General features: G+C 42.6%; 1 protein-coding gene and 1 long non-coding RNA gene across 6 annotated transcripts; one reads left to right on the top strand and one right to left on the bottom strand.

Moving 5' to 3' along the window:
* Positions 1-94,217: 94,217 nt before the first annotated feature.
* Positions 94,218-128,757, bottom strand: VGLL3 (vestigial like family member 3). 4 transcript variants are annotated; one of them, XM_054046868.1, is made up of 4 exons: positions 128,301-128,757; positions 115,326-115,581; positions 107,352-107,852; positions 94,218-100,515 (listed from the first exon to the last, which is right to left on the bottom strand). In XM_054046868.1, exons 1-4 carry the CDS (start codon positions 128,415-128,417, stop codon positions 100,472-100,474), a joined length of 918 nt encoding a protein of 305 aa, XP_053902843.1. In that variant the 5' UTR covers positions 128,418-128,757; the 3' UTR covers positions 94,218-100,471. The 4 variants fall into 4 exon arrangements, with proteins under 4 accessions (XP_053902843.1, XP_053902852.1, XP_053902862.1 ...); XM_054046877.1 differs by having other exon boundaries at positions 115,326-115,578; XM_054046887.1 differs by having other exon boundaries at positions 115,326-115,443.
* A 232-nt stretch (positions 128,758-128,989) lies between these two features.
* LOC128830578 (uncharacterized) lies at positions 128,990-137,530 on the top strand. Of its 2 annotated transcripts, XR_008443609.1 has the most exons (4): positions 128,990-129,141; positions 129,743-129,850; positions 130,535-130,641; positions 132,985-137,530. It is a non-coding gene; the product is annotated as an uncharacterized LOC128830578 (long non-coding RNA). The 2 variants fall into 2 exon arrangements; XR_008443610.1 differs by lacking the exon at positions 130,535-130,641.
* Positions 137,531-144,179: the final 6,649 nt, after the last annotated feature.

The following is a 144,179-nucleotide window of genomic DNA, read 5'->3' as shown; positions in this document are numbered from 1 at the left end:
TCTGATATTTGTAAAACCCTTCTTCTTAGTACATGGATAGAACCAATATTTTGGGAGAGGGGGCAGGGAGGAGAGCCAGATTCTCCCTGGCAATATGGCAGTCTCTGTTCTCTGGCAGTGCAGGGATTTCTCCCTCCCTGCTCCCTCCGGGCAAACTGGCTTCACAAAGGGGACATAGTAGAAGTGGGGCCATTTTCCTGCCACTCCTCCTCCTCCCTAACCCCAATGGCCCACACAAACTTACCCCTCTCAAAGGGATAGCACTGTATGAAGGGTCCCCTGAATACAAGGTTGCTCCTGGAGCAGCATGGCTCTTCACTGCCCTTTGCTATGGCTTGTGTTGTAAAGGCATGAGCAAGAGCTGAATGTTCAGTAGGCAGAGAAATGTTCTTCATTCACAGATGTTGACATGGTTCTCTTACCCCTTCCCTATATGTTATAAGAAAGACATTTAAAAGAGTTCATGAGCTGCATAAGCCAAATATGAAAAGGCACTGCAGTCTCCTCACAAAAAGCTACTGAATGTGGCCATATATAGTTTGAATAAGAATCCTGGAAAGGCCTGGAAAACTGGGTCACATGTCCCTGCCCTTTCTTCCTCTCTCTTTATTTTTAATATATCTTTTCAAAATAACATCAGGGAGAGAAGGTTTGTTATTTTAAAGCTACAGTACCTGAGGTCATTTCCCTCAAGCTGAGATCCAGATAATAAGTAGCTCACCTAAGGTTTGGACAGGGCTGGCTCCAGGAACCAGCATTCCGAGCTGATGCTTGGGGTGGCAATCTGCAAAGGACGTCAGTCCGTGTGTTTTTGCCGCCCCAAGCAGCAGGCCGAATTGCCACCGCGGACAGCAGTCCATGTGCCATTAGGGCGGCACGCGCATTTCCGCGGCGGCAATTCGGCGACAGCTTCTATGTTCAGCTGCCCACGGTGGCTTGCTGCCGAATTGCCACTGCCGCAGAAACGCACGTGCCACCCTAACAGCAGACGGACTGCCCCTGCCGTCCACGGCGGCAATTCGTCTCACTGCTTGGGGCGGCAAAAACAATAGAGCCGGCCCTGGGTTTGGGACATAATATTGGAGAGATTTTTTGCCCTTAAAGCAAAACAGCTTATTTCTGAGTTTGCCTAAGCAACATGGGTGCAACTCTTTCATGCCTTGAGTCTCTTCTGCTGATTGAAACAGATGTGGAGTCCCTGGGGCATTTTTAACTTTTGTGACCTGCACCTCGTAAACTCTATTTTCCCCCTTCCCGTATAAATAAATAAATATCTTTGTAATGGTCTTAACTATAACCTATTATTTCAAGGACTGAATTATATTACATCACTCCACATTTTGTTCATGAGTAATACATGAAACACTTTGAAAATGCAATGCATGTGAGGCATTAGACAATGGATCACCAAAGAGAACTGCATGAGATCAGTTGAGATTCTTTCTTTGCATGGAGTTAATTGATTTCCCCCTTCGCTTCTTGTCCTAAGCCATTTTGTTGTGTTGGATGTTAAATAACTGTCATGTGCTACCCCTAAATGGTGTCTACAGTTTAGTGGTGGGCAAAAAGTTTGTAAAATATTTTGCTATCCTTGGAGATGAAAGGCACTAAAAATTGAAATATTTTATTTGTTTAATAAAAGTTTCGATTTTTTAAACGTGGGGCATTAGAACCATTGTAGGTGAATGTTGAAGTTAAATAACAATGCTATTGTTTTTATTAGTATGAATATTTTAATAGCTTTAGTCTCAACATTGAATTTACAATCATTTATCAGTTTAAACACACCATAAATGTGGTTTGTTTCAATTAATTTCTTTACTTACAATAGAGATAAAATCATAAAAAATGCTTTACCAGGGCCCACTGCTCCTCTGCCAGCTGCCCCAATCATTCGTTGTGGGCCCACTGCACCTCCCATAATCCCTCTTGGGTCTCCCGGATCTCTTGCAGGTCATATGCCCCCCTTCCGCCAGGGCTCTGACACCTAGGGCCTCCGCCAAGAAAACCCTAGTGTAGCTGGGATCCATCATCCCCTTACTCTGCTGCTTGGCACACCTTGCCGAGTCCTCACAGTCCCCTTGTATTGGGGTGGACCACACATGCCCACATTCTCCACCACATGTAGAGAGGTTAGCCGGAGCTCGTCTCTCTCTGGGGCAGCAGGGACCCCCACCGCCTCACTAAATTGGGGGATAGGTCTTGTGGGGAATTCGGCCGGCCGCAGGAGTCGTCCTCTGCAGCCTTTGTGAAGGTAGAAATGACACAGTAAGCCCAGGCCCTAGGTCAAGGCCTTCAGGCAGGGGCTGAGCAGTAACAGTATATACACAGTAGGCACAGGCCCTAGGTTCCAAAGGGTCTGGGAGAGGGGGAGACGCAGGTCCTCCCACTCCACTGCATCCCAGCCTGGGGCCCTAGCAGCGGCAGAAGGCCCACTGCTGAGTCAGTGGGGATCCTGGCCACAACACACTGACATGGGCTCTGGCAGTGCTGCAGCCAGACTAGGCTCGGCTGCCCCCGGGCTACTTCCAGACTCCCCCTCTTGAGGTACCTGGCTCAGGGTGGTGTCCTCAGGGGGGGTCCAGCACCATAGGTTCCTTGGGATAGCTGGCCAGAGGTAGACTCGGCAACTCCTTCTGGTAGCTGGCATGGGGCAGTTTGGGCCAGTCCTCAGGTTTACCGCAGGCTGCTGGGGTTTCCCAATTGCGAGCTAGGCTGGAGGCATCTGGCCTCCCCGGCGGCTGCTTCCGCAGTGAGCCCTGAGATCGGGCCTTTATACTTCCGGGGCAACTTCTGACTCTCTGGGGGGCGGGCTCAGAGCTCCCTGGCTCCGCCCACTCTGGGACTCATCTCTCTCTGGGGTGGTGGGGACCATACCGCCTCACTACACACACACCCCTTAAGTCTGGCTCCCGCTTTTTGGGGCCAGGCTCTTCTATCCCTCCTAGGCGGGACAGGAAGTCAGCATTCGCATGGTCTTTGCTGGCCTTATGCCGGATGGTGTATGCATAGGGTTGTAATGCCAGGGTACCAGTGCATTAGTCTAGTGTTGTTGTTTTTCATTCTTGTTAACCACTGGAGTGGGGCATGGCCCGTGACTAGTGTAAATGGGGCTCCGAGGAGGTAATACCACAGGGCGTCACAGGCCCTTTCACAGCGAGAGCTTCTTTCTCTATTACCGCATAGTTCTTCTCGGGAGGGAATAATTTCTGGCTAAGATATAAGACCGGGTGGTCTTATCCATCGATTTCTTGGGACAGGACGGCCCCGAGCCCTACCTCTGAGGCGTCTGTGTGGAGGATAAAGTCACAGTTGAAGTCCGGGCTATATAGGATGGGCTCCCAGCAGAGGCACTCCTTGAGTGTCTGGAAGGTGTCATCACATTCTTGGGTCCACAGCATGCGCCGGGGGCTGTCCTTAGTCAAAAGTCCCATCAAGGGGGCTGCGATGGAAGCGAACTGGGGGATGAATTGCTGATAGTAGGCGTCGAGCCCCAGGAACTGTCGCACTTGGCGTTTTGTGGTGGGTGGCAGGCAGGCCACCAGTGCTTGAATCTTCCCCACGAGGGGTTTCACTTGTCCTCCCCCTATGGTATATCCAAGGTATGTTGCCTCTTGCAATCCAATGTGACATTTTTTGGATTGGCCATTAGTCCCTCCTTTTGCAGGGATCTCAGGACTGCGGCTATGTGTTCCAGGTGGTCCTCCCACTGGTGGCTGTAAACTACAACGTCATCCAAATATGCCGCTGCATAGTCTTGATGGGGCCGTAGAAGGCAATCCATTAGTCATTGGAATGTCGCCTGGGACCCATGGAGGCTGAAAGGCATTCGGGTAAATTGGTAAAGTCCTGTTGCGGTGGTGAACAGTGTCTTCTCCTTAGAGATGGGGTCGAGCAGGATCTGCCGGTACCCCTTACTGAGGTTGAAGGTGGTGGTGAAATGGGCCTCCCCCAGGTGGCCAAGCAGTTCATCCACATGGGGCATAGGATATGCATCGAACCTTGAGATGGTGTTGACCCACCGGAAGTCTATACAGAAGCGCCATGTGCCATTAGGCTTGGGCACCAAGACTACTGGACTGCGCCACTCACTCTATGACGGCTCGATGACTCCTAGGGCTAGCATGGCCTGTACTTCCTCCTCGACCTTCTGCCGCATTCAGTGCGGCAGGGGCCTGGTCGTCTCCCGGATTACCTTCCCCGGCTCAATCTGGATGGCACGATGGACCAGGGTCGTGTAACCGGGTAGGACCATAAAGGTTTTATGAAAGCCTGCAGGAGACATTGGGCCTGCTTTCACTGCTCCTCTATGAGCGTGTCACCGAGCTGGGGGCCTGTGGGGTCCTCTGTCAGGACGCATGTGGACCCAACTCTGGTTCTGATGGATAAGGGTTAATTAATAGGCCCTCTTGCTCCCGCCATGGTCTCAATAGATTCATGTGATACCGCTGGGTCTTCTTGCGCCGGTCGGGCTGGTGGACCTCATAGGTGATGGGCCTGACCTTATGGGCCACCGCATAGGATCCCTGCCAACGGGCCAGCAGATTCGATTCGCTTGACAGTAGGAGGAGCAGGACCCAATCACCTGGTTCAAAGGCACAAATCATTGATTCCTGGTTATAGATTCGTGCCTGGCACCTTTTAAGTTTCCGGGTGCTAGGGCTCCAGCCTGAGCAAGGTGCTCCTAGAGCTGGAGAACACACTTCAGGAGGCCCTGGGTTGGAGATGGAGACTACTTCCATGTATCCTGCATTAAGTCTAACAGGCCCCGCGGGCAGCGGCCATATAGTAGCTCGAACGGGGGAAATGTTGTTGACGACTGGGGTACCTCATGGATCACCAGCAGTAAGGGTGGGAGTACCTGGTCCCACCAGCGTAGCTCCTCTGAGGCGAACTTGCGCAGCATCTCCTTCAGGATCCAACTGAATCGTTCCACCAGCCCATCAGTCTGTGGGTGGTAGATGGAGGTGTGTAACTGTTTAACTCCCAGGAGCTCGCATACCTGCTGCAACAGTCAGGAGGTGAAATTGGTGCCCTGGTCCATTAGGATTTCCCGGGGCAGGCCCACTCGAGCGAAGACCTTCACTAGTTCCCCAGCAATGGTTCGGGCTGTGGTGCTTCGCAATGGCACGGCCTCGGGAAAACGGGTGGCATAATCAACAATGACCAACACACACTGGAATCCCGCAGCACTTCTCGGGAGCGGGCCCACCAGGTCCATGGCCACCCGCTCAAATGGCATCTCTACTATGGGCATGGGAACCAAAGGGGCTTTGGGCACCCGTGGGGGAGCCACTAACTGGCATCCTGGGCAAGAGCTACAATAGTTTCTCGCCTCTGGTGAACGCCAGGCCAGAAGAACTGTGTCAAAATCTGGGTGAGAGTTTTTTCATGGCCCAAGTGCCCGGCGGCAGGGATGTCGTGTGCGAGCTTCATTACTGCTCGTCGGTGGCACCAAGGCACCAGCAGTTGCACCCGTAGTCCTTCTGTGCATGGATCCCATTCCACCCGGTAAAGACAGTCATGGTGTAGCTCGAACCACTAGTTTGAGTGGTGCAGGTCAATCACGGCCCCATCTACAGCGGCTAGTCTTCATAGGCCCGACTAAGAGTGGCGTCTGATCTTTGATTGAGGCAAAAGTCTGTGTTAAGTCGGGGTTCGACAGTCAGCCAAGGCAGAGGGTCCTTGGTTTTCTTGGGCCCTCCCTCACGGTCCGGGGTCTCCTCCTCCTCCTCCAGTAGGGCCTCGGGGCAATCGCCTTCCTGTGCAGGGGTCGTGTGGAGAATTTCCTCAAATGCTGGCCAGTCCTGCCCCAGAATCACCGGGTAAGCTAGTCGAGGAGCCAGGCTGATGACCATCAGTCATGTGACCCCAGCCACCATTAGTGGGATCCAGGCATTAGGGTAGGGCCTCACATCGCCGTGGATGCATTGCAGCTGAATTGTCCCCAGTGGGGGGTCGGCCCAGGGCCCCAAGGTCTGATAGGTTAGCATCTGGCCACAGCCGGAATCGATCAGGGCCAGGGTTGGGTGGTCCCCGACAACTACCGGAACGTGATCTTGGGGACCTGTGGCAGCCAGTCCCAGGTCTCTCCCACACAGAAGTGGCCGAAGCTTCAGTCCATCTCAGTGCAGTCACGCTGCAAATGTCCATATTTCCCGCATAAAAACAGGGCCCAAGTTCCGGGTGACCACCCTGGGTGGGGACTCCCGTCGGCCTCTGGGTGGACTCCGATTGGTCCTCAGTACACTCGGTATGGGGAGCATGGATCCTTGTCGAGATGGGAGTTCAGGGCATCTGGCCCGAAGTCCCAAGTGAGCCTTTTGCCCACGTGGGAGACTCTGCACTTCGGTCTGAGCACCCCCTTTCTTTTCAGGGTTAGGGTGTTCTGGCCCGGGGCGGGGGGGTGTCCTCTGGTAACCCACCAGCACTTCTACCACGAGGAATTCTTCCATCAATGAGACGGCGGCAGCTAGCATTGCTGGCCGATGGCAAAGCACCCAGGCCATTTCTCATGCTGGGAGGATGTGTACGAACTGTTCTAAAATAATTTGTTCTGTGACCTCATCCACAGTCCTCCTCTCCGGCTGTAGCCCACCACTTGCACGCTTCCTTCAGCACTTGGGCCACCAACTGGGGTCTGGTGCCGGTGGGGTAGGTCTGGCTCCAGAACCACTGCCGAAAGGTTTCCGGGCTGACATCCAAGGCGTCCAGGATCGCTGCCTTTATCTGGCTAGAGTCCCTTGCATCCTCCATAGACAGACCATTGTACACCGTTTGGGCTGTCCCGGGCAAGAGAGTGGCCCACTTGTCAGGGGCCCACCCTGCAACCAGCACCACCCTTTCAAAAGTTACCAAAAAAGCTTCAGGCTCATCACCAGGTCTCATCTTGGTTAGCCACACCAGTACAGTGGTGTGAGGGAACCCGGCCACATCTCCCAGCTGGGGCTCTGCGGGGCGCGGCAGTCCCATCGCCAGCTGCTGCTGGTGTTCCTGGTTCTGAACCCCCAGGTCCCAAATCAGCTGCTGCTGCTGTGCTCCCAGCTGCTGGATGAGCTGCTGCTGCTGCTGGAGCTGGGCCTCCTGCTGCCACTCCTGGATCTCCATCAGGAGCTTGATAAGTTTGTCCATATCCATGGCTCTATCTGGGGTACGTTCCCCCCCCCCGCCCAGACCACTTCTCACAGGGGTCGAGGGATCATGCCCACATTCTCCACCACATGTAGCGAAGCGAGATTCACCGGTGCAGTGCCTCCTGCTGGTCATCTTGGGAATTAGCTCTTTTCCAGCCTGGAGCACCCTCTGCAGTCTGGTGACTCGCCTGCCTCAGGACCCCATGTCCCTCCCGGACCCCGGTGCCCCTTACTCTGGGGTTCTGCCCTCTGCAGTACCCCTGCTCTGGGTCTCCCCTCCCAAGGGAACCCCCAACCCTCTCACTCACCTTGCCTCAGTGGCTACTGCCAGTCGACATCTATCCCCCTTTCACTGGGGCAAACTGCAATCTGTTATGGGCACTCATCATTGGCAAGGAGGTTGGACCAGCTGCCTCTGCCTATCTCTGGGCTGTACCTCCCAGCCCCAGTACCTGCATAGGTCTTTACCAAGGCCTCAGCCTAGGGAGTTGCCAGCCTGGAGCTCCCCAGCTCCTCTGGCCTTTCCTCAGCCCTGCTCTATTCCAGGTACCCTTTTCTCCCAGGCAGCCAGGTCCTTCTCTTGCCACAGCTAGAGAGAGACTGACCCAGCTCCTCCCTGAGCCCTTATAACAGGGCCAGGTGTGGCCTGATTAGGGTGTGGCCCAGCTGTGGCTTCTTCCCCTGTCAGCCTAGCCTTTTCTCTCAGGACCGGGGTAACTGCCCCGCTACAGTACTTGAAAACTGTTATCATGTCCCCTCTCAGTCTTCTCTTTTCCAGACTACACAAACCCAATTTTTTTCAATCTTCCCTCAGAGGTCATGTTTTCTAGACCTTTAATCATTTTTGTTGCTCTTCTCCAGACTTTCTCCAATCTGTCCACATCTTTCTGAAATGTGGCACCCAGAACTGGACTCAATACTCCAACTGAGTCCTAATCAGGGCGGAGTAGAGCGGAAGAATTACTTCTCGTGTCTTGCTTACAACACTTCTACTAATACATCCCAAAATTCTGTTTGCTTTATATATACATATACATTTATATCATTGGGGAAATAGATCCCCTCATATATTCATATGCATGTCATTACCCAAAAATGTTTCCTACTTAAAGTTACAGTTTAGGGTCCAATCCTTCCCCCACTGACTTACATGAGGTCAGGACTGGACCCGTAGTATGATCTGATTACTGGGTTTTGAGAAATTACAAATGTTTTTTTGATGTATTCTTCTCAGATTTACTATCTACTGACCCTGCACAGGAGAAGTGGTAACCTAGAGGCAGCAAAACTGTCAGATAAGGAAGCACTGACTGAAGAGAGCCTCATACCAAGGCTGTTGTGCCTCCAAGCAGGCAAAGCACAGGAGTTGAAAGGTCCGTGTCTTCCATAAGCCCAGAGGAAACTTTATTTTCTCAAACTTTTTTCTTAAGTCATATCTTCTCCTAATCTCCCTCTGTTTACTTCTGACATTTCTGACTCTCTCCTCTCCTCACAATTCAGGGTGCCCTGTGGGAGATGCCTAGCTGTTACTTCACAAAATAGCTGACATATGAAAGCAGGAGAGAGCCTGCTTTCGTGTGAAATGCAATGCCACCTCTCAAATGGGATGGTCCTTCAGGGCAGACTGTTCAGCTAAGGAAACGGCTCTTTGTGAGCCAGAATTAGAAATGTTCGCATCTGGTTCTTAGGATAGGCTTTTTCTTTCTGTTTCCATGATACTATGTCTAAATGGGTAGTCATTGTGCTGAGTCTATAATTAGATACACTGTCTGCTAGACAAGATGGTGAGTTGCCACAGGTTGGCAAGTGTTTTCCTTTAAGAAGTACAAATATAACTTGGCTTCCCTCTCAGTTCAGCTTTACAGGGATTCATCAGATCAAAAAGAAAAAAAAAATCCAAAAGCTAGTTCCTACATGTAAGGATTTGAAGCATTAATGATTTCAAAAGAAGGATCAATTCTTGTTTCAGGTACCGAAAAGAAAGAATGATCGGAGCCAAGAGCAATTTTTGATTTAAGGAAGAAGTCATAAAAATTGAATCCTTTCCTTGGTGGAATTATGAAGCTATGGCCAGTTCTCTTCACTTCATCCTCCTCAGTTTATTTGGCAAGAACCATTTTTGCAAGGTGCAAGGAACTAAAAAGCAGTTCCCTTTCCTCACAGGCAGAAGGTCACAAGTGCTTCTGAATGAGATTTCCATTACTTCTCTCTTGGTTGCTGATGCCTCCCTGGATAACAGTCACATTTTGTCTGGAACTATGGCAGCCAACACAATTCCCAGAAGGTACCTTTGGTGACCACATGGAAAGCTGATTCTCAGGCAAAACAATTAGTGGTGATTGCTCTTCTCCAGGGAGGCAGAGTTTTTGGCAAATCTCACAACTAAGGAGTCACCCAGAACTCAGGCAATCAAAAATCCCTTCCTTCTTTATCTTCATGAAAACCTCAAAGGAGTGAATGGAGGTCTTCATATCATGAAGAACAGAATTGCTTTGCATGCTGACCATAGCTCTGAACATCAAACATACTGCACTTTCACCCAATGGAGATTTAGATCCAGAGGCTGCATAAATAATGCGTGCAATCAAGGGGCAGAACTAAGGTTGCATGCAAAAGCATAAATCTGGCCTTTCCTAAATTTTGAGTGTTTGATTTTGCAATCTTAATAATATTCTTTTAACATAGGTGCCTTATAGGATATTTGTCATTCATACACATGCAATTTGGGTCAATTTGTGGAATTAGCCACTGAAAAGTTGTGAAAGAATGTTGGAAACTTTCCTCTCTCTTAGGGCCCATTTGTATATCTCGCACCCATGTTAGTGAGCATATAGATGAGTAGTCTCATTAAATTCAGTGGAATTGCTCACATGCGAAAAAATACACTGATGTGAGAAAGGCTTGCATATTTGGGTCTTTAACCCACATATGAATTTTGTCCGTATCTGTTTTATCAAACTTAGCTTTTATCCAGTGGCTGCCTTTTGGAATCTTTAAAATCTGTTGAATAATTTATTTTTAATTTGTGGCTTATTAACTTATTTTAACACAGTATTCTCTCGCCTGTTAATTTTGTTTATTTGCATATATAGTGCACCCCCAATAGGCATCTCAGCATGCTATACAGCACAGATGTGTAAGAAAAATGCAAACCCTAAGGAATTTGCAGTCTTATTTCGATACACACCTCATCGGTGTAATTCTAACGGTCACAAATACAATGGTCTTTAAAACACACTCAAAAATATACAGCAGAGGTTTGCAGGTATAAATCATCATTCATCCAAATTACCTCATTTTTGGAAACAAATCAAGTCAAACTTCTATTTCTCTTTTTTATTTGAATTCAGTGGTTTGAATAATGTTGTTGCCTTAATACACAGTTACAGAAGAGCTAATACTATTATCTGGTTTACATTTGTTTTTGCTTCCCACTGTTGAATGAACAATCGAGTGTGTTTTTTACAGATTAGCAGCAGTTGTAAAGTGTTCTGACTTTCTCTTCCTTTCAAGCTAAGGAGTGAGAAGCAAATTATATTGGTTGCTTTGGCATTTTTGGAGTAGCTGAGGCATTCACAGTGCAAACCACTGTTATTCATACTGTTATAATTCCTTTGCAGTTAAGTCATTGCTAGCAATCAGAGCAGGCTTGTAGTACAATACCTTATTTGGGAATGTCATGTGAGATGCCCAGAGCAATATGAAAAAATAAAGGCCAACTTGTCTGGCTGTGGAGGGATTTATAACAAGGCCACTGGCAGAGATCTGTTGGGAAGTATTATGAGCTCCTGCTCATTTGATCATATAAACACCAAAGCCAGCAGGTGCATTACATTTGTACACTATCTTTTTCCTTCAGGTGTGGTATTAAAAATTTGGTTGTTGCAACATGTTTATATAAACTTGAATTATAATGTCGTTTTCCTGCAGATGGTGGAGTTAAAGTTTTTCATCAGATGAACATGAAAATCCTATAAAACCACTTAACACTTTATTTTTGCTTCTTCTTTTTTAACAAATGGAAATACGTTACTAAAAGAACACATCTGCTTCTGATGACATTTTTCTCTGAGCAGAATAGGAAAACTATCCTTGATTACATCCATAATAGAAACATATAATAATCAGGTGTTAACGATTACATTTGAAGGTGTTTGTTTTTAAACAGCTGGACGCAACTAGGATGCCCTGGATCTGAGCTCCTGTTTGATTTGATCCAAATCTTAACTTGTGACTCAAGCTCATCACTCTTTTTTTTTTTTTTTTAAATAACTGTTTCACATGAAAAGCCTTTTTAGTTGCATGAAAAGTTGAGTGTACTTCCTATTTACAAGGTGGTAATAATAATCATACCCTGGGGTAAGCAAACTTTGACATCAATAGAGGAAATGTTGCTAGCGCAGGGAACAGTTATAATTAGGTTATCAAGAATTCTCTGTAAGTTGTTATTATTGTTTGCAAAAAGCTGTGTTGATGTAATAATAAGGTTGAGACCGCTGAGCACTCAGGTCAGGAAATGGCAGTATTAACTTTTTATTCCATTTGCATTACTTGTACAGTCTTTAAATACTTTATAAAATATGACTGCATAAGTATAAAACCTATTGTTTCTTTCTTCCTGCATTCCGCTGTTATGGGCCTTGTAACAAAACGAGGAGGAAGAGGAGAAGGAAGAGAAGAAAAGGAGGAGGAGAAGAAAGCTTATAAGGAAGGACTCAGGATAAAGAGAAAAAATGATCCAGTAAATAAGGTGTTAGCCTTGAACACAAGGGACCTGGGGTCACTTCCTTGCTCTGCCACAGACTTCCTGTGTGATCTTGGGCAGGTTACTTAATTTCTCTATGACTCAGTTCCACATTTGTGAAATGGGGATAATAGCACTTCCATATCTCATGGGCCTGGGAGGGGGGAGCAGGGTGTGAGGATAAATACATTAATGAGTGTGAGACACTCAATTAATATGGTGATGGAGGGGCATTAGATAATTGTAATGGTGGCAATTTTTTAAAAATGGCCTTATGTTTGAGAGAGAATTTGTAAAATGATACATTAAAGTTGAACCTGATAGCATTTTTGCTAAAATATTATATTAAAATAGTTTGATTTTTATCTTTATATATGTTCTACTTGGAAGATCCGCAAGAGTTACAGAGCTTAATACGTTTATGGGCTGTGCAAGTATTCTAGTACACTGCATTTGATTACATGTAGGGCCTAATTTTCAGAGGTACTGTGCATTCGCAACTCCAAGGGAAGTCAGTGGGTGGTACAGAAGCTCAGTACCTTTGAAAACCAGGTCCTTAATAGGCCAGTAGGTATTGAATACATTTAATGACCCCAGTTTGAAATCTAAACGATGCACAGAGATGCCAATGCCCATGAGAATTTGGCATATGGCACAGCTGCAGACTAGCTGCAAACAGACCCTGTGACTGCAAAATAACATTTAGTGACTGTATATGGCTTAACCAAAGAGATTTGAGATGTTGGTCCTGATGGTGTTTATGTGAAGAGATGCTTGAGTTGGGGATGGGATCAAAAGGAACACTGTGTGATTACTTTGTAGGCCTCCCCTAGGAAGGGAACAGGAGATGGAGGGGGAGAGTTTGCTGTTGAAGAATGGCTGCTCCGGCAGAGGGAGGATCTGACTTTATAGATTTGGAAGGAATTGGGTCTCAGAGGTCTGAGAACTAACGCTTGTCCAGAAGAGAGAGGAGGAGTGGCAGGGCTTTCTAGGGGGGAAAGGAAGCTGAATTGATAAACTCTTGGTAAAAATTCAGTAAGTTGGAAAGCTGACTAGGTCTCCCAGAGGTAAGATAAAGGCTTGAGACCAGCTATTCATGGTGTTTCCTCTGAGTTCCTGGAAGTTCACAACTGTTTGCATCCAGTGAAGGGAAGTGATGACCTCTCCCCCCCCCCCCCCCCATGTCCCTTTTGGAAAAAGAGGGTCTAAGAATGAATGGGAGGGATTTTTGTCTGTCTTGAATGGACCCCCGTGAGTGCCCTGAATAAAATCTCATCCTTCTGTTGACATTTTGGATTATTATTAGGCTTCAAGAGGGATTTTTCCCCCCTACATTCCAGATATCTTCAATTATCATCAGTTTGTTTTCTGCCTGAAACACATACTTCATTTGCTCTAGCTGTTTCAGTATAGGACTCTGCCTATTTGAGATATGACTTAACATTTTCTCTTAAGGAAGGCATTGAATGGATCTGATGTAAAATTAAGACTGCCACTGCTCTGCCCTTCTCTGACACTTTTTTCTTTTCCCCTCATACAGCCAAAAGTGCAGCTGTAGCCCAGACATTTTGAAATCTAATGATAAAGTTAAAGATGTAAGTAAAAAAATTGTAGCACCACCTGCTTTTCCCCACAGGTAAAGTGTGGGAAATGAATTCAATGAATTGGGCCTTACTGTAAACTTCTGTGCTTCTGCTGGATACCATGAAGAGTTTTAGAAATGCATAGTACCTGTTCTGTGCCTGTTGTAGGTGTCATTACCAATTAGCTGTTAACCGGAATCCAGAAGCAATCAGGTCCCATAGTAAATGAGTGCTGAGGGAATTGTTGTAAACTGGAAGCTTTTCACAGTGCTTTCAGAGTTAGTCCTGTAAAAAGCACACAAGCATTGCTTATTGTGTTCTATTGTGTTGAACTTCACCTATACCCTATAAACTTTCATTAGTTTATTATTAATTTTATGGTGAAAATATGAGACTGATTTTTGAAAGTGGGCAGATGCTGTATCAACTTCTCCACAGAGCTCAGGAGAGGTTCATCATTCCTGACTTATGTAAGTCTCAGTACTACATAACTGGGTCTCTCCTGAGGAAAAATTGCTAACTGTGCCAAAATGTATAATGTATAATTGTTATGTGGGAAAATCCTAATTAGGTGTCAGAGTAAGACCACCTCTAATTACACTTGCAAGGTGAAATGTATGGCCAAACTGTCATGAACAATTCACTCAACAGTGTAATCTTTTTTTTTCTTAGTCATAAACTGTTAGGAAACAGATTGTAACTTCTACAAATATGTTCACAATTATTCCCTGAATCATTTTTATGAACATTTATAAGCTGTGGACTGTCTGTAAACTGCTCATAGTGAGTATTCAGTCTAGAATAGTGAATTCATAAAGCAATAGTTCAGTCAATAAAAAAAATTTCAAAAACAAACCAAAACAAACAAAAAAATGCATGTGGATTTTTGTTTCCCCTGGGGGAGGAAATGGAGAAAGATGATAACCATGTTGCATTATATACTAATAGAAGTCCCTCAGTGCTAGACATAAGAACCTAAGTAGAAAAGATTTTTTTCAAAATTCAAAAATCAAGCTTTATGATTGATTGCCTAAATTACATGGTATTGTTTCTGTTTCTTGAGTGAAAGACTGAACCTTTATAAACTTGCTAATTTTGTTTTTTCACAAAATAATCTCTGCTAGAAATTTGATTCCGGTAAACATTTGTATAGCCAGTATTTCATTTGTATAAACATTCTCAAACAGTATCTCCCTGTCTGACTCTTTCTAGACCCTGGCATGTTTCATGCATAGGTCCTCAGCTCTGCAGAGCAGCTATTGTGGGATAGTGAGAGAGAAGAAATGGTGTCACAGAGGTTGAGCTCTTTTCTTACACACTACTGATGAGTGATCGTCTAAGTCTTTGTGCCTCCTGCTTGCCAAGGTGAAGATGATGTTCTGGGTCAGTTTGTATGTTATTGGATCATGTTTCCATGCAGATCATAGATGAAATATTTGTACAGCATCAAAAATGTTGGAAGGAAATATTCTGAATATTTTACACAAAGAATTCACAACACTCAATAAATCAATTTCCTTGTGCAGATAGTACAGCTGAAAGAAACAGTATTCCAAGGTTATGGGGAATAGTCCAGGGTCTAATGAAATTATTTTGGTTATCAAGATGGCTATGTTACAACTAATATTAAATCTGTACTACAGCATATCCTAAACAAATGGTACTATTTTACAGCCAACACTACACAATCGGAACAATTGTGAACACTTTGTTTTCTAACTACTTTTTTTCCCCACCTGAAATAGTTATTCTCTATGGATTAATTAGCAATTATAGTTAATTAACAATATGGTCGACATGACCTTTGCAATGCTAAAGACATGACATTGGAAACTGAGATGGATTTTAAAAAAGCCAGTGAAATGAAATTTCCTTGTGAAAGTATGGTATAGAATAGTGAGATTTTCCTGAAAACTTCATACATGTAGACAGTAAATAATAATTATTAAGAACTTGTTTTCTAATAATACCCCGTTTTAACCCTCCACCTGCTGTTTTTAGTGTTTAATACTTATAGGGAGTAATATTCATTAGACTTTTTAATTAAGATGAGAGTTTTTAATAACTTTGCAACTTGATGATTGCTTACTCTAAAAGATCTAGGGTCAAATACTCTAAAATCTGCAGGAGAGGGGAGAGTACTGCAGAAGATTTGCACAAGTAACCTCCGAGAAGAACCTGATATCGTTTCTGAGATGGAAGCGTTAGCTCCAATGTGTGGTATCCTGAGAACCTAGGCCATCGTTAACCTAGGTCCCTACAATCTGGTAAGAGATCGTGGTCTCATCTCTGCAGCCTCTGGGAAATTCACATGTAAGGGTGGCCACCTATTGTTGTCAGGATCCCTTGCCCTTGACAGGGAGGGCAGTCACTTGGTAGTCATGTTTCCACTGGCCTCCAGGGGAGAAACTATGCATGTCTTATTCCTCCAATGGGTTTGGGGTTGAGGCTGCAGATGAGAAGTTAATACCACAAGAGGCAACGTTAATTTTCGACGGAACAGCCACACCAAATAGCAAGGATTTTCAAGCGACCACCCTGTGAATCTTCAGTCGCCTCAACTTCCTGAAAATTGTTCACACCTTCAACCACAAGGTGGTGGTGCTGAGGGGCTTCTGTGGGGTTGGGTATCAGAGAAGCATGTGATATAAGTTTATCTTTCCTCCTTTCTGAGCTGTAGAGTTAAAATCATTCTGTGTGCATTTGCATCCACCAGCACAGAGCAGAGCATCTGGGCCTTTATTACCTCAGGGCAGCAGATTATGACACACACTTGTGTGAGTGTACATGGTGAGCATGCAAGTAGCCTCTTCACCCACTTACTTGGCCTGCAAAAGGGCCTGTCAAAGTTGCAGTTCTTGTGCTCTGTGGATTGCAGGGACTACTACCTTTGTTCAACTCAAAGGGGGCACGGAGAAAGCTATGCATGGCCCTACCCATCCTCTGCACTGGCCTCCTGAGCAGGTCAGCTGCAGCTGGGGCCTGCAACGGGCACAGTTCCCCTGTGCACCAGGCTGCACTGAAAGGCTTTATGCCTCCCATAGGCTGAACCTCTCCTGCAGCTCCTATTGGGATGGGTTTCTCACCAGGCCCTACACAAAGCTGTCTGTATGATCTAGCTTTTAAAGAGTGGGCTAGAGACATAACATCAAACCAGAAAGTACATATGCCCAAACAAAGGAGAATCCTTCTTTGCATAATGGAAGGAATGGGGGATTGCATTAGAGCGTAAATGTTGAAAATCTGAGAGAAAAATATTGTTTTCCTTGTATAAGATCCATTGTTTTTAAGACCTCTCAAGAGGACAGGAAATCAATTTGATCCCAACCTCATTTACATTATCCAACCGGCCAGGGATCAGTTCCCAGCAATGACAACACTGTAACACAATGCCTCCTTCTGAGCATTAGTTAAGCTTTTGCTTTAAGGATGTTGAATGTTTAAAGTGGCACAATTTACATCTAACAAGAGTACAAATGTTCTAATTCTAATCCAAAATAAAGAAAAGAATTAGAAAAAGAGCAATATTCCTACTAACCTCTGTGAGAATTAAGTAATGGATGATTTCTCTTTCATAATATATGTAATTGTTGCGCATCTCCAATATTAGACTGAAGATAGACTACACCCATTAGCTTTTGTTATAATAAAGGCCTTGAAGTGATTCTTCCAGAAAGGCATTCGGAAATGAATCCTATACCAGCAATTTTCGCTATTTTATTTTGAAATGCTACTGATTTTAAAACTGATTAATACAATTTTTAATGTAACTAAGAACAAGTTTGTCTTTAGCTACAGTATCCACTGTTAACTTTTGTGGAACATAAACTAGTTAGTGGCATGATTACCCTATAATCTCTTGTTTTCAGACTCACGTTTACTCTCCTCCTTGTTCGTATAAGGTAGCTTTGGCAGTGAAATTTGCCATAGAGTGACACTTATATTCATGTTGATGTTCTCACTGATGGACTACTGTTTGAGCACTCTCCCAAAAAAATCAAAAAACCCCACTGTGTGGCACCCTGTTCATGTCTAGTGACCCCTGCAGGGCCATCAGCAGCGTTTGAACCCAGGATTTTTTGAACTAAGAGCAAGTTCATTTGCCATTTGAGCAAAAGGACCGATTAGCTGATGGAAATAGTAGGCTGTTACCTTTGTGGACCAACCCCAGAAAGGCAACACACATCATTCTCTTTACAACAGTTTAATATGCAGCTTATTTTTCTTTATTGAGATTCATTTTCTTAGGTTTTGCTTTCCTTTCACTTGCCAAAGGCAAGAAGCAAACAGAATATGTTTAACTTCATCATCTAAAGTTACTTGATGCATTTGGCCTCAACCCTGCTTCCATTGAAGTAAATGGAATTCTTGCCATTGACTATCAATCTTAAGAAATTAATGTTACAAGCTTTACAAACAGAACTGTTCTTTCAGTTTTTCTTGCCTTGCTTAATTATATTTTTATGTAGTTACAATAAATGTGTCGGTGTGTACTAAAAAAGAGGGAGGGGATGTAGAAAAGAGACTAATATGGACAGACTAATTTCTTAAAGACACTTGAGTGGCAGGCTAATGAGATTTCCAGTCCAGAAGAGCTGGCTGCTGTGTAGCTGAGAGTCATTATGGGAAAGGGATATGGAGTATGGTGTTCAGTGATTACCCAGTACTTAAGGTGCTTTACAAGAGCTTTGCTTTGTTCTTTACTTGGTTCCAGCTGCTGGGTATAAAAACAAGAACTTCACAGCACTATACCCAGACTCTCTGTCAGGGATGCGCAGCCCTTTAAGGCATAGTCCTGAGTACCATATGGAGAGAAAGTAAAGGGAGCCCTTTTTAGAAAAAGAAACTGTAAATTATCTGCAATCAAATCTTAACAAATAGTTCAAGTAAATTGAAAATATATGTGTGTGTATCTATTTAGAACAACCATTTAGTGCTTTGAGTGCTGCTCCAAACATTATGTAACACAAATTATATACCAAAAAAATTAAAAGAATATTGTTGAGGTTGCAACGTCAAACACTTGAAAGTTAGCAAATACCATACACCTTAATTCTGTCTCATTGTGCATCTGTCCTGTGACTGAATGAGGCAGGGCTCTTGTAGAAAAAATAGTATATGATCATGTAATTAAAGGCTCTATCTTAATGCATACACACAAAGGGACTAAGTTAACATTGTCAGGCAACTTTAATAATCTTAACTCTGGGATTTCCTAATCTTTGTGTGCTTGACTTTCGGATCTTTTAACACAAGATTTTTGGGCTGCAATTTCCTAAGTTTTTACAGAAGAAAACTAGAAAAAATAGACATTCCATCAGATGGAATCATATTGACCATCCCCACGATGGTCACATGTAGGGTTGGGATCTTTAGATCCGCAGCTCAGACATCTTCCACTGGAGCTGAGTAACTGGTAAGAGTAGATGGCATGTTCATACATAGCACAACAGATTCCGTTCAGATGGAGTCTTCAGGGAATTTAGCTGCTGAACTCTAACAAACCTCTATCAAACATTTGTGAACCAAGATTTTTCAGAGGCTTATAACTTGTCCAAATTTGATTGGATTTTCAGGGGATGTGAAAAGACACATCCCTGACACCAGGACAAACCACCTGCCAAAGCATAGAGGTGTTGCAGGTTTTCAGTGAAATGGCTGGAAGAATTCTTTTAACATGGGGGGAAAATAACATATTTTCCCTTTTGTTGTTTTCAGAAAGAGTTTGAACCATTTTAGCTGAAATGTCAATAATACATAAATTAAAAATTAAGCATGAGGCAGATGCCCAATATGGAAAATATCAGTGACAACAGTTGAAGTTTGGCAAAGTTATAAGCAACTGAAAACAGGATCTTATCATGGGAAGTGTTAGGCAAGCTGTGTTGCCTATAATACATGGAACATGAATTGAATGAATGATCCAGTTTCTTGTTTGGGTTAACCACCTTGACAGGTATGCTTTATTCAGTTCTGCCTTCACTTTTACCTCACTATTTCAAAGTCTCTTCAGGAGAAAAGCCTGTTGAGAGTCTTTGGGTTAAGTTTAGAGACACGAGCAACAAGGGTGATGTTGTGATGGGTGTCTGCTATAGACCACCAGATCAGGAGGATGAGGTAGATGAGACTTTCTTTGGACAACTAACAGAAGTTTCCAGATCACAGGTCCTGGTTCTCATGGGGGACTTCAGTCACCCTGACATCTGCTGGAAGAGTTCAATACAGATTGAACAGACAATCCAGGAAGTTTTTGGAGAGTGTTGGTGACAACTTCCTGGTGCAAGTGCTGGAGGAACCAAGTAGGGGCTGTGCTCCTCTTGGAAAGAATTGATAGGGGAAATAGAAGTGGGTGGCAACCTGGGCAGCATGACCATGAGATGGTTGAGTTCAGGAAAGGAGAGCAGCAGAATATGGACCCTGGACTTCAGAAAAGCAGACTTTGACCTCCTCAAGGAACTGATGGGCAGGATCCCCTGGGAGGCTAATATGAGGGGGAAAGGAGACCAGGAGAGCTGGCTGTATTTTAAAGAAGATGTATTGAGGGCACAGGGACAAACCATCCCGATGTGCAGAAAGAAAAGCAAATATGTCAGACGACCAGCTTGGCTTCACAGAGAAATATTCGGTGAGCTTAAAGACAAAAAGGAAGCTTACAAGATGTGGAAACTTGGACAGATGACTAGGGAGGAGTATAAAAATATTGCTCGAGTGTGCCGGGGTGTAATCAGGAAGGCCAAAGCACAATTGGAGTTGCAGCTAGCAGGGAATGTGCAGGGGAACATGAAGGGTTTCTAGAGGTATGTTAGCAACAAGAAGATGGTCAGGGAAAGTGTGGGACCCTTACTGAATGAGGGAGACAACCTAATGACAGATGGTGTGGAAAAAGCTGAAGTACTCAATGCCTTTTTTGCCTTGGTCTTCACAGACAAGGTCAGCTCCCAGACTGCTACACTGCTCAGCACAGTAAGGGGAGGAGGTGAGCAGCCCTCAGTGGTGAAAGAACAGATTAAGGACTGTTTAGAAAAGCAGGACATGCACAAGTCCATGGGGCCAGATGCAATGCATCTGAGGCTGCTGAGAGAGTTGACTGATGTGATTGCAGAGCCATTGGCCATTATCTTTGAAAACTCATGGTGATTGGGGGAGGTCCCAGACAATGGTAAAAAGGCAAATATAGTGCCCATCTTTAAAAAAGGGAAGAAGGAGAATCTGGCGAACTACAGACCAGTCATCTTCACCTCAGTCCCTGGAAAAATCATGGAGCAGATCCTCAAGGAATCTATTTTGAAGCACTTGGAGGAGAGGAAGGTGATCAGAAACAGTCAACATGAATTAATCAAGGGCAAGTCATGCCTGACCAACCTGATTGCCTTCTATGATGAGATAACTGGCTCTGTGGCTATGGAGAAAGTGGTGGATGTGATATATCTTAACTTTAGCAAAGCTTTTGATATGGTCTCCCACAGTATTCTTGCCAGCAAGTTAAAAAAGTATCAATTGGATGAATGGACTATAAGGTGGATAGAAAGCTGGCTAGATCATCGGGCTCAATGGGTAGTGATCAATGGCTCAATGTCTAGTTGGCAGCTGGTATCAAGTGGAATGCCCCAGGGGTCAGTCCTGGGGCTGGTTTTGTTACACATCTTCATTAATGATCTGGATGATGGGATGGATTGCACCCTCAGCGAGTTCATGGATGACACTAAGCTGGGGGATAGGTAGATAAGCTGGAGGATAGGGATAGGGTCTAGAGTGACCTAGACAAATTGGAGGATTGGGCCAAAAGAAATGTGATGAGGTTCAACAAGAACAAGTGCAGAGTCCTGCACTTAGAACGGAAGAATCCCATGCATGGCTACAGGCTGGGGACTGACTGGCTAAGTGGCAGCTCTGCAGAAAAGGACCTGGGGATTACAGTGGACGAGATGCTGGATATGAGTCAACAGTGTGCCCTTGTTGCCAAGAAGGCTAGCAGCATATTGGGCTGCATTAGTAGGAGCATTGCCAGCAGATCAAGGAAAGTGATTATTCCTCTCTATTCGGCACTGGTGAGGCCACATCTGGAATATTGTGTCCAGTTTTGGGGCCCCCGCTACAGAAAGGACGTGGACAAATTGGAGAGAGTCCAGCGGTGGGCAATGAAAATGAATAGGGGCCTGGGGTGCATGATTTATGAGGAGAGGCTGAGGGAACTGGGCTTATTTAGTCTGCAGAAAAGAAGAGTGAGGGGGAATTTGATAGCAGCCTTCAACTACGTGAAGGGGACTTTGAAAGAGGATGGAGCTAGGCTGGTCTCCGTGGTGGCAGATGAGAGAACAAGGAGCAATGGTCTCAAATTGCAGTGGGGAAGGTGTAGGTTGAATATTTGGAAAAATTATTTCACTAGGAGGGTGGTGAAGCCCTGGAATGGGTTAGCTAGGGAGGTGGTGGAATCTCCATCCTTAGAGGTTTTTAAGGCCTGGCTTGACAAAGCCCTGGCTGGGATGATTTAGTTGGTGTTGGTCCTGCTTTGAGCAGGGGGTTGGACTAGATGACCTCCTGAGGTCTCTTCCAACTCGAATAGTCTATGATTCTATGATATCAGTTAACAAAAATTATTAGTAATCCTATGTTTCTCCCTCAACATCATTTCCTATTACTTTCTCCTGCTGGCAATGTATCCACTATCTGATAACACTGTACCCTTGTCTGTTATTACCACATCATGCTTTTCTATATTCATATACTATGTACATTGTGTTGTATTACAACAGCAAAGTGATTCCAGTGAAGGGTTGGCTCCCCTTTAGATACTGACTCATATGTGAAATCACACACACTCTGCTGCACTAGTAGGGCTAGATATTTTCCTATCACCTTGAGCCTTGCATAGTCATTGACATCTTCCTTGCACTCACCTAGTACCAATGTAAGTGACTGTGCAAAGTGATGGAGGCTCCAATGTGTAACACACTGTGTTTGTAAGAGAAGGTAGCACAATGACTGAAAGTGTGGGTGGTGTCATGGTATTGGCCATGTGATGTCTGAGGGCTACACACATATAGAATCATAGTCAGAAGGAACCATTATGATCATCTAGTCTGACCTCCTGCACAATGCAGGCCACAGAATCTCACCCACCCACTCCTGTAACAAACCCCTCATCTATGTCTGAGCTACTGAAGTCCTCAAATCATGGTTTAAAGACCTCAAGGTGCAGAGAATCCTCCAGCAAGTGACCCATGCATATCTATCATCCACTAGTAGATTCATCCTCATTACTTAGGTCCTGTCTGTACTAGATTAGCTACACCAGTACAAATCTCAGTGTAGATGCTGCTGTGCTGATGTAAGATTAAGCTTGGTGCCCAGGCCCTTCCCCTCAACAACATTCTTCCTTCCTTCTCCTTCAGCTGGCCAATGCTTTCTTTTGCTCTCACTCACCCTAACACGATCCCTCACACATTCCAACAGCAGAAGGGTTTTTAGCTTTCATAGAATATCAGGGTTGGAAGGGACCTCAGGAAATCATCCAGTCCAATCCTCTGCTCAAAGCAGAACCAATCCCCAGACAGATTTTTGCCCCAGATCCCTAAATGGCCCTCTTAAGGATTGAACTCACAACCGTGGATTTAGCAGGCCAATTCTCAAACCACTGAGCTGTCTGTGGCATTAGTTCTGCTTCCATTTTTAAATGCAATATTTATTCAAATATTTAATATAAAATTCATTAAAAACTGGAAGTTTTTGGCTTTCAAATTGGGAAATTCCACCATTTAAATTTTTGTTTTTTCAAAAACATAGGAAAAAAATAATTTTCAATATGTTGAAATTTCCACCTCCATTTTATTACACTTTTCACTCAGCTCTAATTATCATCTTCTGTTCACTAGAAGGACTGGATAATGTTCCTCAGAGGGCATATAAAAATTGCCTTCTGACACCAACAACTCTGCAGCCAAGAACCAAAAAAGAAAAAAGTATTTGTTAATTTAGGGTTGTAATAAAAAATGGATGGAAATTTACAGTTGGATTTAGTATTGCAAACATGTTATGGAATGTGCTTTGCATAGTGCTAAAATACTTCATGCCAAATTCAACACTAAATACATGATATATTTTTTAAAAGATATATCTAATTTATTCTTGGGTTTGCAGCTTGTAGTAAGGCCATATTATGTTCCAGAATATGTGCTTCACTTTCAGGAACAGCTGGTTTTACATATGGTTACAAAAATGGTGGAGTTGGTCAGAAAATGAGGTGTTGTTTTTTCCTGTTGACTATGTCTATGAACATGAAAAAAATAATTTTCAAAAAAACTCTGCAGAAAATGTTTACCTTTTCACTGAAAATCAGAAAAGGTTTTGGGTTTTCAGTTATTTGACAAGTGGTAAAAAAAAAAAAAAAAATGCAGACACTTTCCATGAACATTTTTCTTTTCTTTTCACCAATTCTCTGTTGAAAGAAAAGTCTGACAAAATATTCAACCAGACCTAAAAAAAGTTTTTAATAAGGCAGACACAAAGTAAGTTTATTATAATAAGTTCTCTTTGATTCAGAAATTCTCTTCCAACATAACATCGCTTAAAGCATTTTTAGTAAAACTTGTATCCTTCTGACTTGTATCTGATGTCCAGCTACTGTATGCCATATTTTACATAGTTTAGGCTCACCAGGTCTCCATATACCACTACCCTTGGTCAATGCAGAGGGGAATGTCAGTTATGCAGGGTATTCACAAATGTATGTAGTGACACTAGCTGACTTCTACAAAGGGCCTATTTTTTAAACTGTCAAAGAAACAGTTGTGGCATTATAGAAACCAGAGAAAAGCTGTCAATTCCTTTATTAAATTGACATTCCGCACATGCTACTTTCTGATGAGGGTCCATAATAAAGTTGGTCTCCTTTTTGCCTTCCATTCATGTGGGTACTTAATGTTTTCTCTCTTATCTCTCACTCAAACAGACACCAGCTGATAAAGTGTTGGACATGCAAGCCGTACAAGAGGTCATCATTCTGGTGCATTGACAATTGTTTGGAACACCTGAAAAACAAAAACAAAAAAGGTCCCAAGGCAGCCTTGATGCACTAGGCTGCTACAATGAAGCATACAGAGATGGTGACATCTCTCAGGGTATTGTCAATCAAGAAGTACTCAACTAAAGCCAGACAACAGAGACCATTGTAATCCCATCTGAGAAAAAGAGAGATAACAAGGCTTTGTTTTTGCTTCAGGACATAACACATCCCTGTGTTTCTCTAACTGCTGCAAGCTAAAAGGATAACATGGGTCAGGCTGAACCTAATGGGAATTTATACAAATTGGATGCTAATTCCATTGTGATTCACATTTTGCTGCTGTCCAATGAAGCTATGAATGCCAAGTGGACTTCTCGGGAAAAGGATCTTCCATCCTCCCTGCTTGTTTGCTTTTAGACACGTCTAAAAGATGTCTCAGTAGCCTGGATTTCCCAGGTAGCCTGTCCCACCATGCTTCCTGCTGTGAAGCCTCTATCGGGATAACAAGGCAACAGAGTAGCTAGCTCTTGCCCTCAGGGGTGTCTTGTTTAGTATGTGGCTGTGATTGACAGCTGTTAGGAAGAATGACAAGAAGATATTTTACATCTGTTTAGTGTCTTGACTGTCATCCATTCCTTCCCACACTGGCTATTGTCATTCTTGGTATATCCAGGAATCCTACTGCTGCCAATGCAAATGCCAGACCACTGTGGAGCTATAGTGTTATGTAGCATACATTATATGAGAAATGAAAAGTGGATCAGGGTCATTGCATAGTGGAATGCAATGATTCCAAAACATTCCCATTGTTCCCAACCTAAGATTTCAGTTTGATACCAAACATAATTGGCCAATGGGCCATTCTACTGCTTATGCTAAAGGTACTTTGGTACAAGTCAATCACATACCTTGTGGAGTTTTTCCATTGCCATTTTTAATTTTTGCTGCAAGCCTAAGGAAAATCGTTAGTGAAGCTGAGTGAATAATGCAGTACTTTTGCAGCAGTAATGATGGAGAGAAACCTAGCATTTCTGTATTCTCAGAAGATAACATTCATTGAAGAATCCTGGGAGCCTTTGCTTTTCATAAAAAGCAACAGAGGGTCCTGTGGCACCTTTAAGAGTAACAGAAGTATTGGGAGCATAAGCTTTCGTGGGTAAGAACCTCACTTACCCACGAAAGCTTATGCTCCCAATACTTCTGTTAGTCTTAAAGGTGCCACAGGACCCTCTGTTGCTTTTTACAGATTCAGACTAACACGGCTACCTCTCTGATACTTTGCTTTTCATAGTTCCTTCTGTGTCAGATTGCTGGCTGTGGAATGGTTCTCTCAGTAGTCTCATGGAAACAAAGTATAAAATGTCACAGGATGTAAAATATGCATTTCCAGAGATGGAGAAGAGGTTCGTTCAATATATAACACATAGTGTCAGATAGGACAAACCTAACTGGAGTTCAATCCTGGATGATGCATCTATTGTATATGTCTGTGTTATTTTTCTCCTGCTGGTGTATTGAAGCATTTATAAGAACGTCACTATAGGACGATTATTTTTACAGTTAATAAGGCCACTGTTTTTAGTTCCAGGTACTGCCCAACAACTGACTATATATATATTTACCACAACAGAAGTGACCTACCCTTCTAAAACTGTCCAAAATAAAAAAGAGGTATAATTGCCTAAAGTAAACAATAACTATAAGGACCCCATTCAACCAGCATCCCTACTCATCCCACCCCCAAGTCAAAATACTGGGGAAAATTATAAGCTTTGCAGCATGCCTGGAAGGTTAACAAATCTGGACCCTGGGACAGTGGAGAAAAGTGAATTTCAGAGTTAAGGATGTTTCACAGAATCTTAGCCAGCTGCAGAAGTATTGCTGGCTCTCAGATAACCACATTCCAAGCTATTTAGGGCGTTTAGAAGTCAAAACCAGCACCTTGAATGCCAACTGGTAGCTTTTAAACAGCCACTGCAGAGCCCAAAGTAACATGCACTCTATGCAAAATCCCACTTCATAAGGGATGCAGCATTCTGCACTAACTTCAGCTTCTGACTTCTTAGCTAGACTGCATTCAAGTCTACTAATCTCAAGATGACAAAAGCCTGGAAAACTGTGCCAAGGTCTGCATGGTATTTTTTTAAACCTGGGGTAGCTCGTCAGCCTCTATTTATATCAGAAGCTGGCTTCAGAATTACAAGTGACAAGCTCATCTGGTTTCTAAACCCACTTTAACTTGCTGAACCAAACAAGAAAAAGCAAAGCTGCCTAGCCAACAAATCCTAAAGGCTAACAGAGAGACTGTGCTATGTAATATCTAAAACATTCCTAACAAATTCCACCATATCTTCTTTAATCACCAGAGGTGCAACTGCACACAATGCTTGGAAGGGACATTATTTTTAATTAAGTATTCAAACATCACCCCTTTTCAAGAACCTCCTCACCCACCTAAATTTTAGACTTCATTGCTAACAATTTTTGCATACAACATGAGTCATGGATGCCCTATCAGCCTGTGTGTTCCATCCACTGACCAAACTCCTAAGCAAGAATCTCAAGGAATTTAGGATTACCGTAGGCACTGACAGAAATGGGGTTGGTAAGAAAGGGCAGTACCAGGGCAGCCTCCACCCCAAAATAAAGTCCCTAGTATCTGCGTAAATAGGGTGAAATAGGAGGGAGCAGGGCCCACAGAAAACATTATATACCAGGGCCACAGATTTCCTTTCTATGGTCCTGGACAGACACTTCTGACCCTATTCCACACCCTGTGTGGGGGCGTGGGGAGTGAGCGGAAGGATATGAGGAGGTTCAGTGTCTACAAGTTGGGTGAGACTTTGATTGCATCCCCTCCTCTGGGTCTGTGGCACAGGAAGAAGCCGATAAAATGGAGAGTCCTGAAATCCCTTTGCCTACCTTACCTTGCGTGTCACCAGAAGTAGCCAGTGAAAAGAGGGGCCTCCAAGTGTTTCCTTGGGTTCCTGACCATTAGGAATAGGAATGAGGCCAACGACCCATTTCATATATACCAGTGAACAACAATCATTTGTTTAGATTTCTAAAATGAAAATATTCAAAGCTCCCCTCCTCACAATATGCAAAAATTACATTCTGCCACTGAAATCTACTGCAAACTGTTCCTGCAGTGGTAGTCCAATCTGATTCCACTGTTGAAATTATACCATGTTACCAACTAACCTTCATCCAGTCCTCATCACCTTCCTTCCCCAAAAGCCTGAGGACAGATGAGTTTTGAAGCATATCTAGAATAATTACAGAGTGAATGCACACACGGAAAGATCCCTCACTTCTCTCTAATCAGCAGGTGACTGTACTTTCATTGGTTTAGGGCAGTGCACCTCAAGCCCCTCATCCCCAGCCCCACCCCACAGCCCTCACCCCTGCACCCCATCCCGCTGCCCCAGCCCTGAGCCCCTCTCACACCCCAAACCTTTCATCCCCAGCTCCGCTGGCTCTTGGGCATCAACAATTTTCTTCAATGGGGTTGCCAGAAAAAAAGTTTAAAAACCACTGCCTTAGGGAGGTTTGGCGTGTTTTTATAGGAAAACTTGGTCAGAGAAGTGAGAGTTGGATTGTGCTGTGAAGCTGCTGAGCTTCATTCTTGTCCCGATCTTGTCCAGAGGTGAGCTCCCAACTCATAGGCCAGTTGCAGAGAACCTTCTGGTTCCTCACACACTGATTTTCCTCCTGAGGTTGGCACTTCTATAGTTCCAGTAGAATGTGGCTGTTGGCACAACAAAGAAACAGCACGGTGGCAGCAAATAGCAAGACTAGATCGTCTCCAAATTATCCCTGCTGCTGTTAGGTAACCGAGAGGCTTATAAAATGCACTCATAAATGCACACATCTTGCAGACGCTCAAGAACTCTATTAGTCTAAATGTAGAAACTTCCCCTTTCAGGGCACCAGTTCAAGTGCTATCGATCTTGACCAGCCAAGCCAAAATCTAATTTCAAAAATAAAGTGGTTTTTGGATGACAATGACAACAATAATGGAGAAACCATTTTGAAAATGATTTGAGATGGAACAAGATGCCTACATCCCGAGAGAGAGAGAGAAGAAACAAAACAACCATGCAGATTTGGATTGTGGTATGTTGCCTTTAAGCACTTGATGGTACTTACTATTGCTTAATAAGATATTTAGAATTCCAACATGAAAGGTCTGTTTCATGTTTTAAGCCCCATAAATCTCGGTCACAGCTCTCACTTGAAATAGCCTCTGGCAAAACTACGTGGACAGCAGAAACTTTAATGTGGCTCTTCCCCCTCCCACCCTCCACCCCCTCAATTGAAGTTCATTGTTGCCAGAAAAAACAGGCAGTAGCATATCTGAAAATTTAATCTTCCTTAAATTTATAGAGCAAGGCTACAGAGAAGATCAACCATATTAGCCAGACATATTTTATTATTCCTCCCAGTATGTATGTCATGCCTATTCCCGCACCCTGGTGTATTCTGTTGTTTGTTATTGAGTTTCATTCCTTGGTGAATGGCAGACTTAGCAACATTTTTTTTAATATACCTTTGTCATAAAAATGACATGAGCTTAATTTTTTCCCTACTGTATGTGCAGCTGCTGCTCTGGAGGTACTGTTGACAGATGAATATGTTGGGAACAAATAGCAGAGTATAGAAGGCCTAATTAAAGCAGTTTTGTTATATAAAAGTCAGCAAGGAAGCTAAAAAATACGTCTGTCACATTTGTTTAAAAATATAATCGTACTGTAGCTTTTAATGTTGTTGGCAAGAAGTGGATAAATATAATGTGCATCTTGCTCTCTGCCCAATTACTCATCTGACAAAAATGATGCAAAAGCTTGTTATACAGTATAATTCTTACTAAATAATCTTAGAACGATTTATTCTTTTGGAGCTATGTTCACAGTCTAGGCCTGATCTAAAGCACACTGAAGTCAATGGGTGTCTTTCCATTGGCTTCAGCAAGGTTTGGGTCAGGCCTGCTATGTATAGATTTAAGTTTAATGACCATTTAGCCACACTTTGTGTTCAGTCTGGAATAAAGTGTTTAGGACTCAATCCTACAGGAACTAAACATGTCCCGTGAGGCACCTACTATCCATATCTCTGACTGGGATGGGTTTCCATCAACTGGCTTTTGCATCTACTGATGTAATCTGTCATATATGGAAAAAGCAATAAAGGGGAAAAAATAAGAAGTATTTTGTCCAAGAAAAGATTTCTTTTAGAATACAAAAAATCACCAGAAACACAATATAGGAATTTTATTCTTTTCCATAAATGTTTACTTTTATCTTGTTTATTTAATGAAATGAGAGTTAAACAGCTACATTACAAATGTGAGATATTGATAGCATCATGGTACTGCAGTTGCTTATGTCTCCACTTACCTTTTTCTAAAATTGTTCTGCTACTTCTTCATTCTACTCTTGTGGTCACTTCCTGTCATGTCTGCCTACTGATTTTAAAATATTACATAAAAATAAAATCTGTAGGAGCGTCCATGCTTTTCTAATCTGTAACAGTGTAATGTTAAGGGAGAAGGCAGCAAATCCTAGAGTCCTTCCTGAGGTCAGATTTCCATTGAGGTCACTGGGATGGGTAGTAACTGCAGAACTCACTTCTGGACAAAGTGAATGATTCTGAAAAATAAGTAACAGCACATTTTAAATTCCAAAACACTGAATTGCAAATTAAGAAACAAAACATTTAGGGCCAGATTTTCAGAGTCTGGCCTATGTTTTTGTGAGCACAGTTTTTTATGACTGTAGATTAAGTTATTTAATTTTAGATGTCTAAATCTGCTATGTGGACACAATCAGGAATTTAGACATCTAAGGAACCTAAATTGAAGGTGAAAATAAAATGATGCAAATGTGTTCCTGCAGGTTTTTTTGCAGGCAAAAGCGGAGGCCCAGTTAATGTCAGACTGAATACTTGGCCCTTAAAATTATAGATTCATAGATTTTTTAAGGCCAGAGAGGACTATTGTGATCATCTAGTTTTGCTTCCTGCATAATACAGTCCATAGAATTTCACCCTGTGATTCCTGCACCGAGCCCATAACTTTTGGTTGAACTAATGCATCTCTTTTTTTAGAAAGACATGAAATCTTGATTTAAAGACTTCACACAATGGAGAATGCAGCATATCTGAAGCTTTAAGATGGCAGGGCCTTGAAACAAGTATATTGCCCATTTCTTACCATATTTATGTCTTGAATAGGTTTAGCTTTTACAGAAAAGTGGCAGAACAACTACCACCTTGAATTTTTGGCTATGCTTTGCAATACAACTTTGGCACATGGTGGGACATGTGCAAGTCGACAAAGAGTGGGAGAAAAGGAAGATCAAAATACAAATAAATAATCTCATCAAATTTGCAAACCAAAACTTAAAAAAAACCCCACCAACACCACAAATTTGGGTGCAGAACTTGGCTTTAACTTGCAAAATGGGCTCATATAGTTCTTCATTTTGCAAAAAACTCAAGATATCCTTGACCTTGGCAGCATCATAAGGCCATCTTTAGTTGTGGTTAGATAATAATTATTAGAATTATAAATCTAGTTAGGAATATTACTACAATATTTACTGAGGCCCTGATTCAGGAAAGCATCCAATTCAGCACAGCACTTAAATACGTGCTTAACTTTAAACATGTGCGTAAGTCGTATTGAAGTCAATGTGCTTAAGTGCAGTCCTGAATAGGGTTGAATTGAAAGCACAAGATTAAATTCTTTCCACAAATAGCCTCTGAAAGATTGATACAATTACACAAGCAGGAAATCTGGAAGGATCTTTAAGCAGGAGGGCCTAGCTGAGACCAAGATCCTGGCCCCAGCCATGGTCCCTTTGCACAGTTCCAAGGCACAAAGTGACTGTATAGCTGGCTCAGCTACCCACCTGAGGATGATCCTGGCTAGCTATACAACCCCACCCTGCAGTCAATGGAGCAAACTCTGAATGACACCAGCTAGAGATCTGGTCTACATCACTGCCTGGCATGATGCTGCCAAGCTACTTTAAAAATTCCTTATCAAGCAAAAACAATACTCATTCACATGTCCAGGAATAGGAATAGGGGAAAAAATGAAATATAAAATTGTCTCACTATCTGAATATGGAACTTGGCCTTCTGTACCAGGTATCAATTTACTAGATTGTTTTTCACAGCATTGTAAGTCCACAAATATGAAACAAAGCAGTATGAAGCCTAAGATTTAGCATTTTTGCCAAATGGCAACCATCTAAGAGTACCAATTCAAATACAAAAATTGAGTTTCACTATATCTCCTTCTCTGTCATCATTCCAACCTTATAAGTAGAGCTGGTTCAAAACATGCTGTTGAAACTTCTTTCCAATGGAATATTAGGATTTTTCTGATTTAAGAAAAAATTGCATGCAAAGTGTTTGCTTTCCTTTTACTGAAAACCCAACCCCGTCCTACATTTTCCATTTTTTATCATTTTAAAATGTCAACATTTTTTTACAAAAAATATATTTAAAAAAATCAGTTTCATTGGAATTCTCTGCAGTAAGAAAAACTCATTTTCTGACCAGCTCTACTTGTAAAGCTCCTTTTCTGTAAAGCTATTCTTGAATCTCATTGCAGATTAAAATCAGTTTTAAAAAAAGATCCCAGTCCCATTCTAGATCTAAGTCTGCCTCTAGATGACTTTTCTGTAAATAAAAATCAAGATTATGCTCCAGATCCTTGTATATGATTGGTAGGTGTGGCACAAATGACTGAAATCCAACACATATTGGAACTGTGCTTTTTTTTTTTTTACTGTTGTTATTGCTGTAAGTGGTAAGTACATTGCTCCATTTTTGTAAAGCTTCCTGTGAAAGGCTATTCAAGTCTGTTGATGTCCAATATAAAAATTCCCTTACAATATGCATGGTATTTACGCTGTCATAACACTGATTACTCTGGGTAGAGATTAAGCGTTCAGACATACAAAGAAAGGGGGGAAAGTAGACGTTAAAGAAGTAAAAGATAGGAAGGCAGTTCTCTATTTTTATAGAGAGCATTACATTTGGTTTACTTTGGCTAAAATCTTCTGTTTTCATTACTACCGTATTTATCTAAGATTTTGGTGACAGTACTGTCTTGTCCTCTGAGTCTGACTGTCAAGAAAGCAAAGCTCAGTGAAAGGTAATGTTCAGATATTCCAAATTTGAACAGCTATGCTACTTTACTATTTCCAGTATCTGGAAAAGATTTGGTAGCTCTGTTTCCAGTGTCCAGTCCTCTTATACTGACAATCCTTCAGAAGGAAAAGTCACTTTGTATTTTTAAGTGCAATACTCCATCACATTTATGACTCTGCAGCACCAAAGTGGGAATTTCAAGAAAGCTGGTATAAACAAGACTTAAAAGAACAGGTCCAGTTCTAAGCAGAATTGGGGATATGTTGTCTTTGAAGTTCAGCCTTTCAGAAGTACACAGTTTAAAGACTACATTACTAATATTATGTTAAAGTCGGTTCCAGCAACCTGGCAGCATAGAATAAAAGCTTTCTCTGTGGAAATAGGGACTGACCCACCTCACAATGAAGTCAGTAGAAAGGATCCCATTGGATCAGACCCATAGTGACTTCTAAAAAACATGGCTTAGCAGACTAGTTTTACTTTTTGATGCCTAATAATTTGTTTAACGTTTATCTATGTTAATCCAGGGCGAACATGAAGATTTTACTGGAGTGCAAAACAATTTATATTAATGCACTAATATCCCTGGAGCCTCTATACCAGTGTTCCCCAACGCGGTGCCCGCCGGCACCATGGCACCCTCCGGGGCATTTATGTGTGCCCGCCTAGTGCCCAGCAGGCGAGAGAAGCCGCGGCCCTGCTCCTGACAGGGAACTCAGGCTGCGGGCGCGGTGTTCTCTGTCCCCGGCAGGCGTGGGGCCCGCCTAGTGCCCAGCAGGGGAGAGAACCTGCAGCCCCGCACCTGCCAGGGACAGAAAACTCCGGGGCTGCAGGCTGAGGGCGCTGATGTTCTCGGTCCCTGACAGGCGCGGGGCCGCGGCTTAAGCCGGAGAGAAGCCATGGCCCCGCGTCTGCCAGGGACAGAGAACTCTGGGGCTGCAGGCTGTGGGCTGCAGGCGCCGGTGTTCTCTGTCCCCGGCAGGTGCGGGGCCCGTGTAGTGCCCAGCAGGGGAAAGAAGCCGGGACCCCACGCCTGCTGGGGACAGAGTACTCCGAGGCTGCGGGCGCCGGTGTTCTCTGTCTCGTGGCTTCTCTCCGGCTTCTCTCTTCTCTCTGGATTCATATATTATATAATATTAAATATGATGTTTTTTGTATTATTTAATGTACACATACAAAATAAGCCTTGAAAAATTGTTGGCACCTGCCACACTCTTCTGAAAACATGAATGTACTACTGGTCACAAAAAAGGTTGGGGACCATTGCTCTATACTGTACTAAACTGATTTGTTACAATATGGCACAGTAAATTCCAGGCTGCCCTCAGAACCAAATGATGCTAGCGACAAATGTGTGGAAATGGTTGCTGCAGTGCAGTTCTAGGGTGGTTTCCTAGATCAGTGGTCTCCAAACTTTTTTGGTCGCGCACCCCTATCAGTAAAAAAATTTTGAGCACACACCGCCTCCCGCCCGAACTGCTGAAGCGGCGCTGCTCCAGCGGCACTCTCCTGCCGCGCACCCCCAAGGATCCTCTTACGCATCCCTTGGAGACCACTGTCCTAGATTATCATGGACAGGGATATTGTTGCTGGATGATAGTATATAATCAGTCCTATAAAACTATGTTATAAGCTACTTCGGGTGGGATTCCCAAAGGTATGTAGGTCCCTAACTCCCATTGAAATCAGTGGCAGTTAAATACCAAACTACCTTTGTGAATCCCACCCTGAGTCTACAACAGGATTTGGCTAGACTAGTTATTTGAAAGAAAGTTCTTGTCCTCACTTAAGAGGAAAGCCAGACTAGAACCTTTCAAGCAATAAACATCCTTAAATTTGGATTTAGCTACAGAATAGTTCTGATTCTGGAATGAACAGTCCAAAAATGTCTTAGTATGTTATGTAGAAAAAGATTTTCTGCTCTGAGTTGGAAAACCCATGCAAAGAAATATATCTAATATGCTTTTACATATCATCAGTAGGACTGTCGATTAATCGCAGTTAACTCACGCAATTAACTCAAAAAAATGAATCATTGTTTTAATCGCACTGTAAAACAATAGAATACCAATTGAAATTTATTAAATATTGTGATGTTTTTATACATTTTCATATATATTGTATTCTATGTTGTAACTGAAATCAACAGGTATATTATTTTTGATTACAAATATTTGTATTGTAAAAATGATAAAAGAAATAGTATTTTTCAATTCACCTCATACAAGTACTGTAGTGCAATCTTTTTGTCATGAAAGTGCAACTTACAAATGTAGTTTTTTTTGTTACATAACTGCACTCAAAAACAAAACAATGTAAAACTTCAGAGCCTACAAGTCCACTCAGTCCTACTTCTTTGTCAGCCAAACGCTCAGACAAACACATTTGTTTACATTTACAGGAGATAATGCTGCCCTCTTCTTATTTACAATGTCACCAGAAAGTGAGAACAAGCATTTGCAAACCTTTTGTTTGGTATTTACCCATTGCAAGGTATTTACGTGCCCGATATGCTAAACATTTGTATGCCCCGTCATGCTTCAGCCACCATTCCAGAGGACATGCTTTCACGCGGATGCTCGATAACCATCCAAAGCAGTGCGGGCCGACGCATGTTCATTTTCATTATCTGAGTCAGATGTCACCAGCAGAAGGTTGATTTTCTTTTTTGGTGGTTCGGGCCCTCTAGTTTCCACAGTGGAGTGTTGTTCTTTTAAGACTTCTGAAAGCATGCATAAGGAACAAGCTGAAGTAACCTCGGAAATGTTAGCAATTATCTTTGAGAACTCATGGAGGATGGGTGAGGTCCCAGAAGACTGAAGAAGGGCAAACATAGTCCCTGTTTTTAAAAAGGGGGCAAAGAGGATCCAGATAATTCTAGACCAATCAGCCTATCTTCAATTCCTAAACCAATACTGGAACAAATGATCAAACAATCATTTTATAAGCACTTCAAGGATAATAGGGTTAAAAAGGATAGCCAATATGAATTTGTCAAGAGCAAATCTTGTCAAACCAACCTAATTTCCTTCTTTGATAGGATTACTGGCCTACTGGATGGGGGGAAGATCTATATCTTGATTTTAGTAAGGCCTGTGAAACATGACATTCTCATAAGCGAAATAGAGAAATGTGGTCTAGATGAAATTACTATAAAATGGGTGAACAACTAGATGAAAGACCATATTCAAAGAGTAGTTAGCAGTGATTTTCTGTCAGGCTGGGAGGGCATATCTAGTGGGGAATTACAGGGGTCAGTCCTGGCTCTGGTACTATTCAATATTTTCATTAATTGCTTGGATAATGGAGTGGAGAGTGTGGTTATAAAATTTGCAGATGACACCTACCAGGGAGGGGTTGCAAGCACTTTGGAAGACAGGATTAGAATTTAAAAGGACCTTGATAAATTGGAGAACTGGTCTGAATTCAACAAGATTAAATTCAATAAAAAAAGTGCAAAGTACTAGCTTTAGGAGGGAAAAATCAAATGCACATCTACAAAATGGGGAATACCCAGCTATGTGGTAGTACTGAAAAGGATCTGGGGGTTATAATGGATCACAAATTGAATATAGGTCAACAATGTGCTGCAGTTGCAAAAAAGGAAATTATCACTCTGGGGGGGTGTCAACAGGAGTGTTGTGTGTAAAATACTGGAGAGAATTGTCCCACTCTGCACTGATGAGTCCTCAGCTAGAGGACTGTATCCAATTCTGAGCACCACACTTTAAGAAAGATGTGGATAAATTAGAGAGGGTCCAGAGACAAGTGACAAAAGGTTTAGAAAACCTGACATATTTGGAAAGATTAAAGAAAATACTGGGCATGTTTAGTCCTGATAGCAGAAGACTGAGGAGGGACCTGAAAACAGTTTTCAAATATGTAAAGGACTATTATAAAGAGGAGGGTAATCAATTGTTCTCCATGTCCACTGACAATTGGACAAGAATTAAGGGGCTTAATCTGCAATAAAGGAGATTTAGGTTAGAAATTAGGGGGAAAAAATTAAATAAATTTAAGACTAGTTAAGCAATGGAATAGGCTTCCAAGGGATGATGTGGACTCCATATCATTGGAGATTTTTAAAAACCAGTTGGAAAAACACTTATCAGGGATGGACTAGATTTACTTGGTCCTGCCAGCGTACAGAGGGCTGGACTTGATGACTTCTCTAGGTCCCTTTCAGCCCTACATTTCTATGATTCTATGAAAAACAAGTGCATTACCGATTGCAAAAACTCTGTGACCTGACCTTCAGATTCAAATGTACAGCCTATGACACTATAAGCATGCTTGGAGCAGGCAGCAGCTGTGCCTAAACAACTGCAATTTGCTACAACACTGGGAGAGAAAAATTTAAAAAGCTCTTCAGCAAACATCCTCGGTACCAACTCATTAAAATTGTTTACATCAGTTAGTGAGTCAAGAAATTAGGGCAGTAAAAGCATGACAGTGGTCTATGAGCAAAGAACACAAGGGTGCCTATTGCTGCAACTTCCCCCCACGCACACCTTTACATGTGACATGGCTATGTATCAGTGGTCTGGCTGGACAGAAGATTTAACTTTGTCCCAGTATTTGCCATTGCTCTTCTTCCCCTATCTCCGGGGTCGGCAACCTTTCAGAAATGGCACGCCAAGTCTTCATTTATTCACTCTAAGGTTTCGTGTGCCAGTAATACGTTAACCTTTTTAGAAGGTCTCTTTCTATAAGTCTATAAATATATAACTAAACCATTGTATGTAAAGTAAATAAGGTTTTTAAAATGTTTAAGAAGCTTCATTTAAAATTAAATTAAAATGCAGCACCCCCCGGACTTGTGGCCAGGACCCGGGCAGTGTGAGTGCCACTAAAAATCAGCTCACATGCCGCCTTCAGCATGCGTGCCATAGGTTGCCTACCCCTGCCCTATCTGTTCCAATTGTCCCTGTTCTCTTTCTTTCTTTTTACCTTAAAATTAACCTGATTTTCACTGCTGTGTGAATAAAAGACCATGTTTATTTGGAGAAAAAAAATCCAAAATGGAGGATAATCACGCCTAGAATTAGCCCCTCCCGTTGGCGGGTAATGGCAGACCCAGGGTTCTATATTCTTAGCACCAGAACTTCAGCTGGTCAAAATTTTCCATCAAAACTTTTTTTTTCATGAAAAATGGCCTTTTTTTCTAAATGAAAATTTCTGAATGAAAGTTTCATTTTGTTCAAATTGTTCCAATTTTCCAGTGGAAAAAATGATAATTTTTAAAGCTATATTTTTTTACTAAAAATGAATAGATAACATTTTGTGGGGGAGAGTGCTGATTTTTGGTCAAAAAATGGAAAAAGTGTGTGTGTGTGTGTGTGTGTGTGTGTGTGTGTGTGTAAAATGCCATTTTCAGACCAACTCCAATTATAATAGCTGTAGCTCTGGGTCTGGGAGTCTGGGTAAATTCTGGATGTGCACAGAGGTGACAAACCTAGCTGCTTATTTTTGTATGTACACTGCATTGTTGTTAACCCAGATTCCAAGCCAGGGAGACCTAAGTTGCTTCTATTGTGTGAATCTGTATCATATAGTACGGCCTAGTTTACAGCATAATCAGCCATCCAGATTCTTTTAAAAAACTGCTTAAATTCTGTGAGTTGCTGAAATAATCCAAGATTTTCTAGTTGTTAAACTTTCCTCTTTCATTTGATGACTGTCAAATTTGGAAACCTTGCGCCTTCTTTCCTGTATCTGGTATAAATCTACAGCAGGTACAAGGGAAGTTCTGTGGTCTGTATGAGAGGAGAGCTGCCAGTTCATTCCCCAGACAATGCAAAAAATTCTTCAAGAAGGGAATCCCATTTGACATACAAATAGCAACCCAAGACCCAAAAACATTGTAGTTTCTCACTCTTTTTTTTGGTTCTGGGTGTCCTGAAACAGCTAAAATTAGGCAATAGGAACTTCTCACCTTTTTTTAATCTTTCTAATGACCCAGCCTGATTTATCTAGAGCAGGGGTCGGCAACGTTCGGCACACGGCTCGCCAGGGTAAGCACTCTGGCGGGCCGGGCCAGTTTTATTTACCTGCTGACGTGGCAGGTTCGGCCGATCGCGGCCCCCACTGGCCGCGGTTTGCCGTCCCGGGCCAATGGGGGTGGTGAGAAGCCGCAGCCAGCACATTGCTCGCCCGCGCCGCTTCTCGCTGCCCCCATTGGCCCGGGACGGCGAACCGCGGCCAGTGGGGGCCGCGATTGGCCGAACCTGCCACGTCAGCAGGTAAATAAAACTGGCCCGGCCCGCCAGGGTGTTTACCCTGGCGAGCCGCGTGCCGAATGTTGCCGACCCCTGATCTAGAGTAAGCAGAAGCTAAGTTAGCTATTTGTGATATACAATTTACTCAGTGACCTTTGCCCTCTTTTTATGAATTGTTTGTGAGCCAGCTTTGATTTTTGCAGATTTGTTTACTTGTAGTTGTTTGAATGTTTGATGCAAATACATTTCAGCTTATGGATTGCTCACAAACCATGTTCTCAGTGACTATTTTTGAATCATTACTGCAGTGTGATTGGACAAATTAGTCACAGTATTGTTTCTGTTCTCTGATTGGAAAAATATATTATTATTTATATTCATGTAGTACCTAAAGGCCTCATTGCATAGGCACTGTACATTATGTATAACTAAATACAGTACTTGCTCTGAACAATTACAATTTAAGTAGACAAGATAGACAAAGGAACTGAGGTTTATAGAGATTAAATGATTTACCCAAGGTCACACAAGAAGTTTATGGCACAGCCAAGAACTGAAGCCAGCTCACTCAAGCCCCAGGCCAGCACCTTAACAATAAGACTATCCTCCCGTTCTGTAATTGGATCATTGTCCAAAACAGGCATGGGCTTTTAATTCTCTCAGGTAGCAGGAGGTAGAAGTTCGGGAAGCTAGGAGAATCTAGGTGGCAGGATTAGGGATTGCTATAGAAGAATATCATGGAGGGATTCTCGGAATGCTAGTAACAAATGTGTATTCCATAATGTGCTCCATGCAAAACACCTGTCAGTAATTGTCTTATTTACATGGAGAACAAATGCTGCCTCTTTTTTTTTTTCCTGGATAACATCTGACTTCAATTAATTGATTAATGGGGGACCAAGGACAGAGAAAGAGTAACAACCATCAGGGTATTAATGTCAGTACTTGGGAACGGGTACTTGGCAAACACTAGCCTAGCACTTGTCTCAAGCAACAAGGGTTTGGTTTGGATTAATCAACCATGTATATTGTGTAAAATCTACACAGCTGCAAATGGGTGGGTATTTTTATTTACTTTAAACACTAATTTTTTATTATATCAGCAGAGATTTTTTTTCTATACAGTCACATTGGGGATGTCTAAATGAATGTAACACGGTATAAATTAATTAATAATTAAATTGTTAAATTAATACTGCATCTAAATTTTGGCCAATGAAACATAAGACTAACTGTTCTATAAATGATGAGGGACTGTCTTCTGAAATATTTCTCTGACACAGCCCTGATATGCCCATTGATGTAATGAATTATTGTATGCTTGAGAATTGTTTGGCCTCATTGTGTCTTGTGTGACTCATGATAAACACATTCATCTCTCTCTCTTTCTCCAATGAAATAGATTATCCAAGCATAATTTCGGTAAAGAGTTTCCCTTTTCTCCCCCACACAAGCGTTGTGTGCTTAGTTCCATAGAACCTGCCTCATGCTATTAGGAGCCCTGAGTACTTTGATTTAAAATCAGCTAATTAGAGCTTGTAATTTCCTTAGCGCTGTGCATAAACAGAATTAAGATGCTAAATTTCTCGCACTCTGTGATAAATCTGTTCATGAGCAGCCCTTACTTAATAGCTAAAATTTACGTTAAGAACACTATGCAGCTGGAACAAAAATGAGTGAAATACAGTTTAAGAGAAGGATTAAGAACAAAATGTCTGAAGGGCTTTTTTTTTTTTTTTTAAAGCAAGAATTGTAAACCAATGTGAAAAAATGCATCTCTTCCCCAACAACATACAGGCTGCTGCTTCAAAAAAAAAAAAAAAAAAAAAAAAAAGTATATTTCTTGTTGATGGGTCAGTTACAGTTTTATGTAGGCTGAAAAGTGGATTGTAATCCTGTGAAACTGCAGTATACTTTTGTCCTCCCTCCCCGCCCCCATCCTGAAAACACACATGGCTTGACAAAATGCCATCCGAACGTGCTTGAATACAGTGATCTCATTGTGGAGACTGAAGACTCGGGACTCAGCATAGCTGGATGATTGAGAAGCACAACATGCTCAACAGATGTAAAAACTGTGTAATTCATGACTTTCTCAAGTGGGGAATGAACTTCCACAGCCAGTTACTAAACTGCTGCAAGAGGTGTAAAATATCCAGTGATTTCCTTTTTGAGTGCACCAACTATTTCAGATATGCACATACTACTTGTGAGTTTTGGCTAGTTGTAACCAGAATTATTTCTCTCTGTTCTACACTTCACTTGTTTTAGGATATTTTAATAAGAGAGGGGAGACTTGCTGTTTTATACTTGGTTTTCCCATTAAAAGGGAGAGGGAGGAATAGAGTCCACAGAATACTCCAAGGAAGTTTGTGAATCGTGGACTTCCCACTTGTTCCAGTAAGCTGGCAGAAAAGCCAGTTTAAGCCAGCGAGTTTTGTTGGCTTGGAACTTCAGTCCTAGATAGACCTCCTGAGGAGAACCTGAAATTTGAGGACACCGAATAGAGGCCCACACAATCCCTTTTCTTCTCCTCAAAGAGTTTCAATCTCTCTCTTAGTGAACCTTAATATCAAATTATTTTATTTCTGAAATTGTTCTAAACATTCTCAGATTTTATTCCTTAAAAATTAAGGAGTTCAGTCCTCAGTGGGACATGATGTCTGGGCACAACAGAGATCGGGGAGGTGCAAAGGTTGGAGGCTTTCCAATCCTGCAGCTACTTTGCTTCCTTGCTGTATAGTGTAGAAGAGCCTTGGAGTTGTGCTAAACTATGCCTAGCAGCCCCAGCTCCCAAGGGGCTACCTGCCAGCTGCCCCACACTCTGGCCGCAGCTCCTCTGGCCCCATCTATGCTCCCTGCTTTGGGGGGTAATTCCTGATGTCTTTTTAAGCCAGTTATATGACCCTCATCTACCACTGATGTCAATGGGAGCTCTGGGTGTTTAGCACCTCTGACAACCAGTCCCCAGGGTATATGCAAACAAACTTGCATTCCAAATTGCTGGCATAAATTAGGTGAATATTTTTGAACGTGTTGGTGGAGGGTCCAAGTGGTAGGATGAGGAGGTGGTTGGGGGACAAAGAAGGGGGCAAATGGTCACAGCTTTTCTGTGGCGGGAAGGGGGGTCAAATTAAGGCTCAAGTGTCACCCCAAAAGTGAGCAGTGCTTGGTTTAGAAGTGGCATCACCAGGGTGGCTGAGAACTCCACTGGTTCAGTTGCTCTCTGGAAAGGCTCTTGCCCGTGGCTCATATGGCACCGCAGCAGGAATTAAAGCTGCCCTCCCTATCATAAGGCCTAGGGAGAAACTCTGCTTTCCCTACAAAGGACAGATCCCTCTAGATTGTAATGGGCTTGGTTCACATGGGACAAGGGCATGTACACCTCTCTCCACCAGTTTTTTGGGGGCTTAAGTCTTAAATGAAACATAACAAACTGGACATCACATCAGCTACATCACTAGGAAATGTCAGTGCCCAGGAAAACAACAAGCCAAACTCCATGGTGGAATTTTGAACTTCTGACTGGGTGCAAGAAAAGCAAATAGTGTATTTTTAATTTCTTGTGGTCAATTGGGGTTGATCCCTACATCTCATTAACAGCGTGGGCCAGATTCAGTTTTACATTCCCGCTCCTTTGTGTGCTGCTTTTGTGGTGCAAAGGGGCCAGAAAGCAGCTAGATCTGGGAAGGTGAAAATTCCCATAGCATGGGGGGAGCTATTAGCTGACATAGCGGTGGTGTACCCCGCATCCTGCCTTTCCACTTGCTGAATTTCTACATTCATGAGCTGTGTGCCCAAAGTGCACTGTGCTTCTCCTGTCCCCAGCTAGTGTACGGTCCTAGGGGAGCATTGCTGTAGGCATAGGGTAGAGTAGCCTCTAGAGATGTAGATTTAGCCTGAGATTCAGGAACCCACACCCAGCTCCCTGACAGCCACCACTCCCTGCTGTGCTGAGTGGAAAGTCAGTGTAATAGAAAACCTACGCCAATGGGTATATTAGTTATATATGTCAAGATTTGGTACCATGTCTACCTCTGAGAGGACTTCCTAACTGGGAAGGGGTGTGAACAACGCAGAAATATGGCACATGCTACATCTAGCATATTAAGAAGCTGAGAGAAGGGGCAGAAGTCTAGCTCATTTAACATACCTCTTTAATTTAGGTTTACAAGAGCCTTCCTGGCAGCCATGCATACTTCACAGCTGTTTTCCAGGTGAAAATGGGTGAGTTGGGACATATAGACGGTGATGACAGCAGCAGAGAGCAGAACCCTCCCCCTGTGAGATCATATAGCGTCTGAAGGAGGACACGGGTGTAGCGCCTTTCATCTGCCACCGGTCAGAAGTTATGTTCATAACTGCTGTTCCATCGTGTTGTTCTGCTGCTGCTGCGATGTAATTGTGGATTGTGACAGCATTTTCATGCAAAACCTTATTTGCAGTCACAGCTAACTTCCTCCTCTTTTGATGCTTGGGGTAAAATTTTTCATAGCCATTTGAGAATTATTATTTTTGGACACTTTAGAAAGCATCTGTGTGTAAAAATAATAGGTTGCTCAGCTGTTATATATTGTCAACTTCTTTACTGAATTGGAATAATTCAGACCCCCCCCCCCTTTTTTTTTTCTTTGGACTTCAGACATGGCATGTACAGAGTACTGAATTATGAGTGCACAGTTTGCTTTGGTTGAAGAAATTTGGCTTCACAAAACAAAATTCAGGCAATGTGAAAATAATGTAAAATTCATTATTAGTTTGTCCTGTCCCTAAACATCAGACAAATACAGCAAGGTGCATGTTTGCACAGTGTCCAGGGGTAAAATAAAGGAGTGGATCTCCATAAAACCAGAGACAGGTCCCTCCTCTCCTCCCTGGCTTGGGGAAGCAGTGATCCCCACAGATGACCTTCCTCCTTGCCTGGTGCAGTGAGAACTTCCCCTTCTTGTTTTGATCTCCTTGTGTCTCTTTGAATGATTCCACATTGATATAAAGGAGAGAGAGAAAGAAAGCTTTGAGAAGAGACGTAAAATCTTAACACTACATTGTCTAATAAAAAATGATGTACATATTGAATGTACCATTTCCTGTAGGGCTATCCATATGATATATTGCAGATCCATGCTTTACGTTGCAGAACCCTGGTTTTCCTCTGGACTTTGCAAGTCGTGCCAACTTGTTACCCACTTGGAGAGATGCTGGCAGGAATTCAGTCCAAGTTTTGATATGAGTGTGTTTCAGCCACACACAACTGTTTATAAAGAGGCACTCATTTTAGCCTCAACTGCCCTCCGTCTGTGAATCAATCTTCTGCATTCCAACCTTGTAAACATGCTTCAGACAACCACCATTAAATACAAACTACTAACAGAAAGCCTGTGCTGTTGCATGGGTGTAATTCCATAAGACGTGTAAAAAAGCCAAAAATGGGTGAGAACTTAAAAATTGGATGGTAACAGACCATGACTCGCAGTGATAATTGCACCTGATGATACTCTGAACAAAAAAAGCTCTCACGCTATGCTTGTAACTGTTTCCATCAGTTCACACTGACTCAGACGTTTTAGGCTTCAGAGCGTCACTCTGTGTAAGTTCAAAAGCTTGTCTGTCTCACCTACAGAAGAAGGTCCAAAGAAAATTATTCTCATAAATTATTATAAAAAATACCTCACCCACCTTGTCTGTCTAATATCTTGGGACTAACATGGCTAGGCTTGCCAACCTTCCCAGATTGGCCGAGAGTCTCCCAGAATCAGGCTCGATCTCCCAGACGCTACTGAAGCCAATCTGGGAGATTTTAGGCCCCTGCAAGTCCATCAGCGGTGCCTGCCATAGTCCCGCTGCTCCCTACTTGCCCTGGCTCCGTACAGCTCCCAGAAGCGGCTGGCAAGTCCCTCTAGCTCCTAGGCACAGAGGCAGCCAGGGGGTCTCTGCGTGCTGCCCCCTCCCTGAGTGGTGACGCCACAGGTCCCATTGGCCGGGAACCACAGCCAATGGGAGCTGCAAAGGCGGTATCTGCAGGCAGGGGCAATGTGCGGAGCCGCCTGGCCGCCCCTGAGCCTAGGAGCCGGACATGCCAATCGCTTCCAGGAACCGCCCGAGGTAAGCACTGCCGGCCAGAGCCCACACCCTGAATCCCCTCACACATCCCAATCCCCTGCCCCAGCCCTGAGCCTCCTCTGCATCCAAATTCCCTCCCAGAGGCCACACCCCCTCCTGCATCCCTACCCTCCCACACTCCAAACCCTTGGCTCCACCCTGCAGCCCAGAGCCCACACCCCCTCCCTCACCCCAACACCTGCCCCAGCCCGGTGAAAGTGAGTGAGGGTGTGAGAGAGTGAGCAATGGAGGGAAGGGGGATGGTGTGACTGGGGGCAGGGCCTCAGGAAGAGGTGGGGCTGGGGGCAGGGCAAGGGTGTTTGGGATTAGACAGTTGGCAACCCTATACATGGCTACACCAACACTGTATGCAGCGATAGGATGACATTCCTGGAATCTTGATATATAGATGATTCAGATTTAGGCCCCAGTACTTCTATGGAACCATGAGGGTGGACAATTATGCCTACCCAGAATCCAACTGACTTCATAGTAGCCAAGACAACAATATTTTACAGGCTGAGGGATACAAAAATACAGTCCTAATATTTTTACAACTCTCTAAAACATAGGTTTTCAAACTGGGGGGTGCACCCCCCTGGGAGGTACATCAGGGTCATTGGAGGGGTGTCCTATTTTCTATTCCTGCTCAGCTTTTGGGCTCAAGGATATCTAGGGACAGTGGGTTTCACGTGCTAATTTTGCACTGTATAAGAAAACAGTATTTCCTTTTTAGCAATTTTACATTTGTTGCCTCCGCTTTCATTGAATGTCCTATTTCTTAACTTCTACAAAAGTTAAATACCCCTGGTTTCCCATCTCTATACTTTTCATTTGTTTGTATACCTCTAGCATGTCCCATATTAATTGTTTCACTTTAAGTAGATGCTTTTTTTTTTTTTTTTTAAATCGAAGTCTCCTGGTCTGCTTATTATAGTATAGACACTGTATGGAATGCTGAGTCAGATGAGCAATGATACTTGCTTCCCACTGAGAGCACATTACACCAGTGCTCTGTAGGCCACGCTGGCGATTTATTGTGGAGTTCAAGGTGTTGTGTGGTGTTTGAGGTACTGTTTTTGCCCTTTAAAGCTGTTCAACCAGTACTACATTAAAGCATACCAGCAGAGTCTATGCAGACCAATTAATGTGTAGCATGTCAGTGTGCCTTAGAAATCCTACCCCCATAGAATCTGTTGCCCCACCATGTAGATACACCCTTAGTCATATTTTGATTGTTTCTGCATTCATAAAAATCTGTGCAAATGCCTGGTGCTTCAGGACAGATACTTTTAAAATAATAAATAAATGGTGGCTAATTCTGTACGTCTGAATGTAACAAACGAAGGTTCTGAATATTGAAGTACTTCTGGAAGTATTTGGGTGACATTTTCCAGCATTTTTGTACCATAATTATTTTTCACTCTATCACTAGAAGAGGGAAATGTTGGATGTTTCAATCAAAATAATCAGACAGACTTTTTTAAAAGGACCATTTATTAAAGTAAACCAAAAGTAATGAACTAACTTTGCTTCTTAAATAAACATGTTTGAGATTGTTATTGTAACACATCTGGTAATTTGGAATAGCCTATTATAGCAGGCCAAGTACTGAACAAACATAGAACAAACAGATGGGCTCTGCCCCAAAGAGTTTACAATCTAAGGATTAGGGCCTTAATTTGCTGAAGGAATCCTTCCAAACTTGCTTTTGCAATGCTGACATCTCTGTAAGAACACTGAACAGACATTAGTTAAGAAACTTCAGTTAGACAATTTCATATAACTATGTTTCTCCTGGATTCATTGCATTTCAGGTTGCTTAGCTAAAGTACAGATCCAAGAATTTTTAATTATAATAAAATGTTAAATTAAATATGAAATTCATAGACAGCAAACTAAGATGTTTATATGATGCATTTATAAAGTTTGAATGATCATAGATGTCACTTATCAAGATGTAATAAATCAAATCACAATAAATCAAGATCTTATAACAAAGTTTTGTCAGTTGGGGTTAAATTAATTATAATTCTGTAATATTTTGGTAGGTAATTTTGGTGCCATTATGGAACTATGAATTAGATCTTTAGTACAGATCCTTATTAATTTGTCAATTGAATTTCATAGCCATCAAAAGTCATAGGCATGTCAGTGACAGTTCAACTAAAAATAATTCCAAAGTTAAAAATTTAGAAATGTAAACAATTATTTAACTACTGAAACATCAAATTGATTCAAAATTGCCTTACCAAATATGGTTGCGTAGTTGAACCATTTCATTCTACATATTCCACGCTTACAAATAACACACATTAACCCCAAGTATATGTTTATTGATTCAAAACTACTTTCACATTTACTTTAAATTAACTAGTAGGTACTGTATAAACACAAGTAATCTTTGGCTTGAATTTATAATTCATTAATTTAAGCATTTTTCCTTTTTCCAAGAAGCTGTCATTTAATGTAATCTTACAAATCATGTGTTTCCTGGAAAATCTCCATGTAAATCTTTTCTTGGTTAAAAACATGTTATGCTGAACAGGTTTCATGAATCTTCCAGTCTCAGCACTCTCTTATTAACCCAATATTATTTCTAGGCATCTGAAGTAGAACTTGTTAGTGAAATACATTATATTCTGACATAATTTATAGGTTTTTGTAACTAGGGTATGTTCTCTGAGAAGTATTTAACTTAGAATAACTAAGTCATCATAAAAGGAAATGCACATACAAAAGTATTTTTTACACCTATGAAGTGGAAGTGGTGCATAGATACATTCTCAAGATCATTTTGGAAGGCTGCAATGTCCAGTTTCTCAAGATACACAAACAGTCCAGTTGAAGGCAGTTCTAGTTCAAGTGGTGTGTTGTTGTACTATCTCTGTGGTCTTTATTTAGAGAGAAAGAAGCACCCATCATTGTGGGATCGGAGTGCTTTTCAATGGTGCATTAAGGAGCAGGACTAGCATCTGACATATATGACTTATGATCATTTCAATCTATCTTCAAGCACTTCAAAGTATATCAGATCATGAAAAAGGGGAAAGAGACGTTCCTCTGTCACAAATGTACCAGGAGTTTGTTGTCACTAGTTGTTTCTGTAAAGCATTAAAAAACAGCTTCTGCTTGCGGTGTTCAAGCCTATACTGGTATGCCTAACAATTATTATTAACAACATGCATATATTATGGGTGTTGTCATGAAATCTCTGAATTACTAATAGAGACAGTGTCGTCTGGTGGTATGAGCAGGATATTGGGATGGAGAAACTCCCACGGTCTAATGCCGACTCCGTTACTCACTGTGTGGCAACCTCCTGATATTTGTTTCCTATTTTTTGGCTGTAGTTTTCAGGGTTCCCAAAAGACCAGTCCTGGCTAGCTGTAGGGGAAACTGCTAATAATCTGTGACCTTCTCGAAAAATCAGTGACAAGCTTTAAAGCCCAGTGATTGGTGTACACCAATTATGTTTGCAAAGCTATCTTCATTGAGGAAAACTCATAGAAACTTGCTTTTCTTAATTTAATGAAAGCTGGGAGTCTCCTTTACATTTCTAGGGCTTGGTGGGCTCCAAAAACAAGGTGTATATCTGGATTGCTACAAATCTAAGGCCAGGTGGTTTTTTGATACTTTTACTTATGCTGAATAGTACCTAGCTGTAATCAAGGGGACCACTGAAAGAGTAAAGTATGAGTTGGCATGAGTAAATGTATCAGAATCAGGCCCTCAGGGCTTCAGTAATCTCTGCATTGCTACTGCAGAGATAACATTTAGACTACAGCTAAGGCACACATTTTTAACAGTGAGGGTAATTAACCATTGGAACATTAACAAGAGAGGATCTCCACCACTGGAAACTTTAAATCAATTTTGCATGTTTTTTTCTCTAAGACAGGGGTTGGCAACATTTGGCACGCGGCTCGCCAGGGTAAGCACCCTGGTGAGCTGGGCCCGTTTATTTACCTGCTGATGCGGCAGGTTCGGCCGATCGCGGTCCCCACTGGCTGCGGTTCGCTGTCCCGGGCCAATGGGGGCGGCGGGAAGTGGCGCAGGCGAGGGATGTGCTGGCCGCGGCTTCTCTCCGCCCCCATTGGCCCAGGATGTATGCAAACGTTGCTGATCCCTGCTCTAAGAGATAAGCTTTAGTTTAAACAGGAATGATTTCAGGGAAGTCTTATGGTGTGTGTTATGCAGGAGGTCAAACTGGATGATCACAATGACTTTATAATCTATAAAGAGAAGATGCAGGAGCCACTGAAGGTGGCTCGGTGCGGGAGGAGCAGGAAGGTTATTTTGGCCCTGACTCAATAAAGCAAAGTGCTTAAGTCCCCACGGATTAAAGTTAAGCATGTGCTTAAGTGTTCTTTGAATCAGTGCCCATGTAAGCTTCCACCCCCTGGAACATGCCCCATCTGCCTGGGCCACATGTCTTAATCAGCTCTGGCCCCCCCTTGTGGACTGTCCTGAGGCTCAACCCTGGCACAGAACTGGCCTACGTGGACATCTGGGGTTTAAGACTGCAGGCCAGATTCTGCCTCATTTACTCACCCTGAGTTGTTCCTAGACTAGGACTATGCAAGGAGAAAGTTATGACTCAGTATGAGGAAGGGTGGCAGAAATTATCTCTGTCAAATAGACGCAGGGCATGGACCTCTGGGTGAGGGGTAATGTAGATAGTGGTTATCACTAGTCAGGACATGAGCTTGTGTTAAAATATTTAGCTTCTTGTGCTGTTTAATTAAATTTTAAAGTATTGGGGTGTTGTTAATAGTGCAACTAACTTGCGCCTCCATAGCTTACTCCATGACTTAAAAATTTGCTTTGTGGCATTTCTCAGTCAGTCTCTTTTTCTTAACATCCTCCTTGTAATGTAAACATAGGAAAGAAATAGAGGTAGCAGAACAAAGAGCTAAATGTACAAAACAGTACCCCCCATCTCTCTGTTGAATCATATACTATGCAAGTGGTACCACACTGAGTTTTTGGGAACAGAATGATAATAGTGTTTTCATCTCTATCCTAGTAGGGAACCACTGTACTTTTTTCCCCCCTTTTAAATCAACTCCACATTCACTCAGAAATCTTACTAAAGGAAAGACTATTGTACTGCTTCATTAAAAAATGAAAACATAAGAAAATGCACCAGCTGAACTGGCAGGTCTGATAGAAATATGTGTATGTTCATCTACAAGACAAACACATTTGAATATTGTGTTCTAATGAAGATTGTGTTATGTATGCAAACCTCAAATGGTGTTAAATTAATTATGAAAGATTGGTTTCGGAGCTCACATTTCCCCTTATCAGTCAATCAATATGTCATTTCATTAACTTAACTTTTGGTGTTTATTGTAAAACAATCATGTTCTTAATATAACTGTTGATACTTACCTGATTGTAGACTAGGAAGTTTTTCTTAAAGTGTAGGCTTTGGAGAGCTCATTTCTTTTTTTGTTTCCTTAGCAGCGGGATTTGAGAAAAGAGCCCACTGGGAACTGAGCATGGAGCTTTCAAGTTTACAAGTGCAGTTTCTTATCATGAGGAACTATTTTTTCAGAGACATCCATAGTACCATAATAACATGCACTCTTATCTGCCTGAGGCCCATCATTAAAAGAAATCTCTATTAAAAATATACTGATCTAGTATTTCATATGCATTGTAAAAGGGAAACTCCATCTTCACTGAACACAACCCTCATCATTTTCACTGGCATTGTTAACAATTTCTTAACAATTCTTTCAGTTTCCTACATCTTAGAAAGTGAGTAGGTGCCAAATTAGGTAGAGGAGGCCTAAACACTGGCTTTGAGGAGCAAATGAAGGAAGGAACCTCCATTGTATTATATAGAAAAGCCCTAAGATTAAATTCCCACAGCTGAGTTCACTGAAGTTGGTAAAAGGTTCTGTTCTATTTAGTTTCTTATATTGCACCTATCATGATAGTATCTGAGTGCCTTCCATAGTTAAAAAAACAACAAGGAGTCTGGTGGCACCTTAAAGACTAACAGATTTATTTGGGCATAAGCTTTCGTGGATAAAAACCTCACTTCTTCAGATGCATAGAGTGAAAGTTACAGATGCAGGCATTATATACTGACACATGGAGAGCAGGGAGTTACTTCGCAAGTGGAGAACCAGTGTTGACAGGCCCAATTCAATCAGGGTGGATGTAGTCCACTCCCAATAATAGATGAGGAGGTGTCAATTCCAGGAGAGGAAAAGCTGCTTCTATAATGAGCCAGCCACTCCCATGAACAATTAATTATTATTAATATCAGTCAACTACAGTTTCCTCTTCATCCCTGCACAGGGGAAAAGTTATGTGGAATGGTATCGGGCAGGGGACAGTGGAGGGGAGTTGGTTGCTGGGTTTTTTTGTTTTGTTTTTTAGATATAAACATGTTGCTATGTGGAAAAGCCAGGCTCAAGAAATTAGTTTTTCATTTGGGCCAGTAAGTACTCAGGTTTGTTATCATTCTTAGTGCTTTGGGGAGTGAATTCCTCTGTCTTGGGTCAGCACCCAAGAACTCCCTGTCCTTTACCCTTCCTCCTGAGAAGCTGAACTGCCAGGGGCAGTTAAGAACCTGGTGGTGGAGTTGGTCCAATAAATAATCCTGGCACCATGCATTAAGAGCCAATGTTCTATAGTGCGGTGGTTTTCAAACTGCGGGCCATGACCCAGTACTGGGTCACAGAATGTAAGGCACTGGGTTGTGGCAACTCTGGTCAGCACAGCCAACTGGGCTGTTAAAACTCCTGTTGGCGGTGCTGCCTGGCTAAGACAGGCTAGTCTCTACCTGATCTGACACCACGCTGCTCCCCGGAAGCGGCCAGCGGAGGAGGGCCACTGAGCTCCGCGCACTGCCCCCGCCTCGAGCACCACCCAATGGGAGCGGTGGGGCAGTGCCTGTGGGAGAGAGCCACATGAAGCTACTTCCACGCCTCCGCCTAGGAGCTGGACCTGCTGCTGGCCACTTCTCAGGCACAGTGCAATCCACAGTGCCAGGACAGGCAGGAAGCCTGCCTTAGGACCCCCACTGCACCGCTGACTGAGAGCCTGAGGTAAGCCTGTGCCCCAATCCCCTGCCCCAGCCCTGAGCCCCCCAAACCCAGAGCCCCTTTCTGAACCCCAAGTCCCTCATCCCCAGCCCCACCCCAGAGCCTTGACGCCCTCCTGGATCCCAACTCCCTGCCCCAGCCCAGACCCCTCTCCCACACCCTGAACCCCTCATTCCTGGCCCCACCCCACAGCCCTCACCCCCACACACCAACCCTCTACCCCAGCCCTGAGCCCTTTCCAAACCCTAAACCCCTCATCCCCAGCTCCGTTGGGTCATGGGCAATCAATAATTTTCTTCAACTGAGTCACCAGAAAAAAAGTTTGAAAACCACTGCTATAGTGAGCAAATGCACTGAATGAATATAGGGTGATGTGACTTTAGTAATTTTTTTGCACAGCTGCATACTACACCAGTTCCAGTTTTTTCAAGGTTGATTCTTTCACAGCCAAGGTACATTCCAATGAAATAATTCAGTCAGGAAGTGAAGAAGACCTGTGTGATCACAGCCAGGTCCTCATCAGCAAAGAAGGGATGGAATGTCCCAGCCAACTGGAGGTGGTAGAATGTATTTCTTACAGATAGCGCTTATGTATGAATCCACAAGGAATGTAGGATTACAAAGCTTGTGACCTTTCTTGAGGATCTGTTGGCATACATCCTAGACTAGTGGAGATAGCAGGTGGCAGTGAATTCCCTGAAATGTTACCTTTCTGCCAACAAGCATAACCTTTATCCTACTTTGATTTAGCTTCAGCCAACCCTGGCTTCTCCATTGCTGATCTCTGCCAGATTCTGGGTGAAAGTGGCTAGGTTCTGACTCATTTTGCACAAGAATTCCCTTTATTGTATGTCACTCGCTTCCTATCCAGGCAGGGAGTGGGTGAAGAGAGACAGGAAGTGGCAAAGCCTTCTCTCTATACCAGACTAGCTGAATCAGTGCAAGGTGTGTATGCTATAGTACATTACTATTTCCCAGGAGGAAGCAGAGGAGGAATTCTGGCTCAGAACTACGTCTGAGTCAAACGGCCTCCTGGGTAGAGCTGATCGAAAGTCGGACTTTCCATTTCATGGGAAATTCCAACATTTTGAAATTTGTTTCCCAGGGGCTTCTCCTAAGACAGTGTAGATCACTTGCTCAGAGCTTTGCCTGAAGTATTGCTTTCTACAAGCAAGTGACGACAGCAAGATAGCTAAGAACAACAACAAACTGGGTGGGGAAAGAGACAGTTCACTCTAAAGTGAAACTGCTGTAGCTGTGCTAATTAAACATTTAAGATAACATCCCTGCCTTTGATTGGCCAGTTAAAATCACCCATATATTTAAAGGTCTGAACCTGAATCCTATATCAGGACCCATGTGGGTGGAGCTTTGTGTACATTTATGCAGAATACCACTGAAATCAAGTCAGGATCAACCTTCATCAGTCCACTGCACATCAGGGGCCCAGAATAGCTTTGTGCAGAGGGGCAGATTGGAGGATAATATGACAACTGAATACTGTCCAGCTCCCAGAACTCTGACAAGGAAAGACAACTCCAGTTAGTGTCCCACACAGCACCACGGGACACTGCAGAACATCAAGCGGCACAGAGGTCTTCAAACACCCACATGGTTAACAAGAAAAAGGAAAGCTCTGCTTCTCAGGAGCAGCCAGCAGTCTTCAGAATTCATTAATCAGTCATGCAAAATCACTAACATATTTGTACACTGTACATCCCACAACAGTCAGTCACAAACTTGCCAGTGTGTATGCAGCATAGACCCCCTGAGTCTTAAGTTTAATGCAAAACAGGCTTTTGATATCAATATGCATATTTTTTCATGATTTTAAAGAAAAATAGAAAAGTTGTCTTCCCCTTACAAAAACTCAATCATTCCAGATTTTCAGTATCTCAGATATTTAATTTTACAGTAATTGTGTATTATGATGCTGAATGTTTACAATAAAACACCAAAGCAATATACTTCTTAATTGTATTCTTATAAAAAATTCACATTCAATACTACTGCCTCAGCCAAATCCCAACTGAGTCAATAGAGGCCTGATTCTCATTTACGCTGGGGGCCTCTCTACCACACTTAGGTACAGTGCACTAGGGAACATATAGTGCGTACTAGCAGGATCTAGGCCAGGGGTCGGCAACCTTTCAAAAGTGCTGTGCTGAGTCTTCATTTATTCACTCTCATTTAAGGTTTCGCGTGCCGGTAATACATTTTAACCTTTTTAGAAGGTCTCTTTCTATAAGTCTATAATATATAATTAAACCATTGTTGTATGTAAAGTAAATAAAGTTTTTAAAATGTTTAAGAAGCTTCATTTAAAATTAAATTAAAAATGCAGAGCCCGCCCCCGACCAGTGGCCAGGACCTGGGCAGTGTGAGTGCCACTGAAAATCAGCTGGCGTGCCGCCTTCGGCACACGTGCCATAGGTTGCCTACCCCTGGCCTATAGCCGACCAATTAATGCACAACACATTAATATGCTTTAGAAATTACACCTCCTCATAATGTGTATTACCCCACTGTGTAGACAAGATCACTTTAAAACTTATTTACCCTCCCAGAGTGGTGTAAAGTGGGAGTCAATTTCATTTACACCTACTTTAAGGTCTCTTTACAATGCAAAGTGACCTAACTAGAAATGAAAATCAGATCCCAGGAATTGTTTCATAGTTTTCAATAGACTTTGGATCTTGCCCCTATTGCACTATAAAAAATAGCTTAGGCCTTGTCTATACACGCAAGTTGTAACACTTCAGCTATACCAGTATAGTTATAGCAGAACTATTCCCCTAGGATGGGCAGTTATATGAATATGTGCGGGAAGGGGAATAAGTTGTATTGGTATAAGGCACCTTTATACTGGTACAGATGCATCCACACTAGGGGTCTTATTCAAGTTAAGACAAATTGAAGCCTACTGCCCCACTACCTTATACCTCCAGCATGATTTTCCACTTACCGTAAGATTGATTTACACTGCTCTGGCAGTGCAAAGGGGCCATAAAGAGGTTATATTGTAAGCAACATTCATTGCAAGGCCCCTTTGCACTGCCCAAGTGGTGTAAGGTGATCTTAGTTTAATGGGAATCAGGCCTGTTGTGTAGCTGTGGAACCCTGTGGAAAACAAATGTAGATCACATTTACACCCCCTTTGCAGAGATATAAAAGTCACTCCACTTTAGGTATAGTCTGCTCACCTTATTCACATGAGTAGTCCTATTTACTCCCATCGTGCCTCCCACAACCTGCACAGGCATACCTCACACAATCTACACTGCTCCAGTCATAGGTGGTAGAACCAGGGGCACTGGGGGTGCTGCTGCAACCCTCTGGCTTGAAGTGGTTTCCATCATATGCAGGGTTTACAGTTCGGTTCAATGGCTCTGAGCACCCCCACTATACAAATTGTTCCAGCACCCCAGCTCCATTTGGATTTTAAGTGGAATTATTTTAGCTGTGACTACATATTTGGTAGGAATAGTGATCATGACAAATATAGGAGGATTTGCTTAAAGGTTTACTGAAATCCGTGCATGGTAATAGCAGTGCAACTACACCGGTTGATAACCGAACAGAAAAATAGTATGGGAAAGATAGGAGGGATACCATTGCTCTTCTTTGTCAAGAAGCATGCTCCTGAGTCGTAGTCTGTACTACAGTCTAAGAGGTATAATAAGCTATTCACAATGTTCAGTGTTCACCTTTACAAACCATTAAAAGTAGCTACTTTGCTGCAGCTATCTGGATGTCTTAACCCCCTGCTTTCCATCCAGTAGATGTCACTAAAGTCAATAAAAATTGTTACTCGTGTGCCTGGGAAAGATTTAGAAGCCAAAAGGGCAGGGGAAACAATGGAGTAGAAAGGCTTTATAGTCCCTGTTATACTTTGATCTTTATTGATTAATCAGGTATTTTTATGCAATTTTAGTAGAGCATTTTCACTAGAGGTGTACTCTGATTTTTTCAGTGTAAACATTGCTGTGTAAAGGAAGTTGATATGTGACACTAACTACCTAACATAATTTCCCTAATATTAAAAGTTGCCTGGGATAAACTTCTGCATAGACGCTTTTGAAGAAACACTCAAGAAATGTACAATTTTTGTGCACAATCCTACATAGCCTGCCTAAAAGCCAGTGGGAGTTTAGGGTATGCAAGACATGTTGAGTCAAGTCCTGACTGCACTCTACAAAATGTTAGTGGTTTAGCATAAATGGTCTTTTTTCCCTTGGCATTTTATGAGTTGGACTCATGCAAGGGGCACAGAGAAGGCAAACTGTACTGGTTATTCCACAGAAAATTTTAAATCACTTTGAGTTTAAACACACTAACATTAGGGAGAATAACAAACATCTCTATAATGACATTTAAACTAATAAAATATAATATTTAAACATAAGCATGCTAGCTTATTTTATAGTACATCCTATGGATTGAATCTTGTAGATCTAACTCAGTTTTTACTCGGTCCTTCTTCTGGCAAAATTCCCAATGATATCAAACCGCTGAACTAAAATTGCCTAGAATGGCTGGAGTCATTGATAAAGATTGAAGTTATAATGTAAAGAATACAAGGCATTTCTACTCCATTGTTCAAAACACATGATGATATTAATCGGAGTTTTGCTAGTAAGCACTAAATAAAAACTAAGGACCAGATTCTGCTCTGGTCTACCAGTTTAAATCTGGAGTAATTTCACTGAATTCTTGATTCCCTAAAAAGCATGGCTCCTAGGAATTCTCCTCATCTGCCTCTTTTTCCTTTCATCTTATTGGATTTTAAGGGACAAGAGGGAGCTGGAATGTATATCCAAACTGAAATTATTCATAGCAACATTTATCCACTGATTTTGCAATTGCTGTGCCTCATTAGACTGAAGAGTTATAAACTTCTGAATGAAGGTTTTGTTCAGTGCCCATAGTCACAGTGCTAACCCTGTCCTAATCCCAAACCCTCTTTACCTGAGGTATGTCTGTTCTCCACTCCTCCTACCTCTTTAGGGAAGCAACTGACTCTTTCACTTCTCTTTTCTTGTGTTTATCTTTTTGCCTGTGTAGACTTTTCCCCACATTTTCTGTCCTCTTCTTAAGTGTAATCTTAAACCCAAAGTTTTGGAGATTTTTTTATTATTTTTTTTCAGCCTTGATGAACTGGGTGCAAAAGGGTTTTGTATTTACTGTATATATCAAGTGGGCTAATAATATATGCATCGTATGTTAAAGGACCAATGGCCAGGTCAAATTTAGCCTGAAATTTGCAGCCCAAGAACGGCTTGAACTTCAGAATTAGATGGTGAAAGACTGGAAACTGACTAGAAGCAAAAGTGAAACTGAGGAATCTATTTGCATTGCCCCTGCTGAGAGAAATGTTACAGTGAACAAATTGCACAGTGGGAAAATTCAAATTTTAAAAAACTTTCAATTTAGTGACGTAGGTAAGCACATCTTCTATTAAATTGTCCTGTTCTCATTGAAAGTAATGGTGAAAGCTTCCATTTGCATTTCATTCATTTTTCATTTAACAGCATATAGCTACATATCAACCTGAGAATGCACCTGATAAACAGCCTCACACTTAAAATCCCAGGTTGTAATATTGCATCAATTAAGTCAGTGTGAGTTTTGCCATTGACTTCAATAGGAGCAGGATCACACATCCCAACATAGAACTGTGTCCATGAACGGGTAAAAGAAATGAGTAGCTAAAGCTCTGATGTTTCCAAAGATTGGAAATAGTTTAGCAGAATACCCCAAATCAAAGAATACTTTTAAGCTAACAGACTCAGTGGCCAAATCTTTAGTTGGTGCACAGCACCTAGCACAATGGGGTCCTGGTCTATGCTTACATCTGCGCTAGTGACACCATGTACGCATCTGACCCAGTATTTTTCATGTAAAAATACATATTATTTACACAGGGAATTGACTGTTTTCCAATTTAAGATAGAGAACAATGAATCACTTTAATATAAGGAATTTCCATCATGAAAGTAACATGGATGCTTCCAAATATCCAGTTATTTTCCACAAGGCTATCTCCGTCATCTACATGTAAATAGATTTCAGACAGGTGTAAAAATAGCTTCTGTGTAATAATAAATCATGTTGGCAAAATGCATTTTCTATGAGGGTTAGCATGCAATAATCTACCCACATTACCAGTGCTGTGCTTATTGTGCTATCCCTTAGGCCCCACCCCAGGGAGTCGCTTGAGTTTCTTAATTAAAACAGTTTCACAAATCATATTGGCTAGAGTTTCTGCATTGGCCTCTCACCTTCCTACATTCACTTTTAACATCCAAAGACTACAGTTGATTTTTTCACGACGTTTCAGATTCCACGGTGCTGGAATGCATCCCCAGGAGGGTGGATAGCAGGAAGAGCAAATACACTGCTTATTTCTGAATACTAATATTACCCATATGAAACACTTTTCTTCATGGACTTGTGCTTTGCTGTATTTGTCTCTCAACAAATTGGTTGGAAGTTAAAAATCACCCACGAGTACTAAATCCTGTGACTTCCCTCCCTCCCCTCTCGAACCTTTAACTTTATAATAGCAAAGGCCCAGAGACAATGGGGTATTTAATGTAAATAAAATAAGTCTGAAATTACTACAATTCAGCTTTCGAATCATGTTGAAATAACTGGAGTGTTCTGACATTTGAAGCCATTTCTGGCTCTGTCAAGATAAACATAATCAGATTGAGTTTTTTGTCTTTTTTATTTCTGATTTTTAAATAGTGTCTTATGTACCAGAAAAATGTGAAAAGCTTCTTTAGAGCTGGTGTTGTCCTTATGATATAATTAGTAGTGATCTTGTGCCCAGTGCTGATTCTGCAGTAGAATGCTGGGGGGCGGGGCGGGGGAGGAGGAGAGAGAGCACTGCACGGGCAGAGATGCCACTCTTCAGCTAAGATGTTAAAGCAAAGTCCCTCCTCTCCATCCATCTCTGGATGCTGGCCTGATGGAGTCAGAGAATCGGTGTTATTTCTTGTAAACAGAGAGAAGGGGGAATAACCTCTTTGTCCTTTCCAACATTCTCTCAAATAGAATATTTTTCATTGTTTAAGGCTGTGTGAGAGTTATTGCTTACAATGGCTGCTTTGTTTGCCTAGATGCTGTCAATGCAGGCCCATAGTATGTAGTTCTTTGGGATAAGTTAAGGGTGAAAGGCATCACACACACACACTAGGGTTACCATATTTCAACAATCAAAAAAGAGAACACGGGGGGAGCCCCACCCTAGCCCCGCCCTGCCCCCATCCACTCCCTCTCACTGACTGCCCCCCTCAGAATCCCCAGCCACCACCACCCCCCCCCCGCTCCTCGTCCTCTGACTGTCCCCTCCTGGGACCCCTGCCCCTAACTGCCCCCCAGGACCCCACCCCCTACCTAAGCCTCCCTGCTCCTTGTCCCCTGACTGCCCCCTCCTGAGACCCCCCCACCCTAACTGCCCCCCTAGAACCTTACCCCCTACCTGTCCCCTGACTGCCCCGACCCTTATCCACACCCCCGCCCCCAGACAAACCCCCGGGACTCCCACGCCCATCCAACCACTCCCTGTGCCCTGACTGCCCCCTCCAGAACCCTCAACCCATCTACCGCCCCCTGCTCCCTGTCCCCTGACTGCTCCAACCACTCTCCACACCCCTGCCTCCTGACAGGCCCCTCCCGAACCTCCAACCCATCCAACCCCCCCTACTCTCTGTCCCGTGACTGCCCCCTCCAGAACTCCCCTGCCCCTTCTCCAACCCCCTGGCTCCCTTACCGTGCCGCTCCACAGCGGACTCCAGGGGGCATCTGGACACAGCCACAACTGGCTCAGAGGGCCTGGGGGTGTGGAGACTTCAGAAGACATTAATGGGGGGACCCCCCAAGGCCTCTAACCATCATCTGTCTGGGGCTTAGATTTGGGGGAAAATTTAAAGAAAACAATCGCCCAAAGCCCAGCACCAGGCTGGGCACGGCTACTGCTGCCAGGCGTCCTTTCCATCAGTCAAGTACCCCGCAGTCACCCTCCCCTTGCCCCCGCTCCGTTCCAGCGAGGGCACAACCAGTGCCCCGCAAGGAAACCGACACCTGGGCTCCAGACAGGAGCTAAACTCTCTGTTTTCCCTGCTGCGGGGCGGTTCTCTCCCCCCTGCAAAAGCAGGTTAGAACAGCCATGCCCCGGCTCTCCCCAGGGAGTGGCACGCAGGGGAGGGGGAGGAGGAGGAGGAAGGAGCTCTAGAGCTGCCGGAGGCTGCCTGGCCAGTGATTTGAAGCTTCAGGGGAGAGGAGGGGGGAAAGGGGAGGACTGGCTCTGGCTGCTGGAGCACCATGCCAATGGCTCAATCCAGCCGGCCGCCCTATCACCCATGCTGTGCTCTGCAGGGGGCGGGGAGAATGCCGGACATTTTAGGATATTTACAAATTCCCCCTGGATGCTATTTTTAACCTAAAAAGCCGGACATGTCCGGGAGAATCTGGACGAATGGTAACCCTAACACACACACTACATATTGTCTTAAACTCACAGGCCTCAGTCCTTTGATACATTGGTGTAGCTAGTGCTGCTCTGATCTGGCCACAAGAGGATGCCCCAATCTGAGGGGGATTCATGGATAGAGTCACCACAGTGACTCCTACATCCAGCCCTCTTCTGGTGACCGATATAGGAGTCATTGCCAGAGGAAAGGGAGCAAAATCAGGGCTCCCTTACACTGTTAATCACCGGCTGCCAGAACAGCCCATCAGCAGCCATCATAGATTAGAGCAACCCGCAGGCTCCTCTAATTTATGCCAGGGACTAGACTGACTCCAGTAAAGGAGGAGCATGAAGGTGGCTTAATATCACAGGATCTGGGACATATTTTCCATTCCTATATTCTCTGTTTTTACTTTCATTAGTCCAATATATGTTATCCTGAAGGTGAAATGACTGTCAGAAACAATTATCCATGGGCCAAGTAGCCTCAATATACTTTTTCTCATGCTGTCCTTCCAGTAACCTCAGTTCTGGTGGAACAAATTTGCTCTTGTACAGGTGTAATTGAGGACAGAATTTGATCCTTTGAATGCGAAGTAGTACAGTTTGCCACCAATTCAGGCCACAAAAGGCTCAGTTTGTTGGAAAGATCAATTTCCAAAGCCAAAACTACTTAAGATGATTAGACAAAAGACCAATGTCATAGCACTTCATGTGTTTTGAATACAACTGTCCAGACATATACTACAAATATCTATTGTCAAACTTTAGCTACAACTACATCTTTTCTAACTTGCCATGTTACGATTCTGTCTCTTTTACATTTTTAAAAACTTTGTAACTATATTATTAAACTCCATAAAGAATTTGATGATGTAGTTACTGTTTATAATGTATTATAAAGTCAGTGGCCAATTTTTCAGGAAAAATATCTTAATGTATAATTTTGAACCAGGTCTCTCTCAAAACAATAGTGTGGTACTTTTAAATGTACTGTAAATATGTGAATAGAACTATAGCTCATTCTTCCTTTTCATCCCAAATCTAACAGGAAATGGCAAGCTTTTTAAAGTGAGCACAATAAAGTTTAGAGTTTGCTCAACAACATTTTAACCTCTCCTACAAGCAAACTGTAAATTATTTTGGAGACTGCACAAGAAGCATTGGTGACGTAAGGGAACTGCATCTGTTGCAAGAGCTCTTGGTGGAGCAGCAAAACAGAACTGTCCACAGCAAGGAAAAAGCTCTTTTGTTTGGAAGACAAAGTTTTCTCAGGGGACAGTCCAAGACTGAAGAACAACCCCCCCCCAAAATTTTGATCTAGCATGGACCTCACTGTTTTCCATTCAAAGGAGCATTTCTTTGACCTTGTCTTAACTACTAAGAACACATGGCACATCATACACAAAAATAAATAAAATTCACATGTCATTTCCCCCTGGGAAGAGGCTCAGTGAGAGAAAGTAAGAACCACACATGGCAGATGCTAATCACATTGCTTATTAAGCTATTGGAAGGTGCTGTGGTGATGGGCATAGCATAAGAACCCAACCAGAATAGAATACCACAAGCCATTATTTTGCTTTGGCTTATTGTAACGGGTTGGATCACAAAAAACCTCTTGGGACCTGCCAACTAATGTGCTTAGGCTACTTCTAACCCATTTTCCCTGCCAGCTTGGGACTCCAGAACCTTGCCAGTTTGAGCCAGACACACTAGCCTGTTACAAACACAGACCCAGGTCTGAACCACATCCCCCAACAGCTTAACTGAAAAAATTTTAAAGAGTGTTCCTGTCTCTAATGTTCAGATGCCCAGCTCCCAATGGGGTCCAAACCCCAAATAAATCCATTTTACCCTGTGTGACAAACTTCCTGCTCTATCTTGGTGGGTCCTGCGCTTATTGGCGGATTTTCTTGCCTCAGAGATTCACCATGTGGGTTGGGGAACAGCCCAGAGACCTACCCCTCTGGGAGAACCCACAGTCCAGGTCAACTGGGAGGTTTGGGGGGAATCTAGGACCGCCCTCTACTCCGGGTTCCAGCCCAGGGCCCTGTGGACTGCAGCTGTCTATAGTGCCTCCTGTAACAGCTGCATGACAACTACAACTCCCTTGGCTACTTCCCCATGGCCTCTTCCAAAAACCTTCCTTATTCTCACCACAGGACCTTCCTCCTGGTGTCTGATAATGCTTGTGCGCCTCAGTCCTCCAGCAGCACACCCTCTCACTCTCAGCTCCTTGCACCTCTTGCTCCCAGCTCCTCACACTCCCCCCACAAACTGGGGTGAGCTCCTTTTTAAAACCCAGGTGCCCTGATTAGCCTGCCTTAATTGATTCTAGAAGCTTCTTCTTAATTGGCTCCAGGTGTCCTAATTAGCCTGCCTGCCTTAACTGGTTCTAGCAGGTTCCTGATTACTCTAGTGCAGCCTCTGCCCTGGTCACTCAGGGAACAGAAAACTACTGATCCAGTGACCAGTATATTTGCCCTCTACCAGACTCCTGTACCCCACTGGTCTGGGTCTGTCACACCTGTATAAAGTTTATACAGAGTAAACACATAAATTGTTCACCCTCTATAACACTGATAGAGAGATATGCACAGCTGTTCCCCCCCTCCAGGTATTAATACATACTCTGGGTTAATTAATAAGTAAAAAGTGATTTTTTTAACTACAAAAAGTAGGATTTAAGTTGTTCCAAGTGATAACAGACAGAACAAAGTAAATTACCAAATAAAATAAAATACGCAAGTCTAAACTTAATACAGTTAGAAAGTGATTACAGATGAAATCTCACCCTCAGAGATGTTCCAATAAGCTTCTTTTACAGACTAGCCTCCTTCTAGTCTGGGTCCAGCAATCACTCACACCCCAGTGGTTACTGTCTTTTGTTCCAGTTTCTTTCAGGTATACCTTTGGGGTGGAGAGGCTATCTCTTGAGCCAGCGGAAGACAAAATGGAGGGATTTCCCAGGGGCTTAAATAGACTTTCTCTTGTGGGTGGAGACCCCCTCCTCTCTCCTATGCAAAATCCAGCTCCAAGATGGAATTTTGGAGTCACATGGGCAAGTCACATGTCCAGGCATGACTCAGTTTTTACAGGCAGCAGCCATTCCCCACATGCTATCTTGAATGTTTCCAAGAAGACTTCTTATGTGGATTGGAGTCTTCCAAGATCCATTGTTTGTTAAGTGTTTCTTGTCTGGGCACTTAATTTGCACATTCCTTTCTCAAGAATCTGACCAAATGCTTTACTAAGGCTATTTAATCTCAAACAAGTACACAGCCAATATTCATAACTTCAAATACAAAAATGATAAATGCATACAAATAGGATGAATATATTCAGTAGATCATAACCTTTACAGAAATATGTTACACGGTATATGTAGCATCAAACATATTTCAGTTATGTCATATATACATTCATAAGCGTATTCCCATAAAGCATTATGGGGTGCAACATCATACCCTCCTCCTGAACTTACTGCCAGAGACTTGGACACTGTCAACGGCAGAGGCAGTACATGTAAAATCCCCTGGTCACTCTCCCTTTTAGTACCGTATGCTGTCATTCATAGGTGTTCTAGCAAGGTTTGGGGTTCCCGGTCCCCAGGTGTCTGAAAACATGTTGGGGTATAGTATTGCTAACAGAATGCAGACAGCAATATCTGTTAAAGTGTAGGTGTCTTGGCATTTAGCTACCAGTGCCATGAAGCGGTGTGCCTCAGTTTCCCCTTCCACACAGCAGCGTGGGCCTGTTATGCTTTTGCTACTGTGCCAAGCTTCCAGCCTGTTTACAGGTATAAGCTGAAAAGTAACATGCTTGTGGAACTGTCTTTTCAGCATCCCTATCATGTACAAAAGTTTTTTCCATAAATTAGGTATGTCCCACATCTTTAAAGGGTTTACCACTAGTATTAACTCCTTTGACATTATTATGTAAGGGTCCTTATGGAAGTTACTAAAAACATAGGGCATGGTTCTCACTACATTAAGGCTTGCTCTTGTAGTGTAAGGGGGTGCTGACTGCTGACCCCTCAATTCATCTTTTAGGGTCTGTAGTTTGGGGTAAAATATAATCTATCTGCTAAGCATGCTTATGGAAATAATAATGGAAATTATTGAAGCTGTAGCAGCAAGTAGAACAACTGAAATATATGCATGAAAATAGGCTTGGCTATAGGTTTTATGCATTAAGGGTTAAGAGCTTAGAGTAAGGCCTAGTAGAAGCTGGGATTATGTGCTTGACCAAAGATTATGAAATGATAGATGTTTGACCTAAGGTTATATAATTTAGCAGTATGTATCTTATGATAGTTTAGGAATGCATTTTGTGACAAACAAGTTGACCAGAGAAGAACAGGTACACCACAAATTAGCACAAGTTAGTTCAAAATAGGGGACTTTTTTTTCTTTTTTCAATATGGTAACTATAGAAATAACTTTGTTGATGCATATCATTTATTAAGAAATCGATGCAAATGGCTGACATCAGTGGTCAGAAGTCTAAGTATGGTCACCTGGAATGCCATGCATGGACAAAGGGCAGGGCCAAGGTTTATTATCGTCATAGAAGGAGTCAAATATAGTCACGTATCTGAATGGTTACATAAAAGAAGGGTATAAAAAGATCTGATTATTTGCACTGAAAATTGGGTTCACCAGGTCCCTGATTTAGTGTAAACTGAATCAGGACCAGCTCTCTGATGTGCTCCACTGACTGTTCCTTCTATCTTTGTTTCTAATGGTCTCTATATTTGCTGGGTATTTGGATTTTTTTATAAGATTCTTTTAAAGAAAAAGAGAGTAAACACCTACATAGCATCATGTGAAACAGGCTGCTACTGCTTTCATCAAAAGAAGATCGTATGATGAGAGAAAAATCGGGACTAATTAGTCCAAATGGTGGTTAATGCCTCCTGGAAAGGATACATCTGTTGTAGCAATGCAAGGTGTTCCAATGAGTTCTGTAAGGGAGAGAGGATTACAGAGGGCTTTATTAATTATTATTATTATTATTATTGCCACTAATTGATCCTCCATCTGGTAGGGCCGCATCAACCTGTTTTGTGTTTACAGTTACAGTTCTGTACCCAGAGAATTAATAGCAGTATGAAAGGGTAGGAAAATCAGTTAAAGTTGCATGAGTGAGTCAAATTGTTAGCTGAGGGAGTTGTTTCTTTTGTTTCTTCTTTTCTTCCTTTAAACATGGAGTTGGCATGAGAATATGAAAGAGCAAGGAGAGAGGAAAATGGCTTATGACTACCATATGTCTTGGTATCCTTTTAAAAAGGGGATGGTAGTGCTTAAGTGGTATTAGGCTTCAAACAGCTGGGATTGTGTTTGTTAGTATAATCATCCAGCTAATTATATCGGAATGTGGCAAAAAAAAGTTTTGTTTTGACAGCTCAACATTCAGGGTTCCCAACAGGCAACCAATTAGACCCTGGAAAAAAGAAGTTACTTGTAAAAATTAATGGTGTGCTCAGTGGAGGGATATGGACTGATTTCTGTTATTAATTCTTTTCTTAGATTTCTAAGACAGTAAAAAAAATTGTTTTAGAACATATTCAGTACATATAAATCAATGATTCTTTTTTCAGTTGGCACATTTCCCCTTTAGGAGTTTCAGTCAGATTCCCTGGTTTCTAAATACACGCAGACCTCATAAATATGAAATACTGGCATTACAGTCCTGTTGAGAGAATCTTAAGCCAGATCCTCAACTGGTGTGAATTGGCCTAGCTTTATTAAACTCTCTCTGGAGCTACACTGATTTACACCAGCTGAGAATCTGGCCAGGGTAATTCTCACAATATTTAGAGAACACATAGTTGATACACTGGGCCAAATACTTCCCTCATTAACACTTCACTGGTGCTGGGTTTCTATTCTCTTCAATTCAGTGAGGTTGCACAGGTGGGCAGAGATGCAGATATCCTGCAAGTTGTTGAGGACCATCAATGCCACCTGAAGCCAGTGGGAGCTGAAGGAGCTCTGCATTTTGTAGGATCAGACATAGAATTTGATCTAGGAGATAATTCAATAATGTTACCCAAAGGCATAATCCAGCTTCACGGAAACCAATGGGAGTCTTTCCATTGATTTCACTGGGTTTGGGTCTGGCCTGAAGGCCCAGATCCTCAAAGGTATTTAGTTGTTTAAATTGATTTCAATGGAAGTTAGGTGCCTAAATATCTTTGAAGATCTGCGGCAAAATACTTTCTCTGTAATGAAGTCATTGTCTCTACACTTTTCCTACTTCCCAAGTAGTTCTTTGACTACCACACTGTAGTGTTCATCTCTTAATGATGCCTTGCTCGGTTCTGCCATCTTTTCCATCACACTTAAAATAAAATCGTATTTCCCTTGTATAAATCCAAGAGAATGTGGATTAAAATCTTGAGTGTGGGTAAAGAAGACCTCTCAATACACTTGCCGATCTGAATCCCTATATTAATCTCTGAGCACATTCATGCATAACAGACTTTCTTGGCTAATTTTTTTTTAATTGCATTCACTTTGCATGTGGAAGGTCAAGACTTTAAACTTTAGTCCAGCACACAAAACAAAGCAAGGGCCAATTTACACATGCATTACCTTCTCATTGTGCATGCTTATATTTATGCACACAAAACTGGCATAATTTGGACCCAGCCCGAAAGCATTCCTTTTTGTTTTGGTTTTGCCAACCTAAATCTTGACATATGAGGGTTTTGTAAGCCCAGGCCACCCTGCTTTTGCCCATATCCAGCTCAAAGAAAAGTTTCTGATTCAGCCAAATGCTTCATCGTGTGCTTAACTTTAATCATGTATGTGATCTCCCACCTTTATATGATGGGCTTAAATACCTGCTTAATGTGAAGAACATGCTTAAGTATTTCGCTGAGACAGGGCCTAAAGAACTAATTGCACTGATCTTTTGGAGTGCATTAGGCTTCATTTTATCTAACTACATAGCCTGGCCATTGGCTTCTTCACATTCCTCTGGATTCCCTTCTTCATTCATTCATCTTCGTATGATAACAAGCATGCATTTATAATGCAAATGTAGGTACTAACTCCTTATTAAAGAGCAACAAAATTGGTGATAGTGCCCACATTTTAACAAAAGTATTAAAAAGAGGATAATAAGTACAGACAGTAAGAGAAGAGAGCAGAGTTGAAACGATATAGGTTTATGAGTTCCAGTAGGCATTCAAAGCATGTTTGTAAAAGTTACATCATTCATATTATTAAACAGCTCATTCCATTTGACCCATCAATTGTTAATCTCACGCAGGCATTAAAATTGCCCCATTTCTCTTAATCCTTTTATTCTGGTCATATACATTATGTGGTGGTGGCTGTGTGCCCCGTTTCTTCCAGTTACCACAACCTCGCTGCGCTGTGTGTATTGTGCGAAAAAGTCAGCATGCCTTTTACTTCAGACACACAGCAGGGGGCAGTAGATTGCAGGAGCAAAGCACTCAGCTGCTGCCCTGCCAACCCCACAGGCAGGAGGCAGCAGCAGCACTGACTTGTGTTCAGGGAAAAGGGTCAGAGTTGGGTTGAAAAACTACTTGACCGTCTCCAACTTGGGTCGGGTGAGCTTTGGTCTAGTTCGGATCTGGGTTAGGCTAAAAAATAGGCCCAAGTAGACATCTAATACACATTTCTATAGCTGGTATTTGTTGTTTGCAACCATAGTGATGAAATACATTTACTGGCTGGAGGCACAAGAATTCTGAATAGGTATGTGTCTTTGTTTAATTTCAGCAAATCAGGATATTTTCCTGACACCATAGTAACAGGAATTTGGAGAATGTATTTCTGAAATAACTCTTGCATCAGTTTTCTAATATCAGGCCAGGAGCCTTTCTGTTTGGGAGCATTCTATCTCTTCTAGCTTTTTGATGTGAATTGTGCACCTACTTTGTTGCAAGACACAGATGTGAAAATACACCCCTGCCCCGATATAACGCTGTCCTCAGGAGCCAAAAAATCTTACCGCATTATAGGTGAAACCGCGTTATATTGAACTTGCTTTGATCTGCCAGAGTGTGCAGCCCTGCCCCCCCTGGAGCACTGCTTTACCGCGTTATATCCGAATTCGTGTTATATCGGGTCGCGTTATATCGGGGTAGAGGTGTATCTAATCACGATTTTCAACTGGTATTCTCACCATGGAGTTAGAGATGCACTGTTCATAGAGGCTAGCCTAATATCTTAGATCCTGAGCTGCTGGCCCATTTCCTTGCTGTGAGCATGTTTGTGCTCCACACGTCATGGCTTGCAGCATGCAGGTGCCAAAATCCTCTTTTTTATTCAGTGGGAAGATAGTTTGATCATTCTAAGGGCTTGTTTACATGGGAAAGTTGCACTGGTGTAACCTATGGTGTGAATTTAAACCAATAGTGTTAAAACACTGCAAACTGCTGTGTGGACACTCTTATTTCATTTTAAGATTGTCTTTTTTCTGTTTAGTGTAAATTGATTGGGAAGAGTTTTCAGCTAAACCAAAATAAGCCACTCTTGAACCCAAATAAATGTTCCCATAGGGATTTACACTAGTTTTACTATATCTGTTTAAAAAAAAGCAATTTTAAATTAAACCAATGCAACTTTCCCATGCAGATAAAACCTCATGGTATGTGACCCTCTTGAAATAATGGTAATGATCATTTTGTTAGACATTGTACAAACACGTAAGAAGACACAGTTCACAATCTAAGAAGATGAGTGAAATATGAATGGTGGGGAGATAGCGGTATAATAAACATATATGTCTTTATATACATCTATAGAGCAAGCCGGGGCAGCTCCAGCCTCTTCCATGTTGGGGGGAGGGGGGGCTGAGGTGGGCTAGACAGAAAACTGGAGGGCTGCGCTATGCACCTTGTGGGCACACATACATATTTATTTTTTTAACAATACGCACTTAAACATGTGTTTTATCTATGATATCCTCAAAAGGAGAATAAAATATATATACAGACAGATCAGTTTTAAAGGTTTCAGAGTAGCAGCCGTGTTAGTCTGTATCCGCAAAAAGAAGAACAGGAGTACTTGTCTCTAAGGTGCCACAAGTACTCCTGTTCTTCTTTTATCAGTTTTAAACTTCATCTATGGCAGCTCACTGGTGCAACATTTATTCACAGAAAATCAATAGGGAAAAAACTCCAAGCCAATAAATATATAATGCTAAAAATAACAATAAACAAATGCAAACTTCTGGAAAAAAATACTGGTTAAATAATACTAATAGCTAATTACTTTGAATTGGAGAATGTATTGTATTAGATTTTAAAATTAGCCTGTCACACACGGTAAAGTAGGATATTCGCAAGATCTGGAGACTCAGAGCCATAATACAGCAGCTCACATTGTGGTCAATCTGGAGCAGGGGCCCTTAGTGCTAAAGAGGGTTAACTGAGCATAGGTGCTGTAGGAGGCTTTACCTAGACACTTTCTGCTCTATCCTCAGTACTAAGCAGCAGCTGGAAGAGGCAGTGGGCGGGAAGGGGGATGGATGCTGAGTCTCTGTGGCTCCTGAGCCCCAGCCAGTTTATCAACCTATGTGTTGCCAGCCTGGGGCAGAGCATGTGTAGGTGCAGCAGCCACATGGCAGGGAGCTGCATGCTGGGGATGTGAACCAGGCGGAGAGGACTGGGCACCATTTCAGATTTTGGTAGGAGGGCGCAACTTTAACTGTCACTCAAGGGGCTACACAGGCAATGGAAAACCAGTTATTTTTTTGCAGATAATAACTTAGAAATTAGCTGACAGGAGCACTGTATTTAATTCCCAAATAAAGAAAGAAAAATTGTATAAATGCCAATTAAAGTCTTATTTTAAGTTTATATGTAGATTTAGAATCATAGAATCATAGAATATCAGGGTTGGAAGGGACCTCAGGAACTAGAACAATCAAGGCAATAAAACAGCAAGATAGTCCCAATCCCAAGCCTTGAGGTCTGAGTTTTGGAGCCTTAGCACAGATATCAGAAACACAAGTTCGACACTTTGTACTTTATCTTTAGTAGAGATAAATAATTAATACAATCTGTTCAAAATCTGCTTACTTTCTCTGACAGACACATTCTGTGTTACTACCATTATCTACTCTATTTTAGTCAATTGTTTTTCACTCCTCTAAAAATGTATTTATTTAATTTGAACATATGTGATTACATTTTTTCTCTTTTATTAAGAATGGGAATTATTTTTTCTAACTAATACAGTGTGGATGAGCCTTTGATGTACATGGTGAAAATGTAAGTGCTGGGTGATTTTGAAATGTTCCAAAAAGTTGACTGTGAGGTAAATGTTTTGTGTAGAGGTAAGAGGGAGAGCCTCAAACCAACAACACCTAAGCAAGCAGGTCAATAGTGCAAAGAAAGGTTGGTGATAGAATAGTGCCTTGTTTTGCATTGTCTTCCAGATCCTGCCCTCACTGAGGCCTGTCTACACTACAGTTTTGTTGACAAAAATCAGCTTTTGTCAACAAAACTGCGGAGATGTACACACTGCAATGCTCCTCCCGCTGATTTAACTCTGCTGCTACACTGACATAATAAAACCACCTGGACAAGAGACGTAGAGCTTTTTGCGATGAAATTGGAGCGAAGCGGTGTCAGTGTTGACAGTTCGCTTGCTTATGTTGCCCTAAGTGGCCTTCAGGAGGTGTCCCACATTGCCCAGCATGATCGCTCTGGTCACCAGTTTGAACTTCTCTGCCCTGCAGTCCGATACACAGGCATGCACTCCCTCCCCTGGGAATTTTTGAAATTTCACTTCCTGTTTGCTCAGCATGGACAGCTCACATAACATCTGCCCAGCTGTGCTTGTCAGCTTCCTGCAGCAAACATGCTCCTGCCTGGAGTATACCGGAGTTCTTGGATCTGCTGGGTCTGTGGGGAGAGGAGGCTGTGCAGTCACAGCTCCACTCCAGCTGTAGGAGTTTTGATACCTCCAGGCAGATTCCTCGTGGCATGGAGGAGAAGGGGCAAAAAAGGTCCACAAACCAGTGCCATGCTAAGAACAAGGAGCCGATGCAGGTGTACCAGAAGGCAAGGGAGGCCAATTGTGGGTCTGGTGCATTGCCAAATACATGCCACTTCTACAAGAAGCTGCACACCATCCTTGGCGATGACCTCCACCTACAACACCAAGAGCCTTGGGGGGACTTCAGGGTCGGGGGATGTGGAGGCAGCATCCAGCAGAGTCAACCCCAAGGAGGATGTGGTGGATGAGGAAGTGGAAGTGGAAGAGGATGGTGGACAGGCGACAGGGTCATCCGTTGGTGTGGCAAGCCAGGACCTGTTTTCAACTCCGTAGGGGTCTAGCCAGCCCAGCACTCTGGCTCTGGATAAGTACTCATTGTGCTTTGATACTGCACGGAAACATGAGGTAGAGCTTGGGCTTTTTTCTCCCTGGTTAGAAGAGGGATAGAAAAAACCAACATTAGCACTGTCTGCATCTGCTTTTCATCCCCCGTGCAGAATGAGAGTTTGTTGATGCACACTGAGATGTCTCAGGAATCCTCTATAGAGATCTCTAGGAAACTTTCCTCGAGGTACTTCACAATCCCCTGCTGCAGCTTCCTTGGGAGGGCTGCCTTATTTCTTCCCCCACTATAGGAAACTTTGCTGCCCCAATTGGCAATTACTTCTGCAGGCAAGCAGCATACAGACCTGGTTTGCAAACACCCTTTAGCTTCCCAAATGTTATGCAGAGCACAGCAGGCTCCTATCACCATGGGAATCTTTTTCTTATTGAGGTCTAAACTGCCAAAATAGCAGCACCAATGATCCTTTAATCTGCCAAAGGCACATTCAACAGCCATTCTGCATCTGCTGAGCCTACTGTTGGTACACACCTTACTGCAGTCAAGGTTTCTGGTGCAAGGCTTCATGAGCCATGGGAGTAAGGGGTAGGCTGGGTCTCCCAGGATCACAATTGGCATTTCCACATCCCCAACTGAAATCTTCTGGTCTGAAAAGAAAGTCCCTGCTTGCAGCTTTCTGTACAGGCCAGTGTTCCTGAAGAACCATGAGTCATGCACCTTTCCTAACCATCCCGCGCTGATGTCGCTGAAACAACCCCAGTGATCCACTAGCACTTGTAATCCCACAGAAAAGTAGCCTAGAAAAGTAGTCCTTTCTGTTTAATGTGCTCCGTTGCAAGGTGGTCTGGGGCCAAAATTAAGATATGAGTGCCATCTATCACTCTGCCACAGTTAGGGAAACCCATTGCCTCAAATTTCCCCCACATTGCCCAGAGTCGCAGTCCTTTATAGCAAGAAGCGATTAATGACCCTGAACACTTGCATCACTGCAACCCCACTGTGGACTTTCCCACTCCAAACCCATTTGCAACTGATTGGTAGCAGTCTGGAGTTGCCAGCATTCACACAGCAATCACCACTTGCTTCTCCATCATGAGGGCAGCTCTCATTTTGGTATCCTTGCACTGAAGTGCTGGGGGTAGCTCCACACACAGTTCCAGAAAGGTGGCTTTGAGCACCTGAACATTCTGCAGCCACTACTCGTCATCCCAAACCTGCATCATGATATGATCCCACCATTCAGTGCTTGTTTCCCAAACCCAGTACCAACAGTCCACTGTGTACAACTGCTCCGGGAATGCCAACAGTAATCTTGACTTGTTTCTTTCCACTGCACACAGCAGGGCAGACACCACAGTGTCATTACCAGATTTGTAGCTCATGAAACACTGTAGGATCAGCCACGTTATGTTCATAACGCTCATCACAAGACTTGAGAGCAGTGCTGGATTCTGAAAAAGATGGTGGGCACACAGTTTACAGGGGCTGTTGAAAAACAATATAAAATGTAGTCAGATTCCCATGGAATGATGAGACGGAGAAAATTACATCATGGGACACTCAGCCTGTCCCCATGAGGCACTGTGATCCTGTCCCAGAACACCCAGCGGCAGATGGTGGCAAGTTGCACAGTGGGATAGCTACCCATGGTGTACTGCTCTCTCTATCGATGCAAGAGCACCAACTGTGGACGCATTCCACTGTCACAAGGAGCGCTGTAACAGTTTAATGACAGCAGCGGATGATCGTTGACATAACTTAAGTCGACTTTGTAGTGTAGACATAGCCTGAGAGACCAACTCAATCCTGCAGCGCTGAATGATTTTCTGAGGACAAGCAACAAGTGGCTTAGTGCAGACTGGAGTCATCCCTATCTACATTATGGAGCTAGCTTAGAGAATCTCTACCATCTTGTAGTGTGCCCCTTTCTATCTCCTAGTGTTAAATCATTGAAAAAAATGGAACCATCAGGTAAATATGGAAAATATGGAGAATTTCCAGTTTTGCTTATTTATTAGCAAATGATTGTGTTTTATTTTGCTCTCAGGATATCTTATAGAGAGACACACTGTGCCAACCCTTATCCCTTGTGCACTGGGCAGAGGGAACCTCCTGCCTCCCTTTTGCATGATCTGTATAAGGGCCAGTCAGACCTGTAGCCCTTGTACCCAAGAGAGTGAAGGGCTCCTACCAAGTAGCTTCCTTGATGGAGAATTGGCCAAAAGGTAGCAGAATAGAGTGGGAAATAGGCATAGTCACCCCTCATGTTTGCTTTCCAGAATTGCTGGCTGGACATGCTGGAGGCAGCATGCTCTCCCACTCCCCGTACAATGAGGGAGACATTCTGGTGATTTCCTAGCTGCCAAAGATTTTACAGTAACCACTATATCATCCAGAAAGAATGATAAATCTGCTCACAAACTCTCCTCAATGTGGTCACGCCTGATTGCAATCTGCCTTTCAATGGCTGGGAATTTTGAACAATTCAATATATTACAATAACTAGGTAAAACTTTGTCAATGGTCTGTGGCTAAGTCTTAAGTTTGCCCATAGGGAGTTTGGTAGAGTGTCTCACCTACTAAGCGTTGGCTTCTTTGCAGCTGGGCTGCCAGGGAGTTTACTTGTTTTCCCACCATGACCATAGTGCCTCTGCTGCAGAGAAAGCAATGCATATTCTGCTGCCTGGCTGACAATACTCCTTCGTTCTACTTGGTGTGAAAAATGTAAGAAAAAATAGTAAAGAAATACATTTTCATAATACCCTTAACTTTCAGTAAGAAGAAAACTATCCTGGCTTTTTTCCTTTGCTCTTTATTTACAGGTACAAAATTATTCGGACCAGGAGAATGTTTGTTTGGGAATGTAGAGCCAGATTTTTAAAGGTATTTAGATGCCTAACTCCCATTGATTTCAGTGGGACTATTTCAATGGGAGTTAAGCACCTCAATATCTTTAAAAATTTGGTCTCTGGAGCCTAAACTCAAAACTTCCATTGAAGTCAATGCCTGATTAAATGTGTCAGGACAGGACCTCTTGACAGCAGTACTAATAACACTTAATCCTTATTTAGCATCTTTCATCCATAGACTGCAAAGTTCACGGCAGAATCAGGAAGGGAATCCAGGTCTCTTAGCCCTGTACTCAGCTCATTATAGCCCAGCTGTCCCTTTGGAGTTACACAAGAGTGAACTGCAGGATTACTCTACTAGTTGGGGTGGGATTCACTGTGTGTGACTGATTCTATGGTTGGCAAACTCTTTCCTTTGACTTTCCATGACAGGACCATGGGCTGAGAAATCCAGCTCTAGATCTATATTTCAAACACTAAGCATTATGGGGGCTTATTTGAGATTTTGATTTAGACCAGTGGTTCTCAAACTGTGGCCTGCAGGCTACTTACGGCCCAATGAGCACACAGGTGTGGCCCATGTTACGTCCTCAGGGTCATAACACATAGAGAGCTGCATATGCAGCCCACATTGGTAAATAGGTTGAGAACCACTAGTTTAGACCATTAAAGGCAGAAGAGTTCAGATTCTCAGTTTCTCCTCTCCCAAAAAGTTCATATTCTAAGCCAAGGTTTTGGTTCATATCACGCTCTACAGCAGGGGTCGGCAAGTTCGGCACGTGGCTCGCCAGGGTAAGCACCCTGGCGGGCCGGGCCGGTTTATTTACCTGCTGACGCGGCAGGTTCAGCCGATTGCGGCCACTACTGGCCGCGGTTCACCGTCCTGGGCCAATGGGGGCAGCGAGAAGCGGCGCGGGCGAGCGATGTGCTGGCCGCGGCTTCCCACCACCCCCATTGGCCCGGGATGGCGAACCGCGGCCAGTGGGGGCCGCGATCGGCCGAATCTGCCGCGTCAGCAGGTAAATAAACTGGCCCGGCCCGCCAGGGTGCTTACCCTGGCGAGCCGTGTGCCGAATGTTGCCGACCCCTGCTCTACAGTCATACCTGGGATCCAGGCCACATGCATCTACTTGTATATTCAGCATGCTTGTGACATGTGTTGTATCAGGCAAGGTACTAACAAACTTCAATACGACTTTATTTTTACAGTGGAAACCTCTTTACCAAGCTGCTGCTGCACCCTCTGTAACTCTCACTCAGCCTTCTCAACTCTTCCCCCCTGCTTCCTGTTTCTTGTCCTTTCAGATTCCCAACAGCCAGTGCTCCCAGTTCTAATAATCACAAGCAGCATCTAAACACCACAACATGGTCAATGTATTCTGTCACAGAAGTTGATGTTAAGCAATTGGTATGTGGGAAAATGCACTGTCAAAGCAAGCGTAGGTAAAATATGAGGCCAGTCCTGTCTTCTCTGCAGTGTTGATTTAGATGTAAGTTACACTCCTCTACTTGTTTTTCTGATTTCCTAGTTTGACTCTTTTTTGTAGAGATCAGTTGACCTACTGTTCATAGCCAATCCACAGACATCTGGAGGATTTCACCCTACTGGAAATAATACTTTGTTTGCATAAGAGGGGAAAATTAGCTCAATATTTAACAGCTTTATTAAAGAGAGATGAACTATCTGGTGTGCTGGAGCATCACACAAGTTAAATTCCATATACATGTCTCTGCAAAGCTTGTTGACACATGTACAAGCCTGTACATATTTTGTAAAGTAGTTTTATATTTTACATTTTTGCTAACTCTTCAGAAAGCACAGCTAAAACCTTTACAGCCCTGAAACTTGGTTTTCCAAGTCCATCTAACATTTATTTTTCATATTAATTGGTCAGTGTCATTACAACTGTTATTGCCTCTATTATTAATTATGGAGGGCCAGTCAAGCAAATAAAAGAACAACAAAAACACTTCAATCTTTCCATACAATGATACCTTATTGAAATCTTGTGCACAGGCCACTGTAGAAGAAATTAGGTTGTAATTAAACTAAGTTGTTAAGAACAGTTGGGTCTAATTATTAGGACTATAGCCTATAGACAGAGCTAGGTCAACAGTTCATGCATTGCCTAACTACACAACAATTGGCAGAGGTGAATCTTGAGTAGCCCTGGTGCAATGGTGTAGCTTTTTTTAAAATACATTTTTAGGATTAATGATCCTTTTTTGACATGGTTCTTTATAAATAAAAGTATCTCTTTCACCAGAGGCTGACACACAGAATATTCTTTGTCAGGGAAACTTACTAAGAATTATCTTCTTCAGCATGGCCACTATCACCCATTGCTCCCAGTGGGTTGATACGACAGACAGCCCTTTGCAAAGATGACTGTAGCGTGCATTCACCTGCTGCTCCTAGGGTTCCCCTCTGCTTCCTAACTGCATAAGAGGAGAGTATTTTCAGAGCATCTTGGCTTCACTCCAGTTGGGTAGGAGGTATTTGATCATATGACTATGCAACCATGTTTATTTGTGTGCCTGTAGTGCCTAGCACAATGGGGCCCAGATCCTAAACTTTGGATGCTACAATAATACAAATAAGTAATAATAATGATAATAGTAATAATAATGACCTTTTTACTAACAAACTAATATGTTTGATACCTTGATTTACTACATTATTATTTATTCTTTAAGACAATGTACCCTTCATTCTACGAGCACCAAGTAGTCCTTTATTATTCAGGTTCTCAGAAGCTTGTGCTTCATCTGCTGATGGTATCGTAGCTTTCTTTGGCAGCAGAATTTCTCTTACAATGAGCCCAAAATCTTAATTATAGGCTAGGTCATGAGTTTTGTGATAAGTAATTTAAAAGCAATTGGATTATCTTACAACATCAGAAAGTGCATGCTTATCAATCCCATATGGATGCATTCCGCAAGCAGCTTCACCAGGTATTCTAAAGAGCCATGAAGAAGTACACCAGTAAGACAAAGGGTGACATCCTGATCCCCACAGATGTCAATGTCAAAACGGCTATTGCTTCAGTAAGGTCAAAGAGTCTAAAACTGCAGTCGGCAATTTTGTCCTGCCATCTGAATCCCCAGAAGTGAATAGATCATGCTTCCTTTTATAATTTTTTTTAAACAATGGACATAATACCAACATATCTGTGCCTACAGAGCAGTTTTGTTTCAAACATTGACAGATCTGCAGATTTCCAGGGAAAAAATGAAAATGTGACTATAGAAATTGCAAGCTTGACTGCTGAGGAACCCAAAGATGTGAGTAACATCAGTTATACTCCAAAACACAAATGTAAAAGGTTGATAATGATAATACTTTGTACTTCTATGGCACCTCCAACTCAAGGAGCTCAAAAAGTTTTATAAATATTAATGAATTAAGCACTGAAAAACATCTATGACGAAAGTAAATAATAGTAATCCCATTTTACATGATGAGGCCCTGAGGCACAGAGAAATTAGAGCCCATTGAAATGGTTGGGATCTTTTCACTGATGTTGGTGGGTTTTTGCTCAATCCCTAATTAATGTTTGCAAGATCATACAGCAAACTAGGAATAGAGCATAAACCTTCTGATTCTCTATCCCAGGTGTGGGCTACACTTAAATGTTATGTTGGCACAGTTAGGTCCATCAAGATGCGAAAAAAAGCACAGTGTAGACACAGCTATGTCAATGGAAGAGTTAATCATTGAGGAAGCTAATGTTGTTTGGGCCTGATCTGCACTTAACATTTAGGTCAACATAGCTACAGTGCTCAGGGGTGTGAAAAATCCTGGTTATCTATGCCAGCCTAACATCCAGTGTAGAGGCAGCTATTTTGTGACAAATGATGAATCATCACTGAGTCTGTACCACTAACTGGAGAAGTAATATATAACTGTGTGCTCTTCCTGAGGAACAAAAGGGGTGGAGTAGTTATAGCACCTAGAGCAAGGGTGGGCAAACTTTTTGGCCTGAGGGCCGCATCGGGTTTCGGAAATTGTATGGAGGGCCAGTTAGGGGAGGGGGTCGTGGTCCGCCCCCACCTGCTATCTGCCTCCCCTAGGACTCCTGCCCCATCCAATCCTCCCCCCGTTCCCTGATGCCCCCCCCCGGGACCTCCGCCCCATCCACCCACCCCCACTCCTTCTCCCCTGACCGCCCCCGGACCCCCGCCTCTGTCTGCCCCCTTGCCGCCCGATCCAACCCCTGGTCTCATTCCTGATGCCCCCCCCCCCCCCCCCCGGGACCCCTGCCCCATCCAACCACCCTTCTCCCTGTCCCCTGACTGCCCCCAGTGCCCCTGCCCCTGACTGCCCTCCGCCGCCCCATCCAACCCCCCCCTCCTTCCTAACTGCCCCCCCCAGGACCCCTGCAGCCATTCAACCCTCTATTCCCCCCGCCCCAACCCCTATCCACACCCCCACCCCCGACCACCACCCCGAACTCCCCTGCCATCTATCCAACCCCCCCGCTCCCTGCCCCCTTACCGCACTGCCTGGAGCACCAGTGGCTGGCGGCGCTACAGCCATGCTGGCCGACTGGAGCCGGGCCACGCCGCCGCTACAACCGCGCAGCACAGAGACCGGGGTCAGGCGCGGGCTCTGCAGCTGCGCTGCCCTAGGAGCTCACAGAGCATTGCGCTGGCAGCGGAGCGAGCAAGCTGAGACTGTGGGGGAACAGCAGGGGAGGGACCGGGGGCTAGCCTCTGGGGCCAGGAGCTCGGGGGCCAGGCAGGATGGTCCCGCGGGACAGATGTGGCCCACGGGCTGTAGTTTGCCCACCTCTGACCTAGAGATTGCATTCGTAACCCAGAATGCTTTCTTCATTGACTGCTTAGTTAACCTGAGAGCCTCAGGTTTTCTGTCTTTCTTTCCCTTCTTAAGCTGTGACCTCTGATGGCCTCTTTGAGATCCTTGTGTACGAAGTAATAGAGAAGTGCAAAGTATTGTTATCAACAGATTAATTCCCAGTTACATAAAGTAGCATCTCCTGAATTACATCAGTGACCATTGCTTTCTTAGTTTCATTTCTTGGGCTCTTGTTTTTGATCCTGATATACTTATGAATATTTTTTTGGCATGCTTCTTCTGCATGTCCACATCAGTTGAGTTCCATTCTAGTTCAAAGCTGGGTTTCCACCCATACTTCTCAAAAGCCCCTGATTGGGCTAACCACACCTTTCAATCAACCAGAGCTGGACATGGCTGTGGTGGGTGGTTCCCCCATCCCCCAGCTCCCCTCTGTGACTGAGATTTCTGTAAACTCCAACTACCTACAGAATCCAGGTGAATGCAGAATGTAAATTTGGATACCCTGTATGAAAAGAACAGGAGTACTTGTGGCACCTTAGAGACTAACAAATTTATTAGAGCATAAGCTTTCGTGGACTACAGCCCACTTCTTCGGATGCATACAGAGTGGAATAAATATTGAGGAGATATATACACACACGTACAGAGAGCATGAACAGGTGGGAGTTGTCTTACCAACTCTGAGAGGCCAATTAAGTAAGAGAGAAAAAAAAAACTTTTGAAGTGATAATCAAGCTAGCCCAGTACAGACAGTTTGATAAGAAGTGTGAGAATACTTACAAGGGGAGATAGATTCAATGTTTGTAATGGCTCAGCCATTCCCAGTCCTTATTCAATCCTGAATTGATTGTATCTAGTTTGCATATCAATTCCAGCTCAGCAGTCTCTGTATGAAAAGGAATCTGTTCTGTTCTGTTAAGCCTAGAGATAGTAAAATTAGAATATAGATACAGGAATATTAATAGCCTTGAATTGGCAGAACAGTATTAGCTTCTACACATTTATAACCTACATCTCTTTAATTTATAAACATTATTATAGACACTAACGGGAGTACATATCATAAGCAGATGTTTATTTTTTTCAGCACTCCAAAGAAAGCAATGCAGAAAACAATACTCCTACATACACACAGCTGTCAAAGGAGCAGCACTAGGTCAGCCTGATCTAATTCCCTCTCTTTCCATTAATACTGCTCACTGTAGGAGGTGATGAAACTTTGAGACACAATAATAAAACTGGTTATACTTATGAGCTAGGTTTGTCAGTTCAGGAAGCCTGACCTTAGTTGGTCCTGAGCACCAGGAGGATGCTGGGCCTGGTTCTCCACTGCCTTGCACATTTACACACAGTTGAATGTCTGTATATGAACCAAACTGAATCAGAATAGTAGCATGTTATACCCTCTTTGTGCAGGGGTCAATCACTACACACAGTGCAAGGCAATAGAGAATCAGCTTGCTACATTCTCTCGCTAAAATTGTGTATGGTGGGACTGGTTCCCCACTGCATATCAAGCAGAAGGATGGCAGATTCTTATTTGCTAAAATTTTACACTTATTTTGTACATTAGTAAATGTCTGCTCAAAGGAATCAGGCAGTGGAGACTTAGGCCTACCAGATTCAGGGCTAAATCCTGCTATTCTTGTTTATGTAGGTAAATCCACTGAGGCCTCATGTGGCTAATGTGAACAGGATTTGAGTTCTAGCCTGTAATGATTTAAGTTTCTCAGTCTCCTCAAAGCAGCTGTTATCAGCGTCTTTCTGTTTGGTTCAACCGTCTCTGCCTTTTTGTCATTATTTTTCTTGTTTAACTCCAAAATGCAAGCTTGAAACAGAATGCAGAAAACCGCACAGCAATGGGATTCCTGATTTCCCCTGGTTCAAGCTCAGTGCAGCTCTTTTGACTTAAATGAAAAATAATACTTTTTATTAGTGGGCTATTTCTCAAATTGTTTTTAAGTTGAAGTGTTGCACAACACATTCAGTAACAATATAACACATTGTAATGCACAAACTGTTCATTGCAGGGGTCCAGATGATTTCATAACAGATAATAGTGCATAATTCATAGAATATCAGGGTTGGAAGGGACCTCAGGAGATCATCTAGTCCAACACCCTGCTCAAAGCAGGACCAATCCCCAGCTATTTTTTTTGTTGTTGCCCCAGATCCCTAAATAGCCCCCTCAAGGATTGAGCTCACAAGCCTGGGCTTAGTAGGCCAATGCTCAAACCACTGAGCTATTCATGAGTGCCAAAGTCTGCCCATTTTCTCTGATAGATGAGTTCAAGCACACCATGCTCTCACTATGAAGAGTCAAATGGATTAGCAAGAAAAACACAAAATGAATAGCAATAAACTTGATAACAATGGCGCTGGCAGACTAAAAGGATCTTTCTGACCACTTACACAACACAGTTTGTAATGTTTTCTTGGGATTATCAGTTCAGAGACTCATGAGCAGAAGGACAAAAACTTGAGCGCCAACTCTAACAAGCTTCAAGAACAGCAGAAACTTAACCCTGAAGTTGTTAAAAATATTAAAATAAAAAAGAGAAGTGCTACATACCAGGAAAAAGAAGAGATGTCATTACAAGAATGCTCACATTGCAATTGAAAGAGAACATTAGAGATTTCTGTTTCCAAATGGAAAGGGGCTGACAACCTACTACCAATAGCTAGACTAATATGCCTCACTTCATATGTTATAACTATACCTGAGTATCAGTCTGACCTGAGAAACTGAGGATAATAGAGGAGGAGAAGACCCCCAAGACCAATTGGGATGCTGGCTCTGTGTTTCTCGAAGCCATCCAGAATGCTGCAGGCAGAAGTAACATACACCCACCGAGGCACTGACAACAAAAACTACCGGAAACAGCCAATACAGGCTCCAGGTGGTAGATCTGCCCCTCCAACCAAATAGGTTTCTGCAGAAAGGACTGTTGAGAGCACATGAAGTGGTGGCATGATCAGGGAGAGAGATAGTTGTAATTGACGGAGGCAGAATAATTCTTATTTTGATCCATTAATGCTTATAGTGATTCAAACGGATGCATGCAATCAGGGTCTGGACTCAGTTGTACTCCAAGAGGGACACCTGGTTATATTTGCATCCTGTATACCCACCCCAATGGAAGCAAAGTTCTCCCAAGTTGTTCTAGAGTTCTTGAAGATGATTTTTTTGCTATTGTATGCTTCCAGAGATACATAGTGGGAAGACGTATCGCCTTAGAGTCTAATCATTTGCCTATTCTAGGCCTTTCTATCATAAGGCTACTGTGTGTGAGGTTGCAACTGTGGATTAGTCAGTGGCAGCAGTATGACTTTGACTTGGTATATATCACAGGCAGATTTACTTGCTGATACTCTTTCGAGAAATTCTGGGTTGGCACATTTATATGCAGAAATGGCAGCATCCGCAATATGCTTTTCACTGAAAGATATGGTAGTTGATACCACACCGTAAGATGCTGAACTGTGCCAAGTACTATGTCTTGTATAAGCGGGTTGGATGGCCACAGTCCTTAAGAAAATTTTGTCTACATTTCACAAAATTAGTTCTGATCTCACACTGAAGATAGCTGCTACTCGACGTATCTTATGCAGAGAAGCCCAGGTGATTGTTCCAGCAGCATTGAGACAAGCACACTTCATGTGGGTCATGAATGACATTTTGGAGTTATGAAGCAGAATTAACTTCTGTGTAGCTATGCTTGGTGGCCAGAGCTGTGCTCAAACATTGAGTGTCGTGTGAAGGCACGTTCCGTCTGCACAACATCTAGAACTGCTGTTCCACTGGCCCCTTTTGAAACAGGCACTCGTAGACAGACCAGGCAGAAAATTGCAGTAGATATTATTGGGCCCGCAAATGCACTGCATGGTTACACACTGTTGACTGTTATAGACTATTACCCTCTTTGCATTCATAATTTCACAAAGCCCCTCAAAGGAGCTCATTTCTTGCCTAACCATTTTATTTGCTATGTTTGGCCTATCAGAAAGCCTTGTTTCAGATATTGGAACACCTTTTGTATCAAGAGAGTTGAAGGCTTTCTGACAAATATTGGCACAGTACTTTATAAATCTGTTGTGAACCATTCCCAAGGACATGGGCTAGTGGAGAGACTGCATGGGGCTCTGAAGAAGTGTGTAGCTCTCACACTGGAGGAAAAACAGATACACCTTTCCCTATTGCATTGACATGCTTTATATGATATTGAGAGTACATTGCAAGAAAGTATTGGAGAAACCCTGTTCCATGGACTCTTCAACCAATTGATAGAGCAAGTTATCTATACTGACGGAAAAAGTTCATCCCACCCCTTTGCTATCCTCGAAGCTGACTGATGTGACTAGGAAATATGCACATTTCAACAAACGTAGCTATACAAGATTCCAGGCATTCTAACCTGAACAAGCAGTGTATTTTAGGGGAAGGTCTGGAAGTGTTTTTGATACTTGTGACATGATTTTGTAGGCTGCAAGGTACGGAGTGTGGTGAGTGTGTTTACCACAGAGAGAACGTGTTGTTAGCCAATGCAATATACTGCCTACTGGAAGAGGAACAGATAGAGAAGAGGACAATTTTTCTGCATATGATGTCATTTGGCCAGTTGAGGAAGTTGTGAATGAGAGGTACATCCTAAGGCCTCAGGATCACCTGCTGCCTCCAGCCAGATACTGCTAAACTTTTGGGGTGAAGGAAAGGAATTTGCCTTCTTGCTTCCTGCGCCCTGTTCCTGTTTTGTTTCATGGGTCCTGCTCCCTACACTCAGTGTTCCGCTTCCTATTTAAGGCTCTGTGTGTGTGTAGGTGCATACACACATGTGCATAGCATTGAGTGTGTGCAGCTACTCATGATCTGCTGCTACATATCTTCTGTTCAGACTGTTCTCATGTTTTGTTTAGACTGTTGCTGACCTAACCGGTTCATGTTCATTACAAGTTTTAATTGATAACCTACCTATATGTCTTGTTTTGTGGGTTATTTTTGGTGGCTTGGGATTGCAGTACTGGGGTGCATGAGAGTGTAAAATGGAATCAATGACTGGTGCCCCCTGCCCACCATGTGGTGTGAAAGTTACAAAACAATGCACTTCTTTTTCACCTCAGGTACTTAGAAAGGCTCCCACAGTGACAGGGGTCTCATGTAGGCCCAGCAAAAGCAGAACAGATCTGTGAAGAATCCCCATTGGAAAGCCTGTGAGAATTACTCAGTAATAATTTTGTTCACCTCATTTAGCCCCAAATTTTCCAAGTAAGAGCTGGCTATAAGGAGCTCTGCTCCTGTTACACCCAGCCGGGACAGTGTGTCCTGTCTTTGTTTTCAGCCATCAGGCCTGTCTCAAACACACCCTGACAGCTGCAAAAGTTTTCAGTGAAAACAATAATTCTACTTTTCCTTTCCATCTGCCTGCAGATGGTTTAAATCTGACCCATCAAAAGGGGTGGGGGGGAGAATGAAAAAAGATATTCCAGCTGAGAGGAAATTATAGTGATTGCTGATTTCATATAAAGAAAATGACAGGTTTGTGATTTGCAGAAGAGAACTTGTAATTATGGATTAAGTTGAGCATGGGGGAACTGGAGGTTTTGACACTGCATTGGGCTGGGCTGCCAATATTGCCTTTCAACCATCTTCAAACTGTCAGTCAGCTATCTACAAAGTAATCAGAAGTGTTTGGCTTGAACTGCTGTAGGAATGTCATGGATTATGGCTACTAACCCTCTTCTCCTTTCTCCTTTGCTAACAGGCACTGAAATACAGCCCAAACCGTAAGAATGGAGTAATTTATCAGCCATAAGGAAGGGTTTAGTTATTAGCTATATGGTACAACTACTGTATTCCTTTCAACTTTCCCACATTTTAGACATATTTATAGCTTCATCCTTCACAAACGTAGTGCTATTTCCTCTTTATCATCAGTCATTTATGTTACAAATGCTAGTTTGCAAGGGGACACTTAGGGCTTATCAGGGCCGCCCAGAGGATTCTGGGGGGCTGGGGCAAAGCAATTTCGTGGGGGCCCTTCCATAAAAAAAAGTTGCAATACTATAGTAACATGTATTTGGAAATGTAAAAAATAACTAGTGAAATACATTCAAAAATTAATTTGTAATAATTTGAAAATACACTAAATACATTATTTTAAAACATTAAATGCTTTAATGGTATGTATACATTTGCAATTACATAATGGGCTGTTGCTGGATGATGGTGATGGTTGGTGCCAATGGGCTGTCGCTGCCTGGTGGGGAGCTGGACTCTGGGCTGTGGGGAGATGGGGTCAGGGGGGTGTCCATCTCAGAGGGGCTGGGCTCGGAGCTGGGGGTCAGGGCTGTGCGGGGATGGGGTCGGGGGGGGTCCGGCTCAGAGGGGCTAGGCTCGGAGCTAGGGGTCAGGGCTGTGAGGGGGATGGGGTCGGGGGTGCCCGGCTCAGAGGGGCTGGGCTCAGAGCTGGGGGTCAGGGCTGTGGGGGGATGGGGTCAGGGAGGTGTCTGGCTCAAAGGGGCTGGGCTTGGAGCTGGGGGTCAGGGCTCCCCCCGCCTACGTCTTCCCCCATCCCCCAGCTGGTAAGGGGGCAGGGCTGCGAGCTGCGGCCGAGCGGCGGGAGCTCAGGCCCCGCTGGAAACACCACGCCACTGCAGGCACGCTGAGGCTCTGGGAGAGGGGGTAAGCTGCATGGTAAGGGGCAGGGGCCAGACACCCCCACGACCCCATCCCCACAGCCCTGACCCCCAGCTCCGAGCCCAGCCCCTCTGAGCCGGACACCCCCCCCGACCCCATCCCCCCACAGCCCTGACCCCCAGTTCTGAGCCCAGCCCCTCTGAGCCGGACATCCCCCCCCGACCCCATCCCCCCACAGCCCTGACCCCCCAGCTCTGGGCCCAGCCCCTCTCAGCCGGGCACTCCCTGACCCCATCCCCCGACTCCCTGAACCCCAGCTCCAAGTCCAGCCCCTCTGAGCCAGGCACTCCCCTGACCCCATCCCCTCCATAGCCCAGCCCCGCAGCTCCAAGCCCAGCCCCTCTGAGCCGGACACCCCACTGACCCCATCCCCCACAGCCCTGACCCCCAGCTCCGAACCCAGCCCCTGTGAGCCAGACTCCCCCCGCCCACAGCCCGCCCAGCCCCCCAGCTCCAAGCCCAGCCCCTCTGAGCCGGACACCCCTCTGACCCCATCCCCCACAGCCCTGACCCCCATCTCCGAACCCAGCCCCTGTGAGCCAGACTCCCCCCGCCCACAGCCCGCCCACAGCCCTGACCCCCAGCTCCGAGTCCAGCCCCTCTGAGCTGGACACCCCTCTGACCCCATCTCCCCACAGCCCTGAGTCCAGCCCCTGTGAGCCGGGCACCGCCCAACCCAGAGCCCAGAGCCCCACCCAGCCCTGGGCAACAGCAGCACCACTCCCCAGCGACAGCCCATTGGCACCAACCATCACCATCACCCAGCAACAGCCCATTATGTAATTGCAAATGTATACATACCATTAAAGCATTTAATGTTTTTAAATAATGTATTTAGTGTATTTTCAAATTATTACAAATTAATTTTTGAATGTATTTCACTAGTTATTTTTTACATTTCCAAATACATGTTACTATAGTATTGCAACTTTTTTTTATGGAAGGGGCCCCACGAAATTGCTTTGCCCCAACCCCCCAGAATCCTCTGGGCGGCCCTGATCTGGACCTAAGGTAAATGGCACCTTTGCTGGCGGTCTGTGATGAGAGCCCAAAGGTCAAATAGGAGTGAAGATGGAAGTACCCTCTCACCTCTAGATCTTGTCCCTCAAGCTCAGGGTGAAAGCACTTGCAGAGAAGTGTAGAGAAGCTTGGTCACCTAGGACTAATCCTCAAAGGTATTTAGGCACCTAACTTCCATTGATCCTAATACCAATGCCTAAATATCATTGAGGCCTGGGCCCTCCTGCCTGTGCCATATCTGTCTAATGCACCTTTCATGCTCTCTTGAGGGCCTTCTGTCTCGAAAGGGCCCTCAAATAGGCTAGCATCTTTTGTAAGCACTAAATTCACACACAAAAAGAAACTATTTCCCTGGCACAGGTAAAGTAAAAAGTTCACCAAGCTGTGTGGGGGCATAACAGTGTCCAAATTCTTCCATAGACTTGGCAGTGGTGTGAAACACCCTTCTGATATATCCAGCCTGGTTGTGGGTGGGGTATTTGTGACATGGGGGAGGAGAGGGTTGGGGGTGTTGTACCTGCTTTTTCTTTTTAATTTTGAGAATATGGTTTAACACCATACTTACATATTAAGGCCCAGATCCTCAAAGGTATTTAGATGCCTAATTTCAATGTGAGTTAGGTGTCTAAATTCCTGAGGATCTGGGCCTAAGGGTTATTCCCATGGTGCAGCTATGTACATTAGGTCATGTGTAAGGACTTCAGGCTGCCATAAGCCCTAGACATGGGAATCTCATATTTATTTATTTACTTATTTCAGATTTTGCTGATTGCACCAGCTTCATGAGACAAACATGGTTTTCTTTTCTTTTCAGGAAGGACCCAAGGAGATCACAACCTTCAACAGACTTACACCAGCATCCTGCAGTGCCATACAAACCATGTGATGCAAGCCCCTCAATCTAAGATAGCAGCCAATTAAACTCAGCTATCATCAATTCAGGGATCTGCCCTGCACTCACTGTGCTGGCTCTTGGAAGGCAAAATGTCCATACATCTCCTATAGCATGGCCAAGACTTTTCCTGACATGTAGATGGTGGAAGTGGGGTAATTTTACCTGCTCCATGAAATGGAGATGTAGAGCTGCTCTGGAAGTGGGGAAATGCCCTTCTCCCCAGCCCACCAGGAAGTGGGTAGAGAAGGCGGTAGAAGGGGACTGGGAGCAAGAAGAACCATGCCTCTACCCTCCCTAGCCCCATGTAATGGCCCATGGAACTGACTGGGGCAGGGGACAGCTGCACATTTTTTCAGGACAGCAGTAATTTACTTCCCCCACCAGAGCAAGAGTCAACTCTCTGAGTGAGTCATTTTGTCTCCCAGGGCCACCTCCTGGCTGGTGCACATTGCCACTTACTTAGGGCTTCTAATGCCCTTACTGCTTCTGAGCAGTACCATATGGAGCAAATAGGCCCAATAAAAAATAACGTGCGTAAGGGTGGCTGACAGCCTGTGCTTGGTCTGCTCTCCTTAGCCCAGTGGTTACTGGGTGAAATCCTGATCTTATGGAAATCAATGGCAAAACTCCCATATCATTCATTGTCATCAATGGGACTATTGAGTGTGGATAAATGAAGAGCTGCAGGCTGCAAGGGCATCAATCCATCCCCTTTCATTAACAGTGAATTCACTTTAGGAAATTAATTGCATACCAGTGGTTAATGCTTTGGTGTCACTTGTTAGTAGGAAACTGAAAACTGCTACAGAAAACGTGTGATGTTCTGCCTTCTGTTACTGCTCTTGAAAGGCCAGATTCAATTAAAACCACACTTCTGCTACTTCCAGGGAAAAGTTTGTATTGAACATGGAATTCAAAGTGTCTGCATGTTACGTGGAAAGGAAGTTTCACTATGACTTACAAGGCCCTTCACTGAAGCTAAGGCAGTCTGTAGAGCGTCACACACCATTGGACGAGCCCATCCGGCTGCCTCCCGCCTTTTCCATTGGGAATGGCAGCAAAGTGATTCTCTTGGAAAAAACACAGAGGCTCAAAAAAAAAAAAAAAAGAAGAGGCAATGGAAAAAACCGACCATTACACAAATCCTCCTCACGTGGCCAGAGAGTACACCCCACAGCTGTTAGCTTTGTTTTGCATATTTTACATATTTACAGATACAAAATATTTCCAAACATCCCTGTGTTTATTTTAAAATCCATCACTGAAATGTCTGGCAAAAGAGACCCAGTGGAAATATAGTCACTGGGCAACTTTTGCTCCAACTATTTTTAATATACTCCCATTGCTCCCACTGAAATCAATAACAAAACTCCCACTGGCTTCTAGAGGAGATGGATCAGGCCCCCTATTTCAGTGCCATCCTTCAGCCAACCAGCCTTAAAACAGATGAGGCCTGGATTTCACAAATAAGGACAGTCTCTGCATTTAAGGGAGGTATTTTTGTTTTCCTATAGCAAAATGCTAATACAAGAAATGGGGTGTATGTGTGGTTGGGGTGGAAGCAAATTGTCCAAAACAATCCCGCCAGAAATTGAATAGCCTTTCCCAGCTGATGCGCCACCCAAATGGAGCAGAGATGGGCAGCCGTCTTAAGATCCAGGAGAGCGAAGGGCTTGGGATTTGCTTCCCATCTTAAAAGAACTTCATACTCAAACTAATCCGCCCCACCCTGACCAGCGCCCACAGGGTTAGGGTAGATTTTATCATCCCCATTTCAGAAACGGTGGACAGGTGGATTGATGGTCAGCAGGATTCGTTTCATCATATCAGAGAACATAAGGCTGGATGGGCCCACTGGATCAGCCAGTCTGACCTCCTGTATAGCACAGGCTATAAATTTCACCTAATACCTCTCTACTGAACCTGATAACTTCAATTAGGCTAAAGTATTTTAATACTAGCACTCAGAGACTCCTGTGTCCCAATCTAGTGCTTAGACCCGTTAACTAGGCCTCTGTTTCCACAGCGTTTACTCGCCCATTCGGGGAAAGCAAGATCCATGCTTACTCCTCTGCTTGGCACAGCTCAGGTTGTAATCCTGTCCATGGGAAGGAGAACAGGAGCTGCTCACCGGAGGAGCATGAGCAAGTGGCCAAGGGCAGGGGAGGGGAAGAAAGGGGCAGGAGCTGGAGGAACCCTGCTCCATACCCCCCAACCTACTAGAGTAACCAACCAGACCATGAAGAGGTAGGCAGGGAGTAAGCTGCTTAACAGAAAATTGCACAGTAACTTCCCCCAGCACAAGGTTGGGGTGCAGAGAAAACAAACGCAGCATCATGACTCTTTGTGTCTCCAGACAGAGACAGGTTTCTTCCTGGGGGTGGTGCAAGGTTGCTGTCAAAACATCTGTAAGCTGATAACACGGCACTTTGTCCTCACTGAGCCAGCCAGACATGGAAGAGTTATTTGGCCTGGAAGCTTAGGGATACTTTGGGGGTGGAGAATCCATATGCAATTCTTCAAATGTGTTTTTTACACGAACAACAAGAAAATCAATACATTCAGGACCTGCCCATTTGAAAGAGATTAGGGAGCTTCCAATGGAAGGAGCTGGGTAGCATAAGACTGAATGTTTCTCTTTTATTTCCAGCCACATGAAAAGACCAGCATGTCATGCTTAAAGGGGAACAGCTTTTAAGCATTTGGCTAGATACAGAAACCTTTGTTGCTACATTTGGTTTCCAATGCAATGCTCTCTGCTGCCTGGTTGGCGGTGGGAAACTAGAGCTGGTGTTCTTCATTCTGTCTAAACTAAGTGGGCATGGAAAAAAACAAAACCCTGCTCTCTGAACTTTGATTCTACCATGGGCATTCACAAGACAAATCATTTTCAAAGCCAGAGATACCTCTGTTACATGCATCAAAACTTTATTGCTCAATGTCTTTCTCCCTTGAGTAATAAACCAATTGCAGATGTACAGCTATTGTCAAAGCAAAGACCCTCTGAATTAGGGTTTTTACAATAGTTATCGATTGCTTTTGATGAGGCCAAAAATGCTGTTTCAAAATGTAGGAATTTACTGGATGATTGCAGGTTCCAAAAAAACAAAAAATAAAAATAATTTCAGTGGTAGTTGGTGTCCCTATAGAACACACACTTCAGCTGTGAAGAATTCTCACCAGATGGCTTGGTCTCCACCCTGTCTGTTTTAGACACATACAGACAACCCAACCTTTTGAATTCAGAGGCTTCACAAAGAAGATGATCCCAATCTCAAACATAAGGGCTAATAAAGACCAGAGGTGCAGCTCAGGACATCGTCTGTTACAGGGCATGTGCCAGCCACTGAGAACTGCGGGACGGTGCAATGGCACCTTGCTTTGGTTGCTGCTCCCCTGTGCAGAACATTTTCTTTGGAATGTGTGGCATGTGTTGCCAGCCCAAATGCTGTGTGTAACATCAACAGATCCCCGGTTGTCAGCGAGTGGGATCAAATCTGGGACCTCTGGAGATAAATGCACGAGCCTCTACTGCATGAGCTAAAAGCCACGTGGTTCTTAGCTAAGGTTGTAGAGCAGACTCATTAATCTCTCTCTAAGTGGTATTGGTGCCACTAGAGAGGACAGAGTACCACACCCAGGACGCATGTGGATTACATATGCACGATGGAAGTAATCTGGCTTGCACTTTGTATGGGGAGAAGCACCTCCCTATGTCCTTAAGCACCAGAATTCAGCCTTAAACTGGTACACATTTAAAATAAACATTTGGAGATTACACCAAGCTTCTCAAGTGGTGTAAAGTAACACTGAGCTCAGTGGAACTATAGTGATTGATATCAGCTGAGGATCTGACCCAGTATGATTAAAATCAACCTATACACTGCTGTTTCTGTAACCCATGCCTGCTTGGTGTGTGCTCTGTGCTCCTCTAGTGGCACCTAGACCACTTACAGTGAGTCTGCTACAGCCTTACCTAAGAGCCACGGGGCTCTTAGCTCATGAAGTAGAGGCTCTTGCATTTAGCTCCACAGGTCCCGGATTTGATCCCGCCTGCTGACGAACGGGATCTCTCAACATCACATTTCCTGAAGTTTATTTCCCGCACTGTCCTTTCTTGATAGTTACAATGGCACATCTATGGCAAGGTGAGATACCTGGGGTATGGGTCCTTGAAAGTTATCCCAGGCTGAGGCCTGGGATAACATAACTGAAGCCTTATTATGGAGAGAATAATAGAAATCAGAGGGAGAAGTAGGAGATCAGTTTGATCCCTTTGATATTCCATGGCTGTCTCAGAGCAATGGGGTGTCCATTTGGGACTACTATGCAGTGTAACAGATCTTTGGAGAAGTATTTTCCTGTTATTCATTCTGAATTTTTCTTGACCCTGATTACTCCTAGCTTATAATAAATTCACTGAACAAATTCTCTCACTTTTTGGTGTTAACCATCAACAAATATATGATTGGTGTGTTCATATACCTTCTGCCCCTTTTCATGGATTAGTCAAGCTATACCTATATATATTATATTTCACCATTCCTAATCCTTCCATGCTCCCTTGCACATTGGCTCCCAGTCCCCAGCCCTCCTCCTCTCAGTTTGCCTACTGCCATTTCCAGGCGCCTTATTCAGCTAGTCTCAGTATTCTCGCTCCCACTCTCATTCTTCTTTCATAGGCTCCTTATCCTATATCGACTGCCCAGCTCTAGTGCTCCCTACATTTCAGGGAGGCTACTCCCTCCTCCTCCTCCTCACTGCCTGGACACCAGCAGAAGAAACACTGAGAATGCAGGAGACAGTTCAGGGAAATTCTTTCCCAGTTCTTATAGCCTTGGGCTGTAGCATGCTCAGTGCAGACAGAATCTTTAGTTCAGTGGGTTTCAACCTTTTTTTCATTTGCGGAAACTTAAAAAAATTCAAATGGAGGTGCAGACCCCTTTGGAAATCTTAGACGTAGTCTGCAGACCCCCAGGGTTCCACAGACCACAGGTCCTGCTTTAGTTTATGTTGCTGCCAAACTCTAATACATCTCTACTGCAAACTGCGTTTTTTCAGAGGCTCAAAACTTGACTACAGTGCAGTTTTGTTTTGTTTTCAAGAGAATAGCAAAACGCACATCCATGCCACCAGGACATCCCCTCTCCACCCCGCCAAATGTCAAGTCTCCATTCCAAAACACAGAAGCACAAGAGTTTCTCATCAAAATGGTTGTACATCATTTTTTAACATAAGGCAAAACAACATTTTTTGCTAATCCCATGATCAGAAATGGCTGAAACATTTTTACTGAAACTTTCTAGAAAAATGCAGTCTGACACAGACACCTAACATGGGAAATTTCAGAGTGAATGATTATAGGTTTATAAGCAATTGAAAACAGGATCGTCCAACTGGAAGGTCAAGTAACCTTAAAAACAGATGGTGCTACCACCTTCATCTATAACAGGGGTCCCCAACCCGGTGCCCGCAGGCGCCATGGCGCCCGCCGGGGTGTCTAAGTGTGCCCGCGTACTGGCCGGCGGATGAGCATCCGCTGAAATGCCGCCGACAAGCAGCGTCATCCAGTGGCGTCGCTGCTGAAATGCCACCGATTTTCAATGTCATTTTGGTGGCGACGCCTCTGGATGACACTGCTTGTCGGCAGCATTTCAGCGGCAATGCCTATTGATGTTGCTGCTTGTTGGCGGCATTTCGGCGGATGCTCGCCTGCCGCCACAGTCCTCCATGGCTCGTCGTCTGGCACCTGCCAGACGAAAAAGGTTGGGGACTACTGATCTATAATATAACCTCTAGCATGTATTAAAAGACTATACAGTAAAACAACCTTTTTCTAATGCACCTCTAATTACAGTGTTACATCCTGGAAAGGAAAGAAGAAAATTGTTGAAGGCTCCATGTATTCCAATGAAGTCAACAAAACATAAACAATTTAAAACAAATAATCCCAGTTGAGTCAGATGATAATGTATGGAATAAAGAGCAAGTACCTTCAGGGAAGAGTCTCATTTACAATTCCCAACACTTGTTTTGTTTTCTGATGAAAAGCATGTTGTAAATTCCTTTGCTCTAAAAATTAACCTTGTGGGGAAAAAAAATAAAAACCACAGGATGCTGTAATTTACAAAGAGATTTATGAATTCTTTAGTTGCATAAGAATAAAACATGAAAGCATTAGCTAATGGTCAAGAAATACAGACAAAACCAAAAATGCTACATAAAAATATAACAATAAAAAATTCACATTAAGTTATTTATTAAACAATGAAAAAAACCCAACACTTTTCTTTACATCATGTCTCCCATCAATTTTGATGTGGGACACAAAAGAGTTAAATGGAGTTTTGAGGGCAGTAAGGATTGAAAGTGGATGGGAGGGGAGAGGCACCTGATTTGATTGATGGTTTTAAACAACAGCTACAAATCTTGGAAGGGAAAGGGGATTCATTCAGCTCAGCAACGCTTTGCAACTTTGCTAATAAAGCATGTAAACTTCAGTTACTATAAAAATTGCTGTTGCATAAATACTAATGGCCTGATCCAAAGCTCACTGAAATCAATGAAAAGCCTCCCACTGACTTCAGCAGACTATGGATCAGACACCAAGTCAACATTCTGTGCCCACCAACACTGTGGGATGGAGATCAGGCATTAGAAGCTGGTCCTGCTGACACAGCTGTCATTGAAGTCTTTCCATTGACATCAGTGAAAGCTGGATCAGGTCTTTCATGAGCAGGGATCCTAGTTTTCCATGATAAATATAAACCAAAATTCTCCAATTAAAAAAAAAAATCATAAAAAATCTTCATTTTCCTGAAATTAAAATGAAATACTGAACTTTAGTTTTCCTACCCACAGTATAGACAGATATCAGGTGAACACAATGTTTTATTGATATATTTGCAATTTTTAAGATGACAACCCAAGCTCCACCACCCAGGGCTGACGACCTGAGCCCCACCCATTCTCCTAATTATCTGAATTTTTGGTTATTAGCTCGGACAATTAATTTATATCGAACAATTAAGGTTCCACTGTATACGTTGGTTTTTTTCCACAAAATATAAAAACTAAAGATCTGTGTAAAAACACAAACTCTGCATTTTTCCACAGCAAATGGGTTTCTAGGATCCCTGCTCAAAAAAATAAAACAGGGGCCTTTATTTAGCTATTCCCTTTCTAGGGCTCCATCTTGCACAGTGGTGGACATGAGGGGGCAGAGCCTGCCAAATGCTGAATGCCTGCTCTGACATTCTAAGCACCCCTCCTCTCCAACCAACTGCAATGGGAACTGAGGATACTCAGCACTTCACAGGAGGCTCTAAGCACCTTACAAGATGCAGCCCCCAGAAGAGCTACTGCAGACTGCTCGGTTCAGCGCTCTTAACAGAAGAAACATTTTTTCTAGTCAGGGGAGGCCAAGAACCTCAGCGTGTGGATTAAGGGGTCAGCAACACTGAATTTCAGGAATAGCTAGTCCCCCTGTTGGGTCATGTTTGCCCGTGTAGAAAGGGGATTGGGTACAGTACTATGCAGGGGCTGCCCAAGCGTCCGCATGACATGCAAGAGGTACTCTTCTCTGCTCCGAGCACATCAGGATCAAGCTTTGTAAGAAAACTAGCTTGGGCACTCCTGTCACTATTAAAGGGTTTGATCTTGCTCAGGCAAAAGGCCCATTGACTTCAATGAGAGCTTTGCCTGAGTCACAACTGCAAGATGGTGCCCACAGGACTAATACTAAAAGACAATGTTTCCTTAAAAAACAAAAAACAAAAAAATCCCTTTTTGTTGGACCTGGGAGTTCAGTTTAAAAGACATATATGTCAAGTGAACTTTTTTTCCTTTAAAGCCTCTAATAGTAATAGTTCAAACACACTTTAGAAATCTCAAGAGGCTGGAATATTTTAAAAAAATCTAAAATCTTTATAAAAAGTATCTGTTTAACAGAAATGTAAATTAATGCTCTATGCCTAAGAAGAAAGAATTGTGCCTGAAGTGAGCAGAATGATCCATCATCAGCAGTTATCACTTGTCCACCACATGAAAACACATTGCACCTCTGTTTATATACACCTGCTGACTGCCTGGTCACATTTGTAGGTACAGCCAACCAGGGTTTATCAAGAGCATTTGAAAGCCTTTTGTACAGACAAAAAAAATTCACACAACCCTGAGGTCATGGAGAACATAATGAAATGCAAATGCCTAAATATTCAGAGTCAGATGGGATTTACCATACAATTCCAATTAATTTCGAGAGGAAGTGAGGGGAGGGGAAGGGGAGAAAAAATCTTGTATAACAACTCCAAAAAATATGGGAAAAGATAGTGTTCTTTATAAAGCATGTTTTGAGGAAGAAACTATGTTTTTTTTTAAAAAAAGCGGGGGGAGACAACATCCAAGAAGATTTCCATGCTATAAAACCCTCTCTCTCTTTCTGATTACCTTGCAGAATTATGTTTCTAGTACTGAAAAATCTGAAGAATCAGAACAAAAGTAGGTCTCCTACCAGGAGAAATGTATTCAAAATCTCCAACAACTGTGGCTGCTGTGTAACTAAGGGCCATATTGTACCATCAGTTTTTAAGCTGGAAACGCCCTTATTAAAACTATTGGGGAGTTCTGCTTCAAAACTAATAGACAAAACAGAGTCTCAGGAATGGTTCAATCTGGTTGACAGGTCCTGTTCCTACTGTGAGAGTGGTCCAGTTTACTTCGCAGGGGGTAGGATCATACCCCAGATAACTCAGTAGGTAGAAGCCTCTACAAAAAGAGTTAAGTACTTTATAATAAAAATTTGATTGTTTGTAATCAAAATCATTTCGGCATCTCCTCACGGAAATAGTAATAAAGTATATTATGTTAGTACAGGCCCTCACAAAATAAATCTTCCATTTTCCCGGGAGGGCAGTAGAATTTAGCATATATGCAAGGAGATGATTCCTTTTGCAGTGTATTAAGACTTGTGGACTGATTGAGCCCTGTTTTTACAGACCTTTTCTCTTATGCCCCAAAAGCAGTCAGTCAGAACCTTTCCCTTTTATTTTCACTGCCATCAGTGCTCTCAAACTGAAATGTTGCGAGTACAGAATCTGTTCCTTCAGGAATGGATATCAACCCAACATCTGCTTCTCATAAGCCCTTTTTCTTTTCTTTTCTTTTTTTTTTTTTTTTGGTGGAGTAAATCTGCTGACTTCAACTGTAAAGGTTTGTCATGTGGAAGATTTGTTCCTGTCCTTCAAGTTTTAGAATATACGAGCAACCACATTACTACAGCTTTGGTTTCATTTTTTTTTTTCAGCTAATTTCTTAGCAAAGGTCAGTTTAGTTGCTAGTGAAATCAAATTTAACAGGGAGAAAAATGTAATAAACCTTTAAGTCAATTGATTGGATGCATTAACGGTTACACCAGTAGCGCGTTTTTATTGGCACTCTGTCTACCTGACCCTGCAGAGCGGCAGAAGTACTTTAGACTTATTCTCAGGTTTAGCCAGTGGGAACAGCCCTTATGGTGGAAGCAGGAGATGATAGGATCTTCACTCATTCACATCTCATTTAAAAACAACACTAATTGAGATTTGAACAGAAACTTTGGACCTTGCCATACTGTCTTTTTAGTCATTGGGAGTTCAATGGGAACAGGAACAGGTCCTTCCATGCTCTGTTGTTGCAAAGCAGAGAGCAATCAATTGGCCACTATTACTAGAAACAGGTGAGCCAATTCAGATACAATAAGAACTGACCAAAATTCAAAAAGGAACTTTTTTTTTGGTTTGTTTTTAGTTCAAAAGGTTTGGTTAGAACCTTTCCCTTGCAGGCCTAGCCAAATCTACGAAAAACTGTTTTTCACCATTTCCAGCAAAGCCAAACCCAGGACTTTCTGGCACTGTCACAAAGGAGTCTGATCTTGCAGTATTCCTTGAACTACAATTTTCCTATAAGTAGCCAAACTTTTAGAAGCTTATGCTAGCTTCCTATCCTTGAGGTTTTCCCGTTGCTAACTAACCCATTGAGCAACAAAGAAACCAGCTCCCCCAGGAGAGCAGCACTGCTATGAGAATATAGTGGGAGTGAAGTTCAGTATCAGGAAAAAAATGTTAATGATTAAGGGAGATAGTAGGAAGGAGTTAAGGATGTTGTAATTGGGGCTCAGATCTTTAGGCACTGCAATGCCTAACTACCATTAAAAAATTGGGCCTAATGCCCCAAATCAGCAAAACGTGTGCTTGAGCATTAAGGGCTTAATTCTGAGATTCTGAGTGCCTCCATTTCCAGCTAGCTTCCATGGGAGTGGAAAATGCTCAGCACCTCAGAGCACCAGGTCCTAAGAGCCTAGAGGAAGGTTATCTCATCAAGATATAGAACTGAACTTCAGAAGGTTGAGCACATACAGCTCCCATTCACTTCACTTGGAGTTGTGGGTCCTCTGCACTTGTAAACCCCACATTTAAGATGTTCACTGCCCTGAAGACAAGTCAGCCTCTCTCTCAGTACTGATCACACATTCAAAAGATGAACAAAAATAATCTATGTTTTGGCTGGGAAGGGTGGTAGCAAAAATAGAATACATGATAGGAATATTTTGAAAAATGAGAGAAAGCTTAAATATATATGGTAAAAACTGAATGGAGCAAAGAGGCAACATTTCCAAACAATTACTACATTACCAACTTCAGCCCTCATCCTGCAGTTAGCACTACACAGGCAGACTCCTGACCCTATAAAAACCCCATGGAGGCAAGGGAGCTCTGTGCATAGCTCCACCTTCACCAAGCTAATTGCAGGATTTTTTTTTTTTTTTTTTTAATATGCAATGCTACAGCCCTTATTCATGGAATTAGTCCTTACTCACACTGGCTTCCAAAGGACATCTCGTGTGGGAGGGGGAGGGGCTTCTGGATCAGGTCCAATCCAGCAATCCTCTTGCAAACTTCTGTGGTTAAAATTATCAAAAAGTTATCTCAGAGTGGATTCTTAAATGGATAGCCCAAGGCTAAAAATTCACAACTGCCCATGAAGTCCATAGGAGCTGCAGGCGATCAGATTCAGTCCCTAACATGTCTCAGGTTGGGCAACCAAACAATGAGGGACCAGAGATCGGAGGCCAACTTTTGAAAACTTCAGCCCAAGTTGAATTCAATAGGAGCTGAAGGCACTCAAGCAACTCATACAAGCTATTCAGCAAATTGCAACATCTGGCCTTATGAAAACACGTTGTTTCCATGAGTTGTAGCTTTTTACAAAACCTGTATTTTATCCTTGAATGTTCACGTGAAAAAAAAAATCACTCTTCAAATGGCCTAAACTAAAACTCCTGCCTCCCAAAATTATTAGAAATGAAAATACCAATTTGTGGATGGTTATCACAGAAAGAGGGCCTGATCCAGAGTCCATGGATGTCAATGAGAGGCTTTCCATTCACTTCGATGGACACTGGGTCAGGCCCAGGCTCATTTTCTCCTTTAAGTCCATATAAATATTTGGTCCATTTTGAAAGAATGAATGGGTTGAGAATATAGATCCTATAATAAAGGCAGACTTTGCCCCATGCTAAAGGTTTCACACATTTCTTCTCATAGTCAGCACAGCACAAAGCCATTTTCAGAAGCAAGAAAAAGAAAATATAGACACCATTTCTACAATTAGGCAGGAAAAATATTTAGTAGAAATGTTAAGAGTAAACTATAGCTGTTTAAGCTAGAATAAAGGACAAAAAATGCAAAATCTTGCAAAACGGAAACAATGAAGGATTGGACTAGCAAAGGGTTTGCTCTTTAAAAAAAGACAATTGAGGTAACAAAACAAACACACAAATACAAACATCTAAAAATAAGCATTTTATACATTTTTTGCCAGTGCTTCTCTGAGAGCAAGTTCTTTAAACAGAACTTAACAATTTAACAATTTTTTTAAAAAAAATATGGCATCCTAAAATAGTCCACCAATTCTTACCCAAACTTTCTGTATTTCTACAAAAATAGACACACAAAGAGCTACAAAAACTCTATTCCTGCAAGGATGAGCACTGTAGTCAAGGCACAGTCTTTTCCCTACAATCAAGGCTGTGCACAAAAAAACCCACCAGAATGAACAAAACAAAACACTGTTAAAGGAGCAAAACGGAGTTAGGTTGCACAGCTGCAGCAGGCTCAGATGAGGAAAGAAAGAAAAACAAGTTTTTTTTCTTCTATGTTCTGGGACCCAGAAGTGGCCTGCCAAAGAAAAGGCTCAACAGCAAAACCAGAATGACTGGCTCTTCATCTTCTCCTTAGCGGTGTGTCCTCTGCCCCCATGCAGAAACAGTCAACAGTTTCAATATCATCATCCCAGCTGTGGGGACACTAGCTGGTGCTAAGATGCATCTGATCTTCAGAACCAAGAAGATTCCTTGCTCTTGTCCTGATGCTGTAGACCTAGTTTTAGGGAAGCAAAAAAAAAAAAAAAAAGAATTAAAATTTGATAAAACATTCCCTTCACCCCAAGAAAGTGAGCTGGGGTAAATATATTTATCAAAATCCTGTATTAATAGTCCATCTACACTACAACTGTCTAGGGGGGACCTGTTTACAACATTACTGTCCCCCCAGGATAAGTAAGTATCCCTAAACTGCACTAAAACCGTAGACATGCTTGCATACTTCAGTAATGCTGATAGTTTACACTGAGCAAAACTGTATCATGTTTTAACTTCATTGGGAGCTGTAATCAATGTAATCTGACAGTGTTGTATTTGTAGTATAGATGGGCCTTCATGGAGCAGAACCAGTTTTCTCACAGAATTAGATCATGGTTCTACTAGAACTTTACCTCTTTTCTAGAAAGCCTGATACATTTTAACATTTTAGGATCTCAGAGCTATCTTCAGTTTTTCACCTTGAATAGGGGGTGGCAGGGGTGGAGGGAATTCCCACAGCAGGTGAAAATATCAAGCAATTTTACCTAGAGCCCATCAGATTTTTCACCAAGAATTGCTTGTGCTTTCACACAGGGAAAATAAATGACTTTCAGCTTGAGTTTGGTATGAGTTTCTCCGATATTTTCCTTTATAAACGTCAAGGACCAGCCAATAAATGTGCTGTGCAGGGGCTTTCATGTTATAGCAGTGGAATCTGTGCTGTAATTTGGAATTTATCTAGTCCAGAGGGATTTACTCTTTGCTAGAGTTACATCACGAGAGAGCTAGCACTTAGAAACAGACAATACAAAGTGTAGAAAAAATACATACAAAAAAAACATACTTGCTAGTTTAGTTATAGCAAAAAATACAAGCTAAGCACTTTGATGTCCTATTACTTTAAGCAAAGTTGGAGGAGGTAATATCTTTTACTGGACCAACTTCTGTTGGTGAAAGAGAAAAGCTTTTGAGCTCCACAGAACTCTTCTTCAGTCTGGGAAAGGCACTCAGAGTCTCACAGATAAATACAAGGTGATACAAATACAAGATATTAAAAGATCTTTCCCACTATAGCCATAAGATGACAGTTATCACCATGAGAAATATTCAGCAGCATTTCTGCTCTATATTGAGCTATAAATAGTATTGTCTTCCTATTTAGTACATAAATAGTGCCACTAACTCATCTGTTTGACTTATAAATCTTGGGCATGGAACAGTTTATATGCCTTTTCTTCATTATTTCCCCACCTCTTTTACTGGAAGACAATCTGCAGTTCTACCAGCATGCTGTCCCAGTCTAGCCAAATTTCTGAACAACAGTGCTTTATCTGACAATAGGCTGATTGAGCAAACATTTTTCCTTTTTATAAAAATGTCTTTGCTTCTCTTGCATGACTCAGTATTTCCACATTTGCAGAGAAGTGTCTATCTGCAAAACGCTGGTACTGTGACTAATTACTGCTTGTATTAAAAAATCAGGTCATTTAGAAGAAGTCTAACTCAGCTAGTGAAATTCAAAGACAAAGGGTCAAATTTATGGCAGGTGTAAATGGAGTCAACTCTCCTGAAGACCATAAGCTGTGCTCACTTAAGCATGCATTGAATTTGCCACAGTGGCTCCTATATATTTCCAAAAGGAGGGCTGCAGAGGCAGCGGGACAAGGAGACGGAAGACTACATTTGATTTGCTTAAATTGTATCTTATTCATTTGATCTTCACCTTTAATATTGAAATATAGACCTCAAATACTCTAAAATCCTCTGTTACGTAGGTGCAGGAAATCTCTTCTTCTACTCCCAGAACATCTGTACAGCAACAGTGCTTCTAGCACATTCTTAAGGGGTAAATAATCCTGTTCCCATCCACCCTGGGACTACCAATGGTTCTGGAGGCAGCAGAATGAGTATGGGTCCATTGTACAGGTGGGTGGATGGCCAGGATGAAGGATGCCTACACTCCCTGCGTGCTGTACAGCACTGTTCTGCCACAGGCATGCTATATCCCAGTGCATGGGTGGAGGTGAGGAGTGGATTCTGAGGGTGGGGTTGATTGGACCACAAGTTCCAGCAGCCATTCCCCAGGACTGGGAAGTAAGGCAGTCACAGCTTACTGCAAAGTTGTGACAGCGGTGGAGCAGCTTTGTAGTCTGAGGGGTAGGATGAGGATTCCCCCTTATCCTGGGACCATGCCTAAGTGCACAGCCAAGTTGCTGGACCTGCACGTAGACAAAGGGATTTAATCCAAGCAAAAGTCTCAAGTGTGCCCGCTAGGGGTCATGGCCTAGTCAATGGCCTCTCAGTGATCTGCAGCAAGTGCTGGCAGGCTATTCTGTTACACCCTGATCTAAAGCTTATTGAAGTCAATGGAACAGAGACTCCGGACCAGTTGCACATAACGCACCGTAACAGTTGCGAGTCAGTTTCCTCCAAATTCTATGTCTTGGGCTCTCGAAACTTCAGTAGGGCACTATTCACCGAAGGCCAGCAGTTTATAATGTATTAAGAGATTTTGATTAAAAAAATTGTTTAAGAAAAAACCCACAGTGCTAAAGTGGAACTTTATAGGCGTGTTAATTTTCAGCACAACATGTGGGGATTAAACTACATTTAATGGGAGTGAGGTACCTAATGCCCCCCTGCACTCCCCGCATCACACTAAAACTGAATCCATGAAAGTGTAAGAAGATGTGCAAAACAGAGATCAGTACTTTACTGAATCATTGATCATGGAGCTAACAATGTTCTGAATCACAAATTCCCGGGGTGTTGATAATATACAAAGAAATCCCCTCTTCATGACTTTAGTCACTGAAGTTTTTTGGCATCACCTACTCATGAGACCACAGATCTGACTCAGAACAGCAGAATTGCAGCAGTGTTGCTGGTATTGGTAAGACTACAGGCTGGTCTCCTCTGGTGATCGGAACACCCTCATTCAACATAATTCAGCATGAAGAATTTTGCAAAATATTTTTTTATAATCACATGTGACAGCAGCAAAAGAAGTGTGGTCCACAGTAATTATTAGGAAAAGGAGAACTGCCTAAATTGCATGCCTGTAAAATGTATGCCAAATGATTTTTATATTAATAATTTAAAGCTCATAGGATGTGATACTTGACCACTATAGAGGTAGATGTCCTTCTTTTCACCAAAGAGGTACAAGCAATGACAGCTAGAGTTCAAGTTCTCCTGCCAATATGCCTCTATCCTGTTCTGGATGGACCATCTCTCTGAAAGAGGTTAGTTCATTCTCCACAGCCATTGAGTTCTTTGCCTCTCTGCTGATACTGCCAGCATGTTTGCCAATTAATGCCAAATGTCATTATTCTTACCCTTATCCACTTAGAATCAATTTTCAGGTAGGCCCCTGAACAGTCGCCAATTGATATAAACTTTGTTGCTGCCAGCCTGAGTTAGATGTGAACCACTGATTTAGAAGTGAAAGGCTCCATATGCCATTACTATTCTCCTGGGCAGCCCACTCCCCCTCCCATGCAGGATAAAAAGTAAGGTAGTTATAGTCAACCCACAGCCTTAGAATGACATAGCCTTGGGGCTGTGTAAGAGGCTCTGGGGGACTGCATGCACGTGATTAAAGCTCCTTTGCTCTGCTTGATCTCATGCAGAATGCCAGTCACAAGAGCACTCCCCCATTCCACCCAACTCAGGCAAAATGTAATACAACATTAGACTGAGCCATGAGCCATTACTCTGTGTTGCCCAGCCCTCCCCCCCGACTCCCTGTTTATAAAGGGTTATACACAGTGCTTAATTTGTGCCAGGGCTTGCCAGCGCTCAGCCCTGGAACCTGTAGGCTTGGCAATTCATAGCCCCGGCACCTCTGGGCTTTCTGCATCAGTTATGAAAATAATTAAATAATTGCTTGAGTCCCGGAACCTCTTTCATTACAAATTAAGCACTGGCTATACACCAAACTGGGGACATTCCAGTGAGTTTGCATGATTGTGTTTACAGCACATGACTTTCTGACTAGTAAGAGGTAAGTAAAACATCTGTCAGTTTGAATCCTGATGTTTCTGGCCCGGTTAAACCAGTAAGGAGGTGCCAAGCTCTGTGACCTAGTTGAACAGTTAGCACTCTGTTCTCAAAGAAAAGTGTGAAAGCAATTGGTAAGTTAAAACTACAAGTTTAAAATGAAAATAAATAAATAAATAAAAACCAAGTAGTTGGTAAATCAGCTTCCCACCAGTTTGCATTGAACACAAACAAGTCCGGACCTATGGAGTAATCCACACCATGATACAAAAAGTGGTTTTCCTGATCTATGCTTCTTTAAATAACTCCCTATATCATCCTCAGAAAGTTGAGTCAACTGCCTGACTTCATGGCTGTTGGAATTGCTATCATGCTGAATCAGCCCACTAGTCTATCATTGGCAATGGCAATTCGCTGATGCTTCAGAAGGAGGTAAAACCCCCTCATTAATGTAACTTGCCTAAAACCACGTCATATGAGGAGGAAAACATTTGTTCCCAATCCTGGCAGATTATCAGTTTACAATGTGAAACATAATTACCTTTAAAAAGCAACAGAGGGTCCTGTGGCACCTTAGAGACTAACAGAAGTATTGGGATCATAAGCTTTCGTGGGTAAGAACCTCACTTCTTCAGATGCAAGTAATGGAAATCTCCATTACTTGCATCTGAAGAAGTGAGGTTCTTACCCACGAAAGCTTATGATCCCAATACTTCTGTTAGTCTCTAAGGTGCCACAGGACCCTCTGTTGCTTTTTACAGATTCAGACTAACACGGCTACCCCTCTGATAATTACCTTTGTATCATCTGCACTGCTGCAGATGTTACTAATGTCCATAAAGTTGTCCAGTACTTTAAAGAATCCTTTTATGCTATTTTTCTTAATTTCTTGAGGCAACAAGTACATAAGAACGGCCTTACTGGATCAGACCAAAGGTGACCAACGCCAGTGCTTCAGAGGGAATGAACAGAACAGGTATCATCAAGTGATTCATCTTCTGTTGCCCATTCCCAGCTTCTGGCAAACAAGGGTTAGGGACACCATCCCTGACCATCCTGGCTATTAGCCATTGATGGACTTATCCTCCATGAACTTATCTAGTTCTTTTTTTAACCCCGTTATAGTTGTGATGAAGAACAGTTTGACTATATGTTGCATAAAGGAGGGTTCTGGCTGGGGTCTGCTGAGTTGCAACAGTTAATATAGGAGACAGAGAAATGTTAAAGAGATTTTTAGCAGTTGACTTTAGCTTAATTATAATTGGGTTTTGGTTTCATGTTATTTTGACTGAAAAAGATCCGACAGTGTGTTCATCTGGCACAAGTCTTCCCCACCTGTTCTTTTTCCCCCGACCACACATTAGACAAAGTAAGAGAGTGGATCATACTCTAGCAAATAGATCAATCAACCAGAGGTATGAAAAACCCTCCCTCAGCTGAAATCCAAACAAACATCTCAAGGAAAGGGGAGCTGGAGGAACCTAATATTTCTTCAGTGACATTATTGCATGGAAGGGATTCCAAAAGTAACATATGCTCTGCATTGCTGCTGACAAATAACAGATCAGATAAACACCCATCAAAGAAGGAAGAGCATGATAGTATAAATGAGCTCTATGATAGTTATCGGTCATTAGTGCCCTGCACACATGCTCCCATACAGATGCTAACAGTGGTGCTAGACTGCTACTGAAACTGAAGTTCTGCTACAAGAAGGTGTAGCTACACTACAGCCTGTGGGTCAAGTGTGACCTATAGTATAGTAACTCCTCGCTTAACGTTGTAGTTATGTTCCTGAAAAATGCTACTTTAAGCGAAACAATGTTAAGCAAATCCAATTTCCCCATAAGAATTAGTGTAAATGGGGGGGTTAGGCTCCAGGGAATTTTTTTTCACCAGACAAAAGACATCATATATATACACAGTTTGAGTTTTAAACAAACAATTTAATACTGTACACAGCAATGATGATTGTGAAGCTTGGCTGAGGTGGTGAAGTGAGAGGCTGGAGGAGGGTGGGATATGTCCCAGGGAATTCCTTACTGCTAAACGATGAACTAGCACTCAGCTGAGACCTCAAGAGTTAACACATTGTTGTTAATGTAGCCTCACACTCTACAAGGCAGCATGAATGGAGGAAGGGGAGACAGCATGGCAGAGAGAGACAGAGACACACACTGTATGTGAGAGAGAGAGAGACGTGCACTGCCCCTTTAAGTACACTGACCCCACTATAAGTACACTACCTTTTTAAGAGGGGTAGTCCTGTTAGTCTATATCAGCAAAAACAAGGAGGAATCCTTGTGACACCTTCTAAGGTGCCACAAGGATTCCTCCTTGTTTTTGCATTTTTAAGTAGATCAGCAAGTTGAGACAGCAGCTGCTGCCAGCAAGCTCCCTCCATCCTGAGTGCGGTCATGTCCCCCCCTGCTCTGTGGATGGGGTGGCAGGAGCAGGGGGAGGGGGATACCCTGACATTAGCACCCCTCTTCCCCCCGGATGGAGGTTGCAAACTGTTCCATTTTACAGAAGGCAGGTGTGGTAATCAGGCACCCCATGTACAACCAATACATAAACTTCCTGGGCACTTCTTTATGAATTCATTCATTATTTCCTGCAAGATTTTTTTTTTTTTAAACAAAATGCTTCTTGTAAATCATTTGGCTGGGTTGGGCCAAATGCTATGGGCTCAGTTCCTACTGACAGTCAGTGAGAACATCAGTAGGAAGAAGTCACAACCAGAAAGTATTTGAAAGATTTGATTAGAGGCTCTGATTTAAGTGCAGGGAATCTATTTAGTCACTGCAAATAACTCCAGTTAGTCAAGCCACAGAAATGAGCAAATCACCTCACCTGTGTCAAACCCGAAGCTTGGCACGATGTCCACTGTTCCGTGAAAGGCTCCAGCCCATGCTGAGGTAGCACTGGTGACAGTAGTAGGATCTGTCTTTGTCATGTCACACTGTGGAGCAGGAATCCTGGCTGCACGTACTGATGGCATTAATAGGGATCCATACCGTGGGTCAAGGTGAGAGCTCGGATGGTGATGATGCATGTGTGGATGGGGGTGATGGTGATGCATGTACACATCATGCATGTGCGCATATGAAGGGCTAACCTGAGATGCTAAAGGATAATGCCAGGATTCTGATGCAGTAGAGGGAGGAGGTGGGGCAGTCTGATGAAGGCTGTGTCCTGGCCAGCTGCTAGGATCTGCAGTTGGGAAGGTGCCTGGTGCAGTGACCGGGAAGTCAGGATGAACTCCACTCAAGCATGGCGGAGGTGGAGGTTGATAAGAGCTGGTCCAAAATGAAGCTGGGAAACTGCTCCGTTGGCTTGAAATTGTTGAGCTCTCTGGAAAAAAAAAAGTATAAATACTGAAAGCAATTGACAGATTAGAACTACCAGTTAAAAACAAAAACACAGCACAAGTAGTGGGTGAAGTAGCTTGCCACCAGTTTGCACTGCCCAGGAACAAGTCAGGACCTGTGGAGTAGTCCACACGATGCTCATCAAATGTCTTTCTGATCTATTCTTCCTTAAGTAACAGGTTAGATTAATATATCTCAAGGATAGCAGGAACCCTTATTATCATCTAGTTTGATCTCCTGTACATGACAAGCCATGGAATCTCACCCAATGATTCTTGCTTCAAGCTCATAATTTCTGTCTGAACTAGAACAAATAATTTAGACAGAACCCGGTTTTCATTTAGAGACTTTGAGTGATTGAGAATCCACCACTACTGCTACAGTATAAAGCAGGGGTTGCCAACCTGAGCCTGAGAAGGAGCCAGAATTTACCAATGTACATTGCCAAAGAGCCACAGTAATACATCAGCAGCCCCCACGAGCTCCCCCCCCACCGCTCTCCGTACCTCCCGCCCACTGGCAGTCCCACCAATCAGCGCCTCCCCCTCCCTCCCCGCACCTCCTGATCAGCTGTTTCATGGCGTGCAAGAGGCTCGGGGGGGCGAGGAGTGAGGGCACGACAGGCTCGGGAGGGGGCGGGAAGGGGTAGAATGGAGGCAGGGTCTGTGGCAGAGCCAGGGGTTGAGCTGTGAGCACCCCCGGCACATTGGAAAGTTGGCACCTGTAGCTCCAGCCCCGGAGTTGGTGCCTATACAAGGAGCCACATATTAAACTTCTGAAGAGCCACATGTGGCTCCGGAGCCACAGGTTGGCCACCCCGGTATAAAGCTTTTCCTAGGCCGGTGAATAGAGATGTCTGAAATAGACATTTGCTACTGGTTCCGTATATGGATAATGGTAGGATAAAAGATCTTGTTAAATTGATTACCTTGTTAAACTGGTGGGGTAGATCATGCATAATACATCTTATGTTACTTCCTTATAGAATTGCAATTTGGCTCTAAGTCTAGTGTACGATTACTGTTATCCTGCAACTTTACTAAAAACAAGGTATACACCTCAAAAGCTGCATGCAAAATAAATCTGTTTTCATATTCTGAGTCCTCTCTCTGTAAAGTTACCAGCAAGAACTTTAGTTTGTTACACACCTTTGGGTGAACTCCAGCTATAAAGTACTTTAATAGGACAAGCCATTTAATTGGAAGTGGATTGAAAAATCTGAACTAAAAGACCTATCTACATTCATAATTGGGGTTCAATTTATGCTTAATGAGAATTCCAATGCCATTGTATCATAAAATCACATTTAAAAATTTCCGCTTTGTAAGCAGTGGTTAGTGTTTTTGATGCAGTGACTAATACCTCCAAACTACTGGCTTTCTTGTCAAAAACTCATGTTTTTAAATATCACTTAAAAGATTAGTCCCATTTTGAATAGAGGGGGTTTTGGGCCAAAGATTGAAATAGATTAAAATATGGGACTCCACCATGTTATGAAAGAACACAGTCATAAAAATATCCCATGGATGAAAAAAAGTTGGTGAAATTTTATGTTTGACTGATCAGGGAATTCTCTGTGCTCCATATAAAGTTTATAACAATACTTATATTAATTGAGAACTATTCATTTTTTACAAGGATCCCCAAAGAGACTTGGGTGAAGACTTCACTAAAAATGAATAGATGCTTCAAAAACCATTAAACTGCACTCTGCTTACTTTAAACAAAAAACGCCTTAAAAATAAAAACTGTAAAATTGCTTTTCTGTCTGTCTGCACCATTTAGACATATTTATGGGCTGTTTCAAGGTCCGTTAGAATCCTTCTGTTGACTTCAGTGGCTTTGAATCTAGCCACTATTAATAACTTTAGCTTATTGTGTATGAAATAACTTCTATAATTGTTTTTTTTTTTTTGGCAAACACTATATGCACAAAAGCAAAAGTTACCTTCATGCCAAACTGCTTTGAATGTCACAGGGCTATTTAGTAAAATGCTCCATGTGTCTTTATTTAATACGGCTGCATTCCATTTTTTTTTTTTTGTAATCTTCTTCTAAAGCACCTGATATTAGAAGATCATAAAGTGTATCAGAAATATGACTGATGTAAGCCTCACTACACCCCTAAGACGTAGGTATTGTCTCCATTTTACAAATGGGCATTCTGAGGTAGAGAGTTTGAATAACTTGCCTGGAGAGTTGGCAACAGAGTTTAACATTTTCTCCCACCCATATATTCTCCCCTGTGACTGTATTCCTCATTCCCAGTGATTCATTCTCATTACTAGATAATACACCCTTATTTTATTCAGTTCATTGCCAGTATTTTGAGGAATCCATCTCTGGTTTTGGGTGTGTTGGAAATACTGTGGCTCTCATCAATGCTGACAGGCTCCAAATCTGAACAACCCCATAAAAGAAATAAACAAGACAAACACACACACACAAACAAATAAATTAATGTTCAACTGCTAGGCATCTGTTGGATAATTCAGGTTACTAACAATAGGGCAAAAACCTTCAACCACTACGTTACCAATCTGGCTGAATTCATGATGGCAAAAAAAAAAAGTTTTAATATAATTGATCTACAACAGGTATAGAGTAGATCAAATATCTGGTTGTTGCAATCCAGTTCCCACTGAACAAGTCCACCAATGGCAGTAGTTGGCTCCTGTTGTCAGACTCAGTTGAGAGTCCCAGGGACTGAATGGTCCAGGGAGGTCTCTGGTGGACAAGACGGTCCCTACCACTCAGGGTGGAAGTGTATCAGTGGAGGAGTTTGCACTTCTGCTGCCCATGCTGTCACTGCTATGTGGATAAACAGGAGAACTATCAAGCCAGCATTTTTATGAGCACTATGTAAGCAAATGACACTACCAAGAAAAATGTCTATTATACATTCTATGAGCCTTTCAGTTGAGCCACATCCCAAAATAGCACACATGGGAATGTCAGTTTCCACTGTAGTTGAAAGTTGTTCTTTCCCCTCACTTTTCAGAATGAGTGAGCATAACCAATAGTCTTTACAGACACTACAAAGTCAGATACCTATGAAAGAATCTACATCCTAAGGTGGCATTTTAATGGTGAGGCAATCATTTGGGCAGGGGAGGTGTCGATTTGGCCATCTGGTTGATGTCAACCTGATACTGTCCCTATGAAAGAAAACAAAAATACCAATCATCTTACATTGGCCTCCATAAAAAACAAAACAAAACACAAACCATTTGCCAACAGATATACCACAGTTACCACAGTCATTTCCTTTTCTAAATATGAGGGGAGAGAGGTGCCAAGAGGACTGCAATATCTGAGATACCAGAGTGGTAAACTAATGGAAATTGTTAACTTTTTAATGGTGGTCAGCACGCAGTGCATTGCATTGCACTGAAAACATACCAGGCTTGCATGCTAAGAAAGGAGACAATTCTTTTTAGAATTCTCACCAGTACAATATTACTCTTTAGTTACTGCTACCTGAGAAAAACTTTCAGTTATAAAGAATAATGGGAAAAAATACCATTAATCTTAAAAACTTCTTCCAATGTAGTCTATGCCCAAGATTTCAGGGAATTTTGAAGAACCTGTGTTATTCAGATTTCTTAAGGTCAAAAATGTCTGACACTGGTGCTAAATTAATTTTGGTTCAAACTAATAAATTATTTTCTTATAGGTTCATTTGACGTTCAAAAGGATAAGGGTTGTCACTTTGGGAAGGATGCCTTGTATTTTGCACCCTTATCCTTTTGAGTGCAAAACTCAATTCACAACTAGCGCCTCACCCCTATCTTGAAAGCAGGAGCTCTTTAAATATTTCCTGGATCCAATTGTTATGCCTCATTCAGGATTCAGAAGAGATAATGCAGGAAGAATAATGTACAATACACTCCTACCCACTCCCAAATTTTTCTATGTATCTTTCAACAAGGCAATTATAAATGCACTGCTTATTTCTTTTGCTGACCTTTCAAGGAGTTTGTTGACTAAGTAATTGAATGAAACTCCAAACTACCCTTGATTATTATTAATAATGTTAACATCTCCAACCTAACAAAGCATCAACTTCCGCCATACAAACCAATATACATTAGCTAACTAGAGCACATTAACCTTAATGAATGAACTGGAAGATTGAAATATCAGAGTGACTATCTTTCTTCCTTCTTTCAAACTAGTATGCTGAAACATTAGTTTGGGCATGACAAAAATCCCTTTCATCCTAATTTACTTTGAAAAACAAGTATGCTACTTATTTCTCTGACTATAAACTGCAGAATCAAAGAGCTTTTTTCAGCATTCCACTGGGGCATCTTTACTCTAGCTGGGCTGGTGCAAAGCAGCCAGAAGGGATGCATACCCTCCTTTTCCTCCCCCATCCATGGAATACTTTCAGACCAGAAGCATCTTTGCAACAGCACTGATTATATGGGGTATTCTGTGTCACAAGGCAATATTGGATGAGGCATTTTTATGCTGGGCTATTCTGTACCCCTGCAAAGCTCCATAGATACAGCTGATCAAGAATTAGTTTTGAGATTTGAAAAAAAATTCCTATTCTGCACTGGGACAAACTAAGACCTTTCAAAATTTTTATGAACTTCCTCTCCACAGAAAAACCAGACCAAAACACCACAGAATATCCTAGAGCCCAGTAATCAGGGCTTTCACCTGTGAGGTGGGAGGCCCAGAGTCCAGTCTCTGCTCCGTCTGATTTGGAGCACGGACTTGAACCCACAGTCTTCCACATCTCAGATGAGTGCCTTGACCACCAGGATTTTGGCTATTCTGGGGCACATGTGTCTGTCTGTTTCCCTTTCTCATCCCGGACTTGAGAAATCTTCCCAATTAAAGTTTTGTCAAAACTGACCCTTTACCGCAAAAAGGTTCGGTGAATTGGCATTTTTCGACAAAAGAAGTTGGAAAATTCCCAACCAGCTCTAGTCCTGGAACCACATAGAGGTGCTGGAGAAGGAGTGAAGGGCATATGATGCCATTGATGTGACAGGCTCTTTCCATCCAGCACAGAATGTGTGAAGTCTGCATGCAGACAGTCCCCACTGTGCTCTGATCTTTGGGAAGTAGTGTGATCACATACTTAAAAGTTTATAGTTGGCTGGGAGGACAAGATAGCTGTTTACAAGTATTTAACTCTTCATCTTTCTTTGTAACTATGGGCTTCACCCTATTCCCATGCAAATCAATGGAAAAACTCTCATTAACTTTAATAGTGTAGGATGAAGTCCTACTTTCTTCCAGCTCCTCAATCATTTTGGCTGTCCTCTGCTGAACTCCCACCCATTTGTTGATGTCTTTCTGACAAGATTGTCCTTGCGCATCATTTTCCTTTTGCCAGTGGTGTTCAAAAATCCTCTTTTATCAACCGTGAATTTCATTTCAGCAATTCCTTCTTCCAGATCATTAATTAAGATGTCAAACACGATCAGGCCCAACACAGATCCCCATGGCATCTCACTCACCCAACTTGATATGTCGCCATTTCTCACCACCCGTGGCTTACAGCCCTTCTGCCAATTTCAATACACATCACAAGATGATTTCAATTATATTTGTCTTCATCCACTAATTTTGTAATCCTATCAAAACAAGCAATCTAATTTGTCTGGCAAGATCTGCTCTTTATAAAACTCACACTGCTTGTTTGTTCATCCTTCGACAGACACATACTTATTTAGCGCACGTTACTATCATATACAAACACCTCACAATCTCCATTGCATTTGTAACCCTTCTGCCAGGTGGAGCCGGCAGCAACCAGGGCTGGGTTCAATATCTAGGAGTTCCTTTTCAACAGCACAACACAGAACTGGCTCAAGCCCCCACCCAGTAACCTGGGAAAATTACACCCCACCCTGATCACCTCTGAGAGGCAATATTTTCCCACTCGGAAGCACAGAGTCTGAGTGTTGAAAAGAAACTTTTAATGAAAGGAGGGAAGTCACCAGAAAATTAGGGAAAATACCACAAGCAGGATTCATAATCATAAAACAGTGAGCAGGATACCCACACCAGCATGCGTGGGGCAGTGCCTTCTGTTCTTGAGTTCTGCAACCAACAGTTCTTTTTCTGTGCCCCTCTCTGCTCCCTCACCATACCTCACTCCCAGTGGTTGTCCTTGGTCAGTGAGGGTTCAGAGGTGCATCTGTGTGAGTTCACCTCCCACTCGGGGAAGAAGGCACCTTGCTTGCTCCACCATGTGAGCACTTGTTCTGGCTGGCTGCCCTGCCAACCACTCATTCCACTTTCATAGGATTATTGCTTGCTGCTCCGGCCAGCTGACTATCAGTTACCTTCTGCTGCCACCTGCCTCTCTGCTGTGACCTCTGCAGGTCAGTCTCTTAGTGATTGTCAGCTCTTAGTGATGTTCAGCTTTTAGCAGGCTGGGCATAAATGCTGTTCCACCACAAGTGATATCAGCTCTCATTTAAGCACTTAAAATAACAAAGGCTCCTAATGGAGCCTATTTAGCTCTGTCTTTGAACAGCGGGGAGAAACAGGTTAACCCAGACCAGGGAGCCTTAGGAAGAGTCCACACCTCCTGGCTAGGACACCTGTCCCCATCCCTCTTACTTTCACAGGGGTCTGACATTCAAGCCCTTGGCTTAACAAGGTCCTTTCAGCTGAGGATGACCCCCTCATTTGGGACAGGTTAAGCACAGTTCTGCTCCCATTTATTCATATAATAAAGACAACATTAATAACAGCATTTCACTATCCCTGCATTCAGTACTAAAGTGATTTGTAACCAAACACCACCAAAGTTGATCACTTTGAACAACACTGGATATCTGCTGGATATCTAAGCAGAGTAGGTGTGTTCATGTAAATACAGTTTGCTCCTGAAGTCTCTCCTCCTCGCAGCTAGCTATCAGGGGAGAGTTCATTCACACCCTGCTTACATATTTATGATCACAACACAGCATCATGGAAGCACTGTACTATTATCTCCAATTTACAGATGGGGAACTGAGACACAGAGAAACCCAATGACCCTGCCCAGGGTCACACAGGAAGTCTGTGGCAGAGCAGGGAATTGAATCTGGGTCTCCTGAGTCCCTGGCTAGTGCCCTTTATCCTCTATGACCACATTTTTCAAACTTTGGGGCTTAAAGTTATGCCTTAGATCTCACAGCAGTTCCTTGTGAAGCCACATTAACTCATTCCTGTTCCTCAAAGCTTTCAATTGCCCCACTGAATGCCCGGAGGAATTTGAAAAGCCTATATCCTGTATTTCTTTTATTGTTGCTCCCTACCCATCAATTCCAGCCATTCACCCCCAAGAAATTCCTTGCTGCTTCCACATACTCTGGAGCAAGGGTGTATTTCCACCGCGACTAAATCAGCAAGATTCCAGCCATAATGCAGCATGTGTTGTTATAAAACAGATTGATTGTGTAAGCTAGACAGCATGTAGTCAAACTATTTCTTCTCTTACCTCTCCACAGAGGGCTTAGCCCTGGCTTGCTTTTTGAAAGGGCAGTTTCTGGGTTGAAGCTGCTGGCTTGGCTCAAAGCTCTTGAGAAGTGTTCATCCACTACTGACCCAATGTCTCCCTGGAAGTAAGTGAAAAGGACACAGCGAGAGTTAAGGTATTCCATCTCAGTGGGCTGGTCTTTCTCATCCTCTTCTTGTTTGCTGGGAAGGGTCACCTCCAGGGACTCTTGCATCTTGTTGTAAACAGCTAACTTCTTCTGGGATTAAAAACAAAACAAAACAAGAAGACGCATCACTAGTGGCAGTTTATGAAAACACAACACCCAGTTTCCTTAAAGGAAATTACATATATTTAATATACACATTGCATAATGTCTTAAGGGTAAAGCTGGTAGAAAAAATAGGAACATTTTAATGAACATGTTCATTAAAAAACTGTCAGTGTTTTTCATAGAAAGTTTTCAAAATTTTTCAACCAGCCCCACTTCAGAGTTTCCCGTTGCTCAAGCACTCATTAAAGTCCCAGTTCTCACAGGTACTGAGCAGCCACCACTCCATTACCTCAGCCCCTCTGAAAAAAACAAACATAACACAGATGATAACAGGTCAATCCTGAAGTCTTTATTCAGCTTCACTGCTATGAACAGGCCACAGAGGCTGTACGTATGCACCCTAACTTTACAGAAGAGTGGACCACACACTGTATAATTTAAAACAGTCACTTTAAATAGGTCACTTTAGAACAGATTTTGGTCATCTCCATTCCCTATTAACACCACCTCACTCGACACATACTAGCACCATGGGATGCAATGGAACCTGTTGTAATAATTGGGCTGACAACCTAACTGCTCAACTGTAAAAAGTATGTAAATGTTCATGATATGTCACAATAACCTATAATAACAAATGTTGATGGGAAAAGGTATGAAAGGAATACAGATCAACTAAATTAGTCTAAACAAAAAGGCCTACTGATATAACTCAATGACTGTGTTAAGATTATCTTTGATAAACAGGAAAATGTAGGTCCAAAAAAATCAGTGAACCAAAACTAGGCCTAACGGGTGGACAAAATAATAAGAGGATGGTCTTGTCCACCTGACACTCCCTTTTTGGGTCCCTAAAGAAAAAAAACTCAGGGGAGGAGGAGAAGAGGAAAGAACAGACAGAGGCTGTTGGAAAGGGCATCAGCATCATGGCTGCCACCCCATCATTTCCTGGGATCCCGGAACTTTGTCATCCTGATCCGGAGAAATGTCCTATGCAAACCAGGCTGGGGCGAGGGATTCAGATGACATTGCCATCCTTACAAGCTCCAGCTGAACTTCAAATACCACCTGAGATGAAATAGGGTTGGACTTTACAACAGCACCTCCAGCCCATCTCAACTAACTTTTTCTCTTTTCCCAAGAAAGGACAGTTATTATCATCTTTGATATCATCTAAGAAACTGTCAAACAAGGGGTTTTTTTTCTTCTAAAACTCTCATCTAAAGCAAAAAGAAACAAAAAATGTTGTTAAATGAAAAGACTTACTTAAAAAATTACATTTCAAATGTTTTAACTGTTTTCCCTTCTTTCCTGCATCTTTAATAAAATATTAAAATGGTGAGTTTGCCGTGGTAGTAAGCAGGCTGAGGTCTCTGTCTCCCAAACCCCAGAACTTGTTTAACACTCTTTAATGTAAGACAGCGACTGGATTATGCTAACAGTTTTGGCCCATTTATTATATCTAAATTAATACACCATTTTTGGTGCCCAATGTGAGTCTTAAAGGGTTTACATACTCAGAAGCTGGCACCTTGGCAAACAAGCAATTTTATTCAAAGTTTAAAACCAAAGTTTGTTTTAAAATTCTTAAATGTGTTGGGCTTCTTTGAGATAAGCATGAAAGCAAACCATTAATGTTTTTGCTTTAAAAAAAAAGAAAGAAAAAAGCATTGACAATGGTTTTGAAGTATTAATTTTTTAAAAATATATCTTTAAAGAAATGCTTTGTTTTTTTGTTTATTTGTTTGTTTTATAGTTCATGGTTTCTGTAATTAGTAATCATTTTAAAGGTTTAATGAAAAAGTACATTTTTAAAAGAAGCAAAAAGTGGCAAAAATAAAGTGTTTTAAACTGTTGAAGTTGCTAATGCAGACTTTTACTGAAATAACACTTTCAGTAACCCTCTTGTTAACAAAACGCCAGCTTAGTTCAGGTCTGCTACTGCATTAGTTGTGAATTAAATCTCAAACCACCCTTCAAACAACAACTTAATAAGATGTCAAAACATTTTGGGTGTTCTACATCCTGGCTTGAAGGTTTTGGTTTTCCATTTTAAGCAACCCTAGAGGTTAAAATGTCTGAAACACAATAGTGTTTGATTTTTAAAATATGACAAATGAGTTTAACATAATAGTGCATGTTAAACTATACCATCCTAATGTATGTAAGACCAAGGTTCCTACCTTTAGCTGAAGGTATGCAGTATATCAGTGTCTGATTTATTCTGATTTCGCTACAGAAATGTTAATAGGTTTTTCACCTCTGAGTCCTGGGAGTCATCATATCATAATGACATCCAGTTCTCAGTCCATCAGTGAGGATACTGAATTGTCAGCACTGCAAAGGTACATGAGATCCTGTTCTCTCTCCCTTCCCTTTTGTGGTACTTTCTGCCCCACTGTTTTTTTCCCTCCTACCCTATCTCTCAATCTCTCCGCTTTTCACTGCGTCCTGAAATCAACTACTCTGCATGCATTATCACAGCAAGATAAGACGGCCCAGCCCTGTCTTATCTGAGGAGAAAGGACCCAGCCAGATGACATCCCTGACTGGCATGTGAGCCTGAGTCCAAGCTACAGGTGCCCTGGCTAATCTGAAAGAATAAAGCATCCATTCCGAACTGACCAGCCTCCCAGTGTTTCCGAAACATCAACAAAAAGCATATTTCCCCTATCCATCTCTCTTCCACCTTTGACTGTTAAAAACAGAAGTGAATATCCTTTCACACATCAGAATTGAGTAAAATTAACCCTTCCTTTTCATCAAAGAAAGTTGTTAATGAAAATGAGAGATGCTTGCATTTTGCCTCCAAAAGCAGAGATTTTAGTAGATTTTGATTAAGTTTGTTTTGCGTAATCACTCAATTTCAGTTTCAATATAAATGTTTGTTTTAATTTTTTGGGGGGTGGGGAGTTGTTTGATCAATAAACTCTCAACTTTAGAATTAATGCTTCTGGGTGTTTGCCAAGAAACCGAGTAAACCAGGACCTCTATAGAAAAACCCTGAACCCTATGTATTACTGTTTTAATGTTCCACAGTGACAGAGTTCATAACTCTTTTGGCCCCTGAGATCAATTCATAGACCATTTACAGAGTGACGTACTACTACACATAAATAAAAGTGGCAGAATCTGACCCTTTTTGAGAAGTTTCATAGCACAAAGTAATGCCACTGATAGTAGGGAAAAAAAACTGTTTTCCTCCCTCACTTAAGCCTGTGTTGCATTTTTCCTATTACATAACAATTAGTAAAAAAAAAAAGGGGGGGGGGGAAATGGGGGTAGCAACAACAGTCAAGTCAGAAATAATTAAACATAATTTTGGAAGAAAAAAAAAACATTGACAAACCCCCAAACAATATATATAGAAACTTTAACGAAAAAAAAAGTCAGAAGCCTGTGAACAACTATGCCCAACTCTTTGCTCCCTCAAATCAAACCAAAATGTCAAAATAAATGTGTGTGAAAATCAATTTTGCATGGAACATATTTTTCAGATGTTCCACTTGACAACAGTTTTCACAAAAAGCAAGCTCATCCCAACCAATAGGCTGCAGCAGCAACAGCTCGCAGCCAGCCAGCCATTTAAACAACCACCTCTACACACAGACAAGATTCAGCAACACAGACATGACTAAGGTACACATGCATCAGTACTCAGTAGCTTCTTTTAAAAAGTAGAGCTTGACCCGTCTATTATGATTTGCTTGGCAACATTTTAGCGCCATCAATATCCCCTCATGGTTATGGCTCTTACCTTTTCCTACAAATGTATTATTTATATAACAAATTTTGGTTCCTAGATAGTTTATTAACTTCCTTCTACAGAAGCGCATACTAAATTGATTTTAATATTTTATATAATCGGAAACTCTATTGCAATCTGGCAAATTACAGAATCAGTTACAGTTGGGATATTTAAAAAGACAGCGTTTAATTACTGTGAAATGAAGTAGAAACACAAGTATTACTTATAAGTGATTACTAGAAAATGCATGTTATTTAAATCAATTCACTACAATCATCATAATCCAAATACTGCAAATGGACCTAACAAGTCTATAAGCTTGACGTCCACGATTTTAATAGAGAGTCAACATACTGCAGAACCTAGTCTTGGATTGTACTATTAAGGTAATAGTTTAGTTGACTGAACACTGCAACAATGAAGTAATCATTCGAATTCTGATGATGTTACATGAAATTCTGTGATGGATATAATAACCATAGGTCACTTTATTTTATTTGTGATTCAGAAGATCCTAAATGACTTTTGGAAATTCAGTTCAAGCTAATAGAGGGCAAGTGTCACTGAGCAATTGCTTTGTGGAATATTGTTTATTTAGACATATGGTTAGAGGAGCTCACATTTTATACCAAGCCCCTTCCACATCCACACAAACTGGGGGAGGAAAGACAAATGCGCAGAGGAGAATAGCAAAACTCTGAATGGTTTCACTTTAAAAGTGAACAGCTTTACTTTAGAAGTGAAAACATAGCTAGCTAGCTGTGTATTAAATTATGTCAGGCAATTTTTTTTGAATGGAGGAGTTTGGGGTGATGAGAACATAGTATATGTTATTAATATGTTTTTAAAAATTGTATTAACATGAAATTTCATAAAATGATGTTCTCCTAATGTCCGATCTTGCAATTCTTACTCAATTCTTCCAATGAAGTTATATTTTTGTCTAAGCAAGCACTGAAGGATCAGGCCTTAATACACTATATGGGGTTATAGAATTTACAATATATAATATATATCTTGTACTTCATATAAGTGAGAGTGCCATAACATTACACATACTCTAGATGTACAGACAAACCCCAGTTCTCATTAAAAACCAGGCCAGAAGTGTGAGAGTTTGTATTGTTGTTTCTGTTTTAAATCAAAAGAAAAAGTTTTATAGATGTCTAACAGATATTGATATATTAGGGTCTATATCAGACCCTAGGCCAGGAATAGTCAAGAGGGAGACTGCAGGCCAAATCCATACCACCAGATACTTTTGAATGGACCCTGAAATCTTTTTATTTGCTTATTATTATCATCACTATTGAGTTTTTTTATTATTATTATTTTCTCTGGAGTCTGGACTTCGACTATACCTTGATCACGGCATTTGGACTTTGACAAAAAAAAATTGACTACCAGTGCCCCAGGCCAAATGCCAGACCTTATGTATAGAGCAATGTAGAAGTTGATATATATCATGGATATACCACATATATTTACACTGCAAAGGTATGAATACATATGCATGCACACAATTATTTAGACACACACTGTTTAATATAGCCCCTGGATTGACTTAGGTATCCGGAAGGAAGTCTTTCAATGTTCCCATAAAGAGACTGGAGTTCAGGAAATTAAAACTTATCTCTAGAGTTGCTTCTTTGTGCAGGAATGTTCTGCTTACCACAGTCTATGAATCTGATTTATTTTCCATTTCAATCTTCCTCTCTCCCCAACCTCCTCTAGTCCACGAGAGGAATTACAAGTTATTCTAAGCAGTTGTTTGATTGGTTTTAGAAAACACTGAATCTTTGGTATTTTTCCTCTCTTTTTAAGTCAGTAGTGCTGATTATTGACAAGTGTAAGCTTTTGGGCACAGAATAATGTGAAATGATTGACAGTCACAATTGACGACTCTTGCAAAGATAAGAATAAGAGCTCTATGTTAAAATAAAATTTTCAGGATCTATGAATGATTCTGTTTACTATTATGGAAAGACTATTGAACAGGTTGTTGTTTTTTAAAAGACATATGCAATTTTATACCACAAGTGGAAAGCTCTGACAACCAAAATGCCAGTTACAGTCAATCCTCTCTTCACTAAATACAGCATTCTATTGAATAAGAATCTCTAATGAGATCACTTAATGGTGACATAATATCTCCCTTCTCAGAGGATATTTCCTTTAACAGAAATCAAGTTGTTCTCTTCCCCTTTAAACTTCTCCACCTGCCTGATAACTGGTGAGCTGCTTCTTTGGATGTGAGTAGAGATCTCTTTGTGAGCATTTATGTTTGCATCTGTGCTATTTGAAATATATACAAGATTCTTGACCATTGGCTGAATTTGTCTACCCATATTTTTGCTTGTGTTGGTTCAGCTGCTGATAACCACAATCTGTGCTAACAGTTTCACTTGCACATTTGTCATACCATCAGTTCTGCCGTATATTTAAGCAGCTGCAGATTGCACAATATCATCAGTGAAGTCTAACACTGCTAGTCTTCTCTTTTAGATAGAGCCAAAAATATGGCATTGTATGTGGAGTAATATGTATCAGATCCCATCCCACACAACACACTTCCCAATTATGTCCAGGTCTCTGATATGCTCATGTACTAGTCATGACATCCTCCTTTCCATTTCCCTACCACCTCTAGCTTGTAAGCCTTCCTATCTGTTTTGAAGCTTTATAGTCTCTGGAAACCTACGGGCTAGAAGGTAGAATTAAAGCTCAGTTTAGCACACAAGGAACAAGGATGTCCAATAAGGGAATTCAGTCTCTGCGGCAGCCTGCTATTAAGATTAGGTCATAGACAAGGAATCCAGCATGGCATTTAAGGTAGTGGGTCAAATCATGTTCATGTGCCATTGGATCTCTGGACAAGTACAGCCTTACAAAGTAGGCTGAATAAACCAAAAGCCACCATTATTTTTGACATCTATTCACAAGCAGGCCCATCCTTCAGGGGGAAAAAATAGGGTTCTTTATTTTTAGATCCTATTATGCCTAATTAAAAAAAAAGTCTATAGCAAATCATTAGGGACAAGTGAGCCTTAAAAGTATGAAGGTTCAGGTTGGATAAGCATTCAGAGTTTTGGATAAATATATACACTGATCAAGAAATCAAACTGAAATGGCTAAACTTTCCACTGGTGTAAATGGATAGAAAATCTTGTGCAACAAGGCTGAGAAAACAGCACATAACCCCCTCGAAAGAAAAAGCCTGTCACTCTAGTAAAAGCCACCAAAAAGGAATTTTAGTAGCAAACTGTGGCACAACTCTGTGTAAAAGAGGTTCCTCTACATAAATTAGAAAGCATTTAACAAAAAAGGAAAAAGAAACATTCTTAAATAATCAGATGCTAGCTAGCTAAATTCCTTAATGCAGCTCCAGGCTACAAGTTAGTATTTGCAGGGTACTTTGAAAATATAAAGTGCTAATTGTTATAATTACAAATGAATAACTAAGGAGATGAGCATATGCAAAATAGTTCTGCACAGCAAAGTTAGTGTAATTTTTTCACCTGAACCTTTGGATTATCAGTTACAGTGCAGAGGAAAGGAAACTGAGGATGGCACAGTTAAAATGACCCTTTGTTAAACAGTGTGTTGGGCTGGTGGCCATATAGTTTAATAAACTATTTCTATGGAAAGATGTAGCTACCTGAATTAAACAATATATACTTGGGGTTAATAAAGTTTCCACAGGGACACTGGGTGGGTCAGCAGATTGGTAATGGGATACTGAGCCTCTCTTCTTTAGGTCACTATCTTAAATCTGGTTTGAGATGGAATGAATGGATGTAGGTATCATCTGACCATATGTTGGTGGCCCATGTGAAATGGAGAGGCTACAAATTTAGATCTCACTCCTGTTCCAATATAAACCAGTCATGGCCCACTCAACTATTGTCCCCCTGGTTGGCAATCTCAGGAAAGCGAGTGGAAGAGAAACAAACCACCAAGTGAGAGGATGAGAATAAGAGGGGGCATATATTTGATAAGTATAATTATTTATAGTAGACTTGGCAAGAAATTCATACTAGCAAGAATAGCAGGAATACAGCATGCCAGCCCATATATACTGATGTTAATGGGATTGCATGGGGTGTAAATTATGGCAGGATTTGGCCAACTATATCTATAATATGAACTTGAAGGATGCTTTTAAAGATGAGCCTTATGGGTTGATCAAAAGCTCAATGAAGTTAATGGAAAGGCTCCCGTTGGACTTGAATCAGATCCTGAGGAAGCATTTTGATAAAAATTAGAAGACAGATTTTAATATCTTGAATATTGTGGAATTCTATAAGCATGGGTCCTGACTGCAAATCAATAGGAGCAGTATATCCCTAGTATAACACTGTCACACATATACAGGTACAGTGTACTTTTCAACTCTTTAGTACTTTGGCAGGAGGAAAAAAGGAAAACTCAATACGCAGGCAAATGCTTAATCGAGGGTTGCGCCTCATTTTCACTTGTCCAACCTGGCACTTTGTGTGTGCTTGCGTGCACACATGCATATCCCATCTATTTTCTTGGACAGATGCCCTGGACTTCAGCATTCCTATAGATCTAGGTGATATAAAAAAATAAAACCCAAGAGTGTTAAGACCCAACTCCCACTGAATGTTAACGGGTGTTGGGTCCTAATCCCCTTAAACTCTTTTAAAATCCCATGCTAAATTAGTTTGCCATTAAGGGATTTTTTTTTTTGGCTACAGAATTGTGAAAAGCCAAGGCTCCAGAAATTCTGCATTGATTTTAGGGTGCGCAGAATTACAGATATAGAAATAAAGGGGCAGAGGGGTTACTCTTAAAGGAGTGATGAATCATTTATTTAAAAAAAAAAAATCTACCCAAGACTTCACTTCTGCATGCAACAAGTATTTGATATTCCATAATTTTAAATCATGTGATTACTTTAAAAGAAGATGCCATTGCATTCTTATCCCATTTTTAAAAAATTATCTTCAAAATCCTTTCACAGGACTGATGTGATAACAGTTAGTTGCATGCCAAAAATCACACTTGCCAACACACCTATATAGTACCAATAAAAATAAGTGAGGGTTATCTTTCCAAATAGTTATTATGGGCTAGATCTTCAGCTTGTGTAAAACAGATTAGGTCCTCTAGCTGAAGAACCAGCTAGTTCTATTAAAAGATGCAACCCAGATAGCAAAAGCAAGCATAGAAACATTTGTATCCAACACAAAAAATCCTTCAAGATGCCTAAACTTCAGCGAAAGGAACACACCACCAAATCCCTGTAAAGAATCTGAAACTCCAAGGCCAAAAGGAATCCACTACAGATTAGTCTTCTTTATCATTACATTTATTTTTTTCCAATTGAGTACCAAAACACAACAACAGTTGTGTAATGACATTGGAAAAGGTAAGGTCGAGTTCTTGGAAATGTCAAGGATGAGCTCCAACTCATTAGCTCTGATACAGAGATTTGTTTTTAAGATGTTCCATTAATGCACTTTTTGAAAAAAAGACTCTTAATTCTGGTAAAGAAGAAATTCTTTAAAATAGTTCATATCTTTACCAAGCACTTAGAAGACCATTACATGGTGAACACAAAAAGAGGAATAAAAACCCAGTGATAGTTACATTTATAAAGCATTAAGGAGTGTCAGGCAATCAAATTGCTTGATTGGGTGAATATCCCTGGCAATCTAATTTTGAAGAAACCCGTGTGTTTTGTGCAGTGTGGAATACTGTCTGAACAACAATTTATTCCATTGTGATTGAACAGATGGAAGAGGAACCTATTATTTAGTTTTTGTGTTTTATTTTTAAGTGATGGATTTCAGGGCACTACAACATAAATTTATAAACTGCTCCAAACTTCACAGCTGTTAGAATGTCCTAAATTCCCGGTTCAGTGAGCTATAGAACTGCTCTACTTTCTAGTCTTACAGCTGAATTTCAACAGTTCATAAGGAACCCTCTTATTCCAACAGAAGCAGTGTGAACTATTTAAGATAGCTGGTGCAAATGGGATGAACTGATTAAAAACAAATCATTGATGTGACTTTTGTAATAACAGCATTTTTTTAATTTGAAGTAACCAATACATTGTATTGGTTCAACTCTATGCTCTCTCATCTTGTATATTTAACACAATCCCTTTTATTGTTAAACAGTAAAATAACTTGACCCAACAACAATTCTCTTTATTAATAAAATAAGTTTACTAGCAACTAAACTTTCACTGTGGTGCTTCTGGGACATTTTATACTTGGTGGAACTTATAGTGGATGAGCAAACATCATACTCATATTTAAAACCTCGGATATCCTTAAACGCAGAATGAAAGCTCATTTTTCTCTCTATCATGTGAAGACAATCACAATCTAAAGTGTGAAGCAGCAGGAATAGCCACATCAAACTGTAGTTTAGTTAAAGCTAATGACTGTTTAATGTATTTCCTTACAAAAAGTACTGTGTACATTATACCAAAAGCCTAAGAACAATGTAACCAGATCAGACAAAACCTAAAACTTCATTTTCAACCCTAATTTTATGCTTTTAGGTCTTCCAGTCAAATGGAGCATTTTTATTTTCACTATATATTTTTAAAGTTAACAAGTATGCTTATGGACACCAAGAAAAAATTTAAAAACTAAAATTCCCAGACAAATTAGAGCCTTCCATTCTGCAGGCTCTGACCTAGATTTGAAAAATCAATTTGAAAACATGTTGCAGTGGATAAAAACACCAAACTTTCCTATTGCCCGTGAACAACACGAGCAACCTGGAAAAGTCAGCTTTTGTATCATTTATGCAAAAACTCTCTCTCACGCACACAACAATGAATAAAAAGGAAACAATAACATTCAGTAGGAATTTTAATGTTTTTGTCCATATTTGTGTCTCCCAGGCAAGTTGATATTAGGGGTCACTTCCCATGTACGGAGAAAACAATCTTCATGGATAATAATGATAAAACCTTATGGAATGCAGCAACAACCAAAAAATGTATTCTCAGATGACTACATTAGGGCCAAGTCAATATTAGTCCCACTTCACCCACGCACTGCATAGTCTAAAAATGCTGTCAGCCCGATAAGAATTTCCTGATTCAGATCACCAAGTTCAAGTGTAAAATTGTTTTAGCTGATATTCCAAAAGAGCAAGGTTTTGTTCAAAAATTCCCCTTCCCCTCCCCACTAACATTTTATAGACTTTAACATCTACACCAGTTGAAAGTTGCACTGCAAAGTAAAACTAGGTGGGCATACAATGACATGCCTTTTTGTAAGCAAAATACATATTTAGAAAACAGGATGCTTCATATGAAATAGTCTGTCTTATCCCTAAGACATCTTCAGCTATGTATCTGCATAAGGTGGCTGAGTATATATAGTATATGTGGTGGTTGTGATAACAGTGTAGATTTGACAACTATCAAATGCAAGTAGCCATTAACATTAATACACAAAATACTTTATTTAAAGCAGCAGACTTTATGTGGGATGGGGGTTACTAGGGTGTGCCTGGAAACGAGAACAGGGGGTAAAGATTGGCTTCCTCCCCTCTTTAAAATGAAACAACTTTTCAGGCTTAAAAAACCGCCTCACTAGCTCCTAAGAGAGGTCTCTTTGAAACACACCTGCCCAGTGCTTAATTTGTGTCAGGATTTGCCAGGGCTGAGCCCAGACACCTCTGGGCTTGCCCCCTCAGTGATGAAAGTAAAAAGAAAAATTGTTTTGCTTGAGCCCAGGCACCTCTTTCATTACAAATTAAGCGCTGCACCTACTTCGCCCCCCGCCCCCAAATGTTACACCCGAGATATTGCTTGCTTGTTATGTATATTTCACACGTTGATATCTATGAGTGCCAAGTGCATTCCCCGGGACTGGTGAAAAACTGCCAGCTAACTCACTCTTGCCCTCAAAGCCCGGGCCGCCTGCTGAGATTCTCTCGCCAACCCGGAGCGATTCCCTTTCCTTTCCAGATTGCCCCGATGTGTCCACTATCAGCACAAGGTCTCCGTCCGCAACCCGGCCTCCGTCCCCCCGGACTCAGCCCAAGCCCAAGCCCCGGGATCAGATGGAAACTCACCCCAGGAGCCTGGTCCCTGCCGCTTCTTCTCTCCTGGTTGTCATCGCAGGTTGGCAACTTCCCCTCAGTGAACTGACAGCAGGATGTGGGGAAGCGCCCCCCACTCCCACCCCCCGGGGCTTGGAGAGCTGTCCGCTGCGGGGATGGCAGACCCCGCTCGCTCATCTCTCAGCGCCCATCCCAGAGTCAGCCCAGCCCAGCCGCGCACACAGCCGCGCTCCCTGGCCGGCTGAGGGGCTGGTCCTTTGCTAGCTGCCCCGCGCTAGGGAAACTAACTCCAGAGGAATAACACAGGGAGTGGGCGCGCACGGGACTGCAGAGACCAGCCTGGCAGCTACGCGGTGCCACTCACGATCTGACCAGCCAGGGCCAGGACACAGGCACACGCGGGGCAGGGAGAACCCCTCCATACACCAGCACCTCGTGCAGGGACACAGCCCCAGGCATGATCTATACACACAGCTGTAGGGGCGCTGCTTTGCCTCGGCCCCTTCAGGCAGGTGGGGCTATGCAAGGATGTCCCGAGTGAGGTGCACTGACAGTGCCCGAGCAGGGAGTGCCCCTCTCAACCTGCCGTTGGTTTAGGGTGACCGGACAGCAAGTGTGGAAAATCGGGAAGGGTGTGGGGGTCATAGACGTCTATATAAGACAAAGCCCCAAATTCAGGGCTGTCCCTATAAAATCATGACATCTGGCCACCCTACTTTGGTTGCATTCCCCCAGCGCTGTTGCTCGGACGGAGAGATCCCGCAGCACCCCAGCTCCTGCTTCTCTGGCCGGAGGGAGTCCCACCCGCACCTCGCCTGCGCTTCCCGCCCCACGCCCGGGTGAACGCTCCCCTCCCTTCGCTCGGCCCGAGCCCCCGTGGAGACCGGCGGCTCACCTGCTGGCTGGGCGCAGGAAGGGGGCAATACGCGGCTGCCGCCACCGGGCTTGGCAGATACTGGGGCGCCCCACACGCCGCCTGGGAATGGTGCATCACCACGTCGGAGCAACTCATGGCAGCGGCCGCGGGGGCAGGGGAGCCGCCAGCGCTATGCAGTTACTCCCTGCGCCGCTGCCCTGCGCGGCCCCCTGCCGCTGCTGCGGGGCGCTGGGCTGTGCTCTCCCCTGGCAGGCGGCCGGCCAGATGCGCTGAGCTCTGCAGAGAGGACGGAGGCGGCGGAGCCCTCATCTTCAGGAGCCCCCTGGGTCCCGCTCCAACACTTATATAGGAGCCCGGCGGCGGGGCAGCTGGGGCAGCGGCGGAGCTGGGCGCATAGCGTCGATGGCAGCAGCGGCGCAGCCCCGGGGAGGCGGAGTGGGGCACAGCGCCGCAGCCGCTTATTACCATACACACAATGAGCAGCCCCAGGCTCTGCCAATGGCCAGCGCCCAGAGCAGGAGGGGGAGAAGGAACCAAAGTCCCGAAACTCCGCCCGGCTGTCTCCGGATTGGATCCAAGTTTGCTTCTGGACAGCTGGGCTGGAAGCTGAGTGGACCAGAAAGGGGGCGTGTCGTCGGAGAGTGTGACCGGCCCCCTCTTCAGTTTGTGGTCCTGTTAGATGCTGGGTACTTTTGCAGCCGCGGAAGCCTAAGAGACACCACCAGAGGATGGCAGTGGCATCTGGAGGAGGATTGGAGCTAGCTGGAAGGAGTCCTGCCCACTATCTGCAGAGGGAAACTAGCAGTGGGGCTGCACCTTGGTAGTCAGGTGCTGGGTGCTGTCTGCCTTTTGCATGAAGGTGATTTCTTAAAGGGAGGTCCAAGGATGTACTATCTTAGCAAAGTACTTTTACCGTGACTCCCCTGAAAAGTTTGGGCCCCATCCTGCAATGAGCTCATTTCCCTCTGTTCCCACTGGCAACCAGTTCAGATGAGAGCATTGCTTCTCTCTCTCTTTCTGCAAAAGTGAAGAGAAACCTCATAATTCACCACCTTGGTGGGCCATCAAAAATTGGTTGCCTAGTAGAAGTGGGACAAGCGATCTTTAAATAAGTGAAGCTAAATTGCACTGGAAGCCTTTAGAATACTTCAAAGTAGTGTGAGGCATAAGGTAGCCAGATGAATGTGTCCCTTAGTCTAGGTTTCATTGTAGATTATTTGCTTTACTGCATTTTCTTTTTACATTAACCTTTGTTCTAATTGCACTTGTTATTCTTTGGGGTTTTTTGGGGGGGAGCAGAAGAGGGGCAACTTGGAAGGGTTTCTTTTAGTTTCATAGTCATGTGTACCGAGGCTCCTCCAGAAGTGTTGGAATAATTTGTTGTGAGTGATGTTGGGGAGCAGGGGTGGGATTTTTTTAAATGTCTCAGTATAACACACTCTAAAATCCTTTGGGACTAGAGGAGAGACTTTTAAAACTGCCTGAAAATGAATCCAGGATGAGTGAGACTCCCTCCAACTGAACAGGAGTTGTCAGGCCAGAGATGTATCTGCCAGACAGAGAACAAGGTAAGTAGTAACTGAGATGCACTGAGTTATTGTTCTTTGCTGTGCCCATAAATGATAATGTCCCAGATGCTGGAAACCCTTACATATGTGCTTACATTTATGCATGAGTAGTCCCATTCAGTTCTTATCACTTGTCTGCAATGGGACTATTCACATGGACAAAAGTTAGCATGTGCATAAAAGTGTTTTCAGGACTGGGGTCACCATACTCAGATCCTGGTTCATAGGTATCATGGAAATTTTCTCAAATGAGATTTGACTTTTATTTTGGACATCAGTGACCTACAGGCTTGAGGGAGTTATATATATGTTTAAAATACTTAAGAATAGTTCATTTGTTTGTCATAGAACACTTAATACCCCTCTGCCCCACCCCCAAGTAGTTTTCACACTTTCTACATTCCATGAAAGGGGTTCTACTGGGTGCTAACCTTGAAGACCAATCAGAAGTTTCAGCTAGGGCAGAATGCAGCTCCCCACCTTTCAAATAAGATGAGAGTGAATAATACCTACCCTCTATACTCTGCTTAGGCTACCAGTTCATGACTGGGTGAAATTTAAGGTGCTGATTACTATTTACAAATCCCTAAATAATCTAGGCCCCATTAATCTGGAAAAAAAATCTCATGGCCCCTCTATGACAACTGTACTAAGAATGAATGTCTTGGCTATCTGTCCCAACAGTGAAGTTCATTGGATCTAAATGCAATGGATTAAGGAGTACCAGCTTCCGAAGTTCAGTGCTGCTGGATATATGCCTGACCCCAGCCTGGACATTTTTGCAGTGAAGTGTAAGATATCTTTGTTCAGGCATTCCACTAACTGCTTAATCTACTGGCACTAAGTCTGCTACCACTTGGGCTACTAGCTGCTATCTATCCTTCCAGATCCTCATAAGGAGGCTGTGTTGGTTACTGCAAAGGGTTATGAAATATTCCCTGCTTTAGGCAAGATGTTGTTTAGTACCATTCTATCCTATGTAACGTGCACTCAGATGCCCTGGTAATGGGGACTTTATATAAAAGCTTATAAAAATAGTACTTATCTACATTCAATCTTAAGTAGGATCACAGTCTTTATACAGTGTCTATAGATTGCTAGGTTTGTGAAGAACATATTCTGGTTCTCGAAGCAGAACTGGACCAAACTAAAAAATATGATATAATTTACTATACCAAAGGAAGATCTATTTTAGCTCAGTAATTTAGTGATTTCTATATCAAGCATGCAGGAGGCTAGAAGAAAGTAAAACACATGTACTATCTTGCAAGATGCCAAAATGCTCAAATATTCAGTTATTGCATATTCAGCATTGTTTTTTGACACAATCATTTCCGTTCCATTAAATGGTTCTTAGCATTTGCTTTGAGGTGCAAAACAGTGACATGATGCCTCATGTCAAATAGCAGAATGGAACCATTAGCAGGCAGATGTTTGACATGATGAATCATGTCAATCAGCAGCATCAAAACATTAATGAAAATAATTTTGCCATGATACAGTGTATCAAATCTGTGGCATGGGGATATGCACTGGTTTTATACCAGTATTAACTTCTTTAATGTAGAAAAGGATTTAAATGACAGCCCATCTGTGATGTTGATCTTTGTCTTACCTTCTAGTTTTCTAAATTCAACAGGCCAGATTCATTCCCAGTGTAACTTCATTAAAGTCAACTAAGGGCAACCCTAGGAAACACAAACCTGAAAGCCCTGCTTCAGTACCAGATAAACTGGTTGAAACAACATTTAAACATTATAAGACATTATGTGATAAGACAAATCAGCACAGCTTCCATAAAGGAAAATCAGGTCTTTCATCTACTGGAATTCTTTGACTGCTACAAGAAAATAGCAGGAAAATGAGAACCAGTTGGCATAGTTTGTTTGGACTTTCCAAAAGTCTTTGACAAAATCCCTCACAAGAAGCTTTGAAAAGAGTCTCTCCCATTGGGAGGTGTGGGTGCTTAGCATTTCTAAGGACAAGACCACTTATTTAGGTGTCTAAATAACCATTTGAAGGCAGTTACTAATATTTCATAGGCGTATAATTAAATAAATAGTGTTTGTCTCATTGCAACTATGTTCCTGGGGAGATATAGCACAGTACCATAACAATTCCACAGAAATTAAAAATAACAACAATCACCACCACCACAAAAACAACAACCAAGCATCTCCCCCGCCCCCTTCCTTGGGTTCAGCTGGCATTCTATAAATACTTAATCATTGGAGATTACACCAACAGTGTTATACTCTGAGTCAAAAATGTAAACAAACAGTTATTTTAAAGCATTCTTCATTTTCACTAAATGAGGAGAGCAGATCAGAAGAAATGCAGTGTCAGAAGAAAATGAAAACAAGGAAAGGATAACTGTCCTTACATAAAAGAGGAGGAGGGAAATAGAGGTTCAAATTAATTCACAAAGCCACCACTTTTCATTTACATAGTGCCTTTTATCCCAAAGGAACCCGAAGCACTTTGCCAGCCAGGTACATATATTGAGTTCATGTACCAATCACTGAAGTACTGTCACCTCTGGAATAGAATGTAGCAGTCATTCTGTGGCAACTGCCTCTCATAAGAGCTTTCAGGAGGGGATGTGAAGTTTAACATCTCTGGTTGATGCCCAAAGGAAAATATTTAACTAGCCACAGTTGGAGCTGGTTGAAGTTTTAAAAAAAAACGTTTTTTCATTGAAAAATGCCCTTTTTTTGCCATTTTTTCTTTGCCTAAAAATGCAACTAAACACCTAGTGGGATTTTCAAGGATGCCTAACCTAACACCAATTGAATTCCATTATAGAGTGAGGAAGGATGATTTTGTGATCAAGGCACTGCACCAGGACCCAGACAGATCCAGGTTCAAATCCTATCTCCACTATAAACGTTCCCTGTGTCAATATGCAAGCCACAGGTTAATTTCTCAGTTCTCCATTTTAGGAATGTTTCTCTATCTCACAGGACTGAGGGAAAAAAATGAATTCATTAACATTTGTGAGGCACTCCACTACTATTACAAAGGAGGAAGAAGGGATATAAGTACCTATGCAAACTTTCATTGAATTTAAAGCTTGGGAGTTTAATGCTTGGGATTGATGAATGATCAAAGTCTTCTGTTAATCCACAAAACAGATACATCATAGGCATTGGTGATGGAAGCTTCCTTATGCTGCTCACTACAGTCTGTCAACCCTCACCTCAAGGGACTATGGACATGATCCAATACAGTGAAATCAACAGGAGCCTTTCCATTGAATTCCATGGGCACTGGATCAAACCCTGTAAGTAGGTGTAAGAGGGTAGCTCATTTCTGTCTCCATTCAATCATTTGTCTCTCTGCTGAGATTACCAATAAGGAGGCCAGTTAGTTCCTGTTGTGATGTAAACAGGAGTCCATTGCAAAACGGCTGGAGACCAAACAGCTAATTGTGCGTAGGCCAAAGAGCCATCAGATGGTAACAATTTATGATTAGTGCTAACTGAAATTACTTTCATGTGCATTGTGTATTATACAATTTAGTTCAGTTAAAAGGTCCTTCATGTAAAGGCAAGTAATTTTATTTATTCTTTTTTAAATTAGAAATGACAAAAACCTGCAGACAGAGGCTGGCAGGAATTTAGCACCTTTAATAGTGAAGCACATGACATACAGAGAAGCTAATGAAATATTATTTACACTTAATTCCAAAGACAACAAAACATCCAAACTACAGACAGACTGTGGGCTCGATGTTTTGTGGCTCCTATGTTGATACATACCATCTGATGATCTTGCCCACATATGAATCCCCTTTATAGGGTGATTGCTTTTTGTGATACAAGCAAGGCTGCAGTGCTACTTGCAGTAAATAGCTCTTTTTCTTCAAGCCACAAGAAACTGTCACATCTGCCAACCTTCAGCAGACTGAGCAGGGACTGTTATTCATTTTAGTGCCCAACTGCATTATATTTACCCTGGCTATAATATTCTCTATTACCACTGAAAATGTTTGACTCCCAAAGAAAAAAAGAAGGAATTGTGTCAAAGGTCCAAATTCCTCCCTGAGATGTGAATAATTTTCAGTGACTTTAATGGGAGCTGTGCACATGAATTTCTAGATGGAATCTGACTCCAAAGCCCACCCATTTATACTGGATTTTTTCAGCAGGACTTTTTCATATTAGTTTATTAAACATACTTTAATCTCAATGGGCTGAATCTTTGGGCCCTCTTGCATCTGCTTTGGATGGTGGTGACATGCAAAGGAACTGAAGAACTGCACTAAAGGGGAGGCTGAGAATTTCTTCTGACAGGGGAATCCTCAAGTGGCGCAAACCTGGTGTAGCTGGTTCTATATCTTCTGCTCTCCCCCGCCACATGGGAGCCTGTTGGAGTAGTGTATGGTGTTCCATTAGATCTGCAGCTATCCTAACTCAGAACATCTTCAGGCTGTTCCAAGAAACACTAAGGGTTGTTTTGGTCCCTGACTAGGGTGACCGGATGTCCCATTTTTATATGGACAGTCCTGTTTTTTGGGATCTTTTCTTATATACCCCCGCCCCCTGTCCCGTTTTTTCACAGTTGCTATCTGGTCACCCTATCCCTGACTGGCTTGGAATCAGGGGTGCAAAAAGGTGACTTATAGCCACCTCTCTTTCAACTCCATGGCTACAGTGAGTGCATGGACATAGACAAAACTCTAGTCCCCTTTTCCACCCCTCTCCCCACCCCCCAAAAATAAAAAAGTTGTCTATGGCTATGGAGTGTGAACTCGGAGCATCTGAGGCATGGATCCAACTGCTGCTACATTGGTTGCTAACATTATTTGATAGTTCAGTTGTGTTGAAAACATGATTGAAAAGCCTGGGAAGATATGGTCTTAAATGTTCTGTGGACTACATTCTGATGCCCTTATAATATTGAGTAACACTTTACCCTGCAATTAGTCCCATTGATTACTATGAAGCTGCTCAGAGAGTAAGATACTACTCAATGTAAATAAGGTATCAGATTCTGGCCCTTTCTGTTTTTGAATATAAGTGGTTCCTGCGTTTCCTTAATTGATGACTAGTGGCTTCACTGACGCTTGCTGCAATCTAACATTTGCATCTCCCAGTGTGCAGAAAAATAGCAACATTTTTGTGTTCCTACTTCATCTCTAAATCAGTACCACAATCGTACAATATCATAGCCAAATGTGGCAGGTGTGGCCTTTCCCAATTAGGTTGCTTTAGAGAATTATTTGTGCAAAAAAGTAATTGCCTGGTTAACATTTAAACAAACATTCATTTTCTTTCTCCACTTGTTGCAAGTTGTTTCTGTATAAATTTAGCTAGAAGTGCTTATTGTATTTTAGGGGTGTCAATAATGAACATGACAGAACTTTTGCTGAATGGATCAGCTTATATAGATGGGAAGATGGGAAAGTTTCTAGTGACCTAAGGAAAATATTTACTGTTGGTAGCACTGCAGTATTTTGAATATCAAGTACCACTCTCCATTTCTGGGTATACATGCTGCAGGTAAAAGACAGTTGTTTTGCTTCTGGAAAGTGCAGTTTCATAAATGCACTTAACTACCCATAACAAATGTCCTGTTATTTGTGCTTTCAGCAAAAATATACAGTAGAGTAGTTGGATAATAAATAGCATCGTTTACTGCCACTCTAGATTTCATCACAATAGTCATGATTGTTACCTTTCTTTCAGTTTCTGTGAATACTGTTTGTTGTAATCTCATGAGTTCGGTTTTCTGTTTAACTATTACTTGTTTACTCGTCTTCAGGAGAAGAATTATTCTAACAATCCTTCTTGAGTATTTACCAGCATCTATCTCCTACTATTATTAAGTATGTTATTAATAAGTAAGAGGAGCTGCACATTATCTACAATACCCTTCCACTGTTAGCCCACACAGAACAGGAGTTGTGTAAAAAGAGATGAACAATACTTAGAACTTAGAGTAATGTATATCTTCAAAATACTATTATGTAAATAACCAACAACACTATGAAATACATACTTTTATGCCCATTTTAGAGATGGAGAAAGGCAGGCTGAAGGGGTTAAGAGAGTTCCATAGAATATCAGGGTTGGAAGTCATCTAGTCCAACTCCCTGCTCAAAGCAGGACCAATCCCCAACTAAATCGGAGGTGTCTTGGTTCCAGGCCTGGGCTTAAATCATGCAGGTTGTTTAGCCTCTCATAGGGAGTGAGATCCTTCAATAAGAATTTATCCCAAACACCTTGACTCTCAATTATGCTAAGCCTGAGTATGCCTCTCTGGCAGGAGGCCAGAAACAGATCCCTGAAAATAATCCCTGCACAGAGGGCCTCCCAGCTTGTGTAGAACTGGCACCCAGGCTCCAGCACTGCTTCCAGACCCCAATGGATGAGATTGGAGTGCACTGCACTATGGCTACTATCTGCTTCCAAAGGGGTCAAAAGAAGCAGGCCTTGAATGAGAGCAGCTCTAAAGCGTCTCTAACTTAGCACCAGGGCTGAACAGGCTCCAGGATGGGGAAGCATATGCTTCTGTCCCTGTCCCAAGTACAGGAACAGAGTAACTGAAAATCAGGCCTGTATCTCCAGCTATGGAATGGATTCTCCAGTGAATGCATATTACTCACAGCTACTCCTTATGCACACACACACACTCTATTTACTTTGCTTCTTAAGGAAATATAGCCCTCCGCTTCTTCCTTAAACAAATTATACCTCTACCAAAAGCCTCCTGTACCAGTCTGATTGTTTGAGGATATGAATCCTGTGACGTTGTGCAGTCTATATGGTTTTATAAAAACATAAGTGAATATAATGTAACTGGGATAGTTTTAGAAAAATATGGTAAAAAGTGAATATAACGTAACTGGAATATGCTTCATGCAAAAGGTCTCTTGTAAGGTATCATTACAAAGCTTATAATCTACTGCGTGTGATCATCCGATTTGTATAAATGTACCACTCTTGTATCTAAAACTAGAAATATAAAATGTAACTCTGAGGGCCTATTGTAATTATGTAAAGTGTGGGCCATTAATGGTGGTTTGGAATCTTGATGACTCCCATTGTCTGCAGATGGTTGTGTTTACCTGTGAGTCTTCCTGTATATGTGTGTGCTGGCAAGTGAGTAATGAAGTCTTGCAGTGACATGTGATCATGTCACCTGAACTGGAATCCATCTTTAACCTGGTACTTTTCCAGTGAGGGGGGGTGGAAACCCAGAGGGACAAAGGGTTCCCGATTTATGCAAAAGATATATAAAGGGGTGGAAGAGAACAAAGGGGAGAGAGGAGCCATCATGAAGAATCCCCTAGCTATCACCTGAGCTGGAACAAGAGCTGTACCAGGGGAAAGAATTGTGCCCAGGCCTGGAAGGTGTCCAGTCTGAGAAAAACTTACTGAAGCATCTCTGAGGGTGAGATTATCTGTATTTAGCTTGATTAGACATAGATTTGTGCATTTTATTTTATTTTGCTTGGTGACTTACTTTGTTCTGTCTGTTACTACTTGGAACCACTTAAATCCTATTTTCTGTATTTAATAAAATCACTTTTTATTTAGTAATTTACTCAGAGTATGTATTAATACCTGGGGGAGCAAACAGCTGTGCATATCTCTCTATCAGTGTTATAGAGGGCGAACAATTTATGAGTTTGCCCTGCATAAGCTTTATGCAGGGTAAAACGGATTTATTTGGGTTTAGACTCCATTGGGAGTTGGGCATCTGAGTGCTAAAGACAAGCACACTTCAGTGAGCTGTTTTCAGGTAAACTTGCAGCTTGGGGGCAAGTGATTCAGACCCTGGGTCTGTGTTGGAGCAGACAGGAGTGTCTGGCTCAGCAAGACAGGGTGCTGGAGTCCTGAGCTGGCAGGGAAAACAGGAGCAGAGGTAGTCTTTGCACACCTGGTGGCAGCTCCCAAGGGGGTTTCTGTGATCCAACCCATCACAAATCCAAACTAGAATTGCCTGGTGTTCGGTTTTTGGTCGAAAAGGGAACCTGGCAGTGTCTGGTCCGCACTGCTGACTGTACACTAAGTCTGGTTACCTGCAGTAACCAGCCTCCACCACCGGGAGGTGGGAAGAGCAGCAGTTGCTGCTGGAGCCTGGAGGAGCAGTGAAGCACTCAGGGACGGCGCTGGTGGAGAGAGGTACTGGCGGCTCCCCATCTTGCCTGAGAGTGTCTCTCCCTCCCCCAGTCACCCCACCCCCACAGTGCAGCTCTCCCTGCCCTGTCCTGCCCCAGTCACCCCCTCTTCCCTTGGAGCACGGCTCTCCCTCCCCTACCCCAGTCACCAACCCTAGAGCCCGGCTCTGCTGGCAGGGGGAGGGTGGTGGAGAGAACAGTGAGCAACAGTGGGGCGGGGGGGAGAGGAATGGGGGGCAGGGTCTTGAGGGAAAGAGGTGGAGCAAGGGGCGGGGCCTCAGGGGAAGAGGCAGAGCAGGGGGCCGGGGAGGTTCCCAGTTTTCACACAGTTTTCCAGTGAGGCATAGAGAGAGACTCAGATGGGTCACACGGGAAGCCAGTGTCAGAGCAGTGAATTGAACATAGCCTAGGACTAGGCACTCTATCACCCTAAGCACTGGACTATCCTTCCTCTCAATTTTCTCTCTTGTGAGACTGAGTAAAGTGAGGCAGAATCTGGCCCAAACCAAGAGGATCTTCTGCCACCCAAAGTATACACAGACATGAAATTAAACGAGGGTATATATATGAAGCACTGCAAATTACAAACATGAGATCCTCAAGTGACTTTTGCAGTCTCTGAATGTGCCAGGTGTTCTTAATTAAGGACCATATTTTGATCCCTTTAATCATGTTAAATAATACTTTATTCTACCTCTGAAATCAGTGGAACTACTTGTGACATGAGTAGTGTCAACTACTGTGTGACCAGAATCTGGCCGTAAATGTGGATAATAATTTTCATTTTATTGCCCAGTATGAAAAATCTGTACTACACATAAATGCTCTCCAAAGAAGTGTACACATTCACATTCCAACCAAATGTTAGTCTCCTAAAATTAGCTCTTATTTAGAAGTCATGGAAACAAAAATAAAATACATCTGTTGACAAGCCCAAAAACTAGGAGCAGTGTGTGTAAAAATCCTTTCCCTTGTTTTTCCTTTTACACTGTAAAATACATGAAGAAAGACAAAAATTCCTTTTAAAATAAATGTTTTTGTAAGGCAGTTGTAATGTTCATTTTAAAATGTACACATGAAAGAGTCATGAGAAAATTAGTCAAGAGTTCTGACAATTTATGTTGATAATAACTTGCTCATTTATCATCTCATATCCCAAAAGGACATTCATAGCTCTTTACAGATTACAATACATAGAGTATGGTGGAACCAAGTGATCATTTGGGCTTTTGTTTTAACATGCATCTATATGAAAACTAAGGCCTAACAGGCAAAGATTTGCTCTCATCAACCTGAGCATGGAGCCTGAATTAACATCTCATCTGTGCCCTGGAGATCTGAAGCAGATTGATAGGGTGGAGTAAAGAAGCTTGCATAGCCACAACTCATGCTGCAACTCTTACCTGTATAAAGAAAGCACTTAATTCTCCAGGATTGTCAATGCCACAATTTTCATGAGCATTAGATTCACTATCTTCTTTTTCTTTTCTTTTTTAAACACCAATCTTGATTAGCACTCAAGTCACAACCCAGCTGGTAGAAGTAGAAAATAAAGGTTGCTCACCTGTGACAGGAGCAGACATGCCAAACCCGTGAAAAAAATGCAGAAATTGGCTTGTTTTTGGCTTAATTGGCTTGTGAGTTGCTTGTTGGCTAGTTTTTGGCTTGTAGCTTGTAGGGCTTGTAGCTTGTTGCTTGTTGTAGCACGTTGCTTTTTTTTTTTTTTTTTTTTTTTTTTTTTTTTTTTTATCGACTCCTATCAAGCAGGGGCAAGGCAGAGAGAGAGTCAGGGGTGCACAGCTGGCCCACCACAGTCCCAGACTGCAGGCCAAGGGAATGTAGTCAATGAATAAAACCTCTCTAAATCTGTCAGTCCTATGGCTTAAGTTGGCAGGTACAGTGATGAGGGTCTGGGTGATAAATTTGGGTATTTTGCTGAGACAACAGGGCTGTGGTCACAGGAAGAGGTTGATATACTGCCCTGGAAAGATGAAGGCGGTCTAGAAACAATTCTGTCTCACTCGTGCTGGGGCAATCACAGTTATTTTGGCTTCATCTTGCTTTATCTTACATATTACTCTTTGTATGAGAGGAAATGGGGGAAGGTGAAGAGGAGACCTATTCATCAGTTAAGTAGGAAAGCATCCAAAATGGACTGACTGTCTGCTCCTTCTGTCAAGCAGAACTTTGGCCATCTGGCATTGTGCCTTGTTGCAAACAGATCTATTTCTGGATTACACCACAAGCAAAGATCTCATGCATCCCAGAAGTATTTAGAGACCATTCATGTAGTTCTCTCCTATCCTGTTGAGTTGATCTGTTAGGGCAGGGGTCGGCCACGTTTGGCACGCAGCTCGCCAGGGTAAGCACCCTGGCGGGCCGGGCCAGTTTTATTTACCTGCTGACGCGGCAGGTTCGGCCGATCGCGGCCCCCACTGGCCGCGGTTTGCCGTCCCGGGCCAATGGGGGTGGCGAGAAACTGTGGCCAGCACATCGCTTGCCTGCGCCGCTTCCCGCCGCCCCCATTGGCCCGGGACGGCGAACCATGGCCAGTGGGGGCCGCGATCGGCCGAACCTGCCACATCAGCAGGTAAATAAAACTGGCCCGGCCTGCCAGGGTGCTTACCCTGGCGAGCCACATGCCAAACGTTGCCGACCTCTGTGTTAGGGTGTATCTGTAAACGTTGTAATGGATACACCAGTCCCTTAGGGCACAGCTTCTTTGCACAGCTGAATTGAATGAACTCCTCTTTGCTTGTTCCCATAGTACATTTTTGTCATGTTGTCTATAATAAGTTTGACTACCTTTCCTTGCAAATGAGGAAGAAAAGACTTTAGCACCCAGAAAATTGTCCTCAATTCTAGTATGTTGATATGTATCTTCTTCACCAAGAGCTTCCAATGTCTGTGAACTGTTAGCTTGCTGAAGTGGGCTCTTCATACCATGCTGGAAGCATTGGAGATCACAGTTACTGATGGAGTTGGAGGATTGAATGCTACCCTTTTCAGAACAGTGTGATGTGTGTCCAGCATGAGATGGATACAAGCACTTCCCCAGGGAGAGTCAAATTTCAAGAAGATGTTGTCTGAGCTTGACAGATACTGTTTTGCTGGCTAGTGCTGCAGAACTTCATCCTGAGTTAAGCATAAGGGATTCTGTATTAGCTGAGACCATGAGGCCCATTAGTCTGAGGAAGACCATTATTGTCTGGTTAGCATTCTCTGGAAGTTAGAATATAGCTGACTAAATTCTCAGGAGTCTTTTCTCTGGAATGAAGGCTCTTCCTGCTTGAGAATCCAAAAGTGCCCCAATGAATGGGATTCTTTACATAGGATGTAAGTGTGACTTTTTCCAATTTATTCTGAGTCCCAGTCTCAAAAAGGGAGCATGTGCGTGTCCTTGGACAGGCTTTCTTGTGATGTCTTTAGGAGCCAATCATCTAAATGTATATACATTCATCTTAGTTGTGTATCACCACAAATAGGCACTTTCTAAATATGCAAAGAGTGGCAGAAAGGCCAAAGGGAAGGCTCTTTACTGATAATGTTCTTCCCCCCTCAAGGAAGCAATGCTATTTGTGATGTGAAGGCCTGACAGTGATGTGGAAATATGCCTCCAATAAATGAAGAGCTCTGAACTACTCTTTGGTGGATACAGGGGGTCTTAAAGATGCTAGGCTCAACGTGCAGAATTTGAAATTCCTGATGGAGGAGTTGGCCTTTCTCAGATCTAAGATGGGTCGGAGACCTCTATCCTTCTTCAGAATAAGAAAAAATCTGAAATAAATTCCCTTTCCTGGGAATTCCGTTGGAACTTCCTGTATGTATCCTTCTTCCAAGAGCAAGTCTCTCTTCTTGATAGGTTGTTGTGAGTGGGGCCCCGGAATACGGAGGGAAGTGCTGGGTAAGTGGAAAGAATGGTGTTGAATTGTGTGAAATAATCCCTTTGTACTATTTCACTTGTCTGTGGTGATGTACTTCAGTAATTAAAGGATTAACAGTCTTGGGAGAATGACCAATTAAGACTGGACTGCAGCTCTCTAGCCTCACATCAAACCTGGAGTCTAAGGCCTGGCACAGAAGACAAAAGGTGTGTTTTGCTTGCTATATGGGTGGAGCTTGAATGTCTTTCTCCCCTGCTGCTGTGAGCAGGAAGCTGTTGGTGCTAATAGTGGCATCTGTGTGAAATACAAAGATGAGGATGAAGAAGGGTATTGCTGTCTATGACATCCAAAGACAGGAGCTTCAAACCTTCTCCTTGAGAGTTGATAAACCCCTAGCGACATAGCTGTTGATCACCTTCTCTAGTACTTCATTCATCCTTGCACTGAACAAATCATCACCTTCAAATGGAAGATTTTCCACATGTGCTCTGGTTTCACGTGGAAGACCAGAAGATCTAAGCCATGCATGTCTTCTCAGTGTGATGATTGAAGTCAAAGCCCTTGCTGTAGCATCTGATGAATCACGAGAGGCTCTCAATCTGTGATTAGTTAATAGCTGTCCTTCTGCTATAAGACTTTTAGTTAATTTCCTTGCTCTTCAGACAGATCCTTAGCAAATAAGGCCATTTTTCCTCAGAGATGGTACTGATACTTAGACATTATGGTTTGGTCATTAGCAACCCTAATGCCTACTGAGGCTGAGGAGAAAACTTTCCTGCCCCAAGTCTCCAAGTTTTTGACCTCTCTGTCACATGGTGTAGAATGCACTTGGTCTCCTTTTGTTCTCTGATCTTCTGCAGTGAGCAGCAGTGAACTGGGAACTGGGAGTGTGTGGAAAAAAGAAAATCCTTTGTACCATAACTGATAGAACTTGTCACAGCCTTCTTTGACCTGGCCTGATTAGAGGCAGGGTTTGCCCAAATACATTTGGCTGGTTGTAACAATCTTTCTAAAACTGGGAGTGTGATCTTGCTGTTAGAAGGGGACCCCATACATCGTATGAGAGGTCTCTTCTACTTACACAGATGATATCTTTAAAGATAAAGCCATTCTGAGCACCAGTTTGTGGAATTGAATGGCATCTTCTGATGGGGAGAATGCTGAAGCAATCCCTACATTGTCATCAGGAGACGTCAGATCATCAGACTCCAGAGCAGTGTCCTGGTATTCAATTCAGCTCTTCCTTTGAGAGTGTATCTAGGATTACCATTGGAGCACTCGCTGTAGTCAGGTGACATAGTTGGCTCTGGAAGCACTGGGTCTGATGTACAAGGTTTCCTCTGACTTCGAGCAGGGGATGGATCCATGGAAGGACAAGTGTGCTCACTGTCCCCTTTCTTGGGCCAGATGGCCTTACTGGCCCTCACCTACAAAGGAATTGCCAATCCTGTCATTATTCAGTGTCAGGTTCCCTATCACAATACCGACTGGAGTAACGGTATGGTGTGGCACATCTGTATAGCACCTGTGTGGCACATCTATATAGCACTTGCTTTGCTACCCTTTTCTTTTCAGGTGATGGGAACTGGAGTGAAATGTTAAACTATCTCTCATGATCTGATTCATGGTCAGATTGTCTGATTCATTGTCCGAGATAAGTAAAAGTGAAAAACTAGTGGCCTTGGCATCCTTAAAGCTGAAATTTGGGTGAGAAACCTCCCTGGCAAAGCTGTAGGTACTCTAGGGGATTGGAGTGTAAGGTCGGAAAATTTGAATCTCTCTGTGATCTTTTGTCTCTTCCCCAATGGGGAAGTGAGAACAGGAAGTTGATGCTTTTATTTTATTCCTTTTATCACTCTGCCCCAGGGATGCAGGGATCTAAGTGCCTTCACATCCAATTCTAAGCGTGGATCTGATTTCTGTACCTTGGCAACTACCATTGTAGTGGATGCTGATGGCACCAAAGAGTCAGAACTAACATTTGGAGCAACTACACTTATTACATTTGGGATAGAAGGGAGATATTATGGATAGTGAGCATCAGCTGTTGTGACCTGCACAGGATGTGCCATGTTTGTCTTTTTCCCAGAGGATAGAAGTGACTTTGTCTGTACGAAATGCGAGCTGGTCTCCATATTACAGGAGAAGGTTAAAGGACTAGAGACCCAAGTATCAACCCTGTATTGCATCAGAGAAAATGAAGACTTTCTGGATAGAAATCAGCAGGGACAGCATGCTGAAGAATCAGAGAGGGCAGTGCAGAACGGAGAAGAAAATTGGCAGCATGTGACCTCCAGAAGAAGAAAGAGGAGAACCC

The sequence above is a fragment of the Malaclemys terrapin genome, chromosome 1 (assembly GCF_027887155.1).
Source record: "Malaclemys terrapin pileata isolate rMalTer1 chromosome 1, rMalTer1.hap1, whole genome shotgun sequence".
NCBI classification, from domain to species: Eukaryota; Metazoa; Chordata; order Testudines; family Emydidae; genus Malaclemys; species Malaclemys terrapin.
Note: the sequence above shows the minus strand (reverse complement) of the source record. Positions and strands in the feature narration are given on the sequence as shown.

What these genes read in the sequence shown, in the direction of transcription:
- VGLL3 (XM_054046859.1), bottom strand. Translation starts at nt 127,582, where the DNA reads ATGAGCGAGCGGGGTCTGCCATCCCCGCAGCGGACAGCTCTCCAAGCC. An exon ending in GCAGGGACCAGGCTCCTGGG is followed by an intron (nt 115,582 to 127,417) that starts GTGAGTTTCCAT and finishes TTTTAATCCCAG; the next exon opens with AAGAAGTTAGCTGTTTACAA. An exon ending in GCTAAGCCCTCTGTGGAGAG is followed by an intron (nt 107,853 to 115,325) that starts GTAAGAGAAGAA and finishes TTTTTTTTCCAG; the next exon opens with AGAGCTCAACAATTTCAAGC.